The sequence below is a fragment of the Elephas maximus genome, chromosome 8 (assembly GCF_024166365.1).
Source record: "Elephas maximus indicus isolate mEleMax1 chromosome 8, mEleMax1 primary haplotype, whole genome shotgun sequence".
NCBI classification, from domain to species: domain Eukaryota; kingdom Metazoa; phylum Chordata; class Mammalia; order Proboscidea; family Elephantidae; genus Elephas; species Elephas maximus.
In genome coordinates, this window is record NC_064826.1 from 121,742,392 (window position 1) to 121,863,326 (window position 120,935).

At 45.8% G+C, this 120,935-nt stretch overlaps 3 protein-coding genes across 6 annotated transcripts; 2 read left to right on the forward strand and 1 right to left on the reverse strand.

Annotated features, from left to right (window-relative positions):
• The first annotated feature begins 20,512 nt into the window (after positions 1 to 20,512).
• Positions 20,513 to 22,294, forward strand: LOC126082036 (armadillo repeat-containing protein 1-like). The gene has a single exon (XM_049894383.1). It carries the CDS (start codon positions 20,715 to 20,717, stop codon positions 21,561 to 21,563), a length of 849 nt encoding a protein of 282 aa, XP_049750340.1. The 5' UTR covers positions 20,513 to 20,714; the 3' UTR covers positions 21,564 to 22,294.
• Positions 22,295 to 62,764: 40,470 nt separating this feature from the next.
• On the reverse strand, positions 62,765 to 73,543 carry GPRIN2 (G protein regulated inducer of neurite outgrowth 2). Of its 4 annotated transcripts, none has more exons than XM_049894372.1 (2): positions 73,489 to 73,543; positions 62,765 to 66,008 (listed from the first exon to the last, which is right to left on the reverse strand). In XM_049894372.1, exon 2 carries the CDS (start codon positions 66,000 to 66,002, stop codon positions 64,617 to 64,619), a length of 1,386 nt encoding a protein of 461 aa, XP_049750329.1. In that variant the 5' UTR covers positions 66,003 to 66,008; positions 73,489 to 73,543; the 3' UTR covers positions 62,765 to 64,616. The 4 variants fall into 4 exon arrangements, with proteins under 4 accessions (XP_049750329.1, XP_049750331.1, XP_049750328.1 ...); XM_049894374.1 differs by lacking the exon at positions 73,489 to 73,543 and adding an exon at positions 67,898 to 68,063; XM_049894371.1 differs by lacking the exon at positions 73,489 to 73,543 and adding an exon at positions 67,898 to 67,957 and having other exon boundaries at positions 62,765 to 66,372.
• Positions 73,544 to 89,577: 16,034 nt separating this feature from the next.
• SYT15 (synaptotagmin 15) lies at positions 89,578 to 99,231 on the forward strand. Its single transcript, XM_049894376.1, has 8 exons — positions 89,578 to 89,662; positions 90,621 to 90,828; positions 91,290 to 91,432; positions 92,068 to 92,363; positions 94,100 to 94,270; positions 94,885 to 95,002; positions 95,869 to 96,048; positions 96,845 to 99,231. Exons 1-8 carry the CDS (start codon positions 89,656 to 89,658, stop codon positions 96,985 to 96,987), a joined length of 1,266 nt encoding a protein of 421 aa, XP_049750333.1. The 5' UTR covers positions 89,578 to 89,655; the 3' UTR covers positions 96,988 to 99,231.
• Positions 99,232 to 120,935: the final 21,704 nt, after the last annotated feature.

Here is a 120,935-nt window from a genome sequence, read left to right on the forward strand (position 1 = left end):
GGCAGCTGTCCCTGGAACTGATTTCAGACAGGACTTTTCTACATCTGAGCTGGGCTCTGAATTTGTGGATAGAGAGTTTGGGTGACCCCCACCACCCAGACACCCCACAGCCCGGGGTCTGCAAATCCCTGGTTTCTAATGATCTCCCCACTCCCACCATACCTAAGAGACTGAGTTAACCCATCCTCTGTCCCTCCTCACTGTGGAGGAGTCTCACTTGATTGGGCACTGTGGCTGTTTCCGGCTTTGAGGTTGGTTTCCTGGGAATTCTCCTCCTCATCTTCAGCTCTGATCTTGGAAAAAAGAAGTTTAGGAAACTGACCACCCCCAAGGCACAAACAACCCCTCAGTTCATCTCTGATCATATTTGTAGATCATTCTTCAACCAGGCTTTTTAGACAGTGTCCTGGAGGTATAAAGTTCCAAGGGATCATTGCCCATGGTTCTCAAAGTCCCCTGGGGGCTATAAGCCATTTATCATCCACTTTCCCAAAACAGGAGTCCCTGGCTGGTACAAATGCTTATGCAATCAACTACCAACCAAAGGTTGGCAGTTTGAACCAACCCAGAGACACCTCGGAAAAAAAGTCCTGGCAATCAGCTTCCTAAAAGGTCAGAGCTTTGAAACCCTATGGAGCACAGTTCTACCCTACACATGTAAAAACCCACTGAGTCCACTGTTGTCGAGTCAATTCTGACTCATAGCAACCCTATAGGACAGGGTTGAACCACCCCATAGGGTTTCCGAGGAGCACCTGGTGGATTTGAACTGCTGACCTTTTGGTTCACAGCTGTAGCTCTTAACTACTATGCCACCAGGGTTTCCACTCAACACGTGTAGGGTCACTGTAAAAAATGTGTGTATCAGTTTGGCTGGGCCACGATTCCTGGTATTGTGTGATTTTCCTGTATGTTGTAAATCCTGCCTCTATGATGTTAATGAGGGAGAATGGGCAGCAGTTGTGTTAGTGAGACAGGACTCAATCTACAAGATTGGACTGTATCTTGAGGCAATCTCTTGAGAAACGAGCAGAAAGACAGGGGGACCTCATACCACCAAGAAATCAGTGCCAAGAGCAGAGCACATCCTTTGGACCCAGGGTCCCTGTGCAGAGAAGCTCCTAGTCTGGGGGAAGATTGATGAGAAGGCTGACAGAGAAAGAAAGCCTTCCCCTGGAGCTGACACCCTGAATTTGGACTTTGAGCCTACCTTACTGTGAGAAAATAAACTTTTCTTTATTAAAGCCATCCACTTGTGGTATTTCTGTTTATGACTGAGTAATATTCCATTGTATGTGTACATACATATTTCTCAGTCATAAATAGAAATGAAGTTCTGATGCATGCCACAACATGGATCAAACTTGAAAACACTATGCTGAGTAAAAATCAGTCTCAAAAGGACAAATACTGTATGATCTCACTTATATGAAATAAACAAATATATAGAAACCAGAGATTATTAGTGGTTACCAGGGGTGGGAGGGAAGGAGAAGGGGAGTTTTGCTTAGGAGAATTGAGTTTATGTTATTAATGGTGGAATAATTTGGAAAAGGATGGTGGGAATGTTTTCACAATATGAAGAATATAATCAGTGTCACTGAATTATACATGTAGAAATGTCGAATATATTTTTGCCACAATAAAAGAAACATTCAACTCCTAGGCAAAACTGATAGCTCAGGTTATAATACCTACAAAAATACTTATCTTCCAAAATATCTTCCCAAAACTATACAGATAATACGGCATCTAGAAAAGAATGTTGGCCAGTACAATTAAACCAGAAAAGAAGAAATAAAACTTATGTAGATGAGAGAAACGAAACTATCCCTATTTATAGACTACATGATTGTCTACATAGAAATCCCCAAAGAATCTACCAGAAAAATTAGAACTAATAAGGGAGTTTAGAAAGTTCTTATCCTACGTGGTCAATACACAGAAATCAGTTGTCTTTCTATCTAGTAGCAATGAGCAATTGAAAGATGAAAATTTAAAAACAATATCATTTATGTTGTTGTTAGGTGCTGTCAAGTCAGTTCCAACTCATAGCCACCCTGTGGACAACAGAACGAAACACTGCCTGGTCCTGCGCCATCCTCACAATTGTTGCTATGCTTGAGCCCATTGTTGCACCCACTGTGTCAATCCATGTCATCGAGGGTCTTCCTCTTTTTTGCTGACCCTCTATTTTACCAAGCATGCTGTCCTTCTCCAGGGACCGATCCCTTCTGATAATATGTCCAAAGTATGTGAGACATAGTCTTGCCATCCTTGCTTCTAAGGGGTATTCTGACTGCACTTCTTCCAAGACAGACTTGTTCGTTCTTTTGGCACTCCACGGCATATTCAATATTCTGTGCCAACACCACAATTCAAAGGTGTCAATTCTTCTTCAGTCGTCTTTATTCATTGTCCAGCTTTCACATGGATATGAGGCGATTGAAAACACCATGCCTTGGGTTAGCTGCACTTTAGTCCTCAAAGTGACATCTTTGCTTTTCAACACTTTAAAGAGGTCTTTTGCAGCAGATTTGCCCAATGAAATGCAATGCAAACCAGTTTCTTGACTGCTGCTTCCATGGGTGTGGATTGTGGATCCAAGTAAAATGAAATCCTTGACAACCTCAATCTTTTCTCTCTTTATCATGATGTTGGTTATAGGTCCAGTTGTAAGGATTTTTGTTTTCTTTATGTTGAAGGGTAATCCATACTGAAGGCTGTGGTCTTTGATCTTCATCAGTAAGTGCTTCAAGTCCTCTTCACTTTCAGCAAGCAAGGTTGTGTCGTCTGCATATTGCAGGTTGTTAATGAATCTTCCTCCAATCCTGATGCCCCATTCTTCTTCATATAGTCCAGCTTCTCGGATTATTTGCTCAGCATACAGATTGAATAGGTATGGTGAAAGGATACAACCCTGATGTACACTCTTCCTGACCTTAAACCATGTGGCATCCCCCTGTTCTGTTCGAATGGCTGCCTCTTGATCCATGTACAGATTCCTCATGAGCACAAATAAGCGTTCTGGAATTCCCATTCTCTGAAATGTTATCCGTAATTTGTTATAACCCACATAGTCGAATGCTTTTGCGTAGTCACTAAGATACAGGTAAACATCCTTCTGGTATTCTCTGTTTTCAGCCTGGATCCATCTGACATCAACAAGGATATCCCTGGTTCCACTTCCTCTTCTAAATCCAGCTTGAATTTCTGGCAGTTCTCTGTCAATATACTGCTGCAGCCGATTTTGAATGATCTTCAGCAAAATTTTGCATCCATGTGATAGTAATGATATTGTTCAATAATTTCCACATTTGGTTGGATCACCTTTGTTGGGAATAGGCATAAATATGGATCTCTTCCAGTCGGTTGGCCAGGTAGCTATCTTCCAAATTTCTTGCCATAGACGAATGAGTACTTCCAGTGCTGCATCCATTTGTTGAAACATCTCAATTGGTAGTCCTTCAATTTCCGGGAACCTTTTTTTCCACCAGTGCCTTCAGTGCAGCTTGGACTTCTTTCTTCAGTACCATGGGTTCCTGACCATATGTTACCTCTTGAAGTTGTTGAACGTTGACTAATTCTTTTTGGCATAGTGACCATGTATTCCTTCCATCTTCTTTTTATGTTTCCTGCATCTTTTAATATTTTCCCCGTAGAATCTCTCTGTATTGCACCTCGAGGCTTGAATTTTTTCTTTGGTTCTTTCAGCTTGAGAAATGCTGAGCGTGTTCTTCCCTTTTGGTTTTCTATCTCCAGGTCTTTGCACATGTCATCACAATACTTTACTTTTCTTCTCAAGCCACCCTTTGAAATCTTATGTTCAGCTCTTTTACTTCATCATCTTTTCCTTTTTCTTTAGCAAGTCAATATTCCAGAGCAAGTTTCAGAGTCTCTTCTGACATCCATTTTGTTATTTTCTTTCTCTCCTGTCTTTTTAATGACCTCTTGCTTTATGATGTCCTTGATGCCATTCCACAACTCGTCTGGTCTTTGGTGTTCAATGCATCAAATCTATTCTTGAGGTGGTCTCTAAGTTCAGGTGGGGTATACTCAAGGTCATACTTTGGCTCTCATGGAGTTGTTGTAAATTTCTTCAGTTTCAACTTGAACTTGCATATGAGTAATTGATGGTGTGATCCGAAGTCAGCCCCTGGCCTTGTACTAAATGATGATATTGAGCTTTTCCATTCTCTTTCCACAGATGTAGTCAATTTGACGCCTGTGTGTTCCATCTGGCTAGGCCCATGTATATAGTTGCTGTTATGTTAGTGAAAGAAGGCATTTGCAATGAAGAACTTGTTGCCTTTGCAAAATTCAATCATGTAGTCTCCGGCATCGTTTCTATCACCAAGACCATATTTTCCAACTACCGATCTTTCTTTTATTCCAACTTTCATGTTCCAGACTCCAGTAATTATCCCGATCGCATTTTTTATCAATTTCAGACTACAAAGTTTAGTAAAAATCTTCAATTTCTTCATCTTTGGCCTTAGTGGTTGGTGCATAAATTAGAGTAATAGTCGTACTAACTGGTCTTCCTTGTAGGTGTATGGGTATTATCCTAATACTGACAGTGTTGTCAGGATAGATCTTGAAATATTCTCACCATTCCTTTTCAAGTTTTCATTCCCGGCATAGGAGACCATGTGATTGTCCAATTCAAAATGACCAATACCAGTCCATCTGAGCTCACTAATGCCTAGGATATCAATGTTTATGCATTCCATTTCATTTTTGACAACTTCCAATTTTCCTAGATTCGTACTTTGTACATTCCGGGTTCCAGTTACTAATGGATGTTTGCAGCTGTTTCGTCTCATTTTGAGTCGTACCACATCAGCAAATGAAGGTCCCAAAAGCTTGACTCCATCCATGTCATTAAGGCCAACTCTACTTTGAGGAGGCAGCTTTTTCCCAGTCATATTTTGAGTGCCTACTATCTATAATAGCATTAAAAGTGTGAAATATTTAGAGATAAATTTGGTAAAGATGTGTAAGACTTGTACACTAAAGTATTAAAAATATTGCTGAAAGAAAGTATAGAAGACCTAAAGAAATGAAGATACGCAGTCTATTCATGTACTGGAAGACTCAATATTATTAAGATGTCAGTTGTCCCCAAACTGACCTGTAGCTTCAACAGAAACCCAACTTAATTCCCAGTGACATTTTTGCAGAAATCAACAAACCAAGTCTAAAATTTATATGCAAAGGTAAAGGAACTAGAATAAGCAAAAATTGTTGGAAAAGATTAGATTGAAAGACCAGCACTACCTGATTTCAATACTTAACTATGAAGTTACAGTATCCAGGAGAGTGTGTATGGGTGGAAGAATGGACCCATAGACCAAGGGAACAGAATAGAATACTCAGAAACAGATCCACATATATATATAGTCAGTTGATTTTCAACAGAAATGAAAGGAATCTCAGTGAAGAAAAGCTCATTTTTCCACAAGTGATGCTGTAAAAACTGCACATTCATGTTTAAAATATATAAGAACCTTGATCCATACTTTACGTCGTATTCAAAAATGAACTCAAAAAGGATCACAGGCCTAAATGTAAAATCGAAAACATAGATGTAAACAAAGAAGAAAATACTTGTGATCTTGGGTTAGACGAATATTTCTTAGATATGACATAAAAGCACAGTTCATTATATTTAAAAAATGAATAAGCTGTACAACTTCAAAATTTAAAACTGCTACTACTAGAAAGAAACTGTTATGAAAGGGGAAATCATAGAATGAAAGAAAATATCTGCAAAACACATGTATCTAATAACTTGTATCAAGGGTATATAAAGATCTCCCAAAATTTAATAATAAGGAAATCATATAATCCAATTTAAAAATGAGCAAAATAGTTGAACAAGATATTTCACCAAAGACTATGTGTGAATAGTCAACATTTCCATGTCATTTATCATCAGGTGAATGCAAATTAAAACCTCAATGAGATACTGCTGCACCTTGTTGGAATGGCTTTATAAAGCAAACTCACCAACTGCCTCGAGAATGTGGAAGACCTAGGATTCTCATATACTGTGGGATTGCAAAATGTCACCTCGGAAAACATTTTGGCCACTTCTTATCAAGTTAAACATGCATTTACCATATGACCTAACAAGCACACTTCTAGGCATTTATGCAAAAGAAATTAAAAAATTATGCTTACTCAGTAGCCTGTACACCTAGGAGTTTTATGTACTATGACCCAGAACTGTAAAGAACCCAAAAGCCCCAACTGGTGAGTGCATGAACAGACTGTGGTGCGTCCTTGCAATGGGATCCTTCTCAGCAGTAAAGAGCATGAGCTAGTGACACACACAACAAAGTGGATGAATCGCAAATGCATTGTGGAAAGTGAAAGAAACCAGACTCAAGAGACTACATACTGTGTGATTCCATTTATACGACATTCTGGGAAAAGCAAATGTAGGGATAGGAAAGAGATCAGTACTTGCCAAGGGCTGGGGGCGGGGAGAAGGTTAATTCAAAAGGAGATCAGAAAGACTTTGGAGTGATAAAGTTGTACTATATCTTTCTTGTGATGGTTACATGACTGTGTATGATTGTCAAAAGTCATGGAAGACACCATAGAGGAGACTTTTCAGATAGGGTCACCTCCACTCTTGATCTAACTGGACATTAATCTAGCGCCCATTCCATACCAGACAAGAAATAACAGTAGGAGGAGGTATTTTTGAGGGGCTTACTTTGGAGAGGATCAGACAAGGCAAGTATTAAATGACTCATTTAAAAAAGAATGAAAAAATTGTTATGCATATCCTAGAACACAGGCACAGGAGGCCACAGACCTGCACTGTACCCCCTCTTCTGCCTTGCCTGCCTTTGATGGCATCCATGTAGCTGTGCAGGGCAGCTCCGTGCTAGGGCCTGGTGCAGACGATCCAGACAAGATCTGCTCTCCGCACTTCATTCTAGATGAGCTAGAAAAAAAAAAAAAAAAACTAGTGCCATCGTACTGTGATAAATGGCCAGTCTGGTTTCCCCCAGGCCCAACCTTCACTGGGGAAGGTCTGAGTTCTGTGCACAGGCAGGGATGGTAGGCAGAACAGACAGGGGTTGTTCTAAGTTTAAAGGAGACTAAAGAGACATGGCAACTGAGTTCAAAGCCTGATCTGGGTTTTTGTTTTTGTTTTGTACAAAGGGTATGATTGGGGTAAATGTCAAAATGTGGGTGAGGTTGGTAGATTTAGATTATAGTGTATCAGTGTTGGTTTCCCGATTTTAATAATTGTACTGTGGTTATGTAAGAGAATGTCCTTGTTTTGAGGAAATACACACTGAAGTATCTTGCGGTAAAAAGGCATCATGTCTACAACTCACTCAAAAATGGTTCAAGAAAAGAAATTATATAGGTAGGTAGGTAGACAGACAACTGTATAGATAGGCAGGTGTGTGAATGGATGGGTGGATGGGTGGATGGATGGATGGATGGACGGATGGGCGGGTGGGCGGATATGAACACAGCAAATGTTTACATTTGGGGGATCTTAGTGATGTGGTTGTTGTTAGGTGCCGTCCAGTCAGTTCCAACTCATAGGGACCCTGTGTACAACAGAAAGAAACACTGCCTAGTCCTGCACCATCCTCATAATCGTTGTTTGAGCCTTTTGCAGCCACTGTGTCAAGCCATCCAGTTGAGGGTCTTCCTCTTTTTCACTGATCTTCTACTTTACCGAGCATGATGTCCTTCTCCAAGGACAGGTCCCTCCTGATAACATATCCAAAGTATGTGAGATGAAATCTCACCATCCTCCATTTTAAGGAGAATTTTGGCTGTACTTCTTCCAAGACAGACCTGTTCATTTTTCTAGCAGTCCATGGTATATTCAGTATTCTTTGCCAACACCATAATTTGAAGGGATCAATTCTTTGGACTTCCTTATTCATTGTCCAGCTTTCACATGCATGTGAGGCAATTGAAAATTCCATGGCTTGGATCAGGTGTACCTTAGTCCTCAAAGTGACATCTTTGCTTTTCAACACTTTACAGAGTCTTTTGCAGCAGATTTGCCCAGTGCAATATATCGTTTGATTTCCTGACTGCTGCTTCCATGGGTGTTGATTGTGCATCCAACTAAAATGAAATCCTTGTCAACTTCAATCTTTTCTCCATTTATCTGATGTTGCTTATTGGTCCAGTTGTGAGGATTTTTGTTTTCTTTATGTTGAGGTGTAACCCATACTGAAGGCTGTGGTCTTTGATCTTCATCAGTAAGTGCTTCAAGTCCTCTTTGCTTTCAGTAAGCAAGGTTGTGTCATCTGCATATCGCAGGTTGTTTATGAGTCTTCCTCCAAACTTGATGCTGTATCCTTTATATAATCCAGCTTCTTGGATTATTTGCTCAGCATACAAATTTAATAAGTATGGTGAAAGATACAACCCTGATACCCACCTTTCTGGACTTTAAACTGTGCACTATCCCCTTGTTCTGTTCGAACGACTGCCTCTTGATCTCATGAGCACAATTGAGTGTTCTGGAATTCCCATTCTTTGCAATGTTATCCATGATTTGTTATGATTCACATAGTCAAATGCCTTTGCATAGTCAATATAGCTCAGGTAACCATCTTTCTGGTATTTTCTGCTTTTAGCCAAGGTCCATCTGACATCAGCAATGATATCCCTCGTTCCAGAACCTCTTCTGAATCTGGCTTGAATTTCTGGCAGTTCCCTGTCGAAGCACTGCTGCGATAATTTTTTAATTATCTTCAGCAAAATTTTACTTGCGTGTGATATTAATGATATTGTTCAATAACTTCTTCATTCTGTTGGATTACCTTTCTTTTGAATGGCCAATATAGATCTCTCCCAGTCGGTTGGCCAGGTAGCTGTCTTCTAAATTTCTTGGCACAGACAAGTGAGCACTTCCAGTGTTGCACCCGTTTGTTGAAACATCTCAATTGAAGCCTTATTTTTCGCCAGTGCCTTCAGTGAACATTTGACTTCTTCCTTCAGTACCATCAGCCCTTGATCATATGCTACCTCCTGAAATGGCTGAACATCCACCAATTCTTTTTGGTACAGTGACTCTGTGTGTTCTTTCCATCTACTTTTGATGCTTCCTGCATCGTTCAAAATTGCAACTCAAGGCTTGAATTTTTACTTCAGTTCTTTCACCTCCAGAAATGCCGAGTGTGGTCTTCCCTTTTGGTTTTCTATCTCCAGGTCTTTGCACATTTCATTATAATACTTTACTTTGTCTTCTTGAGCTGCCCTTTGAAATCTTCTGTTCAGCTCTTTTACTTCATCATTTCTTCCCTTGGCTTTAGCTACTCTACATTCAAGAACAAGTTTCAGAGTCTCTTCTGACATCCATTCTGGTGTTTTCTTTCTTTTCTGTCTTTTAAATGACCTTTTGCTTTCTTCAATTATTATGTCCTTGATGTCATCTCACAACTTGTCTGATCTTTGGTCAATGGTCAATGTGTCAAATCTATTCTTGAGACAGTCTCTAAATTCAGGTGGGATATAGTTAAGGTCGTACTTTGGCTCTCATGGACTTGTTCTAATTTTCTTCAGTTTCAACTCAAACTTGCATATAAGCAGTTGCTGGTCTGTCCTGCAGTCAGCCCCTGGCCTTGTTCTGACTAATGATATTGAGCTGCTCCATCATCTCTTTCCACAGATGTAGTCAATTTGGTTCCTGTGTATCCCATGTAGTAAAGACCACTTGCATAGTCATCATTTATGTTGTTGAAAAAAGGTATTTGCAATGAATAAGTTGTTGGCCTTGCAAAATTCTATCATGCTATATCTGGCATTGTTTCTATCACTGAGGCCATATTTTCCAACTACTAATCCTTTTTTGTTTCCAAGTGTTGGATTTCAATCACTAGTAATTATCAGTGAATCTTGATAATCAAAATGCAATCAAGATCTTAGTGCATTCTATTTTTGTAACTTTTCTGTAAATCTTAATTTATCAAAATATGAAGTTCAATAAATTTTTGAAAAAGAATTGTTTGAGATTAAACTCTGGAAGACACAGGAACATGTGATGTCTGGCTATGGGCCCCCTCAGAAGCTCTCTCAGTGGATGGAGGTCTTGTCCCTCATAAAGGCTCAGGGAGAGGGAATGTTCCCCAACCACACTGCCTCAAGAGCCAGATGAGAACCCCAAGCTGCTCCCAAGTCAAGACGCCTTTCTCCTTCCCTGTGGCCTCTGCCCCAGGCCAACTGCAGTTCCTGAGGGCTGACTTGCTCGTTGGTCTGGGGTGTGAGGGAGCTTGGGAGTGAAGAGCCCTTAGGAAGCAGGCTGGGGCCCATGGGACTCCCTTTACCATCTTATGTCTTCCTGCTGGTCATTGTCCTTAGGACAACCATCTTTGCCGAGGCAGGGCCAGGTCAGTGCTGGTTGTCACCAGGCCTCAAACATGAGCCTGGGAAGGCCCAGGACAGGGATAGCTGTCCTTGGAGGCAGGGACGTAGGGGCAGAACACAGGTGTCATTTCTGGAACAATCTCCCTCCCACCCTGAGCACCTTCATTCCTCCTGACAGGGCAGAGGTGACTCACAGACTGTCTATACCTGTTGCCATCAATTCCAACTCATAAGGGACCCTATAGGACAGAGTAGAACTGCCCCATAGAGTTTCCAAGGAACATCTGGTAGATTTGAACTGTCGACCTTTTGGTTAACAGCTGTAGCTCTTAACCACTACACCACCAGGGTTTCCACAGACTCTCTAAGGTCCTTAAATTCTCTTCAGAGCTGAGTGGTACCCCCTTGCTGCCCTGTGAACTGAGACCACTGGAGTTGCTCCCTGCTGTCTGGGAGGCCTGTCGCCATCAGCCCCAGCTAACACGATTGAACCCCCTCTTACCTGCTGCCCAGGGCCAAACTGACCACTCCTAGCAGAGTCTGACGCAGGGGCCAAGGCCTCCCACCCATGTTGCAAATTCTTTTCACAGGAGGCCTCCTTCGCACTGGGGTACTGTTCTCAGGGCACATGTTTGAGAAGCCTGAGTTTGAATATTCCGTGCTTCTTACCAGCTAAGTAATCTCTAGCAGATCCTTTTTCCCTCCTCTGTTCTCAAGTGATGGAGTTAAAAATCAGGAACTTGGTCTAGAAATAGGTTCCACTAACCAACGGTGTCTGGGTCTGGGTAGGCCCTGAATCGGGCACCAGGGAAGGAGGGAGGAGGGAGCTGCAGGTTCTCCCAGACAGTCCAAGGCCGGACCCATCTGAATCCAAGTGGTCCAGTCCGAGTCCAGGGACAGGGTCACTCCTTTACCCCATAGTCATGGACTTTCGCGGGGAGCACCGAGCTTCTGGTCTCCAAGAGGAGACAGACACATTAGCACAGAACAGGGGCTACATGTACTGAGCACCCTGCAGAGGAGGACAAGTAGCTGACGCCCTCAGAAGCGTAGGGTGTAGCCTGCTGCACCATCAGCCCTGCTGGGAATTAACCTCACAGGCATAATTCTTGCGATTTCTTCACCACCCAGGATTGGCAGCTACTTTCTTGGAGAACAGCCACGCGCTTGTGGTCCCTGGAATCCACAGACATCAGGTGCAGGTAAGGGCGGGAGGAAGGAGGGGTCATGGTGGCAGAGCTGGGGCCCCTTGTTCCCTCCTTTGTCGCCCTGCACTACCTCCTCCCAGGCTACCTCCTGCCAAGGGACCGGCACCCGCACTGCACCCAACAAGCTCTGTCCTCCTCAAATCGCAGACCCTGCTGCTCACCCAGGTATGAGGCTTCCTGCCCTCAGCTGCCCAGACCCCTCTGTCATTCAGAACCCAATGGGCACTGCCCGGGGCACTGAGCACCCAGAATCAACAAACTACGGGCTCTAGGTGGTTGGGGGGAGGGGGGCAATTGCTACATATCTGTCTCTCCTCCCACTTCTCCTGTCTCCTCTCTCTATACCCGGTTAAGATGACGACCACGGTCTTCTAAAACACCAATTTGATCCTGTCACTCCCTGAGTGAGATTCTCCAAGGGATTCCTTTACCCATAGGGCAAACTCTGTTTCCCGTGACATTCCATGGGGTCCTCCTGGCCCTTGCCCACCACTCCAGCTCCTACCTGCTAACCTCTCCACCCCCTGCCCTGCCCAAAATGCCTGTGCCTCTCACACCTGCCTACTCTACTCAGGTGTTCTCTCTGCCTGCAATGCCCTTCCACCTGACCTGAACACCAGGCATTTTGCAGGTGGTTCCAAGTAATAAATGATGGAAAGAAAAGGTGCCCCGATCCCTGGCCCCTGCCCCTGCCTCTGCCTCTGCCCAGCACAGGAGAGGCCTCCTGATCTTCCCATCCCTGGGTGAACCCAGCCTTCCGCAATCCGTGGCACCTACAGCAGCCACCAGTCTGCACACGTGTTGGTCATTTGTGTGTCTGCTTCTGTCAGAGCTTGGTAGAGGCTGACCGGACAGGCCTTCAGGCCTTTGTTTCCGCCTCCATAGCAGAGTGCACAGCACACAGAGGGCCTCAGGCAGTGCTGGCTGAATGGAGGGAGGGAGGGAGGGAAGGAAGAAGGGAGAAAGGAAGATTACTGGGGTATGAGCCCGCATCTTCAGTGGCCACACTGAGAGCTCTAGGAGCCTGTGACTTCAGTCAGGAGGGGGGGCAGGGTTGGGTAGGCTGCAGGAGGTGTGTGGGCAGGAGAGTCCCCTCAGGTGACAGCGCCCTGGGCACCACCTTGTGATGTGGCCTCTGACTCTGTGGCCTGGCTGGGTAGCTTATGGGAGGGGGCCCTGCCCAGTCAGTGCCTTTTGTATGATACACTCCAAAGAAAGTGCAGGTCAGTGGTTAAGTGTGGGACCCTGGAGTTGGCCAGATACGAAGACAAGTCCTACCCCCACCTCTCACTCGCTGTATGACTCTAAGCCAGCTAACCTCAGGCCCTTACCCCTGTGGCGCAGTCGTTAAGAGTTATGGCTGCTAACCAAGAGGTTGGCAGATCAAAGCCACCAGCCACTCCTTGAAAACCCCATGGGGCAGTTCTACTCTGTCCTATAGGTCCCTATGAGCTGGAATTGACTCAATGGCAAAAAGTTTGGTTTTAGATTTTTAATGATAACACCTGCCCCACATGCTGGTTGTAAGGCCTGAAACAAACCAAACCAAACCCGTTGCCATCCAGCTGATTCCAACTAAAGGGGAGGAGTATAAAAGCACCTGGCATGTAATATTAATATTAATTTTTATGATTATGATTATCATTATCAATCCTGATCCTGGAGCTCCACTTGCCAGCCAGGCTCTTGGTACACCTGCAGGCTGGCTCACTGGCTCCCTCATCTGGCAGCTTTAGGGATTGTTGTGGACATGAAAAAGTCCCCACCAGAGAGCAGCACCCACCTATCAGTCACCTTCCGCCTGGCCACCAGCTTCATGGAAGACGAGGTGCACACCCCCATCCCCTCCCCCCACTCCCCACCCCTGCTCCCTTTCCACTGTGGCTGCAGTGGGGGTATTTAAGGTGAGAACACACAAGTTGAGTCCTGCTGTGGGACGGGCACTAATCACATTGAGGAATCTCAAACTAACCCTCATGATAAATCACATTGAGGAATCTCAAACTAACCCTCATGATAGGGCTGATTATTCCCGTCTTACAGACAAGCGAACTATGGCTCAAAAAAGAGGCAGTGACAACCCGAGACCTCACCGCTGGCTGGTTACAGCAGAGCTGGGCTAATTCCCACACCTTCACTGCAGGCTCCCACCACGGCTTCCCTGGTGACAGGCTGTGCTACAAGCCTGCTCTTGGGCAGGGCTCAGGGTGGGGTTGCTGAAGAGCAGGGCAGCCTCCTGGACACACTGACACGGGGAGCAACTGGAATTCTCCACTGGGAGTGGAAAGAAAGTATGTAGCAATGCCCACCCACCTGAGTCTTTGGAAGCTGGAACCCTCAGAGAAAATGTCCCAATCTCCTCGCCATCCACCGCCTTCTTCCCCCTAGGTCTTGGCAAACTGAAATGAGACTCCCCCCAAAAAGTGTCCCAAACTCCTCCCTACTGGATCTCTGGCTACACACCATCCAGACTCCTAGCTTCCTGCCCCCTCCCACACTTTCCTCCTCCCTGGAAAGGCCAGGTGAAAACTTTTAAAGGTGCCAAGCACTTAAAAACTCACCTACAAATTACCCCTATATGTAATCCAAAATCGAAACACCAAACCACAGAATAAGGAATCAAATCATCAGCTTACATATAAACAATACCTGGGACCAGGGGACCAAGATGGCTGACTAGGTAGAAGCTACCTCAGATCCCTCTTGCAACAAAGACTTGGAAAAACAAGTGAATCGATCACGTACATGACAATCTACGAACCCAGACCATCAAACACAGATCTAAAGAGTTGACCTGAGTGACGGGAGCGAAAAGCTGCACCCTGAAGCAGCGGCCACCTCTGGAACCAGCATCCCGCTCCACAGTCTTGAGCCCTCACGGTTCCCTGGTGCCAAGTGGGGGGGTTGATTGCGGCTTGCTGAGGCGGGGCAGGCATGGGACACAGCCCTAACCCCTAACCCCTTGGGGTAACCTCGGTAAAGACTCAGCCAGTGCAAGAAGCCTGCACACTGACGGGGTTAACGAGAGAACGAGCAACCACGGGGAAGAAGCGACGGTTTTCGGAGCCTGAAGCCAGCCTCCCAGTCAGAAAACCTTGGCGCCAGGCTTTGGACTGGGTGCAGGGGAGCTAAGCATGGCTTCCTGAGATGGCGCAAACACAGGACACAGCCCTAGCCCCCTGAAATGACCTCGGGGGAAGCCCAGCCAGTGCATGCAGGCAGCACAGCAACGTGGCTGACAGGAGGAGAAGTCACCGGGAGGCAGCGAATGGTTTTGGAGCCTGGAGTGCGGAGTCCCAGCTGGGGAACCTTGGCGCTGGGCTTTGGACTGGGAGCGGAGGAACTGACCATGGCTTCCGAGACAGCACAAGCACGGGACACGGGCCTGACCCTTGGGGGCAATCTCAACCCAGCCAGCGCACACAGGCTACATGCCCCTTGGGAATCTCAGATAAAACAGTCATCACCAAGCAAGATAAGTAACTTTGTCTATATTGCTGGGTGCTACTCTCTCCTATCTCTCTGATCCCTTCCCTCCCTGCCCCAGGCGGCTTCATTCACATTGGAATTTCCTGGGCCAGAGAGTGAAGTGCTCTGTGGTTTGTTTGGTTTTTTTTTTTGTCTTTTCCTAACCCATTCTCCTGGCCTGAGAGAAGCAACTACTAAAAACCCAGGGACCAAAAATCCTTCCCTGACTTCCCTAAATTGGAATAAAAATACAGAACCAACTCCAGCCAAGCATATGAGATCCACAGTCTTGGGCTTTCATCCCTACAGAGAACAAGGTGGCTATAATAATGCAAAGGCAATTCTGATAGAGATCTCACTGTAATTGTTTTAGCGGAATCACTGGAAAGACAAGTTTCCCAGGTCTGATAACTCTATCTATTAAACAGAGCCCTCACTGACTGACAACGGGGAACTGAGGGCTGAAGCTCCACCCAAACCACCTAGCCACCTACCAAAGGGGTCTGAGGATACTGACACCTGCCAATCTTTAGAGGTACATGCACTGGGTGCCTAAGGTACAGCTGCAGAGCCCACCCACCAAAGTGCTTTAGGAATAGAGACACACCTACCTCACTGGCATGTGGGGGGGAAGGCTGTCAGCATCCTGCCGTCCCCCCGAGTGTGAACCCCTGCTGCTACTAGAATCCGGTGCACACAACTATCACCACTGCTCCTCTAAGTTAATAGGTGACAGTCTATATCACACACTTGGTGACCCAAAATGGGATTCTATTTAAGAATAGTGAATGGACTCTTAGGCTTATGTATCTGGTGACAGCCCAAACCAGCTGGTAATAGGACATAAGTGATTCAAAGGGTACAACAATCAAGACAGCACAATCTAGTAGCCCATCTGCGTATATTGAAAGAAAACAAAACAAGACTCAGTGAGCAAATATAAAATAAATCACTACAATATCTTATAGATGGCTTGAAGACAGCAGTCAATATCAAACCACAGAAACAAGCAGACCATGACTGTTTCTACAACTCCCCAAATTAAAGAATCAAAATCTTTCCCAAATGAAGATACAATCCTGGAATTGCCAGAAGCAGAATATAAAAAACTAATTTACAGAATGCTTCAAGACTTCAGGGATGACCTCAGAAATGAAATGAGGCAATCTACAGAAAAAGCCAAGGAACACACTGATAAAGCAGTTGAAGAAATCAAAAAGATGATTCAAGAACATAGTGGAAAAATTAATAAGCTGCAAAAATCCATAGAGAGACAGCATTCAGAAATCCAAAAGATTAACAGTAAAATTACAGAATTAGACAACTCAGTAGGAAGTCAGAGGAGCAGAATCGAACAATTGGAATGCAGAGGGGGGAGGTGGAGGATAAGGCAATTGACACCAATATGGTTGAAAAATCAGATAAAAGAATTAAAAAAAAAATGAAGAAACCCTAAGAATCACGTGGGACTCTATCAAGAATAACTTGCGTGTGATTGGAGTTCCAGAACAGGAGGGATAACAGAAAATACAGAGAGAATAGTTGAAGATATGTTGGCAGAAAACTTCCCTGATATCATGAAAGACGAAACGATATCTAGCCAAGATGCTCATCGAACCCCATATAAGATTGATCCAAAAAGAAAATCACCAAGACATATTATCATCAAACTTGCCAACACCAAAGATAAAGAGAAAATTTTAAAAGCAGCCAGGGATAAAAGAAAAGTCTCCTACAAAGGAGAATCAATAAGGATAAGTTCAGACTACTCAGCAGAAACCATGCAGTCAAGAAGGCAATGAGATGACATATATAGTGCACTGAAGGAGAAAAACTGCCAGCTAAGGGTCATATATCCAGCAAAACTCTCTCTCAAATATGAAGGTGAAATTAAAACATTTACAGATAAACACAAGCTTAGAGAATTTGCAAAAACCAAACCAAAGCTACAAGAATTACTAAAGGAAATTGTTTGGTCAGAAAATCAATATCAGATACCAACACAACACAAGGTCACAGAACAGAACATCCTGATATCAACACAAATAGGGAAATCACAAAAACAAATTAAGATTAATTTTAAAAAGAAAAAAATGCTCAAAACAGGGAATCATTGAAGTCATTATGTAAAAGATCACAATAATCAAAAAGAGGGACTAAATACAGAAGGCATAGATCTTCCATATGGAGAGGAAAACAAGGCGATATAGGACGATACAAGTTAGGTTTTTACTTAGAAAAACAGGGGTAAATATTAAGGTAACCACAAAGAGGTCTAACAATTCCATAATTCTAAATAAAAACCAAGAAAAGCATAACGACTCAGCAAACATGAATTCAACTACTATGAAAAAGAGGAACACACAATTTACAAAGAAAAACATCTCAGCACAAAAAAGCAGAAAAATGAAATTGTCAACAACACACACAAAAAGGCCTCAAAATGACAGCACTAAACTCATACTTATCTATAATTATGCTGAATGTAAATGGACTAAATGCACCAATAAAGAGACAGAGAGTTTCAGACTAGATAAAGAAACAGGATCCGTCTATATGCTGCCTACAAGAGACACACCTTAGACTTAGAGACACAAATAAACTAAAACTCAAAGGATGGAAAAAAACATATGAAGCAAACAACAATCAAAAAAGAGCAGGAGTAGCCGTATTAATTTCTGACAAAATAGACTTTAAAGTTAAATCCACCACAAAGGATAAAGAAGGACACTACATAATGATTAAAGGGACAATTTACCAGGAAGATATAACCATATTAAATATTTATGCACCCAATGACAGGGCTGTGAGATACATAAACTTTAACAGAACTGAAAAGTGAGATAGACCCCTCCACAATTATAGTAGGAGACTTCAACACACCACTTTCGGAGAAGGATAGGACTTCCAGTAAGAAGCTCGATAGAGACACGGAAGACCTAATTGCTACAGTCAACCAACTTGACCTCATAGACATATAGAGAACACTCCACCCAACAGCTGCAAAGTATACTTTTTTTTCTAGTGCACATGGAACATTCTCTAGAATAGATCACATATTAGGTCATAAAACAAAACATCAAAATATTACAAAGCATCTTCTCAGACCACAAGGCCACAAAAGTAGAAATCAATAACAGAAAAATCAGGGAAAAGAAATCAAATACTTGGAAACTGAACAATACCCTGCTCAAAAAAGACTGGGTTATAGAAGATATTAAGGGGGGAATAAAGGAATTCATAGAATGCAATGAGAATGAAAACACTTCCTATCAAAACTTCTGGGACACAGCAAAAGCAGTGCTCAGAGGTCAATTTATATCGATAAATGCACACATACATAAAGAAGAAAGAGCCAAAATCAGAGAACTGTCCCTACAACTTGAACAAATAGAAAGCGAGCAGCAAAAGAATCCATCAGGCACTAGAAGAAAGTAAGTAAAGTAAAAATTAGAGCTGAACTAAATGAATTAGAGAACAGAAAAACAATTGAAAGAATTAACAAAGCCAAAAGCTGGTTCTTTGAAAAAATTAACAAAATTCATAAACCATTGGCCAGACTAAAGAAATACAGGAAAGGAAACAAATAACCTGAATAAGAAATGAGATAGGCCATATCACAACAGACCCAACTGAAATTAAAAGAATCATATCAGATTATTACGAAAAACTGTACTCTTACAAATTTGCAAACCTAGAAGAAATGGATGAATTCCTAGAAAAACACTACCTACCTAAACTAACACAATCGGAAGTAGAACAACTAAATAGTCCCATAACAAAAAAAGAGATTGAAAAGGCAATCAAAAAACTCCCAACAAAAAAAAGCCCTGGCCCGGACGGCTTCACTGCAGAATTCTACCAAACTTTCAGAGAAGAGTTAATACCACTACTACTAAAGGTATTTCAAAGCATAGAAAATGATGGAATACTACCTAACTCATTCTATGAAGCCATCATATCCCTGATATCAAAACCAGGTAAAGACATCACAAAAAAAGAAATTTACAGACCTATATCCCTCATGAACATAGATGCAAAAATCCTCAACAAAATTCTAGCCAATAGAACTCAACAACATATCAAAAAAATAATCCACCATGACCAAGTGGGATTTATACCAGGTATGCAAGGTTGGTTCAATATTAGAAAAACCATTAATGTAATCCACCATATAAATAAAACAAAAGACAAAAACCACATGATCTTATCAATTGATGCAGAAAAGGCATTTGACAAAGTCCAACACCCATTCATGATAAAAACTCTCAGCAAAATAGGAATTGAAGGAAAATTCCTCAACATAATAAAGGGCATCTATACAAAGCCAACAGCCAACATCGTTCTAAATGGACAGAGTCTGAAAGCATTCCCTTGAGAATGAGAACCGGACAAGAATGCCCTTTATCACCACTCTTATTCAACATTGTGCTAGGGGTCCTAGCCAGAGCAATTAGGCCAGACAAAGAAATAAAGGTCATCCAGATTGGCAAGGAAGAAGTAAAATTATCTCTATTTGCAGATGACATGATCTTATACACAGAAAACCCTAAGGAATCCTCCGGAAAACTACTGAAACTAATAGATGAGTTCAGCAGAGTCTCAGGTTACAAGATAAACATACAAAAATCACTTGGATTCCTCTACATCAACAAAAAGAACATCGAAGAGGAAATCACCAAATCAATACCATTCACAGTAGCCCCCAAGAAGATAAAATACTTAAGAATAAATCTTACTAAAGATGTAAAAGACCTATACAAAGAAAACTACAAAGTACTAGTGCAAGAAACTATAAGGGACCTACATAAGTGGAAAAACATACCTTGCTCATGGATAGGAAGACTTAACATAGTAAAAATGTCTGTTCTACCAAAAGCCATCTATATATACAATGCACTTCGATCCAAATTCCAATGACATTTTTTAATGTGATGGAGAAATAAATCACCAACTTCATATGGAAGAGAAAGAAGCCCTGGATAAGTAAAGCATTACTGAAAAAGAAGAAGAAAGGGGGAGGCCTCACTCTACCTGATTTTAGAACCTATTATACAGCCACAGTAGTCAAAACAGCCTGGTACTGGTACAACAAACAGGCACATAGACCAGTGGAACAGAATTGAGAACTCAGATACAAATCCATCCACATATGAGCAGCTGATATCTGACAAAGGCCCAGTGTCAGTTAATTGGGGAAAAGACAGTCTCTTTAACAAATGGTGCTGGCATAACTGGATATCCATTTGCAAAAAAATGAAACAGGACCCATACCTCAGAGCAAGCACAAAAACTAACTCCAAGTTGATCAAAGACCTAAACATAAAGACTAAAACGATAAAGATCATGGAAGAAAAAATAGGGACAACGTTAGGAGCCCTAATACAAGGCATAAACAGAATACAAAACATTCCTAAAAATGATGAAGAGAAACCAGATAACTGGGCGCTCCTAAAAATCGAACACCTCTCCCATTGCCTTGGCGTTTTGGCTGTTTGGCATAGTCTGGTCGCCCGCAATCGCCAAGGCCGCGGCTGCGAACGCAGGGCCAGCTCCGCGTCCTCTGGGGCTCTGTACTTAAGTCACTGATGTGGCCCTGATGGTGCGGCAGGCTCTGGACTGCTAAAGCTCTGCAGCGAGTTTAAGAAGATCTTGTTCAAGTGTATGGCATAGAAGATGAATTCCTCCTCCTCCACCATGAGTGAAGAACCTGATGCTCTATCCGTAGTTAATCAGCTACGGGATCTAGCAGCAGACCCATTAAACAGAAGAGCCATTGTCCAAGATCAAGGACGTCTACCTGGCCTTATTTTATTTATGGACCATCCTAACCCCTCTGTTGTTCACTCGGCTTTGCTTGCCCTTCGATACTTGGCAGAATGCCGTGTTAACAGAGAAAAAATGAAAGGAGAACTGGGTATGATGTTAAGCTTGCAAAATGTTATACAAAAGACTACGACTCCAGGAGAAACAAAACTGCTGGCCTCAGAAATCTATGACATTCTTCAATCCTGTAATATGGCAGATGGTGATAGTTTTAATGAAATGAATTCACGTCGAAGGAAAGCTCAGTTTTTTCTAGGAACTTCAAACAAACGTGCCAAAACAGTGGTTTTGCATATAGATGGTCTTGATGATACATCTCGAAGAAATCTATGTGAAGAGGCCTTGTTAAAAATTAAAGGAGTTATTAGCTTTACTTTTCAAATGGCTGTTCAAAGATGTGTGGTGCGCATTCATTCAGATTTGAAAGCAGAGGCTTTGGCGTCAGCAATAGCATCAACTAAGGTTATGAAAGCTCAGCAAGTTGTGAAAAGTGGAAGTGAAGAAGAGATGTTGGTCCCATTCCAAGATACTCCTGTGGAAGTAGAACAGAACACAGACCTACCAGACTACCTGCCTGAGGATGAGAGTCCCACGAAAGAGCAAGATAAAGCCGTGTCCCGGGTTGGCTCGCACCCAGAAGGTGGAGCCAGCTGGTTGAGCACAGCTGCAAATTTTTTATCCAGATCGTTTTACTGGTGACTTAAATTTAAAGCTCAAGGACTGTGTGAACCAACAAGGGGCCAGTGTTCCATTGTTGTGGTGAACTGTCAAGTGCAATTTGCAATAAATTATCATGAAAAGTTTTTAGATTATATAATCGCGTATGCTGCATTTTACATTTTATTGGACATCTTACTCCACTAAGTGGTTAAAAAAGGCAGAGGCTACAGGTGGAATTGCTTTGCCTATGAAGGTATTTTTGGTTTTGCTTCATTGCCTCACTGCTTTCTTTTTTACACGGGTCCGCTGTTAAACCAAACATGTATGTGCGGCTTTACATTTTATTGTACATTAAGCACGTGATTAGGAAAATCCGTTTTCTCCTCAAACCTCAGGACCTGTCTGAAGGGAATTTTTTTTTTTTTAAGCTCAAGTTGTGCATGTATTAATGAACTTTTTTTTTTTCCTGCTTTTTTCCATGAAAGATACTTGCTTTGGTACGCTTAACTGAACGTCAAAAGAAAGTGTTTCTCATTGTCCCCCTTTTGTGCCTTTTTTATTTTGCCAACCATGTTTATAGAAAGGACATTACTAATGCCAGTTTATGAATTAAAATACAGTAACCCCTTATGATACAATGCTTACAAAAACTTTACAGTCTAATTTGTCATAATTGTAATAAGATTAACATAAAATCAGCCGAGAAAAGGAAGCTTGTATATTAGCGGGAGTGCTTTTGGAGACTCTTTATTTGAATGTGAAAAATGCAGTTGTAGCTGACAACTATAGAGTTTGGTGTATATCAGCTCTTGAGTGTTATGTCCACCCTAATATTGAGGCAACCGTAAATGGTCTCTAGGCCTTACTCTGTGACTGGACACTATCCCCTGCTAGGAAAAAAGTAATCGTAGTAAAGAACTGACAGACTTGAAAAAAGAAAACATTTGAATGCCTGTAATGCCATAGTGCCACTTTGAGAGAGGCTAACCTTAAAGCATGAATTTCCTGGCAGAAGCGTGTTCTGTAGGTGCTTCCTTTGATTACTTTTTGTGAATTTATTATGAAAATGCTGCAGTGGTATTGATGAAAAAAGACCCAAATTATTGCCTATAAAGAAAGAAAGCCAGTGTTGGGCTCTTAATCTTGTTTCTCATATCCAGCCAGGAAAAAAGACATCAGTGAAGGTAAAATATATATATATGTATATAAGATAGATATACATATCTGTATGTATAGATGTGTATCTTGATAGATAAGTGCTAATTACATGTATACAGTGCTTACGAAGTTTCTGAAATACTTGGCAACTGATTTTTTTTTTTTAAGTCCAGATAAATTTTAATGCTAGTATGACTAAAAACGAATAGGAAAAAATTGAAATTATTTTTCATCAACATTCAGAGCTGCTATTTTACTACTTGGAGAATGTGAAATGAAAATTAAACCCTGGAGGATTTCTTTGTGTTTTCATCCTTTCTCTTTTAGAAAAAAGTAAAAGCATCCACTGTCACTGGGGAAAAATTATTGTGAAATGTCATCACCAGTGAGAGTCTTGAGCTCACTAGCATTGTGACCTTCTAGAGGAATGGGTGTTGAGAAGCATATTTGCAGACTAGATATTTGCTTATATTTTTTCTTTTGTCTAGACCCTGATTCAAGTGATACGCACAGACTTTAAAGTACAAGCTTTCAGGGGCACATACTGCTTTAAACGCATTATATAACTTGCTGCCAGAACCACCTGTGTTAAAAAGAAACAAAACCACCTCCTTTCTATAGCCATTAAAACAGGGTTTACTGTTCTAACAAGTGTGTATTTTATTTTACATTGCCACACATCTGCTTATTTAAAAAACAACATCCCTTTGGTAATAATAGTTCCGTACAAGTAGATACTCCAACTTGATGTTTGTGTGTTCTAATTCTAAGTGTTCTTTTATTCCAGGTCTTATAGAGCAGTTAAGGCATCTGTAAAGGCATTTTTTGAAATATATTGTAAAATAATAAAAGGTAACAATTAAAACTGAAAAAAAAAAAAATCGAACACCTATGCTCATCTAAAGACTTCACCAAAAGAGTAAAAAGACCACTTACAGATCGGGAAAAAATTTTCAGCTATGACATCTCAGACCAGCGCCTGATCTCTAAAATCTATATGATTCTGTTAAAACTCAACCACAAAAAGACGAATAACCCAATTAAAAATTGGGCAAGGGATGTGAACACGCACTTCACTAAAGAAGATATTCAGGCAGCTAACAGATACATGAGAAAATGCTTTCGATCATTAGCCATTAGAGAAATGCAAATTAAAACCACGATGAGATTCCATCTCACTCCAACAAGGCTGGCATTAATCCAAAAAACACAAAATAATAAATGTTGGAGAGGCCGTGGAGAGATTGGAACTCTTATACACTGCTGGTGGGAATGTAAAATGGTACAACCACTTTGGAAATCTATCTGGCATTTCCTTAAAAAGTTAGAGATAGTATTACCATACAACTCAGAAATCCCACTCCTCGGAATATATCCTAGAGAAATAAGAGTCTTTACAGGAACAGATATATGCACACCCATGTTTATTGCAGCACTGTTTACAATAGCAAAAAGCTAGAAGCAACCAAGGTGTCCATCAACGGATGAATGGATAAATAAATTATGGTATATTCACACGATGGAATACTACGCATCGATAAAGAACCGTGACAAATCTGTGAAACATTTCATAACATGGAGGAACCTGGAAGGCATTATGCTGAGTGAAATTAGTCAGATGCAAAAGGACAAATATTGTATAAGACAACTATTATAAGAGCTTGAGAAATAGTGTAAACTGAGAAGAACACATTCTTTTGTGGTTACGAGAGGGGGGAGGGAGGGAGGATGGGAGAGGGTTACTTACTGATTCGTTAGTAAATAAGAACTACTTTAGGTGAAGGGAAGGACAACACTCAATACAAGGAAGGTCAGCTCAACTGGACTGGACCAAGAGCAAAGAAGTTTCCTGGATAAACTGAATGCTTCGAAGGTCAGAGGAGCAAGGGCCGGGGTTTGGGGACTATGGCTTCATGGGACATCTAAGTCAATAGGCAAAATAAATCCTATTAAGAAAACATTCTGCATCCCACTTTGAAGTGTGGGGTCTGGGGTCTTAAATGCTAACAAGTGGCCATCTAAGATGCATCAATTGGTCTCAGCCCACCTGGAACAAAGGAGAATGAAGAACACCAAGGTCACAAGATAATTATGAGCCCAGGAGACAGAAGGGGCCACATGAACTAGAGACTTACATCATCCTGAGACCAGAAGAACTAGATGGTGCCCAGCTACAACCAATGGCTGCCCTGACAGGGAGCACAACAGAGAACCCCTGAGGGAGCAGGAGAACAGTGGGATGCAGACCCCAAATTCTCATAAAAAGACCATACTTAATGGTCTGACTGAGACTAGAAGAATCCTGGCGGTCATGGTCCCCAAACCTTCTGTTGGCCCAGGACAGGAACCATTCCTGAAGACAACTCATCAGACATGGAATGGACTGGACAATGGGTTGGAGAGAGATGCTGATGAGGAGTGAGCTACTTGTATCAGGTGGACACTTGAGACTGTGTTGGCATCTCCTGTCTGGAGGGAAGATGGGAGGGTAGAGACGGTTAGAAACTGGCAAAACGGTACCAAAAGGAGAGACTGGAAGGAGGGAGTGGGCTGACTCATTAGGTGGAGAGTAAATGGGAGTATGTAGTAAGGTGTATATAAGTTTATACGTGAGAGACTGACTTGATTTGTAAACTTTCACTTAAAGCACAATAAAAATTATTTAAAAAAAAAAATACAATACTTGGGCTTTTTTTGAAATATCAAACCATTCCCAGAAGTTTTCCTCCTTTGCTGATGCCCTGCAAGGAACTCGTTTGGGTCATGGGCACTGTCCCTGGTGTCAGAGATGGTTCTGAGGCTGGAACCTGAATGCAAACAGGTATGTTTGTCTGGGAAGTTGTCTTTAGCACTCATGTGATTCACAAATTCTGTGGTGAGAAATTATCCAGAACCTCCATCTAAGGAGCTCCTCCCTTTCTCCAAAGCAAGGTAGAGACCAGTGTTTCTCAAAATGCTATGCACTTGTGAATCACTGGGGCTCCTTTTAAAATGCAGATTCTCATTCACAGTCTCTGGGAGGGGCAAGACTCTGCATTTCCATCAAACCCAGATGATGCCAAGTCAAGGACCACACTCTGAATGCAAGTGTGTGAACTCATCCCTGCTCCTGGTACCTGGTTTAAGGCTTCCATCTCATCACATTACCAAAACCAAACCAAACTCGTCACCGTCAAGTCAATTCCGACTCATAACCCCATAAAAAAAAAAAAAAAACCCATAGGACAGAGTAAAACTGCCCTGTAGGGTTTCCAAGAAGCGGCTGGTGGATTCAAACTGCTGGCCTTTTGGTTAGCACCCGTAGTTCTTAACTGCTGCAATACCGTTGTTTTTGTTGTTAGGTGCCATCGAGCCAGTTCTGACTCATAACAACCCCATGCACAACAGAATGAAACACTGCCCGGTCCTGCGCCATCCTTACAATCGTTGTTATGCTTGAGCTGGTTGTTGCAGCCACTGTGTCAATCCACCTCATTGAGGGTCTTCCTCTTTTCTGCTGACCCTGTACTTTGCTAAGAATGATGTCCTTCTCCAGGGACTGATCCCACCTGACAACATGTCCAAAGTATGTAAGACACAGTCTCGCCATCCTTGCTTCTAGGGATCATTCTGGTTGTACTTCTTCCAAGACAGATTTGTTCATTCTTTTGGCAGTCCATGGTATACTCAATATTCTTCACCAACACCACAATTCAAAGGCGTCAACTCTTCTTCAGTCTTCCTTATTCATTGTCCAGCTTTCACATGCATATGATGCGATTGAAAATACCATGGCTTGGGTCAGGTGCACCTTAGTCTTCAAGGTGACATCTCTGCTCTTCAACACTTTGAAGAGGTCCTTTGCAGCAGATTTGCCCAATGCAATGCATCTTTTGATTTCTTGACTGCAGCTTCCATGGCTGTTGATTGTGGATCCAGGTAAAATAAAATCCTTGACAACTTCAATCTTTTCTCTGTTTATCATGATGTTGCTCATTGGTCCAGTTGTGAGAATTTTTGTTTTCTTTATGTTGAGGTGTAATCCATACTGAAGGCTGTGGTCTTTGATCTTCATTAGTAAGTGCTTCAAGTCCTCTTCACTTTCAGCAAGCAAGGTTGTGTCATCTGCATAACACAGGTTGTTAATGAGTCTTCCTCCAATCCTGATGCCCCGTTCTTCTTCATATAGTCCAGCTCCTAGGATTATTTGTTCAGCATACAGATTAAATAGGTATGGTGAAAGAATACAACCCTGACGCACACCTTTCCTGACTTTAAACCAATCAGTATTCCCTAGGGTACTGACTGCACCACTAGGGGCTCACAAACTTGTCTGTGACCTCGGACAGCTCCTGCCCTTATGGGGCTGCAGAGCCCCATCTCTTAATTAGGGAGGTTTCTCTTGACATGCCTCAGCTGCCGCTCAACCTGTGAAATGAACCCAGAAAGCCAAGGCCAGGTGCCCCAGCCTAGTCTGGTCCAAATGCAAGAGTTTGGTCCTACCTCTTTGCCTGAAGCTTTGGGAATCCCTTCTCGTGGGCATGATGAAGTAGTCTCCCTGGGCCACCTCACAGGAGGGGAGAGGCAAGAAGGATTCCCAGGAGCCATCACTTCCAAGGAGAGAGAGAGAACCAGTTCCTGGGCTTCACGTGAGGAAACAGCCCCTCATGGACATGTGAAGGCCACTCCATCCTTTATCAAGTCCTCCCACCTTACCCACCTCCTCCTCCAGCCACGCCAACCACCTAGCCAGGTAGGGCAGCAGGCTGCTCACCAGCTTACAGTGGTGGGAACTGATACCAGAGAGGGGGCATGCTCTAACCAGGGTCATGTAGCAGCAAACAAGGCAGGCATACCAGGACTGGCTCCAGACCTTTGTTCTATGCCCTCTCCTCCACAAGGCACTGTGTCAGACAAGGCCAGAAACATGAAGGGATGCTCTTGGGGGATCTGAGGAGCTCCACGCACCAGGTAGATAGAGCCAGTACACCAGAAAAAACCACTAATTGGGAAAATCAAATGCTCAAGTTTATCAAAGCGTCTTCAGAACTGATGAAATGGGAAACTGACAAACTGGGAACTGACCCTATTGTTCTCTCCTACGTTCAGAAAGCCGGTTAAGTGTTTCTTAAACTCATCTGCTGGGTGAGTTGATGTAAGGAACGCACACATATAGCGCCTCTCTCTCTCTCTTTCCCTCACTCTCTCTCCCCATCTCCTTCTCTCCTCCATTATTATCCCCATTTTACAGATGAAGAAACTGAGGTATGGGAGGTTCAAAAATGTGCCCAGTCTGAATGGACACGAAAATAAAGAGTGGAGGGAAGGAGTGTGCTGTCTCATTAGGGGGAGAGCAACTAGGAATATATAGCAAGGTGTATATAAATTTTTGTATGAGAGACCTACTTGATTTGTAAACTTTCACTTAAAGCACAGTAAAAATTAAAAAAAAAAAAATGTGCCCACTGTCACACAGCAGAGCAGGAATTCTCATCCCAGCAGTCTGGCAGACACAGCTTCACGTGTAGGGAAAGCATCGTGGACCACAATAAGCACTATGACATCATTTTTTCACATATCAAGTTAGCAAAACTACTGAAGGCTGATGACATTGAAATGTTGATGTGGGTCTGAGGAAAAAAACATTTTTTATGGATTGATTGTGCAATCTTTTTGAAGAGGAATATGCCAGTATCCATAGAAATTTTTTGTACCACCTGACCAAAGTCATCCTATGGACACTCTCAGTTGTGTATACAAAACTATTCATACAGGGATATCTATTTTACATCATTTTTATAATATCAAAAAATACGGGAAATAGCTTAAGGTCCAGCAGAAGAGCACTGGTTTAATTAGAAAAGACACATCTGTTCTCTGCAATACAATATACCCTTGAGAAAGGCCACCCATCTGTCGGTTTGTCATACTGTGGTGGCCTGTGTCTTGCTGTGATGCTGGAAGCTATGCCACTGGTATTTCAAATCCCAGCAGGGTCACCCATGGTGGACAGGTTTCAGCAGAATTTCCAGACTAAGACCAACTAGGAAGAAAGGCCTGATGGTCTACTTCCAAAAATTAGCCAATGAAACCTTATGGATCACAACAGAACATCGTTCAACTTGCTTGCTTTGGACACATCATCAGGAAGTACCACCAGCTAGAGGAAGGCACCATGTCTGGTTACGTAGAGGGTCAAAGAGGGGTCAGAAGAACCTCAGTGAGATGGACTAACACAATAGCTGCAACGATGGACTCGAACACGCCAGTGATGGTGAGGATGACGCGGGACCAGACAATATTTCATTCTGTTATAAGAAAGGTCACCATGAGTTGGAATCTATTCAACAGCAGCTCAAAGCACGAGAAAGGAGGAGGTAGAATCTACATACCATAATTTTTATCTGTAAGATATTAATTTTAAAAAATGCAGGATAGTACCTAATTGTGAGCTGATTTGTATAAAAAATATTTGAAGTCTGCACTGTGGCTGTGGGAAATTCCCTGGAGGGCTCACAGAACCTTCCGAGAGTGGAACGCCATGGGAAACGAGGGAGAGGAGCAGCAGGCCTCCCCTTTACCCTTCACACAATTTGAAATTCTTATCATGCACATGGGCTATGTGTAAAAACAAAAACAAAAAGCCAAGGTCTGTGCTGTTTGAAATTCTTATCATCAATATGTGTTGCTTTTATTTTTTAAAAGACAAAAACCCAAGGCCTGAAGTCACATAGTTGAGAGTTTGACCTCTAACTCCTTTGTCTTCAGGCTATAAAACAGGATGAGCTACTTGACCTCTCTGAACCTCAGTTGTGGCTGTGAAATGGAGCTAATTAAGAGAATTAAAGAAGATGATGTGGGCAAAACACCATTACTGCCTCTGGGATTGGTTCAGTGTCAGAACGTAGCACCAAGTAGTGTTCCTACATTCGTTGACAGGCTACGAAAAGCTGTTGTTTTCAGTCAGTTCACTGTGGGTACCAATAACCACATGTTGCAGGCTCATGGTTTTGTCCCTACTGTGAGAGAGCTTGGCTGTTAACCAAAAGATCCGCAGTTTGAATCCACCAGCCGCTCCTTGGGAACTCTATGGGGCAGTTCTGCTCTGTTCTACAGGGTCGCTATGAGTTGAAATCAACTTGACGGCAATGGGTTTTGGGTTTTTGGGATGAGGATATGTCTGGAGCTGCAGCAGCCATCTTGGGACCATGAGGACAGCCCTCACTAACACTCTGAAGATGGCAGAGCAGAAGTATGGAAAGAATCTGAATCTTGATATCTTCTTTGAGCCTCTGAACTGATCTCCCGAATACCTAAGTGAGAAATTAAATGTCCTGTTTAGATAACTTTTAGCTCATACTTGAGTTATTTGCAGACCAAAGTGTCCACCTCAGGAAGGTCTTATGAGCACAGAATAAGATAGAGACCATGGCAGAGAGAAGTGTTTGTCCAGTGCACATCCACGCCCTCTCCCCTGACTTGAGAAGCAAAGAAGTCCACCCTACACAGGTTCCCTTTCTGTCCTGTGCCCACCCTTCATCCACACTGCAGTTGTGACACTCTTGCCAGTCCTCCTGCCACAGGCTCTCCCTCCAACCTCTCACGGCTACCATCATCCCCTCACACACCCAGCTGGTCTTGGGCACCTGGTGGAGCCAGGTGGAGATTGTGAAGGGCAGGGAAAGACAGGAGAAGATCCTTCGTCTCAGGTACCACTCCTTCTCCCCAGTAAAAGCTAGCTCAGCTCACTGTCCCCACACCCCCTCCCTGTGGTCCCCTCTGCCAGACTCTCATTCCCAGGAGCGGGGAGGCACAATCCTGGCTGTCCAAACCACTCTTCCATGGCCCAGGAAGAGGACTCTTCTGGAGGTGCGACCACCAGGCATGTTCAGGGTTCTAGGTAAACTTAAAAATGAAAGCAAGCCACAGGAAGAGTCACAAAAATATACTCAAGCTTAGGTTGGAATTGTGAGGTTGTCTTCATTCGGTCCCCTCACAGGTGTAGCCTACATTTGGAATTAAAGGTGTAAGGTTAAAGGCTGTGGCTGCAACCCTGGTATGGGTTCCACACATTTCCATCTTGTGACCCTAATACTCCCCAGCATGTTTTCCTCTTTTTCAAAATGGGCGACTGAGAGCTTGACATAACTAATGTCATGATGAACCTATGGGTTTTTCCCCTTCCTCCTCCTTCTCATACATTTGTTGATTACTTTGTTTTGACCTAACGTTAATATCTTTGTTCTTTGTTTTAATCTGATGCAAATAACTTTGTTTTGTTCTGTGTGACCACCTGTGACTTTCAATCCTCCACATAGAGATTAGAGCCCAGGTGTCTGATATGTGTATCTTTAGCCTGATAAAGAGATGTTCCAGCATGTGTCCCTTTAGTCTGATAGAGTCTTTTATCTTGTAATGAATAACTCCTCTGGCCATGCCATCTCCGGACTACAAAGATCCTATGTAAACTCTAATGTAAAATTGCGTTTTGGGACTGACTCCGTAGAGACAGCGGTGTTCCCGTCATGTCCCCGGTGATGTATACATCCCCTTAACAAATTTTGTCACTCTTCCTGACTTACAGTATGTTTCATTGGCTCCACCGCTCCAGGGCACGGACCCTAATCGGGTAACAATCTCTATCCTCTTCTCCAGAATATTCCCTTCCGCAGTCCAAGTTGACCAGGAGCAGCTGGGAAAGGGGTGAGGGGGGTATGCAAGGATCAGAACAGGCAACGATGGCCCGGAGGAGCTTGGCCATAGAAGGCCCGCAGAGAGCGCGCCCTCACCCCGTCCGCGTCCGGCAGCGACCATTTCCCCCTCTCCCCCGCGTCGGCCAGCAGGCGTCAGACAGGCGAGGCGGGTGTTCGCTCCAGGCTGCCCCAGACCACAGCAGGGTCGGGGGGCTGCCGCCTGCGCCCCCAGGGGCAGGCTGTATCGGTGCACGGGGCTGGAACTAGATGCGTGGGAGCGCGGTTCCGCGTCCACTAGGGGGCGCCGCTGCTCTTCCTTTGGGCCGCGCCGCCCGGGGACCCGCCTAGAGCCGGATGCTCAGCGCGGAGAGGAGGTGGAGGGGCCGCCGATGGGCCGCCAGAAATGGACAAGGAGCCCAGGGACCGGAAGGCAAGGCAGCCGCTCCCTCCAGCCCAGAGCGCTCTCCAGTTCTCCGGCGCCTCCTGGCGCTCGTCAGGGGAGGGGGAAGGGGGCCTCTTTGCTCGCAGTCCCAGTTCCATAGCCACAACGCACTAGCTGTCCCAAGATCCTAGGAGAGAAGGAAGAGGCCAGGCAGGGACTGGGCTCAAAATTTAATGAGACACTGGAATACTCGGTAATCAGATAAATAATAATTTAAGGCAATATTTTTTAACTCAAAATTGATGCGAAAGGTCTATGATAAACGAAATATTAAAAGTTACAAGAAGGCAGAATAGGACAGCGCAGGGATGAGGGGAAAGTGGGGAAGGTGAGTGAGGTGAGGGGCACGGGGCAGGCGCTAGGAGTGTGTGGAGGTGAAGCACACAGGTGTGGAGGCAGAAAGCTTGGGTCTGGATGCAGGCTCCCCCATTCAGGGACTCTGATTTGGACAGGTTATCCAACCTCTTCATCACTTGCAAAATTAAGTTAAATTTTTTTTTTTTAAAAACTGGTTGCCATTGACTCAATTCTCATTCATGGAGACCCCACGTGTGTCAGAGCAGAACCGTGCTCCACAGGGTTTTCAATGGCTAATTTTTCAGAAGTAGATCAGTAGGTCTTCTGAGACACTTCTGGATGGACTGAACCTCCAGCCGTTCTGGTAGTAGTCGAGTGTGTTAACTGTTTGTACCGCCCAAGGATTCCGGAGCAAAAATAAGCCAAACCAAACTGGTTGTAGTCAGGTCAATTCTGACTCATAGCGACCCTACAGGACAGAGTAGAACTGCCCCATAGGCCTTCCAAGGAGCAGCTGGTGGATTCAAACTGCCTACCTCTTGGTTAGCAGCTGCAGCTCTTAACCACTGTGCCACCAGGGTTCCAGAGTAAAAATAATACCTACTTAATAGGGCTGAAGGAAACCCTGGTGGAGTAGTGGTTAAGTGCTATGGCTGCTAACCAAAGGGCTGGCAGTTCAAATCTGCCAGGTGCTCCTTGGAAACTCTATGGGGCAGTTCTGCTCTCTCCTATAGGGTCACTAAGAGTTGGAATCAACTCAATGGCGCTAGGTTTTTTGTTTGTTTGTTTGTTTTTTTGGTTAATAGGGCTGACAACCATCAATACCTGGAAGACATTATCAATGCTGAGTACATTTTGAGCCCCCCAATAGCTGCACTTGTTAGTGATCCCAGGGAAGGCTATCAGGCAGCAGGGCTGCACACTGGACAGCATCGGGTCCTGTCTTACATTTGCCCAGGAGCCAACCAGGATGGCCCCCACTGGCCCTCGCCTCCTGGTGTCTGCACCTTTGTGTAGTGATTTCTCACAGCGAGTTGTGGCTGGCCTGTGTGTCCAACACAATATGGCAGGAGTGGCAGTCCGTGCAACTGGGGCGTAAAGGACCTTGCAACTTCTACTTTGGTCTCTGAGAACGCTCCTCTGAGGGAAACCAGTCGCTGTGTCAATGAGGACACTCAAGCAGCTCCGAGGAGAGGCTCATGTGGAGAGGAACTGAGGCCCCCAACCTACAGCCTGCACCAGTTGGCCAGCCGTGTGAGTGGGGCAGTTTGGACATGGATCCTCCAGCCCCAGTCAAGCCTTCAGATGACTAGAGACTGGACCAACTACTTCACTGCAACCTCATGAGATATTGTCGAGACCACCAGCTGAGCCACTTTTAAATCCCCCATAGAAACCGTGTGAGATAATAAATGTTTATTGGTTTTTTAAGCCCTAACTTTTAGGGTTGTTTGGTACACAGCAATAATAATGCAAGCTTCCGCTCACTACCTATACCATGTCTTGTCCCAGATGTGAACCTGCCTCAGAGAGACCTTGTGCTGACTCCTTAGCCAGAATGTCTATACTCCCAACAGCTCTTCAGAAAGTAGACAAGAGTGGCCATGCCCTACCTGACAATGGGTCTTGGGAGCTCACTCCACCCAAGGCATGATCCCTCCAGGTTTCCTGCCCAGTTGCCCTGCCCTTCAGCAAGACTCAGGCAGTTCCCTACTGCCTCCAGAGTATGCAGCTCCATGCCTCTGCCCTCCTCTGACCACACTCCTTTCTGCTGATTACTGCCTCCCCTTTCCCAGCCCAGTGGGGCATCCACAGGGAGGAGACCGAGGGCAGTACCAAGGAGAATGTATCTGGGTGAGGGGTTGGAATATTCACAAGAAGCCCTTTCCCCTCTCCCCAAATCCTCTCTGATTCTAAAGGGAAAGAAATTCAAACCAGAGAGACACAGGTTGTGCTTAAACAAGACATGAAGATCGTATGCAAAATAGTACCTTTGGCCACCACCTTCCCAGACCTTTGAGAGCTCAAAATGGGAAGTGAATAGAAGGAAAGCAAGACAGAAGGCTAAAGGCGAGGGACCGAATGGACAGGAGAATGAAGGAGGTCTGCAGAGAGGGCACAACTCGATCCCTGTCCAACTGGTCTCTAGCACCTCAGTTTAGCCACTTGGTGAGCCCATGGAAAATTTCTGCCTCAATAGTGGCATCTTTTGAAGATGACATGATCCTATATATAGAAAACCCCAAAGAATCTACTAAAAAGCTAATAGAGGAATTTAGCAAGTTGCAGGATACGAAGTCAACACACAGAAATCAGTTGGGTTTCTACAGAACAGCAATGAGAAATCTGAAAAAGGAGATTACATGAGAAGGCAGAGGGGGACAGAAACTGGCTGAATGGACACGGAAATAGAGGGTGGAGAGAAGGAGTGTGCTGTCTCATTAGGGGGAGAGCAACTAGGAGTATATAACAAAAAAGGTGTGTATAAATTTTTGTATGAGAGACTGATTTGATTTGTAAACTTTCACTTAAAGAGAATAAAAGTTAAAAAAAGAAGAAGATTAAGAAAACAACTCTATTTACAATAGCATCTAGGAGAATAAAATGTCTAAGGATAAATTTACCTAGGGATGTGAAAGATTTATACAATGAAAATTATAAACACTGCTGAGACTAAGGAAGACCTAAATAGATGGAGAGACATTCCACACTCATGGATTAGAAGACTTAATATAGTCAAGTTGTCAGTACTACCCAATGTGATCTACAGATACAGTGCAATGCCAATCAACATTCCAACAGCATTCTTTACAGAAATGGAAAACACTAATCATCAGTTTTATATGGGAAGCGAGAGACCCCAAACACAATCCAAATTCCAACAACATTCTTTACTGAAATGGAAAAACTAATCACCAACTTTGTATGGAAAGAGGCCCTGAATAGCCAAAGCAATATTGAAGAACAAAATAGGAGGCCTCACACTTCCAATATCAAAACATATTATACATCCACAGTAATCAGCACGGCCTGGTACTGGTTCAATGACAGACACATAAATCAATGGAATAGAATTGAGGTCCCAGAAATAAATCCATCCACCAGGGGCAGCTGATTTTCGACAAGTGGTCAAAGTCCATTCAGTGGGGGAAGAAACAGTGTCTTTAACAAATGGTGCTGGCAAAAATGGATATCCATTTGCAGAAAAATGAAACAGGATCCATACCTCACACTATACATAAAAACTAACTCAAGATAGATCAAAGACCTAAATGATAAAATTAAAATTATAAAGTTCCTGAAAGATAACATAGGGACAAAACTATAAAATCTAATTTTATTAAAAATAAATTATCAAACACAAATACATATGCACAAACAACAGAAGACAAATTAGATAACTGGGACCTCATAAAAATTAAATACTCATGCTCATCAAAAGATTTTATCAAAAGAGCAAAAAGAAAACCTACAGACTGGGAAAAAAATCTTTGGGAACAATATATACGATAAGGGTCTAATCTTTAAAATTTATAGAAAATTTCAACAAAAAGAAAAATAACACAATTAAATAATGGGCATGAACAGACGCTTCACCTAAGAGGACATTCAGGCTGCCAACAAATACGTGAAAAGACATTCGCAATCACTAGCCATTAGAAAAACCCAAACCCATTGCCATTGAGTCGATTCCGACTCCTAGTGACTCTGTAGGACAGGGTACAACTGCCCCATAGAGTTTCCAAGGAGCTCCTGTTGGATTCAAACTGCTGACTTTCTGGTTAGCAGCCATAGCTCTTAACTGCTGTGCCACTGGGGCCTCACAAACTTGTATATTCAGTATTCTTTGCCAACATCACAATTCAAAGGCATCAATTCTTCTTTGGTCTTCCTTATTCATTATCCAGCTTTCACCTTAATCCTCATAGTGACATCTTTGCTTTTTAACACTTGAAAGAGGTCTTTTGCAGCAGATTTGCCCAGTGGAATACATTTTTTGATTTCTTCACTGCTGCTTCCCTGGGCATTAATTCTGGAACCAACTAAAACAAAATTCTTAATGACATCAACATTTTCTCCGTTTATGATGATGTTGCCTGTTGGTCCAGTTGTGAGGCTTTTGCTTTCTTTATATTGAGGTGTAATCCATACTGAAGGCTATAGTTTTTGATCTTCATCAGTAACTGCTTCAAGTCCTCTTCACTTTCAGCAAGGAAATCGTGTCATCCGCATTTCACAGGTTGCTAATGAGTCTTCCTCCAATCCTGATGCCGCATTCTTCTTTAATAATCCGCATTCTTCTTTATATAATCTAGCTTCTTGGATTATTTGTTCATCATACAGAATGAATAAGTATGGTGAAAGGATACAACCCTGACACACAGGTTCCTTGATTTTAAACTACACAGTGTCCCCTTGTGTTCAAACGACTGCCTCTTGGTCTATGTGCAGCTTCTTTATGAACACAATGAAGAGTTCTACAATTCTCATTCTTTGCAATGTTACCCATAATCTGTTATGATCTACACAGTCAAATGCCTTTGCATAGTCAATAAATCCATGTCAATAACTATGTCAATTGCATAGTCAATAAAACACAGGTAAACATCTTTCTGGTATTCTCTGCTTTCAGTCAAGATCTATCTGACATTAGCAATGATATCCCTGGTTCTATAACCTCTTTTGAATTCAGCTTGAATTTCTGGAATGTACTGCTGCAACCTTTTTTTAATTATCTTCAGCAAAATTTTAATTGTGTGTGATATTAACGATATTGTTCAATAATTTCTGCATTCTGTTGGATCACCCTTCTTTGGAATGGGCACAGATATGGATGACGTCCAGTCAGTTGGCTAGGTAATTGTTTTCCAAATTTATTGGCACAGAGACGTGAGCGTTTTTGGCATTACGTTCGTTTGTTGAAACATCTCAATTGGTATTCCGTCAATTTCTGGAGATGTATTTTTTGCCAATGCCTTCAGTGACGCTTGGACTTCTTCCTTCAATACCATCAACTCTTGGTCATATGCTTGAAATGGTTGAATGTCAACGAATTCTTTCTGATATGACTATGTATTCCTTCCATCTTCTTTTGATGCTTCCTGTGTCTTTCAATATTTTGCTCATAGAATCCTTTAGTATTGCAACTCAAGGCTTGAATTTTTTCTTCAGTTCTTTCAGCTTAAGAAATTCTGAGTGTGTTCTTCCCTTTTGGTTTCCTAACTCCAGGTCTTTGCACATCTCTGTATAATACTTTATTTTGTCTTCTCAGGCCATCCTTTGAAATCTTCTGTTAAGCTCTCTTACTTTGTTATTTCTTCCATTCACTTTAGCTGCTCTATGCTTAACGGTAAGCTTCAGAGTCTCTTCTGACATCTATTTTGGTCTTTTCCTTCTTTCCTGTTTTTTTTTTTTTTTTTTTTTAATGACCTTTTACTTTCTTCAAGCATGATGTCCTCCCACAACTCTTCTGGTCTTTGGTATTAATATTCAATGTGTCAATTCTATTCTGGAGATGGTCTCTAAATTCAGGTGGAATATACTTGGAATTATATTTTGGCATAATATAGTTCATAAAGGTTATGTTCTACATCCTAGTTTGTTGAGTAGCCTCTGGGCTCTTAAAAGCTTGGGAGTGGCTATTTAAGATACAAGCTATTGGTCTCTGCTCAACTGCAGTAAAAAGAAGGAAACCAAAGACTCAAATAAAAAGAAGAAACTAGTCTACAGGACTAGTAGCCTACACGAACCACAGCCTCATCTACTCAGAGGGACTAAATGGCACATGGCTACCGCTACTGATCATTCTGATCAGGAACTTAATTGGTGGGCCCTGATAGAATAGGAGGAATATGTAGAACAAAACTCAGATTCTTAAAAAGTCCAAATTTACTGGACCGGTTGAGACTAGAGGAACCCCTGAGACTATTACCCTGAGATATGCTTTAAACTCTGAACTGAAATGATTCCCAGATGTTACCTTTCAGCTAAATAACAGATTCTAATAAAATAAAGAATATTACCCGTAAGTAATCCACTCAAAAAAAACCCACTGCTCCTTTACTTACGTAAGTAATGTGCTCCTTTAAAAAACATCTACATATAGCCATTGTTCTTTTCCCATCCAGGGCAAAGGAGATTGAAGAAAACCAAATATGCAAGGGAGTGATTAGTCCAAAGGACTGTCAGGACCACATGAACCACAGCCTACATGACCCCAACACCAGAATAACTGGATGGTGCCTGGCTACCACTATTGACCACTGTGACTGGGATCACAACAGAAGGTCCCAGGCAGAGCAGGAGAAAAATGTAAAAAAAAAATTAAATTCACAAAAAAGATTAGACTTACTGGTCTGACAGAGATTGGAGGAAACTATGGCCCTAAGACACTCTTCTGACCTGGAACTAAAGCCATTCCGGGAGACCACCTTCCAGCCAAACAACAGACAAGCCCATAAAATAAACAGTAATACCCAAAAGGAAGGTTATCCTTAGAATAGTCAATTATATGTGATCAAAAGGGCAATATTTGCCCAAAAGCAAAGAGGAAAAGGCAGGAAGGGGTAGAAAACGAGGATGAAAAGAAACAGGGAACGCAGGGCAGAAATGAGGAGATTGTTGACATTGTGGGGAATGAAATCAAGGCCACGAAACACTTTATGTACAAACTATCGAATGGGAATCCAATTTGCTCTGTAAACTTTCAACTAATGACAAAAAAAATCATCATCTAGGGGAGGGGCCAAGATGGAGGAATAGACAGATGCTTCCGGTGAGCCCTCTTACAACAAAGACCAAAAAAAAACAAGTGAAATGAGTATATTTATGACAAGCTAGGAGCCCTGGACATCAAAGGCAAAGTTAGAAAATGAACTGAGTGGCAGGAGGAGAAAGAGACAGTTCAGAAGTGGAGAGGAGTTACCAGACCTGAATTGTGGGGAGCCTTCAGGCACCATTCCCGTGAGCGGCTGTGGCGCGCTGATACTAGCGTTCAGCTGCAGTTTCCTCAGGGAGAAGCAGCCAACCACACGGCCTACTCACCCCTCCGGAACCAGAGAAGAATGGCACTCTTGGCAAAAGCTAAGTACTTGCACATATTTTACCATGCCCCCTACCCCTAAGCCAGCTTCAGTGGCTATTGAGTTCCCTGGGACTGAGATAGGCCCTGTTCAGTTCCTAGAGCCATCCTCCCGGGCTTGGAGAAGGAATAAATTTGCAACTGGGGGGAAAAGATAATTTGCCAGAATTTTTTTTTTTTTTTTACTAACCAGGGGAGCCCAGAAAAGAAACAGTTCCTATCCAGGCATAAACGGTCTGTGTACTTTGAGTACCTTTCCCCCCTGCATGGACCTGTGTGGGCCTATTTCAGGAGAATAGGATCTTGCTGGGGGACTACAACTGTTTCAGCTGTGCACTAGAGAGGTGAGTGTTTGATGTTTGACACTGCTTTGCCTATTAAACAGGGTCCTCACCTACCCACATCAGGGGAATGGGGACTGGTGGCTCCACTCAGGGCACCCAGCCACCCGTGACAGGGGTCCAAGGGTAACTGGTACCTCCCGGTCCTTACAACCAAAAACATTGGGTGGCCATGGTCTGTCTTCAGAACGCACCCACCTGTATGCTCTAGGGAAGAGGGACACGTTTTCCTCAGAGACACTTAGGAGATGATTCTCATCCCCCTGCCTTGTTCAGAGCACGACACCTTGCTGCAACCAGATACCGGTACCTACACCAATCACCCCTGCCCCTCTAACACTGTAGGACAAAGCCTATACCACACACTTGATGATCAGCTTACCTGGACACCTGAGCTAATTCATACAAGAAAAGTGAGTGGACTCCTAGACTGATATACCTGATAACAGCTCTAGCCATCTGGGGACAGGACGTCAGAGCTCCAAAGGCAAAAATAATCAAGATAGCTCACTTGAGCAACCCATTTGGGCGTATCAAAACAAAACAAAGAAGCTATGATATAATAAGCAAACATAAAATAAACTAATACAATAACTTATAGGTGGCTCAGAGAAAAGAGTCAATTCAAGTCACATGAAGAAACAGACTGTGATCACCTCAACAAGCTGTCAAAACAACCAATCAAGGGACCTTCTAGATGAAAGTGCCTTCCTGGAATTACCAGATGCAGAATACAAAAGATTAATACACAGAACCCTTTGAAATCTCAAGAAGGAAATCAGGCAATATGCAGAACAAGCCAAGAAACACACAGATAAAGCAGTTGAAGAAATTATAAAGGTTATTTAGGAACATAATGAAAAATCTAATTGGCTGGAAAAATTCTTAGATAGCAATCAGAAATTCAGAAGATTAACAATAAAATGACAGACAACTCAGTAGAAAGTCAGAGGAGCAGAATCGAGCAAGTAGAAAGCAGAGTTTGTGAACTTGAATATAAAGCACTTGGCACCAATATATTTGAAGAAAAATCAGATAAAACAATTAAAAAAATGAAGAAACCTTAAGAATCATGTGGGACTCTATCAACAGAAATAACCCACAAGTGATTGGATTACCAGAACAGGGAAGGATAACAGAAAATACAGAGAGAATTCTTGAAGATTTGTTGGCAGAAAACTTTCCTGATATCATGAAAGATGAGAAGGTATCTATCCAAGATCCTCATTGAATTCCACATAAGGTAGTTGTTGAAAGAAAGTCACCAAGACATGCTATAATCAAACTTGCCAAAACCAAAGAAAAACAGAGAATTTTAAGAGCAGCGAGGGATAAACAAAAACTCACCTACAAAGGAGAGTCAATAAGAATAAGCTTGGACTACTCGGCAGAAACCATGCAGGCAAGAAGGCAATGGGATGACTTATACAAAGCATTAAAGGAAAAAAATTGCCAGCCAAGAATCATATATCCAGCAAAACTGTCTCTCAAATATGAAGGTGAAATTAGGACATTTCCAGATAAACAGGAATTTAGGGAATTTGTAAAAACCAAACCAAAACTACAAGAAATACTAAACGGAGTTCTGTGGTTAGAAAAACAAAAATCACAGGTATCAACCCAGGACCAGAACACCGGACAGAGCAACCAGACGTCAACCCAGACAGGGAGATCACAGAAATAAATCAAGATTTAAAAAAAGCTTAAAACAGGGAAACAGCAATGTTATTATGTAAAAAGAAGACAACATTAAAACAATAAAGAAGGACTAAGAAATGTAATCATAGATCTTTCATATGGAGAGGAAGACAAGGAGATACAAAGAAATAAAAGTTAGGTTTAAATTTAGAAAAATAGAGGTAAATATTAAGGTAACCACAAAGGAGACAAACTATCCTACACATCAAAATAAAATACAAGAAAAAAATAGAGATTCAGCAGAAACAAAATTAACAACAAATATGAGGAAAAGAGAATATGTAAAGACAAACCACTCAGCACAAAAAATTAAGTGGGAAAAAGAAACTGTCAACAGCACACAAAAAAAGACATCAAAATGATAGCACTAAATTCATACCTATCAATGATTATGCTCAATGTAAATGGACTAAATGCACCAATAAAGAGAAAGAGAGTGGCAGAATGGATTAAAAAACACGATCCACTTATATGCTGCCTACAAGAGACACACCTTAGACTTAGAGACACAAACTAAAACTCAAAGGATGGAAAAAAATATATTACGCAAACAACGATCAAAAAAGACCAGGTGTGGCAATTTAATTTCTGACAAAATAGACTTCAAAGTTAAATCCATCATAAAGGATAAGGAAGGACACTATATAATGATTGAAGAGACAATATACCAGGAGAATGTAACCATATTAAATATTTATGCACCCAATGACAAGGCCACAAGATACATAAAACAAACTCCATCAGAATTGAAAAGTGAGATAGACAGCTCCACAAGAATAGTAGGAGACTTCAACACACCACTTTAGGTGACGGACAGGACATCCAGAAAGAAGCTCAATAAAGACACGGGATATCTAAAGGACACAATCAACCAAGCTGACCTCATAGATATGTACAGAACACTCCACCCAACAGCAACCAAGTATACTTTCTTTTCTAGTGCACATGGAACATTCTCTAGAAGAGACCACATATTAGGGCATAAAGCAAGCCTTAGCAGAATCCAAAACATTGAAATATTACAAAACATCTTCTCTGACCATAAGGCCATAAAAGTGGAAATCAATAACAGGAAAAGCAGGGAAAAGAAATCAAACACTTGGAAACTGAACAATACCCTGCTCAAAAAAGACTGGATTATAGAAGACATTAAGGATGGAATAAAGAAATTCATAGAATCCAATGAGAATGAAAACACTTCCTATCAGAACCTTTGGGACACAGCAAAAGCAGTGCTCAGAGGTCAATTTATAGCAATAAACGCACACATACAAAAAGAAGAAAGGGCCAAAATCAAAGAATTATCCCTGCAACTTGAACAAATAGAAAGAGAGCAACAAAAGAAACACTCAGACACCAGAAGAAAGCAAATAATAAAAATTAGAATAGAATTAAATGAAATAGAGAACAGGAAAACAATTGAAAGAATTAACAAGAACAAAAGCTGGTTCTTTGAAAAAAATTAACTAAATTGATAAACCATTGGCCAAAATAACAAAAGAAAAACAGGAGAGGAAGCAAATAACCCGAATAAGGAATGAGATGGGTGATATTACAACAGATTCATCTGAAATTAAAAGAATCATATCAGATTACTATAAAAAACTGTACTCTAACAAATTTGAAAACCTAGAAGAAATGGATGAATTCCTAGAAACACACTACCTACCTAAACTAACACAAACAGAGGTAGAGCAACTAAATAGACCCATAACAAAAGAAGAGATTGAAAAGGTCATCAAAAAACTCCCAACAGAAAAATGCCCTGGCCCGGGTGGCTTCACTGGAGACTTCTATCAAATTTTCAGAGAAGAGTTAATACCACTATTACTAAAGGTATTTCAGAGCATAGAAAAGGACAGAATACTCCAAAACTCATTCTATGAAGCCAGCATATCCCTGATACCAAAACCAGATAAAGACACCACAAAAAAAAAAGAAGAAAATTACACTCATATCCCTCATGAACTTAGATGCAAAAATTCTCAACAAAATTCTAGCCAATAGAATTCAACAACACATCAAAAAAAAATAACTCACCATGACCAAGTGGGATTCATACCAGGTATGCAGGGATGGTTCAACATTAGAAAAACAATTAATGTAATTCATCATATAAATAAAACAAAAGACAAGAATCACATGATTTTATCAATTGATGCAGAAAAGGCATTTGACAAAGTTCAGCACCTATTCATGATAAAAACTCTCAGCAAAATAGGAATAGAAGGAAAATTCCTCAACATATTAAAGGGCATTTATACAAAGCCAACAGCCAACATTATCCTAAATGGAGGGAGTCTGAAAGCATTCCCCTTGAGATCATGAACCAGACAAGGATGCCCTTTATCACCACTCTTATTCAACATTGTGCTGGAAGTCCTAGCCAGAGCAATTCGACTAGATAAAAAAAAAAAAAAGGGCATCCAGATTGGCAAGGAAGAAATCAAAGTATCTCTATTTGCAGATGACATGATCTTATACACAGAAAACCCTAAGGAATCCTCCAGAAAACTACTGAAGCTAATAGAAGAGTTCAGCAGAGTGTCGGGATACAAGATAAACATACAAAAATCAGTTGGATTCCTCTACACCAACAAACAGAACATCGAACAGGAAATCACCAAATCAATACCATTTACAGTAGCCCCCAAGAAGATAAAATACTTAGGAGTAAATCTTACCAGAGATGTAAAAGACATACAAAGAAAACTGCAAACACGTTTGCAAGAAACCAAAAGAGACCTACATAAGTGGAAAAACATACCTTGCTCATGGATAGGAAGACTTAACATTGTAAAAATCTCTATTCTACCAAAAGTGATCTATAGATACAATGCAATTCTGATCCAAATTCCAATGACATTTTTTAACAAAAAGGAGAAACAAATCACCAACTTCATATGGAAGGGAAAGAGGCATTACTGTAAAAGTAAACCATTACTGAAAAAGGAAAACAAAGTGGGAGGCCTCATTCTACCTGATTTTAGAACCTATTATACCGCCAACAGTAGTCAAAACAGCCTAGTACTGGTACAACAACAGACACATAGACCAATGGAACAGAATTGAGAATCCAGATATAAATCCATCCACATATGAGCAGTTGATATTCGACAAAGGCCCAAATCAGTTAAATGGGGAAAAGACAGCCTTTTTAACAAATGGTGCTGGCATAATTGGATATCCATCTGCAAAAAAAAAAGAAACAAGACCCACACCTCACACCATGCACAAAAACGAACTCAAAATGGATCAAAGACCTAAATATAAAATCTAAAATGATAAAGATCATGGAAGAAAAATAGGGACAATGTCAGAAGCCTTAATACCTGGCATAAACAGTATACAAGAGATTACTAACAATGCAGAAGAAAAACTAGATAACTGGAAAAACCCAAGCTCCTAAAAATGAAACACCTATGCTCATCCAAAGACTTCACCAAAAGAGTGAGAAGATTACCTACAGACTGGCAAAAAGTTTTTAGCTATGACATTTCCGATCAGTACCTGATCTCCAAAATCTACATGATACTGTAAAAACTCAACAATGAAAAGACAAATAACCCAATTAAAAAATGGGCAAAAGATATGAACAGACAGTTCACTAAAGAAGACATTCAGGTAGCTAACAGAAACATGAGGAAATGCTCATGATCATTAGCCATTAGAGAGATGCAAATCAAAACTACAATGAGATTCCACTTCACTCCAACAAGGCTGGAATTAATCCAAAAAACATAAAATAATAAATGTTGGAGAGGCACTGGAACACTTATACACTGCTGGTGGGAATGTAAAATGGGACTACCACTTTGGAAATTGATTTGGCACTTTTTAAAAAGCTAGAAATAGAACTACCATACGATCCCGCAATCCCACTCCTTGGAATATATCCTAGAGAAATAAGAGCCTTTACATGAGCAGATATGCACACCCGTGTTCATTGCAGCACTCTTTACAATAGCAAAAAGATGGAAGCAACCAAGTTCCTCATCAACGGATGAATGGATAAATAAATTATAGTATATTCACACAATTAAATATTACACATTGATAAAGAACAGCAAAGGCTCTGTGAAACATTTCATAACATGGAGGAATCTGGAAAGCATTACGCTGAGTGAAATTAGTCAGCTGCAAAAGGACAAATATTGTATAAGACCACTATTATAAGAACTCGAGAAATAGTTTAAACAGAGAAAAAATATTCTTTGATGGTTATGAGAGGAGAGAGGGAGGTAGGGAGAGGGGTACTCACTAATTAGACGGTAGATAAGATCTACTTTAGGTGAAGGGAAAGACAACACACAATACAGACGAGGCCAGCACAAATGGACTGAACCAAAAGCAAAGAAGTTTCCTGAATAAACTGAATGCTTCAAAGGCCAGTGTAGCAGGGGAGGGGGTTTGGGGACCATGGTTTCGGGGGACATGTAAGTCAATTGGCATAATAAAATCTATTAAAAAAAAACATTCTGCATCCCACTTTGGAGAGTGGTGTCTGGGGTCTTAAACGCTAGCAAGCAGCCATCTAAAATGCATCAATTGGTCTCAGCCCACCTGGAGCAAAGGAGAATGAAGAACACCAAGGACACAAGGTAATTATGAGCCCAAGAGACAGAAAGGGCCACATAAACCAGAGACTACATCAGCTTGAGACCAGAAGACCTAGATGATGCCTAGCTACAACCGATGACTGCCCTGACAGGGAACACAACAGAGAACCCCTGAGGGAGCAGGAGAGCAGTGGGATGCAGACCCCAAATTCTCGTAAAAAGACCAGACTTAATGGTCTGACTGAGACTAGAAGGATCCTAGTGGTCATGGCTCCCGGACCTTCTGTTGGCCCAAGGCAGGAAAGCCATTCCCAAAGCCAACTCTTCAGACAGGGATTGGATTGGACAATGGGATAGAAAAAGATGCTGGTGGAGAATGAGCTTCTTGCATCAAGTAGACACTTGAGACTGTGTTGGCATCTCCTACCTGGAGAGGAGATGAGAGGGTAGAGGGGGTCAGAAGCTGGCAGAATGGACACGAAAAGAGAGAGTGAAGGGAAGGAGTGGGCTGTCTCATCAGGGGGAGAGCAATTAGGAGTATATAGCAAGGTGTATATAAATTTTTGTATGAGAGACTAACTTGATTTGTACACTTCACTTAAAGCACAATAAAAAATCTTTAAAAAATCATATATATGTAACCAAACGGTCAAAAATTACTCTAAAGCAAAGATGGGAAGATAAAGGGGCAGGGAAACTAGAGTACTGGAAATGGTACAACCAGAATGGAATGAATGAAAATAATGACACATTATGAAAAATGTAACCAATCACTGAATAATTTCTGCAGAAATTGTTAAATGGTACCTTATTTGCTGTGTAAACGTTCACCTTAAACACATCAAAATATTATTAAAAAAAAAAATCCAGTTGTGGTATTTCTATTATAGCAGCGCTAGGTAACTAAGACACCTAGCGAGACTCATTTCGGACTTCCGACTTCCAGAGATGTAAGATAATAAATTCATGTTGTTTTAAACCACTAAAAGAGAGAGAGAGAGAGACCCTGAATGGCCGAAGCAATTTTGAAGAAGAAGAAAAAAGTAGGAGGCCTCACATTTCCTGACTTCAAAACATGTTATGCAGCTACAATAATCAAAGCAGCCTGGTACTTGTTTAATGATAGACACGCAGACCAATGGAATAGAATTGAAAACTCAATTACAAACCAATCAGGAAGAGTCTAAAAACAAAGGAAAAATGACAACAAATGTGAAGTTTGACTGATGTAATTGATGTCAATAAACAGGGAAAAGGGATGAATGTGCAAATGCTAGGTTTTGCAACAATAACAACAATAATAACAAGGGGGGCTATAGATGCCGATAAAAATTAGACATAACCAATTACCTCATGGGATTGGTTCTCTTGGTTTGGGGGCTTAGGGCTGTGTCCTCATGGAACAATCCAGTCAATTGGCATAATATAGTTCTTAAATTTTATTTTCTATGTCCCAGTATGGTGAGTAGCGTCTGGGGTCTTAGGAGCTTACAAGTGGCCATCTAAGATACAACTACTGATCTTTATTCATTTGGAACAAAGAAAAAGAAGGAAACAAGAATCAGAGAAGGAACTGGACTACAGGACTAGTTGTCTACATGAACCACTGGCCCTTCCATCTTGGGACCGGAAGAAATGGATGGTGCCTGGCTACCACTGTGGAACATTCTGATCAGAAAAAAATAGTAGAGAAATCCTAATAAAAAGGAGGAAAAATGTGCAACAGAATTCAAAATTTTTAAAGAATCCAGATTTACCAGACATATTGAGTCTGGAGGAGTCCTCAAGACTATGGCCCTGAGTTGCTCTTCAAGCCTTGAATTGAAACTATCCATTGAAGTCATTTTTAAACTAAGTAACAGTTGAGGGCTGTGGGGACCATGGTCTCAAGGAACATCTATCTCAATTGGCATACCTTAGTTTATAAAGAAAATGTTCTACATTTTACTTCAGTGAGTAGCATCTGGGGTCTTAAAAGCCTGTGAGCAGCCATCTAAGATACTCCACTGGTCTCACTCCTTTGAGAGCAAAGGAGAATGAAGAAAACTAAAGACACAAGGGAAAGATTAGTCCAAAGGACTAATGGACCACAACTACCACAGCCTCCACCAGACTCAGTCCAGTACAACTAGATGGTGCCCGGCTACCACCACTGACGGCCCTGACAGGCATCACAATACAGGGTCCCGGACAGAGCTGGAAAAAAATGTAGAACAAAATTCTAACTCCCCAAAAAAGACCAGACTTACTGGCCTGACAGAGACAGAAGAAATCCTGAGAATATGGCCCCCAGACATCATTTTAGCTCAGTAATGAAGTCTCTCCTAAGGTTCACCCTTCGGCCAAAGATTAGTCAGGCCCATAAAACGAGACTAAAGGGGCACACCAGCCCTGGGGCAAAGACTAGGAGGCAAGAGGGAACAGGAAAGCTGGTAATAGGGAACCCAAAGTCGAGAAGCGAGGGTGTTGACATGTCGTGGAGTTGGTAACCAATGTCATGAAACAAAATGTGTACTAACTGCATAATGAGAAGCTAGTTTGTTCTGTAAACCTTCATCTAAAGTACAATAAAAAAATAAAAACATAAACTAGGTAACAGTTTAGCCAAAAGAGTAAAGATTATCAACCTTGAGTATTGAGGGTTTTTTTTCTTTTTTTAATTATCTATTAAGACCAAAGAGTCAACACCTATTTTAAAGCATAGATGAGATGATTGGGGGACAGGGAGTTGACGTAAATGGAAGTGAAGCAATTATGACAGACATAACAAAAATGCTGACACAATGTGAAGAATGTGACCGATGTCACTGATCATTATGTCTAGACACTGTGGAATGGGAGCAGGTTTTGCTGTGTATATTTTAACCAAAAATCAAGTTATAAAAACAAACAAAAAAAAGATATTTCAAAAATGGCTACAGCCATATATCAAAGGGAATTGCCATGTAATCTGCAAAAATAATAAATAAAGGTTCCTGACTTGGACCCTACGCAGGCCTGTGAGGAAGATGTGTCTATTAGGCACCAAAGACAGGAGTCTGCTGCTAAGTCATCAGCCCTGGCTCTCAGACAATTGTCCAGTCCCACGTAGGAAAGAGGCACAGAGCTGGGACAGTGCAGTATGTCCAGACTGAGGCCCAGCCCAAGGACAACCCGATTACAGATCGATCAGGAAGATTCTAAAAACATGAGAGATAACCTGCCTAAAGCTGACAGATGGGCATCACTCACCCAGCGTGTCCCACAAGGCCTCCAATAAGGACCACCAAAAGTTAGGACTGATGGGATGTCCTTCCAGCCTGACTAAAGTCCCTCCACTTACCCAGCAGGGCCACTGACAACCAAGTTCTCTTTCTGGGCAAAAGCCATGAGATCCTGGATACTCCACAGAGGCCTCCTTCTCCAGGGAGATGCTTAGAAGGTATCTGGCAAGCTCAAACATTTTCGTTTGCATCCAAGGAGGAAAAGGACAGGTGGGAAGGAAGGGTAGACCTGTGAAATCAGGAATGCTGAGACCCAGACCCACCTGTGGCCAAGGGAAAGCATCACAGACCACAAAGAGAGAGAGGACAGACTGCTCTTTGGAGCAAGAGGTATATAGTGAGCTGAATGATATCCCCCGAAAGATCTGTCCATCCAGAGCCTATGAATGTGATTTTATCGGGAAAAAGGGTCTTTGCAGTTGTAATTAAGGATCTCAGGATGAGATCATCCTAGATTTAAGGTGGCCCCAAACCCAAAGAGAAAGACAGGGAGATTTGAGACACAGAAAGAAGAAGGCCGTGTGAAGACAGAGGCAGAGACTGGAGTGATGCAGCGATACACCAAGGATCCCCTGCAGCCATCAGAATCTAGGAGAGAAGCTAGGAACAGCTTCTGCCTCAGAACCCCCAGAAGGAACCAACCCTGCTAACCTTTTGATTTTGGACTTTTCTGGCCTCCAGAAGTGTGTGAGGAAAAAAAATTCTGTTGTTTAAGCCCCTGTGATCTAAGGTTATGTGTCAACTTGGTTGGGCCGTTACTTTCAGTGGTTTGGCAGTTATAATGTAGTTTGTCAGTCGTATGATGATGTGATCACTTCCATGATGAGACTTGATATAATGTGATCACTTCCATGATGAGATTTGATATAATGTGATCACCTCCATGAAAGGATCTGCTGTGAGTAGCCAATCAGTTGAAAGGAGTTTTCTTGGGGGTGTGCCCTGCATCAAATATATAAGTTGATTTTCTGGCAAGACTCATGGGCTTTTCCTTGCTCTGAATTCTGCAGCTGGCTTCTGTTCTTCTGACCTCCAGTTCTTGGGGCTTGAGTTAGCAGCTTACCTGCTGTCTTACCTGCCAATCTTGGGATTCATCAATCTTTGCAGCCTATGAGCTAGAGCCCTGCTGTCTGACCTGCTGATCTTGGGTTCCCCAGTCCCTGTAGCTAAGTGAATCAGGGAAGCCTCTATTCTACCCCCATAGACTTGGTACATTCCAGCCCCTATAACCGTGTGAGCAATTTCCTTGGTATAAATCTCTCTCTATATATATTTATGTGCTTTACTGGTCTTGCTTCTCTAGAGAACCCAGCCTAAGACAGTCTCCAAATTTGTGGTGATTTGTTATGGCAACCCTAGGAAATGATAAGGCAAGGCAAGGTGTTGGCTTAAAGTAGAAGGAGTCAGGACCATGGGACAGAGGGTTCCTGGGAGGCAAAGAGGACATAAGACAGGAAGGAAGAGGAAGAGAAAAGCTGAGATGAAAGAGAAATGGAGAGAGAGAAAGACAAAACAGAGCCAAAGGGTGTGGCATGGGCCTGGCAGAGACTTCCCCCTCATCCCTTCTAGGCACCCATTGAGGTCCTGCACCTCTGGGGCCATGTTCATAGGAGGCTGAGAGAGCAGAGCCATCAAACCCCATTTATCCTCAGTCTTTACTCAGGAAAGGTATTCAGAAATGAAAAGTTCCAGGACAGTCTTGGTGAGGAACAAGTGGCTACAAGCCATATACCTTAAAATTTGACATTCCACTTACCTGCCCTGAGCCTCAGATGCCAACTGCCATATTCCTACAATCCCCACATTCTCTCCTATGGAAGATGGATTTGAAGATAACAATTTCAATGACTCAGGGTCCAGCCCCACACAGCCTCCTTACTGAGTCACCGTGGGACGGGAGAGATGAGGCAGGAGGCAGGGAGGGAACCTCTACAGGCGGTAAAGGTGGCCTTAACTCTTGGAGCCCCAGGTCAGAGCAATAGAGTCAGACACCACCCATCCATTCCCAATTCTACAGATCAATCCAACTTGCATTTTGTTTTTTAATCAACGTTGACTTTCCTCAGATGTTTCTTTTGGTTTATTATCTCTATGTAACTGCAGTCACAAACTAGCCTATGTGTTCTCCAAATCCATCAGGGGGATCCCCACTCAGAAGGCTGAGCAAACCTGGGGACAAGCTAAACGAGGGAGGTGTTAAGAGACTGGCTGGGAAGGAGCTTAACTCACCTTACGCTCACTGTCCAGGAAGCATGGACATGATCTCCGGAATGCATTGGGAAAGACTTCGAGGAACAGGGATGAAAGGAGAGATGCCAAAGGGGAGAGTGGGGCAACTTCCAACCTCCAAAACTGGTAGGAAGGGGAGGGAGTAAGGGAGAACACCCACTGGCAGATACAGGTTCGTTTGTGGAAATTCCTAAATACATGACTGTAGGTGCACCACATATATTAATACAGACAATAGAGCACACAAGTGGCCCAGTCAGGGAAACCTAAACACCTCAGTGGATCAAGTTCCCAGGCTTGAAGGCAAAGGACCATAGGCTTGGGGACGTCTGCACCAATCGGCATAATACAGTTCTTAAAAGCAATGTTTTACATCCTACTTTGGTAAATAGCATCTGGAGTCTCAAAAGCTTGGGAGTGGCCATCCAAGAAACAACTATCAGTTTCTTCTAGTCTGGAGCAAAGGAGAGTGAAAAAAACTAAAGACTCAAGAAAGCAATTAATCAAAAGGGCTAATGGACCACACGAACCACAGCCAACATGACCCTGAGACCAGAAGAACTAGATGGTGCCCAGCTACCGCTACCGACCACTCTAACTGGGCTTACCACAGAGGGTCCTGGACAGAGCGGGAGAAAAATGTAGAACAAATTATTAAATTCACAAAAAAGAGCAGATTTACTGGTCTGACAGAGACTGGAGGAACCCCTGTGTCGTGGCTTGAATTGTGTCCCTCAAAAATATGTGTCGATTTGGCTAAGCCATGATTCCTAGAATTGTGTGGTTTTGCTCCATTTTGTGAATTTCCTATGTGTTATAAATCACAATCTCTGCCTGTGGTTAAAGAGAATTCGGGTGGGATGTAACACCCTTGCTCAGGTCACATCCCTGATCCAATGTAAAGGGAGTTTCCCTGGGGTGTGGCCTACATCACCTTTTATCTTACAAAAAATAAGAGGAAAAGGAAGTGAGCAGAGAGTTGGGGACTTCATACCACCAGGAAGGCAGTGCCAGGAGCAGAGCACATCCTTTGGACCCAGGGTTCCTGTATGGAAAGGCTCCTAGTACAGGGGAAGACTGATGACAAGGACATTGTTCCAGAACCAACAGAGACAGAAAGCCTTCCCCTGGAGCTGGCACCCTGAATTTGGACTTCTAGCCTACTAGACTGTAAGAAAATAAATTTCTCTCTGGTAAAGCCATTCACTTGTATTTCTTCTATAGCATCATTAGATGACTAAGACACCCCAAGGCTATGGCTCCCTGACACCCTTCTAACTCAGAATTGATGCCACTCTTGAAGTTCATCTTTCAGCCAAAGATTAGGCAGGCCTATAAAACAAACAACAACACACGTGAGTACTGTGCTTCTTAGATCAATCAAGTATACAAGATTGAATGGGCAACACCCGCCCCAAAGCAAAGAAGAGAAGGCGGGAAGGGAACCCGGGGTGGAAAGGGAAAGGGGGAGATTGCAACTAATGCCATGAAACAATGTGTATAAAATTTTGAATGAGAAACTAATTTGCTTTGTAAACTTTCACCTAAAGCACACACACACACACACACACACACACACACACACACACACAACTGGTAAGAAAGGAACATCTGCTCATCATAGCTTGATGCTGATTTTGCACGTCTAGAAGAGCTTGTTAAGCCCAGTAGGTAAAATCTTAGAGACCCAGTGATCCCCTGAAACAGCTTTGCTGAGGACAAGGGTTTAAGTCAGGCCTCCTGACCCTTCTTCCTTGTTTGTTGGGGAGGTTCCCTGGACTGTGATTTGGGGAAGAAGGCTGCTACTGATGTTAAAAGTTCAGACCCCGGCAAAGCCTTCAGTGAATCTGCCTGTGATGAGCAAGTGAATCGTAGGGACCTAGGGGCAAGGGCTGACCTGGGGGCTCCATGCTGGCCCCATGCTGCCTGACAGCTTGTATGAAAACTGACAAAGTACTAGCTCAGATGACAAAACCAGGAGGTATTGCCAACAAAATCAGGATTCAAAGATAACAGACCAGGCCAAAATGACAAGAAGGAATTTAACAGGGGCAAAGCCCCTGCCCCAGCTCCTTAATCAACCCAAATGAGGCAGAACTAGCTCAGTGTGATGCACGGAGAAGAGTTGGGTATTTTATGGGCCTATCTTTCAGTACGTCTGCTCAAAGCATTGATGCAGTTGTCAGTGGGGCACAGCTTGATCCCTTGACTCTGTTCTTGTCTCCGTGTACCCCTCCCTAGGGACAGACCCTACAGCTCCTTGCAGGGGTCTGCTCCAGGGCTGCTGGAGCTACATGGCTCACCTACCAGAGAGCCAGAGGTATCTGGAAGTCACATCTTTCACCCAACCCTGATGACCCTTACTCTGAGAACAATTTGCACCCAGATCTCCCTCTCTGGGATCTGGCCAAGACTGGGACTTTGCCTGAAATCACATGCATGTTTGGCTCCTGCCCTTCCCTGTCTTGCCCTCTCCACTCCCCCTTCACCACCACCCCCACCCCCCACCACCTCCTAAATCAATCCAGAATGCTCTCTTCAGCAGGAGCTCCTGGGAGCCCAATTCAAGATAAGTGGTGTGGGATGGGATCATCCTCCTCAGTGCAGCTCTGGGAACCACATTTCCAGAGGGCCGCAGCCCCAGCGGAGTGGGAAGCAGGAGGGAGAAGGACTTGGAAAGCAGGCCCAGTGTGAGGACTAATTAAGGGTCCAGGATACGGTCTTGGCAAGAGTCAAGCTGGCAGGGCCAGAGCTAGCCCATCCTGTGCCTAAGGGGTGCCCTCCATCAGCCCATTTGCTAACTCAGTGTTATCCCACTTAATCCTCACAACAAGCTTATGGAGGAGGTACCTTTATTATCCCCATTTTACAGATGAGCAAACTGAGATCAGCCAGGTTAGTCTAACAAAGATCTCTTGGCTAAGTTATGGGTGCAGGACCCAAACTCCAGCTTTTGACCACCGAGCTATGGTGCCCACTCATGCCAAAGTGCCCGAACCTGCATGGGCTAGGGCCCCTCGAGCCTGCTGTGGACTAGGATTCTACCCAATCTGAGCATCTAAGAGACAGAGACCCAATCCAGCTGACACAGGAGTCACAGGAGGACAGGACCATTCTCTGCTTTTCCACAATCCCCAGCACTGTGACCTCAGGCCAGCAGTAGCCTACACTCTGGTGGGAACAGCTTCTCCTCCAGGGTGAATGAGTTGTTTCTGTGAGGGAGATGGTGCCTGGGGTCTGCACAAGAGAAGCACAGGACTGGCAGGTCCAGAGGTGACAAGCTCCAAGAAGCCAGGCTTCAGCTGCCCAGGGCCCAGGCTGCCCAGAAGGAAGACAGGCGGACAGAAGGACGAGTCCCTGGAGAGGACAGAGAGGGGATCCCTGCCTGAGCAGGGAGCTCTAGGAGTTTATGCATCAAATCACAGAATTCACCAAAGCAAAATAAACAAGACTCTGCTCGGACCTGGCTAAGCTCAGACCTCAGATACTTTATAGATTTTAAATTCAAGACAAAACAAATTTATGAATAATAAAGTCCACAACAGAGAATCCCTGATGGAACAGTAGAACAGTGGGATGCAGGCCTCAAATTCTCACATAAAGACCAGAATTAATGGTCTGACTGAGACTAGAGGGACCCTGGGGGTCATGGTCCTCAGACCTTCTGTTGGCCCAAGACTGGAACCATTCCCAAACCCGACTCTTCAACCAGGGATTGGACTAGACCATGGGATAGAAAATGATACTGGTGAGGAGTGAGCTTCTTGGCTCAAGTGGACGCATGAGACTATGTGGGCAGCTTCTGTCTGGAGGGGAGATGAGAAGGCAGAGAGGGACAGAAGCTGGCTGAATGGACATGGGGAATACAGGGTGGAAAGGAGTGTGCTGTCTCATTAGGGGAAGAGCCACTAGGAGTACATAGCAAAGTGTATACAAATTATTGTATGAGAGACTGACTTAATTTGTAAACTTTCACTTAAAGCACAATAACAATAAAGTCCACCACCTCCATCACTGCCCTGGTGGTGCACTGGTTAAGAGCTCAGCTGCTAACCAAAAGGTCAGCAGTTTGAATCCATGAGCCGCTCCTTGGAAACCCAATGGGGTAGTTCTACTCTGTCCTATAAGGTTGGTATGAGTCGGAATCGACTCTACAGCAATGAGTTTTGGGTACCACCTCCCAAACCAGGGCCAAGGGGGATACAGGAGAACTGGTCAAAAGTCTGGGGTATGAGGGAGCTCTGTAAACTAAGCCTGTAGCCAGGCTACAGGGCTCAAAACCACTGCAGGTGTCAGTCTGGCCTGGCGAAGAGGCACGGCAAGGATGGGCAGCATTCTGACTCTAAGTGTAATCCAGACATGAAGCTGCAGTCGGTCCAGGCAGACTCACCAGCGGAGGCTGCGCAGCCAAGCTATTGAGGTCAAGGGAGTGTCCCCACACTCAGGGTGCGGGCTTAAACAGGAGGGGTTTCCCAGGGCCCTGCCACCTGGCAGGACATAGGCCAGCTGGATGCCAGAGCCACCCTGCGAATGTTTATCTTGGGCACGATGACCCGGTTACAGCATGGAGATGGCATGAATTGGTGGCACACATCTGCACAGACGAGGAAACACATGAGTTTTGAATGACAAAGAGGAGAAAGTGTCTCCACGAAGTGAGTTTCACTGATCCCAGTCAAACCTTCCCCTCCCCAACACTGCCCTCCTTCCTCCCTCTCATCCCAGGTGATGGCCTCACCGTCCTCTTGTGCAAACTACACTTCAGACTTCTGGAACTCCTCTGCCTTTCTGAAACCACCACACAGTCTGGGTGCAAACTCAGCCTGTCTTAGTTTCTTAGTGCTGCTGTAACAGAAATACCATAAGTGTCCCAAAGAGTTCACAACAAACTTCTAGAGCTAACAGAGGAATTTAGCAAAGTTGCAGGGTATAAGCCAACACACAAAAATCAGCTGGGTTTCTACATACTAGCAGTGAAGAAATCTGAAAGGGAAATTACAGAAACAATTCCGTTTATGATAGCATCTAAGAGAATAAAATGCATAAGAATATATCTAGCCAGGGGCACTGCTGAAAGAGATTAAAGAAGACTTAAATAAATGGAAAGATGTTCCATTTTCATGAATTGAAAGACGATATTGTTAAGATGTCAATACTACTCAAAGGAATCTGTAGGTTCAATGCAATCCCAATCAAAATTCCAACAGCCTTCTTTACAGAAACAGAAAAACCAATCCACAACTTTATATGGAATGACAAGAAGCGCCAAATAGCTAAAGCAATGTTGACCCTGAATACCTAAAGTAATACTGAAGAAGAACAAAGCAGAAGGCCTCTCATTTTCCAGTCTCAAAACTTGCTGTACAACCACTGTAATCAAAACAGCCTGGCACTGGTTCAGTGACAGACACATAGACCAATGGAATAGAATTGAAGACCCAGAAGTAAATCCATCCATCTGCAGGCAGCTGATCTTCAACAAAGGGTCAAATTCCATTCAACTGGGAAGAAACAATCTCTTTAACAAATGGGGCTGGCAAAATTGCATATGCAGAAAAATGAATCAGGATCCATACCTCACACCACACACAAAAACTAACTCAAAATGGATCAAAGACCTAACTGTTAAAACTATCAAGTTCCTGGAAGATAAGATGGGGTCAAACTATGGGATTTAATTTTCCATATAGTCTATCAAACAAAACTGAAAATGTATGAATGACAGAAGATAAATTTGATAAGCTGAGACCTCCTAAAAATTAAATACTTATGCTTATCAAAAGACTTTACCAAAAGAGAACCTACAGACTAGGAAAAAATCTTTGGCAATGACATATCTGATAAGGGTCTAATCTCTAAAATATACATAAAACTTCAATAACAACAAAAAGACAGTCCAATTTAAAAATGGGCAAAGGATGTGAACAGATACTTCACCAAAAAGGACATTCAAGCAGCCAACAAATACATGAAAAGATGCCACCATTAGCCATTACAAAAAAACCAAAACCAAACCCACTGCCATTAAGTCGAGTCTGACTCATAGCAACCCTATAGGACAGAGTAGAACTGCCCGGTAGGGTTTCCAAGGAGTGCCTGGTAGATTCGAACTGCTGACCTTTTGGTTCCCAGCAGAACTCTTAACCACTAACCACTAAAAAAAAACTAGAGAGATGCAAATTAAAACTGCAATGAGATACCACCTCACCCCTGCAAACATGGCAATAATTGAAAAACTGAAAACAACAACTGCTGGTGAGGTTATGAGGGGACTGAAACTCTTATATATTGCTGGTGAGATTGTATAATGGTACAACCACTACAGAAAACTGTATGGCATGTCCACAAAAAGCAAGAAATAGAAATACCATATGATTCTGCAATCCCACTCCTAGGTATGTATCCTAAAGATATAAGAGCAGTGACATGAATAGACATATGCATACTCATGTTCATTGTAGCATTGTTCACAATAGCAAAAAGATGGAAATAACCTAAGTGCCCATCAATTGATGAATTGATAAATGAATTGCAGTACATACACACAGTGGAATACTAGGCAACCATAAAGAATAATAAGGATGGCGTCTGGGGTCTTAAACGCTAGCAAGTGGCCATCTAAGATGCATCAATTGTTCTCAACCCACCTGGAGCAAAAGAGAATGAAGAACACTAAAGACACAAGGTAAATATGAGCCCAAGAGACAGAAAGGGCCACATAAACCAGAGACTACATCAGCGTGAGACCAGAAGAACTGGATGGTACCTGGCTACCACCGATGACCACCCTGACAGGGAACATAACATAGAATCCCTGTTGGGGCAGGAGAACAGTGGGATGCAGACCTCAAATTCTCGTAAAAAGACCAGGCTTAATGGTCTGAGACTAGAGGGACCCCGGAGGTCATGGTCCTTGGACCCTCTGTTAGCCCAAGACTGAAACCATTCCCAAAACCGACTCTTCAAACAGGGATTGGACTGGGCTATCTTTTTTTTTTATAAGACAGAAGATGATACTGGTGAGGAGTGAGCTTCTTGGCTCACATAGATACATGAGACTATGTGGGCAGCTCCTGTCTGGAGGTGAAATGAGAAGGCAAAGGGGGACAGGAGCTGGTTGAATGGACACGGTGAATACAGGGTGAAGAGGAAGAGTGTGCTGTCTCATTAGGGGGAGAGCAGCTAGGAGTACATAGCAAGGTGTGTATAAGTTTTTGTATAAGAGACTGACTTGATTTGTAAACTTTCACTTAAAACACAATAAAAAAATAATAATGAGTCTATAAAACAACATGGATCAATCTGGAGGGCATTATGCTAAGTGAAATAGGTCAATCACAAATATTGTATGGTCTCACTGTTTATAAAAGTCAAAAATAGGTATATATACAGAACTCATAGTTCTTTGATGGTTACCAGGGATGGGAATGTGATAGTAGACACTTATTATTTTTGGTGATGGGAAAGGCAATACCCAATATGGGTGAAGTCTGCACAACTTGCCCGAGGTAAATGAAGATGCTAAGAAGAATGCAAGAATAAGGGACAATTTTGGTAAATGCTATAGCCTGCAATTTTGCAACGACAATAATAACCAAAAAAAAAAAAGTGTGTGGTTATTTAGGTAGACAGTATGTATATATGTGTATAACCAAACCTATTGCCGTCAATTCCAACTCATATATGTATAAAAAAATAGGAAGGCATATGTGCATTTATGGGTGTGCATATTCAGGTGTATCTGTAGACATATGTATACACGTTTATTGCACTGCCTATATATTCATATATATAATAAACCACATGGGGGCAAAGATACAGGAAAAAAACGTTTAAAGAGAAGAAAAAAGTAGGAGGACTCACACTTCCTGATTTTAAAACATACTATACAGCTACAGTAATCAAAACAGCCTGGTACTGGTATAAAAATAGACATATGGACCAATGGAATAGAGTTGAGAGTCCAGAAATAAACCCACATATCTATAGTCAACTGATTTTTGACAAGGGTGCTAAGTCCATTCAATGGGGAAAGAAGAATCTCTTCAATAAATGGTGCTGGGAAAATTGGACTTACACATGCAGAAAAATGAAACAGGATCCATGCCGTACACCATACACAAAAACAAATTCAAAATGGATTAAGGACCTAAATGTGCAAACTAAAACCATAAAATTCTTAGAAGAAAAATCAGAGACAATGCTGTCAGGCCTAACTTTTAACAATGGATTACCTAATATAATAACAAAAGCACAAACAGCAAAAGACAAAATAAATAAATGGGACCTCATAAAAATTAAAAACATTTTTTCATGAAAAGACAACCCAAAAAGTGAAAAGACAAGCTACAGACTGGGAGAGTATCTTTGGAAACCGTATATCCAGTAAGAACCTAATAACCAAAATATATATAAAACTTTGACAACTTAACAACAAAAAGACAAATAACCCAGTCATAACAGGGGCAAAGGACATGAATAGGCATTTCACCAAAGAGGATATTCAAATAGCCACCAAACACACGAAAAGATGCTCAATGTCATTAGCCATCAGAGAGATGCAAATCAAAACCACAATGAGACACCATTTCACTCCCATTCAGATGGCTAACATTAAAAAAAAAAAAGAAAGGAAGCAAAGAAAAACAGAGAAAACAACAAGTGTTGGTGAGGATGTGGGGAAATTGGAACCCATACCTATTGCTGGTGAGAATACAAAATGGCACAGCCATTGTGGAAAACAGTGTGGCAGTTCCTAAAAAGACTAAAAATAGAACTACCACACCTGTTGCCATCAAGTCAATTCCCACTCACGGCGACCCTGTATGACAGGGTAGAACTGCCTCCGCAGTTTCCAAGGCTGTCATCTTTCTCTGCCTGCCACATCTTTCTCCCACAGGGTGGCTGGTGGGTTAGAACCACCGACCTTTCAGTTAGCAGCCCAGTGCTTTAACCACTGCATCACCAGAACTACCATATGACCCAGCCATTCCAGTCCTAGGTATATCCCCCAAAGACTTGAAAGCAGAGACTCAAACAGAGACCTGTACGCCAATGTTCACTGCAGCACTAACCTCAATACCCAAAAGGTGGAAACAACCTAATGCCTGCCCATCAACAGATGGATGGATAAATAAAATGTGGTACATACATACAATAGAATACTACCCAGCCAGTAGGAGAAGTGAAGTCTTGATGCATGCTACAATGTATGATGGAGTTTGAAGACATTATGCTGAGTGAAATAAGTCAATCACAAAAGGACAAATACTGTATGACCACATTACACAAAAAGACAAATGTACACAGACCAAAATTTATTAGTGGTTACCAGGGCGGGAGGTAGGGCGGAGTGGATGGAAATACCACATCATAGATAGGGCTGCACAGCCAATTACTCTAAGTGCTGTCAGTAAGTTACACACCCGCAAAGAGCTGAATTGGCAAAAGTTGTGATAAATCTATTTACAACAACAACAAAAAGAGTTGCTGCTGAGGCTGATTATATACGACCAAAAACCTCATAGGATTTGGTTTAGCGGTTTAGGTCATGGTTTCATGGGACATCTCAGTTAATTGGCTTAATGACATGTTTAGTGCCTCTGTTCTACTTCCTAGTTCAGATGCGTAGGGCCTGGGGTCTTAAAAGCTTGCAAGTTGCCCTCCAAGGCAGAGCAATTGGTCTCTATTCACCTGGAAAGAGAGGAAGAAGGGTCAGGAACAGGAGGAGGATACGGAGTGTGTGGCTAATTGCCTCCATGAACAACTGTGTCCTTTGCCATGAGACCCTAACTGGATGGTGCCCGGCTACCAGTACTGAACATTTTGATCAAAGATCCCATAGAAGAATCCTGATAAAAAGGGGGTAAAATGCAGAAGAGAATTTCAAATTCTCACGGACTTCAGACTTCCTGGAGCCATGAGGGTTGGATGAACCCCTGAATCTATTGCCCTGAGATAATCTTTAAACTTTAAACCAAAAGTATCCCCTGCAATCTTAAAACTATAGTTTAGCTTAACTAGTTAAAAAAAAAAAAAAGAACAAAAAAGTCTGCCTTGAGCATTATGCTCTTTTAAGAACTATCTACACGGAATCAAACTGACAACAGCAACTTAAAAGATTACATAGCAACCTTAGGGGCAGTGAATTAATGTTAATGGGAGGAACAACTCAGAAACGGAGGGTGTGAATGGTTATACAACTTGAAGAATGCAATGGGTGTCACTAAATTGAACATGTAGAAACTGCTGAATTGTTGTGTTTTGCTGTGTATACTCTCAACAATAAAGTAAATAAATTTGTATTAAAAAAAAACCACCACAAGTGGATGGCTTTGACAAACAAATTTATTTTCCCACAGTTTAGGAGGCTGGAAATCCAAATTCAAGGCGCTGGCTCTTGCCGAAGGCCCGCTCTGTGGGCTGGCAGGGGTGGGAGTGGTCTCCTTCAGTTTCTGTTCCTCTTCAGGCGTCATGTGACATCTATTCCCCGCCCCCACTCCCACCCCAGCCCCCTCCTTTGTCCTTGCTTCAGTGCCTACTATGATGTTTAAATTCTCAAAAGTGATTGGCTTAAGATACACCCAACACTGATACGGCTTTATTAACATAACAAAAAACCCACTCCCAAATGGGATCACATCCACAGGTATAGGGTTTAGGATTCCAACATATATTCTGGGGGGACACAATTAGCTCTGTAACACAGTCCCTCTCCCCACCTGTTCACTCCCATCATCCCCAAGCAGGCCCCTCCTTGGCTCCCTGATTTCCTGCCTCCCGGCCCTGGGCTCCTGCCTCTGAAGTCCTCTCCACTTGGCAGCCAAAAAAATATTTCTAAAATGAAATCAGGCTCCACTGCCCCTTCCATGGCTCCCACTGCCCCTTCCATGGCTCCCACTGCCCTTGGATAGACCATTTCCTCAGTTATACCAGGATCTTCAAAAAGAGGACCCCTTTTCAGCCTTCCTGCCTGACGAATACCCCCAAGCACAGCCTCCACTTCAGCAACTCTTAAGACCCTGGGCAGGACAGGCACTTCCAAGCCTCTGGCCCTGCTGTTTCCTCTGCCTAGAATGCCCTTCCCCCACACCACCCACATGTCCAGCCCCACTGGCCCTCAAGACCCTGCTCAGCTGAGGCCAAGTGTGAAAGCTGGTCCTTCCTGCTCTCTCCCATCTTCCCAGCCTTGGGCTCCTGGAGTCCCTGTGTGGAGCGGGCACAAAGATGGTGTGGCACCCACAGGTCACCCCACAGAGCGTGAGGTGCCTGCCCTGCACCATCCCACCTAAGCCCCAGACCTAGACACAGGACGCCCAAGGGGTGCACTTCCTTCCTGGCCCCCTCCTAGGCTGCACGGATGCCAGGCACCTTGGCACCGGTAACCAGGTCCACAACTTCATGAAAACCTGCTTGGCTGACATTTTAAAAAGGAGGCAAGGTTAAGTGCTCCCCGGCCAAGCCCCCGTGCCCTCCCCCTCCTGCCCCAGTCCCACCGGCAGAAGAGGTTCTAACTCAGTGTCATTTTAAGCAGGGTGGCATTTAGCTGGGTCCAGCCTTGGAGCAAGACAGGCATGCTCCTGGGTGAACAAGCTCCACTGAGGCATCAGGAAGCTCTTACTTGAAACATGCCTTTCTCACCTCCCTCCTTTGGCCTTGAGACTGGGGCTCCTGTTTTAAAAATTAACCCACAGCTGTGTAAGTCATTTCTGCCTTGGTGCTAGGTCCTTTGTGTGGAAGAAGGGGCCCCAGGAACAGGGCCAGGCCATGGGCAGTGTGGTATGTGGGCCCTCAGCCCACCTAGCCGTGTGGGGTGACCTGGGTGGGGCACTACCCTCTGGGCTCCCTCCCAAGGCTAGACCCAGTGGTTCTGTTCCCTCTAGGACCCAGAAGTCCCAACACAAGCCCACTCCCACCCTCCACAGGCCTTTAGTCATCCTTGGTCAATGAAGTCAGGCTGCACCAAGCAGCTGTGACCCGATGACCCAACATAGCCCCTGGCTCCACTGCCTGGCCCAAGTCACATGGGCCAGAACTGGGCTAAGAGGCTCACAGCCCCCCCCGGACTCCCACGGCCTACAGCTCTGACCCATTTTTCCCTAGGCAGTGTCCCCAGCCAGGGCCCCCTACTAGGCTTCTCCTCTTTTTCCAGCCATTCTTGCCCTCCTTCCTTCTAAGAACGTATTAGACTGGGACTACATCCTCACAGCTAAAGGAACAAGGTGATAACAGTGTGTATTTGGGGGCAGTTGGCAGCGTGTTCTCCTCTTCCTAAGGCCAGCCTGACACAATGGCCTTCAAGGTGGCCCAATTCAGAACCACCCCATGCAGGCTGGGGGTACGTTCTGGAGCGCCCGGTGCCCTGAGCATTACAGGTGAGTTTTCTCTGTGGGGGCCTGGGCAGCCTGTCCTGTCCCCCTCTGAGCCCACAGAACCTAGCCCAGAAGACAGGCTCAACAAGGCCCCCTTGTCCAGAACTGTGCAGAGCAAGCAGGCAGTGTGCTGCAGAGATGTTCGGTTCTAACCAGGCCTGCTTTGATCTCAGCCCCACCACACACAAGCCAGGGCACACAATTACAGCCTCACTAAATGCCTGTGGCTTCATCTGTAAAATGGGACTTGGAGGTAAAGACCCAGCACAGTAAGGTGACCAGCCCAGTGTGTGACACAGGAGGCCTTGCACATCACAAGGACAGACCCGGGCAGCCCCTGCCACTTGTGGCCCCACAGGCCATGTCAAGGGCTCGTCATATCCCAGCACTTCTTTAAAATAGTCACCAGGAGTCCCAGGGAACACAGGGCAGGCAGAATTCTGTAGGCAAACTCAACAGAAGTCGGGTGTTTTTACAGTAATACCAGGGGCTCTTTATGCACAGGCTGAAGCCCCGTCCCAAAGTCCAGAGCCCGGGATGTGTGGAGGGGACTCTCGGAATCAAGCCCTTAAACACAGCCCCACTGCATGCAGCGGGAAGCCCCGCTTGTGGTCTGCGGCCTGTAGGCAGTGGTGCCAGTGTGATGTACTCGCAGCTGCCAGCAGGCACGGGGGCACGGAGCCCACGCACAGAGCCCTCGGGCCAGGCCAGCAGGCACAGGGAGCACGGAGCCCACGCGCAGAGCCCTCGGGCCAGGCCAGCAGGCACAGGGAGCACGGAGCCCACGCGCAGAGCCCTCGGGCCAGGCCAGCAGGCACAGGGAGCACGGAGCCCACGCGCAGAGCCCTCGGGCCCAGGCCAGCAGGCACAGGGAGCACGGAGCCCACGCGCAGAGCCCTCGGGCCCAGGCCAGCAGGCACAGGGAGCACGGAGCCCACGCACAGAGCCCTCGGGCCAGGCCAGCTCCAGGCCAGCAGCACCTCACTCAGGGGCCGCGCCGGAGCAGCTGCAGCAGCTGGGGCACCGCAGGGACTGCATGACGGCTTGCAGTGGCCCCCTGCGGCCCTCTGCAGACAGGCTGTCCTCACTGGTGGGTGCCTGATGCAGCTGCTGGAACTGCATCTCCAGGTGCTTCTGGATGGCCGTGCCCAGCACCTCAGGGTCCACCGCGGCCCCATACACCTCCCACGTCATGCCCTCCGCATCCCACTGCACTTCCCGCACTGGGGATGGTGCCTCCTCCAGGGTGGGTCCCAGAGTCACCCCTGGGAACATGTGCAAGGCCACAGAGGCTTCCAGAGAAGGGCTGGTGGCCACAGCCTTGCAGGCTGCCGTGGGGGCTGCCTGCACACCAGCATCCTGGGCTGTTGGAGAGGACACCAAAGTGGGGGCCATGTCACCGGCTGAGGTCATGGTCCACACGTCTTTGGTCCTGGTACCAGGCTCCACGGCTAACCCGCTGGGACCCCTAGGGTGGGCACAGCAGGAGTACCCAGGTACCCCCCCAGAGAGCCTGTAGTAGAACTTCACCTCATGTTGAGCCTGCAGCCCAGACTCACTCACTGATGCCACCAGCTTGGGAAATGCCAGGATCCCCGTGGCCCGCAGGGCATGGCAGTGGCCACTGGTCCCCACCTCCCTTGTGCCACAGAGGGGAGCTGCTGGAGGCAGAGCATGGCAGGAGGCAGTGGTCAGCTGTCCAGTGGCTGGGGGCCCAGCCTCAGAGATGCTGCTGTGGGCAGCTGTGTCTCCCAGATCTAGTGGTGGCACCCATACCTGACTCTCCCCCAGGGTCCAGGCTGAGTTCGAGGTCCCCACAGTTCTGGAGGCTGCCCCATCCTCAGAATCCAGGTCCCTTTCCAGGCCTGCAGGGGGCTGGCCAGAAGCACTGCCAGGTGGCAACGGAGTCCTCTGGATGAGTGAGCCGCCAAGGGCTGAGCAGCTAAGGCTGGCCTTCCAAACCCCGCCATGCCCCCGAGTCTGGGTGCTGCAGACCAGGTCCGAGTGGCTCCTCTGCACGGCAGTGGTGCTGGGAGACCGCAGGCAACATGGGTCACCACCTCCCATGGCGGAGACGTTGCCCACAGTGCTGCTCTGCCAATGGCCCACAGCTCCAGGCTGTGGCTGGGGACTGGAGTCCCGCACCTGCTCTGCGCTCTCAGCCTGGAGCCCCTCTTCCTCTGGGGCCTGCGGGATGGCGCTGGTCTCACCCAGCTGGGCCTGCCACACAGTGCTGCTGGCGCTCTTCTGGAGCTCTGGTCTCTGCCCATGGCCTTCGCCCAGAAGGCTGAAAGAGCTCTGGGACAGTGGCTGTGGGCAGGGACTCCGGGGTGCCTGGACCTCTGGCTCAGGGTGGCTGGTGCTCATGCTGCCCTGCAGGAGAGAGGGAGGAAGAAGAACTCAGTGGGTGGCAGCACCTCAGCTGGACTCTGTGGTGGCTCAGCACAGTGCAAGGCACACGGGGTGGGTGTCAACTGCAGTCCCAGCCTGCCTGGCACTAACACACTCACCAGGACCATCAGCAAGAATGATGAGCATGGCAGCGACTGGACACTAGGTACCTCAAGTCCAGGTCATCACGTATTACACGTGGACAGGGAGGACACTAAAAATGTCTCATCACCAGGACCTGGCCCTAGTACAGGCCCTAGACACCACCTGCCAGGCCAGCTGCTGACTCTTCACTGCTGCACATGGGCCCATAGCACTGGGGGCGGGGGCTTCGGGTCAAGAGCTCCTGGGAACAGAGGGAAGACAACATTTTAACAACCAGTACAGATCCACTGGAGCCCTGAGGCACAATGGTTGAGAGCTTCAGCTGCTAACCAAAAGGTCGGCAGTTCGAATCCACCAGCCACTCCTTGGAAACCCTATGGGGCAGTTCTACTCTGTTCTATAGGGTCACTATGAGTCAGAATTGACTCAATGGCTACGGGTTTGGTTTTGGTACAGTTCTACCATAAAATGCCAGCCCTGGTCCTCCACAGACACAGTCTTCGTATCACCCTGACTGGGGCCTCCTTGACCAAGCATGGCCAGGGAGGGTGTGTGGGGTCAGTGGTAGTGAACACAGCACATGCCGAGAACTGCCTGGGGTCCCCCACCCTCTCTGGCCCAGCCACCTGGGCTGTCACATCTCAGGGACTCCATCCTGGCAGCTATAAAGGGGGAAAGGGCTCCCTGACTCCCCCTTCATACCAAGGGTGGGAAGAGGCCCCACACATCAGCCGCACATGGGACTCACTCAGCACTATTTGTGCACTCAACATGGTCTCCTGGGCACCTGCTGTGTGCAGGGCTCTGGAGCACGGACATGGAACTAGTGTTTTAGACATGGCTGTGCCCCAGGGATGGTGAGCCAGCATGAAAATATGATACCCACCCAGGACCCACACAGTACCTCCAACCAGACGTGCCCTCCATGAAGCGTAAACTCTTCTCGTCTTGCCAACTCTGCCTGCGTTCTCTCTCTCCCTCTCCCTCCCTGCCACTCCTGTCCCCTATTCCAGCCATACAGACCCCTCTGTGAACAGCCCACTGAACCAACCTCAGCGTAGCATCATCCCCGGCCCCTCCAGCCTCAGCATCTCCTTCCAGGGAAGCCTGTCCTGACCCTCTCAGCTGGCCAGTTCCACTTCTGACTGCACACTGCTGGCCTTGCCACCAGCCTGAAGTTTTCAGACAGGCCTGTGGCCTGTTCCCGTCTCTCCAGCACTCGGCACTGACCTGGCACTCGGATGACATCTGCTCTAAGCCCTGCCAATAGGATGAGCCAACACGAGAACGAGCCCACAAATGGGGCTGGAGGCAGGTACTGAGGAAGGGTCACCCCCTCAGGAGGTGATGGATCAGGAAAGGCCCCCAGACAACCTGCCTCTTAAATTCAGGTGGAGGGAATGGCTTGAGCAGCTGAAACTGTGTCCAGAGCACACACCGGGGAGCAGTGAGCGGTGCTATATAGGCAGGGCTCTAGAGCGGTGGGTGGGCCGGAGCATCTGGGTCAGCCTGCCTGGGCCAAAGCTGTGACTTATGGAGATCGCTCAAGGACTCTCCAGTCAGGCAGTACCAGCTGGGGGCATTTGGGCAGGGACAGCAGGCAGCTGCTGCAGTTTGGCAACTCTGGGCCTGCCCTCCCACTGCTGGGCTGATCAGGACTGCCAGGAAACCTAACCACCCTGGCCTGCCAGGTGAGCAACGCCACCTGGAAAGGGTGTGTGGGAGGGACTCCCCAGGACTCGGTTTCTGTAGAATTAATTACAAACCTGGTGATGGCTGGTGGCTGGTAGAGCCAACAGTGAGCTCAGGGCACAGCTGGAATCCGGTTCAACACAGCTTCCCGCAATGACAAGAAGGTTCCACTCTGCCCTGTCTAGGACACAGGTACCAGCCGCATATGCCGGCTCAGCACCTAACAAGGGACTAAGAAGTTGCGTTTTTTATTTAAATTTAATAATTTAAGTTTAAAAGGCCACGCATGGCTAATGTCTACTGCATGGGACCAAGAAGCTCTGGACACAGCTCAGACTGGGCCGGGAGGCCAGGACGGAGGGAAGGGCACAGGCTCTGACAGCTTCTGGGTGCTGGCCAGAAGGTGAGCACTAAAGGCTGGATGGAGTAGAGGAGATGGGCAGTGTGGTGGGGAAGTGTGAGGGTTTTGACATCACTCAGATCAGATGTGGGCTCCCATTTGGCCCTCCTGAACTCATTGTGGGCTCAGATGAGTCACTGAAGGCCTCTGGGCCCAAGTTTCCTCACTTATGAAATTCAGGTGACACCACCAGCCCTCGCAGTGTGACAAAGCATAGCTCAGGCCTGGCTATGTACCGCAGGTCCTCAGTGAGCAGTGTCCTCCCCTCCCTAGGAGGTACCTGACCCAGGAACTGCTGCACTCCACTAACCCCGGACCTCTGAGGAGGAATCAGCAGAGGAAATGGATGCCTGACCTGGCATCCATCAAGCAGAGTGCAGGGAGCCCCAGGAAGGTCCTGGAATGGCAGGCTGTTCCAGATTGGAGCCCCCAGGTTCAGCTGACCAAGGAAGACCCTGGTCCCCAGGAGTCAGCAAGGTCCTGAGGACATCTCAGGCTCCCTGGGGCTCCACAGCACTGCCCGAGGGGCTTAGGGCCCTGAGAGGAAGCCCCCACCCGCCAGCCCAGCCTGCACTAGGGAGGAAGGCTGTGGCCTAGGACACTCAGCCAAGAAGAAAAGGGTTGGGCAAAATCATCCACAAGCATGACGAAGATTCAAGACAGCCGTGGCAGCTGGACAAGCCAGAGGGCCGGGCCACACCCAGTCTTCTCTCTGCTGCAGGTCCTGGACTTTGGAAGCAGATAGCCCTGGGCTGGAATCCTGCGCTGTCTGGGCACGTCCCCTAGGCTCCCTGCACCCCAGGCCACTCCTCACACGTCTGTGAGCTCACACAAGTATGAGCCATGTTTGCCACGTGGCAGCACAGTTGAGGTTCCTGCTGAGGGCCTGGTTTGGCAAACAGCCCTGTCTGTGGTCAAGTCTGAAGGCCTCCTAAATCACCTCACCTGGAACAGATGAAGGCCCAGAGCACTTCTCAGCTCACGTTCCCAAGGACTCTCCCTGGGCCAGAGCAATCAGAAACAGCCTCCAGAACCAACACCTCAGCCAGCCACCCCCATCTGGGAAAGCCAGCCAAGGCAGGCTGCTCCATAGGAGGGTCAGCAAGGGGACAAGCAGACTACCCCTGCCCCAAGGAGCTCTGGGCCACGAACAGAAAGATGAAAATGTGACTGGAGGAGGGCAGCAAAGCCAGTAACATCAGCATGACAGCAAAACTAAGAGCCCCCAGTTCCTGATCATACACCTCCCTCCACACAGTGTCTCGTTTAATTATAAGGGCTACCCCAAGAGATATATCTTCACCCCCATTTTACAGACCAGGAAGCCGAAACTCAAAGAGGTCTAGTGGCCTGCCCAAGAGCACACAGCTGGAGAGTGCTGAACCAGGGACTAAACCCAGGAGTGCTGCAGGTCTCTATGTACACTCTGAGCACTGTGCAGACCTGTCCTGAGCTGCCACCCTGCACTGCAAGCATCTTGTTACTTCTCTGTTGGCCTGGCTTGCTTGGAGTCCCAACACTCAGCACAGTGCCTGGCACTTACAGTGGTGCTCACAGCATGCCAGCTGGACCAGTGAGTGAGTAGGAGCGAACCCTGGGCCCCCTGCCACCCCTCCCTGCTCCTTAGCAGCAGCAAAGAAGATGAACAAAAGCTTGGTCAGGAGGCCAGCAGACGCGCCTGCACTGGCTGGGAAGACCGTGGCCATTGGCAGGCCCTGGGAGGCAGACCATCACCCAGCCCCTGGTCCAGGAATGCCAAGAAGGCCATGCGGAGAGCCTAAACAGCCTCTGGCTGAGCCCTACCTACCCACCCTAGACCCTCCTAGGGAGCAAGGGCATAATGAGCCAGGCTAGACCCTGGCCCTACTGAAGAGGTAGGAAGGGCTAAACTGGGGGTTCCCTTAGACCCCACAAAACTCGTGAGAAGGCATCGTGACACTACCTGCCTCCACAGACGGCTGCCCAACGCCCAGAGCTAGCTATCACAGAGGGGAATCCGAGGGGATAATGGGGAATAACTATATACCTGTTGGTTTTCCCCACTCGCCTCCACAGTGGCAAATGACAAAACCGAGGCCTCGAGCAGTTCAGAACCCACAGCTGAAAGTGACTGATTCAGAAGCCCAACAAGTTCCTCCCCACCATCGCTAGGCCGTCCCAGCCCTGAGGGAGGCAGGGCTCTGAGGGGAAGTTATTCAGGGTTTCCTCCGGGGGAGGGAGGCTCCCCACAGCTCCCTGTCACCAGCACTTCGGGAGCAATGGGATGCTAAGAAAGCAAGCCTTGGAGTCATGGACTGAAAGGTCTGGTTCCAACCCTGGCTCTTCCCCTTCCTGGCTATGCGCCCCTGGGCTGGTCATCTAGACTCTTTGAGCTTCAGTTTCCCCAATCTGCAAATCCCCACCCTGCAAGGTTGTTGTGAAGATTAAAAGTGATGCCATATGAAGTGTCTGCAACAGTGCTTGTTAATAAAATCTCTTCCTCCTATCAAAAATTACTTGAGCTCAAGGTATAACAGGGACTAGAACTGGGGGCAAAGAGGCCCTTTCAGGCCCTCAAGATACCCCAGAGGCTAGCCTAGTCTTCCTTTTCAACCCTCCTGACCTCCCTCCCATCCTATGACCTGGTCACCATCGTGCCTCCAATGCCCCCATCATCACACTAAGTTTTCCAGAAGCTATTCCAAATTTTTAATCTGGAAGGGTACATGCATGCACACACCAAGGAGTGCACGCGTGCACACACAGAGTCATGTAAGTCAGGCATCTGCACTCTAAATGCCCAGAACAGCACGCCCACTTGCTGTTATAGCATGCAAAGATGCTGGTTTCACCCTAAAGAGACCCTGGAAAGACGTCTTAGCCCAAGATAAAGGACAGAAACACAGAGGTATCCAAGACCCTAGGTGTCTTTGGATGACACCTTCGTCTTAACTGCATCCTTCTCTCCTGCCCCAGTTGTGCCAAGCAAAGCTGCAGCAGCTGTGATCGGTGCCCTGTGACCAACACCGAGCTGTCTTGCTCCCTCAGGTCCCGCCTGTCAGCAACCAGAGGAGCAATCAACTCACATGCTGCAACCAACCAAGGTCATTTTGAGTAACAGCTCCCAGGTCTGCAGGAACTTCCAGACCGGCCCAAACAAAAAGATTGCTGTGTTAACTTGGTCAGAGAATACAGTTTCTATCATGATGCCCCAAGAGAAGCCCATGTCTTTGGGGTACGCCCAGGGAGACTCCCAAGGCCACCCCAAACAGGCCCTACCTCAGATGACACACATGGCATCCTTTTAAGTCCCCTCTTGCTGAGTGGCAGGCATTTATGATGCTTCCAGCAAAACTCAAACAGGAAAAGCAAACCGACATGGTCTGGAGAGGAAATTGGTCAAATGGGCCTTATCCCTCAGGGCCCAGGTAGGGATGCACACCCTACAAATCCCTCATAGCACAGTGGGGCACGGCAATTTCCAGCAGGTGGTCTGATACATGCCATCTGGAAAAGGGGGCCTGACAGGACTGCTCAGGGCCACAGCTGACCAACAAGCCAGGAAAACTCCTGAGAGAAAAGGCAGGAGTGGCTGGAGGAGACAAACCTGCCCAGTCACAGAGATGATGAAGGGAGCCTTAAGGGCAACATGCCCCAGACCACAGGCTGTGCCAGGAAAGGGTTCTGGGTAACCAGGGGCATGTGTCCCCAAGGACACATCCCTGCTCACTAGACAAAGGCTCAGGCCCCCAAGAACCCCTGAGCTTCCTCCCCTGGGAAGTGGTTTGCCTCACACTTCCCTGGAGGGGCCTGGGGTCCGGGAGGCAAACCTAGGTGCAGCCCAGGTGGCCAGTATGTCCCTACCTGCTTACTCACGGGCAACCGCCCTCAACTTGGCCTCCCAAAATTTGGCTGAAGACCCTCCTAGCAGCAAAGGTAGTGACTGGAGGAAGATGGGGCTATATGGGCAAGAGCTAGGGATGGGGGGGCAAGCGAGGTTTGGGGGACGAGGGTGGAGGCAATGGAGGAGGAACGGGAGGGAGGAAGCGACGAAAGAAGGGATAGCAGCAGAGGACGGGGTTAGAGGAAGAGTGCTGAAAAATGGGAGAAGGGTAGAGAAGGAAAATGGAACGGAATAGGACGATGGGATGAGAGACAGGAAGGGAGAGGCGGCCACGGGGGGCAGTTGGCGCGAGGCGGGGGCCGGGGTGCGGGTCCGAGCGCTGGGAGAGGTGAGGAGTGGGGTTCCGGGGCGCAGGCCGGGGCGGCGCTGCCCCCCACTCACACACGCGCCCCGAGCCGCCTCTCATCCTCTGGCCGCCCCGAGCCGCGCAGGCCGGCGGAAGCGCTGCTCCTGAGGCCGCCACAGGTGCCCCAAGATGGAGCTGGAGCCGACCCCGCCTGGGCCGAGGACGCCGCCTCCCGCCGTCCGCCGGGCCCGCGGAGCCCACGCTGGGGAGGGGCCCAGACGGGCGGCCGGCGGGGCGACGCGGGGCGGCCACGCGCTGGGGCTCACCTGGGCCCGCCCCGCGCTCCGCGGCCCCGTCAGCCGCCGGCCACGCCCCCGGCCAGCCCCGCCCCACGACCCTCCCCCTGGGGCACTGCCCTCGCGGCCCCCAGGCTTCCCCGCCCGCCCACGCCCCTGCCAGTCGGCCCCACTCCGCCCTCCGGCCCGGGTCCCCCAGGGCTCTTCGGCCCGGCCCCCCCGCCATGACCCTCCTTCCTCCAGGGCCCGCCCCCCCATGACCCTCCTTCCTCCGGGGCCCGCCCCCCCATGACCCTCCTTCCTCCGGGGCCCGCCCCCCCATGACCCTCCTTCCTCCGGGGCCCGCCCCCCCATGACCCTCCTTCCTCCGGGGCCCGCCCCCCCATGACCCTCCTTCCTCCGGGGCCCGCCCCCCCATGACCCTCCTTCCTCCGGGGCCCGCCCCCCCATGACCCTCCTTCCTCCGGGGCCCGGCCCCCCCCATGACCCTCCTTCCTCCGGGGCCCGCCCCCCCATGGCCCTCCTTCCTCCGGGGCCCGCCCCCATGTCCTCTGCCTTTCTGGCCCCACCTCTGGGCTTGCTCTCGCGACCCCTTCCCCTACCACGCCCGCCCCCCACTAGCTCCTAGCCCCGCCCCTACGGTCCCTCAGTCTCTATGTCCTGGACCCTGCAGCCCCGTCCTCTCAGCTGCACCCTCCCTGACCCCAAGCCCCGACCCCGGTCCTCTGGACTCCGCCTTCACGACCCTCCGCACTCCTGGCCCGATCCCCAGAGCCCCACCTGCCCCCCATGACCCCAACCTCGTAATCTCCTTCCGCAGAGCCGCGCCCTCAGCCCCGACCTGGCAGCCCCCCGGTCCCGCTCCTTAAGGCCTGTATTCGCCCACTCTCTTTCCCCGCCCACACTCCTGTCCCCACCCTGTCCCACGACCCAACCCTGGCCTTCATCCTCCCAGCCCAATTCCCACGGACCCCCATCGGGCTCTTGGACGTGCGGAGGTGCGCCGACCCCACCCAGGCTCGCACCCCTGCCGCTCCCTGAGCCCCGAAACGCCCTCCCTCTCTCCCTCCCCGCCCGGCAACGGTGGGAACGCCGGGTCCCGCCCTAACGGGCGTGGGGGCTGGGCGTTCCAGTCCCTCAACATTCCCGAAGTCCTGACAGCAGCTGGCCGGGCTCGGGCACACAGACCCGCCCAGCCCTTACGGGGTTCCTGCCACCCACCCACGCGGTAAAAGGAACCTGCCTCTGAACAGGCCCCAGAATGCAAGAACTGGTTACCGTTGTCGGCTGTCTTCCGCTGCCCCTAGCTCCGGGGATCTTCAACTTGCTCGCCCAGCAACTTGCGAAGGGCTCCGCACTCCTCCGGTTCAGTAGCCCTGAAGCCAAGGCCGTCTCTGTTCGACTCCTAGTTTGGGAGACCTGGAGGCCAGCCTCACCTCTCTGATCTCTCCCAGCCCTGCGCAGAAAGGCAGCCAGCCCTCGGGGCGAGGCCGAGAGGGAAAGCCCGGGTGTACGCGTGCACCCTTCTTCACTCCTGCGCCCCCGGCCTGGCGCCTGGCCCCGAGGAGGGTGTGCGGCACCATGCAGGGGTGTGGCTCGGGCCCTGCACCCAGCCACCCACCCCACCCCTGGGCTGTTCTCTGCACCTGGAGCCCCTCCGAACTTTACTGTGCCCATCTGTGGCATTGAACTGCCCCTCGGCGGATTGTCTCAAGAACCGAGGGAGGTGACCGATACCACTGCGCCACACACAGCATTTGCCTGACTCATGCTTCACGGAGAGCCGGGTCCCAGGCAGCAGCCTTGACAGTAGCTTCTGAGGACAGGCACCACTACTGCCCATTTCCCTCCGCTGCCCACTTCCCTCCCCTTGTGGCCTGAGATTCGAGCTTGGGGCCTGGTGCCTTGACCCTAACTTCTCTGCTTCCACCCGGGGGCTCCTTCACTGCCTGGCAGGGTGGGTGGGGTTGGCTCAAGGAAACCACTCTCCAGTGCAGTCTTAGAAAACACTCCTAGAGCCTGGCAGACCAGGCAGATTCCCTGAGGTGACAGGAGTGTCTAGGTGGACATCCCAGACCCTGGCCTCCCCACCACACACACCCCGACAGGTGGCTATGCCCTGGCAGGAGGATTCTTCCCAAAGGCAACAGCGGATGGGAGATTCAAGGCCAGCACCCACTCCTGCCCTTGCCCAGGAACTGGGACAGCCCATTCTCCACATCTCAGAAATCTTATTCATACCTCAAGAAAGGATGAGCTACCTGAGTTACACTGAGAATTTCTTACAGATCCGGAGGTCAAACCTGGGCATCCAGAGTCTGCCGAGAGCTTTACACACGTCTGTGTTTCAAGAAAGCCTGCTTGGAGTTAGGTGTCAGTAGAAGTTGGCCACACTGGGCACCCAGCAGATGCAGCCTGGCTGGACTGTGCCACCAGGATCTCTGAGCATTGCCTTGGCCTTAGCCGCTTGTTCGACTGTCCCCTTCTTCCATCTGTGGCCTAGCAAGGAGGTTCCCCTGGTTATGGCAGCTGCCAAAGGAGGGCCTGGGACAAGGCAGGCAAAGGAACATGGATTCCAGTCCCAACTTCTTCACTTATCACTGGCCCTGCGAGCCCACACCCAGGCAAAACTGTTCATCTCTTTGAGCATCAGTGTCTTCAACTGCAGCGTGGCAATAGTCATACCTAGCTCACAGGGCTGTGGTGAAAAGCATGCTTGTGAAAGTGCTCTCTAGAGAGTCATTGCTGCTATCAGTCATTCGACCAAATATTTACTGGGCCCCTTCTGTGCCAGTTCTGGAGATACAAACTGGGACTGCTTGGTGGTAGCACAACAGGATCTGTTGATCGCCTTGGCAGCAGAGGAGGCTCCAGCTTGAGGACCAAATGGGCAAGGTGCCATTTCCTGAGACTGGCTCCTGACAGAAGTGTGCTTAGGAGTCCAGTCATGGCACACTGGGATGCTGGAGACATCAGGTGGGAAAAGGCTGAGAGGGAGCAGCCAGAAAGAGTGAAACAGGGACATTGCAGTGACAGACAGGTCTTAGAGCTAGCCGCCTCAGTGAGGTAAAACCAAAAGCCATTGGAGTGAGTTGGAACGGTGGTGAGTTGAAGGGGAGAATTGGAGACAGTGTATATATGGGTAACTCTTTTAAGCCTGGCCATAAAGGGAAGAGAGAAAAGTGTCACTTGGAAAGGCATGTGGGGTCAAGTATTTTTGTTTTTAGTTTTGTTTCCTGTTTGCTTTTTAATATGATGCCAAGCAACAGAAAACTGTAAGTTAAGCAAAAAGGGACTTCGTTGGAGGGCTGCAGGAAGCTGACAGAATTGAAGCAAATGCTGGGGAACTAGGCATGGTCCTTCAAGACAGGAGCCAGGGGACTCCAGACCCCTCCATAGCCAACACCACTCCACAGTCTCACCCTGTCACCACCACAGAAGGAAGGACTCCAGCCACTTTTCTTTCATGTATCTCTCAGCTCAAGATTCCAGATCCCAGGAGAAAAAAAAAAGCTTATTTGGCAGCATTGTGGCCGTGTGCCACTGTCCTTGGGTGTTGAGACGAATAACTTGGCAGAAAGCATCTCCAGGAGCACTTTGGTCTTTCTTGGTGGGAAGACAGGCTCATTGGTTCACTGGCCCACCAAGACCCCACACAGCAGGAGGGATGTTTTTACCCAGAAGGAGGAGTAGAGGCTGGGTGGCCAGAATCAGACAAAAACCCACCACACATTGCGACGAATTGACTGTATTTGGCAGCTGGGAAGAAAAACTAAACCCATTGCCGTCGAGTCAATTCTGACTCATAGGGACCCTATAGGACAGAGTAGAACTGCCCCATACGGTTTCCAAGGAGCACCTGGTAGATTCAAACTGCTGACCTTTTGGTTAGCAGTCGTAGCTCTTAACCACTACTCGACCAGGGTTTCCAGCTGGGGAGAAAGACCCACAAAAAGGGAGTGGATAAAGATAGAGGAAAGGATGGGAGTCAGTGCTGGCATAAGCCCCCGGTGGGCTGAGATCCAGAACAGGTTACACAGGAAGAGGGGTGGCTTCTCTGTGAGACAGGAGGGCAAGAAGAAATGACAGGGGCAGGACATAAGTAGGGTACCAGAATTTAAGGGTGTTCTTGTTTGATGGTTTCTGTTTTCTCTGTGAAATTAAAGGCCAGGTTATGTGCTGAAACAGAAGGGGGGATCCAAAGGTTGGAAGGTTGAGGAGAGTGAGGAAGTTTGAAATAGTCATTGCAGGGAATGGAAGAGCCCATCGTCCGAAGAAATGCTGTAGCAGATTGCCAGGCAATATTGAGGGCCCAGTCAGGGTTGCCACCGTGAGCAATATCCCTTAGAAAGAATCTTCCTTAAAAAGACAAACAAGTTTTGTCAGGACTTCCAGTTGCAAGAGAGAGAACACCAACTCAAATCTTAAAAGAAGCTCTCTTGACTCTTTTACACTCAATCAACTTGCAGAAAGAGCTGAATTCCCCATTCCGTCAGTGAAAATGGTAACAAAAGTCTACAGCCTTCTGGATGCTGGTGACCATAAGATATACAGTGGTTCACTGGGCCCTTCTGCTCTCATCAGTTGAGTTGTTGGGTTACCAAGAATTGGTTGAGTTTGTACCCAAACTTTTTTATTCCAACAGTGCATGTTGTTGTAATTATGCAGTTTCATTAAATTACACATAAACTGATGGAACGTGAATGTGAAAACAAGGATCAATGGTTTGGAAGGTGAGTCACAAAAATTGCTGTCAGCTAAATGTGGAGAAAGCAACTGTAAAAGACTAGAAGGGAAATCATAACAAATTTAGAAAAATTCTGAATCAGGTTGCTTTCCGACTGTCTTTAACTGACTCATTTATTAGCCAATCATATACCAGACTTGAACTCTGGATAAAAAGAACTAATTCTATAGTTGAGGCAAATAAGAGTATTTATTGAATCTAGCTTTGAGTATTTCTTGAGCCAAGGGCTCAAATGATACGAGTTGGAGGAATTCTTACATAGGCTCTCTCCTCTTAGAAAAGAAGGCTGCTGGCAGCCCCAAATCTGTATCTTCACATCTGGACCTAAAAGAAGAATGGATGTCTCACTCTCAGGCCCCATATCAAATCTCAGAAAAGATTCTGACTGGCCCTGCTTCACAATCCCGGAACCAATTCTGTGGCCAGATGGAGAGAGCTCTTCAGTTGATCAGCCTGTGTCACGTGCTCTTCCCGGAAGGATGGAGGCAGTGCACTGGGACAGACAGTCCTACCAGGATCACAGAGAGGGAAGACAGTTGTCCCCAAAGAAAGGGCAGGATGCCATTTACCAGACTGAGGGGAAAGTGACAATGGGCTGGCCCAAACACAGATGACCTGCTGGAGGCAGCACCTGTGGGCATCTCAGAAAAGGAGATGCTGAGAGTGTGTCATCAGTGCCTGAGGAAGAGAGAGCTTAGACTGTGGTTGAACAGTATCTGGTTTTCAGACAAAAATATCCCTAGAGTGTGAGAGACCCCTCTAGCTGTAAGATCCTTGAGGGAAAAAGCTGTGTCTTTTTAGCAAATACTGACTCCCCAGGACCTGGCATATAATCAGTGCTTGCTGAGTGAATGAATGGACAAAAGAATGAAGAAAGGTAGGTTTTCCTGTTACAATCTCAGTTTGGTTCCACACACATTTTACTGAATCCCTTAGAGGTACCCCCACCACTCATCTGTCAGTTTGCCATCCTGTGGGGGCTTGCATGTTGCTATAATGCTGGAAGCTATACAAGCAGGATTTCAAAAACCAGCAGGGTCACTCAGGGTGGACAGGTTTCAGTGGAGCTTCCAGACTAAGACAGACTAGGAAGAAGGGCCTGGTGATCTACTTCTGAAAATTAGCCAACGAAAACCCTACGAATCACAACAGAAACATTGTCCAACGTGGTGCTGGAAGATGAGCCCCTAGATTGGAATGCTCTCAAAATACACAGTGGCCGCAACAATGGGCAATCATACCAACCAATGATGCCAACAATCACAAAGATGGTGCAGGACCAAGCAGCAGTTCACTTTGTTAGAAATGGAGTCACCATGAGTTGGAGCTGACTTCACAGCAACCATAGGTGCCCAGTCCTTGGCTACGAGCTGGGAACATAGGAATACCTTAACCTCAGAGCATGTGAGATAGGATACCAAGGGATGGTGACGGCCAGCGCAGAAACAATTAGATCACAGTGACTGAAGCAAACCAGGGGTCTGGGAGAGCACAGAGGAGAGACACTGTAATACGTATCTGTTGCTTTCCTTCCCTTTTTAAAAAATGCTATTGTTGTGAAATACATAGAACATAAAATTTGCCATTTTAATCATTTTTTAAGTGTACAATTCAGTGACATAAATTACATTCGCTACATTGGGAACCATCGCCAGTATCTATTTCCAAAACTTTTTTATCACCCCAAACAGAAACTCAGTCATCTGTTGCTATTTTGGCCTCCTAGAGCCTACACCCTCATTTGATTTGGGTGCTAGAGACTGCTAGTTGTCCCCCAGCACTTATTTTCTTCTACAGTAATAGACTCCTTTAGTGGAGCACACAGCTGCCCAGAACAAAGACTACATTCCCCAGTCTTCCTTGCAGCTAGGTGCCATGTGACTAAGTTCTGTCCAATGAGATGTCAGCAGAAGTGATGGGTACCATTTCTTGGCCAAGCCCTTTAAAAGGGATATGCACAACCCTGTCCCATCTCCCCTGGGAAGTCTTGGTGTTAAGCCAGTTTGTACCATTCAGATGAGGGCAAGACCCTAAGGACGTCAGAGCACCTAGATAGAAGAAGCCTGTGTCCCAGCACTGTGGAGCTGCCATATCATCTCTGAACCACTTATGACCAGATTTTACATGAAAGAGAACTTAACCCTCTAGCTTATTTAAGCCGCAGTGTGGATGGGGTCTCTGTTACAGAAGTGAAGCCAATATTACACTAGTCAACACAGTTTTTACCTGAACGAGAGGTGCTGCAGGTAACAGAACTTAATGTTTGAAATGCATACATAGTGCACGCTGGAAAGCTGGAAACCCTTGTCATGCAGCTGATCAAATGATTCCTGCAGCAGCTGTAAGGTCATCTGTCGCTATAGAGGGGATGGCTGAGATTTTTGGAATGTTTCTTGCCACTCTCAAAAAAGTCCTCCATGGGGAGATGAGAGGGTGGAGGGGGTTAGAAGCTGGCGAAAAGGACACGAAAAGAGAGAGTGGAGGGAAGGAGTGTGCTGTCTCATTAGGGGGAGAGTAATTGGGAGTGTGTAGCAAGGTGTAAATGGGTTTTTGTGTGGGAGACTGACTTGATTTGTAAACTTCCACTTAAAGGACAATAAAAATTATTTTTTTTTTTTTTAAAAAAAAAGGCCTCCATGAGCAAGAAGACTTCAGACACAGTGTTCAGGCAGAGATGGAGAGAAGACAGCAGTGCTAAGATGTGCATCAGGGTTGAAAATTCCAACTGCTTCTCCACCGCAAACTGTAGCAGGTATGGAAGATATTTCTGAAGAAGCAATATTAGCAGGAGACAGGACTGTGAGCCCTACTATTTCTAAAGCACTTGCAGTTGAGGGTTCTCAGCCCAGCAACAGCAGCCAGCTCAGGTGGTATGGCCTTCCAATCCAAGCTGAGAGGTGAACAGTGGAGCATAAACCCCAAAACCGGACCCACTGCCATTGAGTCACTTCCAACTCATCCAGCTGATAACTGCAGGCAACCAGAGGCTGCAGTCGGTTTCCCATCTTTCCTTCTCCTGGGTGGCAGTTTCTACTGTGGTCATTCTTTTCTTACTGACTGCAGGATACTGAGTGTGATGAGGTGGGTAACCGGAATTTACAGGATTGTTGCTGTTATTGTTGTTAGTTGTGGTCGATTTGACTCGAACTCATGGAGACCATATGTACAACAGAACAAAACATTGTCCAGTCCCGCACCATCTTCACGATTGTTGGTATGTTTGAGTCCGTTGCTGTGTCCTCAGTAGCATTTTGCCTTCCAACTTAGGCGCTCATCCTCCAGCTCTATTTCAGACAATGTTTTGGTATGATCCATAGGGTTTTCACTGGCTAATTTTTAGAAGTAGATCCACCAGGCCTTTCTTCCTAGTCTTAGCCTGGAAGCTCTGCTGAAACCTGCCCACCACGGGTGGCCCAGCTGGTATTTGAAATACTGCTTGTATAGCTTTCAGCATTATAGCAACATGCAAGCCCCCACAGTATGGAAAACAGACAGATGGGTGGTGGGATTTATAGGATACTGATCTATCAAAAAACACATCCAGACCCAATAGTGTAGGCTGTCTATCCCTGAGATTCTGGGCTTGGAGCTGGATGCAGGCACTGGCAGAACTTAGGGGTTGTCTCCCCTAGGGAAAGGATGTGCTCTGTGTTAGAAGAAAGGACACCCAGATGTTTGGCTGACTAAAGAGGCAGACTGGGGCTGAGACAGCTCATGTCCCCCAGTAACCATCAATGCCTTCTTCTATATAAAGAACCCCTGCTTTTTATCTGTGGGCATGGGAATCCAAGAAAAAAGATAAAATTTCCTCATCTCCCTTGCAGTCATGTTTGGCCAGTGACTGATCAGGGTGAGCGTGGAGTGAAATTATGCCTTTAATCAGAGGGATAAGTCCTCATCGTCCCCCTTTTCTGTTTCCACCAGCTGAGCTGTGGATGTGGTGGCGAAACATCTCAAACCATGAAGATAAAGACCACCTGGGGGAGTGAAGCAACACATAAAAAAATAACATGAGTTCCCAGGCTGCTTACCCACAGACAGGTGAGAAAGAAGCTTCTACGTTGCTTAAGCCAATCTTATCTGAAGTCTCTGTTCTAGCAGTTCAACCTATATCCTAAAAAATACTCACCCTCTCCCCTACTCCTTGCCCATGTGCTTTGGGTGGGTGTTGGGGAGGAGTGTTTGGCTCGATCTCACCCAGTCACTGCATCACATTGCCCTGGCTGCCCAGATTGTTCAGCATAGGTGTGTGTCCCACAGAAGGCCAATGGTATGCAATCATGAATTCCTCCAGGAGTCCTGAGAAAGCAGCTCACTGTTTTCCTGAAGGGGATGTGGGGACTGAAGCTGCCACCACCATTTTTATCAAAGTCTAATACCAGAGCCAACTCAGAGGATGACAAAGTGAGGATATGGATAGAAGCCAGGTCCCGAGTTCATCGTCTCAATCTGAGTACAATTACCTGAATCCAGCTAAGGCTGGGGCTGGTCCCATCCCCTCACTTCTCGATTAAGTGACTTTTTGTTTAAACTGGTTTGGGTTAGGTCTCTGTCCCATTCACAAAAAGGGTCCTCAGTGATACAGTCCTCCACCAAGCCTGGTGGCATTGTGGAGGCATCATGGGACAGGGTTGCCTGAGCTCAGTCTTGAAGGTAAGTCAGAGACCATCTGAAGCTTTCTTGGGAAAAAAACAAAAAAACATTAGTATGCTATAAGGATGTATGTGAATTTGAACCAGAATTGGAAAGTCCAAGTGAGGAACAAGTGAGGCAGCTCCAGGGATCCATTGCTCCATTGCTCACTTCCTGGAGCTTCGTAGACCCTATATCGAGAGCTCTGGCTTTCCTATACCCAGCTCTTTCTACCAGCTGGCACCGTCTACTGACACAGAATTTCCACTTCTTGGAAACTGAAATGCCAAGGCCTCAACTCCTCCTCATGGCATCTCTTGTGTGTGTGTGTGTGTGAATGAGAGAGAGAAAATACACACAACATAAGTTTACCAATTTAACCATTTTAAAGTGTACAGTCCAGTGGCATTAGGTCCATTCACAATGCTGTGCCACCATCCCCACTTCCTAGTTCCAGAACTCCTGGTATCTTCTGACTTGTCCTGCTGCCAGCTGCCTCACTCCCGCCATGCTTCCCTACTACTGATTCGAAAAATGGACTCTGACAGACACAGGTCCATCCTCAACGCCAGAGGCAAACTCAGAAATCCTGGCTGCTGATGGATTCAGCCCCTGGGTCAGGTGCCTTCTCCTGTCCAAAGGTCCCATGGTCGAGGATGTGGCCACCTGGGGGCTTCTCCTCTGCCAGGGCTATGGATGTAGCTGTCACCATTACTGACGTGTCTTTAATGGCTGCACAGAAATATTATACTAGCCAACTCTGTTTTGGAAACCCTGGTGGCACAGCGGTCAGCAGTTTGAATCCACCAGGCGCTCCTTGGAAACCATATGGGTAGTTCTACTGTGTTGTATAGGGTCGCTATGAGTCGGAATCAACTCGATGGCAACAGGTTTTGTTTTTGTTTTTCTTTTTTTTTTTTTAACACTCTTGGCTTTCAGAGGCAGCAACCCAGCTGAAACTGACTTAAGCACAAAAGGAGCATTGGCTCTTTTAAGTGAAGAGTTCAGGGCAGTCAAGCTTGGCTGACTCACAGGCTTAAATGATGGGGTGATGATTCATAGGGACAAGCCTTGCTTCAGTCCCTGACTTCTGCTCTGCCCAGAGGGATAGCCCTGGTGGTCAAGTGACCTGAAGACAGAACAGCTGGATGCCAAACTGTGCTCAGCCCCTTCCTAGTTTAGTGGCCTTAGGCATCTTAATCACCTTGGATTGGCGACCTCACTTTCCACCTCTGAGAAATGGGAACGATAGTCTCAAGAGCTTGCCTCACTCTCTGTCTCCTGCCTTCGCTGACAATTAATTAAGACTGCTTTTGTTTCAAGTCGCAGATATCACCTCACACTAGCTTAAGAAGGAAAAAAAAAAAAAATCAGCTGGAATGTCCACGGGTAGAGTGGCTGCTGGCACCGCAGGGCCCAAGGACTCCAACAGCACACCGTCTCTTTGCCTCTCCATTTCTGCTCTGAGCTCCTATGCTGGCTCCTGCTCCAAGCGGGGGCTTCCAACAGCTCCAGACCACCCTCCTCTAGCTCCACAACTCCTGCAAGGCAGGGAGTGCTCCTTCCCCAACAGGTCCAAAAAAGTTTCAGGATCCACCATGATTAGCCTGACAGGGGTCACGTGCCCATCCCTGAATCCATGGTTGTGGCCAGGGAACGCAATACCCCGAGTGGCCAGGCTGGGCCATGTGCAAACCCCCAGAACAGGGATGAGGGGTGGCATTGGGAAGGGGAAGCAACCAGCTTCACAGGTACTATGTGGACTGGGAGCAAGGGTGGGGGGAGAGTAGTTCCCCCAAAAGAAAAACAGGGTGCTATTGCCAGTAGAAGGGAAAAGCTAGCTAGACAGTGGGGCAGGAAGGAGGGAAAGCTGGGGCATCAGAGCAGGAGGGAGCAAGGGCTCTGGCCCCATCCAGGGACTCATTTGGAGCCAGCATTGTGGAGTGGGGGACAAGGGAAGGGGGGAATTTCTGACCTGACAAGGAAAGATACTCCCTCCCATTCCTCAAAAAAATGAATCCTGTGGCCACACTAGTGGAACCAAAGAAAGGATGTGATGCTGGTGGGGGAAAACCTTCCCCACTTCACAAAGAGGGCCCTGGGGTGACCAGGGTGGCATTTACACACACACATGAGAAGCACAGTCTTCCGCATGTTTCTTGGCCTGGCCTTTATCCCAGTCGGGCAGACTCTCTGTTCCCGAGTGATGAGGAGCGACACTTCCTCAGGCCGGGGCTGACTCTGAAGGTTAATTGAAAGTGGCCTTTATTGTGAGTCAGCCACCGCGCTGAATTATTCATCACCTACAGGCACTCCTAGACTTCCTGCAGCCTTCCTGGGAAAGGCTTTTGCCAATGGAAATATGACTTCCTTTTGGCCATGGAAAAGAGAAACCAGGTCTGCTGCTGTTTGCAGATTTCCCAGCTCCCAGAGACCTGTTGTAAAAATGGGGTGGAGTGGGGTGGGGTGGGGGGGCACCTGGCCTCCTCTAACTTCACAAGTGGGGAGAATCACTATCAAACAGCCCGAGGTTGATTCCTATGAGGCAGAGGTCAGACAGGCTTCCTCTCTCCAAACATTTTACCAATTCTGACACCAGCTGTCCCTCTCACAACGCTCTCTACTTGTCTGCTGGGTTCAGTAGTTCTTTGCAATGGCCACATAGAACTCATAGACAATATTTATGATTATGGAGTTTGTTAGGGATGTAACAGGTTACAATTCAGGATCCGGAATGACTCAGGATGCAGCTCTTTGATCAGGGACAGTTTCTCGGCTGTGCTTGCAGGCCGGCCTGTCTCTGGCCTTCAGCTTCTCAGCCCAGCCTCTGCCCTGCTTAGACAAATGTTACAAAGCTCTGCCAATATGTGCCCAGAGGCACCCCACTCTGCCAGTAAACCTCCTGCCCGAAGGTGCTCAGCTCTCTCACTTTGTGGGTCAGCACACCCACTGTAGCTGCCTCGATCCGTGGGCCAGAAAGCCCACTGAGCCATCTCACACCAGTCCCCTGGTTCTGCTGCTGCCATTTCTCTGCGGCAGCTTCTTGCTATCTCATGCCATCTCCAGTGTTAGAGCTGTATCTCTCTCTCTGTCTCCTGTGTCAAGGAGAGTCTTAGTGCAGGGACTCCCGGCTCTTCTTCTTGGTGGTAATAAGGTCCCCCCTTTACACCTCTGGGATGGCTTAATTTAAGCCTAGCAGGATGGAAAAACTGACCAATCCCCTCGTTAGGATTCCATACACCTTATTTGCATGTTCTCATCCCCATAAGGGTGCCATGCACCTTATTTGCATTATTAGCAAGATGTCCAATCTTTTTGGTGGGCCACAAGCACCTTATTTGTATAGTCCCACCCAATCATTTGGTGGGAGTTACAAGACCATGGCTAGAAAAGCCATATAAAAGTGATCCATTGCACCACACTTGGTAAGAAGCAATATCTGAAAACAGGAAGCAGGGCTGGGGCTCCAACTAGACCCTGGAGACAATTCTGTTATGTGGAGTTGGCTCCAATCAGCCCAGTGTCAGAGTCCCCCTGGGACAGTAGATGGAAGACTGGCCACACTGCACTAGGCTGCTGAGAGCTAAGAGGATGGGGTCACCAACCCAGTGGGTTGGTGGAAAGCTGGGCTGACACCCAGGTCGGGAGGCTTCCATCCAGAATCTGGAGAGCAAGGCCAATGGCCAGAGTTTGGAGAGTGAGGCCATTACCCAGATGTGCCTGGAAAACAGGATTATTTTCAAGCCTTGAGATCTAACGAGATTCGCCCTGCTGGGCTTTGGGCTTGTTTGGTACCCATGACCCCTTCTCTCCCTTCAATTTCTCCAATTTGGAATGGAAACATCTACCTCGTGCCTGTTCCACCATTGTACTTTGGAAGCAGATAACCTTTATTTTAGGTTTCACAGTGCCACAGATGAAGAAGAATTTTGCTCCAGGATGGAACACACTCAGAGTCTCACTCATACTTGATTTACATGATCCAAAAGATGAAATTTTGGACTTAGCGCGGATGCTGGAATGAGTTAAGGCTTTTGAGGATAATATGATTGGGTGGATGATTTTTGCACATGGGAAGGACATAAATTTTGGGGGTCAAAAGGGTGGAATGTTATGGATTTAATTGTGTGCCCCCCAAAATCTGTACCGAAGTCCTGGTCCCTATACATGTGGATGTGATCCTGTTTGGAAATAGGTGTTTCTTTGTTATGTTAATTAGGTCATACCTTTGTAGAGTGAGTCTAAACCTAACTATTTCTCAGTTCTAAAAGGACTAGAATAGATACAGACACACATGGGAGCAAGACAGATGCCAAGGAACTCCTAGGGCTACTGACAAGGAAGGACCCTGCCCTACAGCCAATGCCCTGATTTGGACTTCTAGCCTCCAAAACTGTGAGAAAATAAATTCTTGCTTTTAAAGCCACCCACCTGTGGTATACTTTGTTATGGCAGCCCTAGGAAACTAAGGAAGACTTTATCTTAGTTTACGGTCATCTCCACAGGAAGGTCTCTTGGGGCTTTGTGTGGGCCCCTCCACTGGGCCTGATGCTTAAGACACCAGTAGTCAGTGGGGAGGAAGGAATGAGATGGGCCAGGTGCCAGGTATGGCTCCACCACTTACGGGCTGGGCCATGGGAGCTCTGATTCGGTTTCCTCTTGTGAGGGGGTGGTCCTGGCCCAGCAGAACTGGTGTGAGGCAAGGCTCACCGTGATCGTGTACATCAAGCCTGCATCACCATGCCCAGAACATAAGTAGCTTCAAGAAAGGTGAGTTCCTCCTGTCCCTTCCTCCGTTCTTCCAGTGGAGGGAAAAAGACTCAGACCTCAGTAGGCTGTCTGGGTGAATAAGGTGCTTGGAGCCAGAGCTAGCCAAATGGATGCAAGACCTATGCCTGGTCTTCAGGGCAATGTCGAGGAGCTCCTGTGGGGTTCTGAAGTGTGGACCCAGGTGAGTGTAACATTTGGACAATGTTGGCAGAACACAGGGAGGGGCTCATCTGAGGGCATGGTGCTCCTTGCACCACCATTCCACACAGCCTTGGCCTCAGAGATGCCAAGCTGTATGAAACATGGTCTCCCGCCTTCCTGGAGGTCCTGGTGTGCAGAGAGAGTGAGGGTGGGGTGACAGCCACAGGCACAGAGTCCCGTATTCAACATAGTAGCTGCAGGGTGATGGAGGAGGTTCATCTTGAAGGGGAGCAGTGGGGGAGGCCAAGGGGCAGCAGGTATTTCAGGCAGAGAGAGAGCAGGAGGGTGAGAGGGAGCATGGTGAACAGGCAGAGCATGGAAACGTGGTCCCAAAGCTGAGCCAGGGAGAGAAATGGGATAAGGTCCCGGTTAGTGAGAATAGAGAAGGGAGTACTGAAGACATAAGCTGGGGTGAGAGATAGAACCAAACCTTAACAGGGAGAGGAAGTTCATACTCCAGGTGAAGGATGATGGAGGCCCAGGCAAAGTGTTTGGTGGTGATGGAGACAGACGGAGGTGCTGGAGATGTACTGAGGAAGAAGAGCTGGCAGGACATGGCTGCTTCTGCAGTGTAGGGGAGATGGAAGGAAGCCCAGGTTTCTGGCTTGGGGAACTAAGTGTGTTCATCCCCAAGATGGGGACACTGGAAAGGCACAGCATAGTATCAGGGGAGGACAGGACCTGCTACTTTCTGACTGGCCACAAGACATTTCATTTTTGAGGAGCACTCACTAGCCCAACCCCTATAACTAGAGCAGCCCAAGTCAAGTTCAGGCCCAACTGTGAGGAGGGAGGGTGTGGGTGGGGTGCCATTTCCCATCAGGGCAGTCAGGCTGGGTACAGGGCAGCTGAGGGGGTGGTGGTCTAGGCAGCTGAAGGGTTGCCGTGCATGGGGTACTGTGGTCCTCACTGGCTGCCTGGTCCCAATCTTGGGGCACACAGAGAGCTCCAGGCAGCGGGTATGTGTGTGTGTGTGTGAACCATCCTACCCCCTCTGGAGTTGAAAAATGCCCCCCCCCGCAAAGCTGGCGACATCCCAGTCCCTGAAGCCTATGACTAGGTTACCTTCCACGGCAAAGGGACTTCGCAGATGTGATTAAGTTAACCATCTTGTGATGGGAACATCATCCGGATTATCTGCATGAGCCCAACATAAACACAAGGCCACTTATGAGAGGGAGGCAGAAAAAGGCAACCTGAAGACTGTAGAAGCAGACAGAGTCAGAGGTTAGAAGACTCTGCGCTGCTGGCTTTGAAGGTGGAGGAAGGGGAGCAACAGCCGGAAGCCTCCAGAGGCTGGAAAAGGGCAACGAAACAGATTTTCCCCCTAGAGCTTCCAGAAGCAATGCAGCCCTGCAGACCCGTTTTAGACTTCTGACGGCCAGAACTATAAAATAATAAATCTGTGTTGTTTTAAACCACCTAAGTTTGTAGTGATTTATTACATGACGTAGGAAACTAGAACAGACATCCAACCCAGGCCTGAGCGGAAGATGGGGGAGGCTTTGGGAACCCAAGGCCCGTTAGTCGAGACACCACCCCACCATCACCCCGCAGAAGCCGAGGTCAAGACTCTCCAGCAGATTTCACTGGGTTCTCAGCAGGTTTGCGGGAGGGGAAATCCAGGAGACTGACCTTGCTGGGAGGGCTCCGTGGTCCAGGGCTTGGCAGAGCCTCAAGTCAGACTAATGGCTTACCCGCCTACTCTGTCACCGTGATAGCCGGTGGGGCATCAGGGCCCAGGCTCCGTCTTCAGATGTAACACTCAAGAGAGTGAAATAACACGACCTCATCCTCCGCCCTCACGCACTCTTTTTGGTCCCCACGTACTGACGCCTCAAGGTCTCATGAGGCCCACTAGCCGCGCCCCTCCTGCCAGCGCCTGTCGCAGAGGAGCCTGTGCAGACGCGATGAGGGTGCGCATTCCCTTGGGGCACATGCCGGGTGGGAGCCCTCCGGGTTCCCTGCTCGCTCCCACTCAGCGTATACGGCGGGCGCCCCGTCTAGTATTCAGCGCTGGAGCCGGGGGCAGGGCGCGGAGACTCCACCCTAGACTCGGGGAAGGCTCGATCGAGCAGCGGTTGGAGCTGGGCCTGGAGGCAGCGCAGCGTCGGTCTGGGAAGGACCTGGGGACGAGGGAGGTGCTTTCCAGAACTCGGGCATGACACGTGCCAAGGCCACCAGATGTTAAGGGGTGAGGGGCAGAGTCCTCTATTCAACGCTGGAGGAGAAGGCTTTAGCTCTGCCCTCTGGAATGGGGGTGGTCCTCGCACCCCTTCCTGCCCCCAGCCGAGGGAGCCGCTAGTGCCCCCGGCCCTTGCTCCGGCGCCCCTCCCGGAGCCCGGCGGTTCTAGGGCGCACGGTCGGCCCTGCTCACCTCCTGCCCCTCCTCCAGGGCGGGGCTGGGGGTGGGGGGAGCTGCGGCTTCCGCGCGGCGGGTGCCAGGTCCTTAACCGGGTGGTCCACCGCCTGCTGACCGCGCTGCGGCAGAGAAAGAGCGCGACCAGGGACCGCCCCCGCGCCCGCCCGACGGCTTGGCGCAGCGTCCTAGGAGTTCGCGGCGCTGCTACTGCGCTGAGACCCCGGGGACTGAGCCCCGGCCCGCCCGAGCAACCCCATGGCAGGTAAGTGCCCTCGCAGCTCCACCCTGGCCCCCGCGCGGAGGCCGGCCCTCAGCGACCCAGGCCTGAACTTTCCTCCCGCCGGGTTGGGGAGTGGGATGGGGGGCGCCTCCCTGTCCTGCACTGTCTTGGGCCGCTTCTGGCGGGGTACGGAGAGAAGTGGAGCGTGAGGCTCGTCTCCGCGCGGACAGTTGAGGGAAAGAAAGGGTGGGGGTCCCGGCTTTTCACCACCCCACCTCGTTCTGACTTTGGAGCTTGGAAAGTCCCACGCCCCTATGTGATCCAAAGGAGGCCCCGCAAAGTGGGGGTGCAGGTGGAGGCATCACGTCTCGGTTTCTCAAACCCGCTACCCCCTTCCTCGCCCACACTTCCCCACCTCCTTCCACTGCCTCCCCTAGGTGTGGGTCCACCTTGATAGAGGGCCGGGGGAGGGGCGGGTGCTAGAGAAAGTGACAGAATTCAACCGTAAGTCAGGGCTCTCCTAGGGTTCCAGAACCCTAGAGGACAGGGCTGTGAATGCAAATCCCAGGCGTCCTCCTTTCCTGGGCTTACCTTCAGTGTGTGGTGCCCACACCGGCCTCCCTCACCCTGGAGCACACACAGGAGCCAAGCAAACATGGAGATTCTGGCGAGGGAAGGATTGGTTTCTACTCCCAAGTGCAAGGAAATGGTCCTTTCAGCCGGAAATCCAAGTCTAGGGCCAGCCACTTTCTAGGGGAAAGCAGAAGGGCCTGCCCAGAGCACTAGGACCCCAAGGGATATGGCTTCTCCCCTCCTAGACCTGAGAAAGCCCAGCCAACAGCAGCCCCAGCCCCAGCCTGACATGACAGCCTGCCTGTGTCCTGCTCCTGAGGTCCAACCCAGGGGTGGGATTGCTGCCCACATCATGCCCTCAGCAGGCCAAGAGTGCGGGGGAGTGGCATCACCAGGTGTCCCAGTCCTGGTGGTTCTCTGCCCCCAGAGCAGGTGGCCCTGGTGATTGGGGGCATCACTGGGGGGCTGCTGCTGCTGCTGCTGCTGACCAGGCTGAGCTGCTATCTCTGGAAGAGGCTTTGTGCCACCTTCACCTACGAGGAGCTGCCTGGCACAACAGACTCGGCCACCACAGCTGCCTCCAGCAGACAGGGGGACAAGTTCTGCCAGCCGAGGGCCAGGACCCAGCTGAGCAGGTGAGGCAGGATGTGGGGTTAAGCGGCTTCCTGGCCTTGCCCGAGGCCCTCCCTATTGGGTTTTCCTTGGGAGTAGGGTGGGGAACAAGTCTCCGTTTTTTTGACAGCCTTCATGCCAGAAGCTCTCACAGAGAAACCCCAGGACCCTCACCACAGCCCATGAGGCAGGCATGGCAAAGCCCACTTTTCAGTTGAGGAAACTGAGGTTCAGAGTACATAGTGACAGGTCCAGATAGTACAGCTAGTAAGTGGCAGACCAGGGGTTTGAACCCAGGCAGACTGACTCCAGAGACTCTGCCTGTGAGAGAGGTGGGGGCTGGGAGGGCTGGTGTGGGCCGGAAACCTGTGCTCTTGCCTGTTCCTGGCCTCTGCTGGCATTTCTTCCTCCAGCCCCTGGGCCTGGTGCTCTGGAGCCCACCATTCGCTGGTCACCTACATGTCATCGTCCTGCCTCTGGACAGGCCACCAGATGTGCCATTTGTGGTGCCACCTTCCCTCCAAGGCTGGAACTGGATGCCTCTGCACAGTGGAGAGTGGGTCCAGGCCGTACGAGACCCCTGCCCAGCCCTGGAGCTCCTGCCTCACCCTTCCTGCAGCAACCTCGGTGAGAGTTCCTACCAAGTACCACCCAGGGGTCAGAGGCTGTTCGAGCCTGGGCGGACCTATGTGCTTTCACCATGCCAGGCTCTAGAACACATCCTGGACTGGCCTGGGGGCCAGACTAGTCCAGTGACCACTCTTTCTGGGTATTTCAGTTTACTAAATACCTACTGTGCCCCATGCCCAGGTGAGATAAGGCCACGTATACCATTTTGGAGTTAGTTCCTACCACGACCCTGTGAGGGAGGGCCTATCTCCCCATTTTACATATTCATAAACCGAGACTCAGGAAGATTAAAGGAACCTTGCCCAAGGTCCCAGAGGCAGTATGTGACGGAGCTGGGATTGGAACCCAGCAAGTGTGTAGTAAACAATGGGGCACCTGTGTAGGGCCCCGGGGAGGGACAAGCATGTCTATACAATGCCTTAGTACTGAAAAGGAAGCTGCACTGGAAAAGGTGGGTGGGGTTTCATCTGGAGAAGAGGGTGGGGGATGCTGCCAGGAGAAGCCAGTGAGCAGGGGAGAGGCGGCTTGGCCAAGAGGGGGACGGCCAAGAAACGAGGGGTGCTCTGAGCTTGCCCCTGTTCCCACTCCTGCCTCCCCCTGGCCTGCTAGACCCCTCAGCCTCTCTGTTGCAGGGGTTTCAAGTATGGTGGGGACAATCAACCCAGAGCTGTACAAGTACCCTGAGGACAAAGGTGAGACTGAGTTCCCTGAGGGCTGCCTGGGGCGGCTGTGGTTCACGGTAGAGTACCAGCAGAAGGCCGAGCGGCTGCTGGTGGGGCTGATCAAGGCTCAGCGGCTGCAAGCCCCCGCGGACACCTGCAGCCACCTGGTGAAAATCCACTTGCTGCCCGATGAGCGGCGCTTCCTGCAGTCGAAGACCAAGTGCAAAACCGCCAACCCACAGTTTGATGAGCACTTCATCTTCCAGGTAGTGCCCTCGGGAACGGGGGGGCCTGGGGTCCTCCAGCAGCCCGGGAAGGAGCAGGTGCTGCAGGAGAGCCTACCACCCATCGCTGACCAGGGCTCTGCAGCCCCTGGGACCCAGCCCTGAGGATCAGGGTCAGGGTCTACAGATGTTGGCAGAGGACAGACCTGGGGGGTGGGGTGTCAGGAGGGCAGAAAGAGAAAACACATTTTTGGAACACCTACTGAGTGCCAGGCCCTGGCCCATGGGTCTCGGGAGAAGCACCCCAAAGCCCTGGAGCAGTGTGAGGTTTCTGGCACGGTTATCCAAGGGGAGCAGAGTGCAGGATCTCACTGGAAACACCAGGCCCCTTGGAGTGGGAGCAGAAACTCTCCTCAGCCATCAGAGAGGCCAGCACAGGGGCCCTGAGCCAGCCTGGCAGGGGCCTGGGAGCCTCAGCAGGTGACTGTGGGCCCTCAGCGGAAGCCAGCAACCCACAGCTGCTGAAAGGCCTTGGACGAATGTTTTCAAGTACTGAGCAGCAGGCTGGAAGCTGCGTAAAGAGAGACCAGTCAGGCACTTGGCAAGTGTGGACTGCCCTCCGGGGCAGGAGCAAGGAGGAGTGGGGATGTGGGTCCAGGCCCTGGGTGTCCACTGGGCCCAGCTATCAGAAGTCACGGGTGCATCTGCTCCTGCATGCTCAAGGCATCGAAAGCCACGATGGTGGCCTTGCTGACCAGTACTGTCTTCTTTAAGCTTTCGTATTTATTTTTCTTGACTCACAACTCACCCCACCCCCACCTTGATCCTGGTCCCTCCATGCTTCCAGGGGAAGGAGGACATCAACATTTATTGAGCAACAGCTGTATGTCAGACACTGTGATTGGAGGTTTGCTGCTCAGAGAGCTGGCACATTACCTCATTTTGCAGGTCAGGAACTGAGTCTCAGGGAGGGAGCGGTGACTTGCCCAGCTCAGCAGAGTTGGCAGGTCCCTCGGACCCATGGCCTGGCCCAGCATGGTGCGTCTCAGGCCTTCATGTGCAGCCATATCACCTGGAGGCCCTGTTAAAGGGTAGATTCTGACTCATGGGCTTGTGCTAGTGTCTTAGCTAGTGCTGCTATAACATAAATACCACAAGTAGGTAGCTTTAAAGAATAGAAATTTATTCTAGCCTCACAATTCTGGAGGCTAAAAGTCCAAATCAGGATCCTGGCCGTGCCAGTTCTTTCCTTGTTGGTAGCCCCAGGAATTCTTTGGTTACTTGGCAATTCTCACATGGCATCTGCCTTCCTGGGTTTGTGCTTCTCTTTGTGTCTAATCTGCTCTTTCTGTAACTTGTAAGTGATTAGGCTTAGAATACACCCTACACTGGTATGGCCTTATTACCATAACGTTAGATTGTGTTATGGAAAATGATTACATTACGTTACGTCCACAGGTAGAGGGTTAGGTTTCCAGCACATATTCTGGGGGAACACGATTCAGCCTATAACAGGTGGGGCTCCAGATCCTTCATTTCTAATAAGACCCCAGGTGATGGTGGATGCACCTAGTCCCTGGACTGCACTCTGTAGCGAGGCTGTGGCACACTCCCACTTCCCTGCGGTTCTTGGCCTTGCTGCTAAGAAGGGTCCCTAGGGATGCTGGGGTCTGGGGTGTGCAGATCCCTGGTTTAGACCACCCTTACTGGAACAGCCTGTCACACCGTCCCATCCCCAAGCCTACGCCTGACCGTGGCTCCGGCCCTCATCCCCCCAGGTGTCCAGTAAGAGCGTCGTGCAGAGGGTGCTCAGGTTCTCTGTGTACCACGTGGACAGGCAGAGGAAGCACCAGCTCCTGGGCCAGGTACTGTTCCCCCTGAAGGATGAGACCCTGGAGGGTGACTGCCGGCGCATCATCTGGAGGGACCTGGAGGCCGAGAACCTGGAGGTAAAGGTCTCAGTCACTAGACATATGCCACCGTATGTCAGCACCACGCTGGGCATCCAACAGGTGTGGCGAGCCCCTCCTCCCCCCGAATTAGCTCACTGCACGCTGCCCACCAACCCTGCAAGTGTGACTTGAGGTGGGGGCCTGGCCCTAAGCTGCGTGGGATGCCTGGGGAGGGACAGCTGGGGACAGTGAGGGGTCGCCTAAGGTTCGTTTGCCCTGGTCACATTACCTGAGTGACCTGAAGAAATCATGCTTGGATCCCCACCCAGGTCAGACTGTGAAAGGTGACACCCCAAATGACCAACCCAGGGAACTATTTACCTATCACCACCCCCCCCCCCGGAAGAACCCCGAACGGGCTTTAGAATTCCAGAGACCTGGTTTGGATCCTTAGCTCTGGTCCATACTACTGTGTGACCTTGAGCAAGTTCCTTCAACCTCGGTGTCCCCATCAGCAAGATGGTGTGCAAGGCTGAGATGATAGCAGGTGGCTGGGCCAGGAGAACAGTGCCTGGTTGTGCGGAGGGTCTCCCTGGCTCCTCAGCATGGCGGGCTCTGGGAGCAGAGGGGTCAGAGCCTGCCCCCAAGTGACTTGGTCTGGGCATCTGCAGCCCCCCTCAGAGTTGGGTGACCTCCAGTTCTGCCTCAGCTACAACGACTACCTGACGCGCCTCACAGTGGTTGTGCTGCGGGCCAGGGGCCTCCGGATCCAGGAGAACAGTGTTGTCAGTGAGTCCCCTCCCCTCGCCTCCTCGGGCAGGTCTCAGCTTGGGGCCTGGCTGGACCCTCACCCCTGGCCACCCAGGCCCTTCCTGCACTCGAGGTGGGGGCCTGGCCCTAAGCCACGAATCCCTCGGAGATCCCGCATCACCCCAGCAGACAGTTCTGGTGTTAGGACCCTGTGGCTTCCACTCCTACCACCGAGACCAGGTCCTGGCCCACCCTGCCCGGTGGCAGAGTCTTGGCATCCTGACCTTGTCCTGCTTTCTTTAGGCTGAGTAGCCCCATTGGTTCCTTTAGGGGAGACCTGCTCCTCCCTGCCCTGAGGGGCTCCCCTGTTTGCTCAGACACAGACGCTGGAGTGGAGGCACTAAGGGAGATGTGGAGGTCCTGGCCCTCCCCCACGGGGCCTGCCTCGGCTGGGGCACACCCAGCAGGGAGCAGGTTTACTGTTACTCTTGGCTTTGGATCAGGGAGAGCACACTGGGATTCTGATCTTCCACTGCCCATCTGAAGCCCCTCTGAGTCCCACCTCCAAAGGAACTCAGCGCTCTGAGCCAAGAGGTGCCTATGAGGCCACAGGGGCCTGAGGACTGAAGCCCAGAGCTGCCCCTATCTGGAAGGGGTAAACAGGAGCCTGTCCGAGCCATAGGGGCGCCTGGAGGCTGAGGAAGGAAGAGGAAGGGACGACCTGGGCATTTCCTCAGCCCTGAAGCATTGTACTAATCAGCCTGTTTCCTGGAGCCATTCCCTCTGGCTGCAGTCATTAACGGGGACCTGGCGCCTGGGCGTGTGCCCTCCTGGCCTGCTCCGAGCGAGAAGGGTCGGGCTCCCACCCGCCTGGCCCAGCCCCACAGTCGATACTGTCCCCACAGGTGTGTTTGTCGAGGTATCTCTGATGAAGCACAACAAGTTTGCCAAGTGCAAGAAGACTTCGGCTGTGCCAGGCTCTGCCCACCCTGTGTACAATGAGACCTTCGGCTTCAAAGTTGAGCCCGCTGAGCTGGACACAGCCAGCCTAAGTCTGACTGTGCTGCAGAGCACAGGGAGCGACGGTAAGGTTGCCCCCAGACCCCAGGCCGCTAGGGCCAAGGGCAAAGAAGGAGCCCTGTGGGACATTTGGGCCATGGGGACTCCCCTATGCCCGGCCCCTCGGGTTGAGGACATGAGCGCCCAGAGGGGCTGAGATCTTACTCAAGGACACAGAGCCTACTGGTGGGAGAGCTGGGGTTTCATACCCAGCTTTCACTGAGAATTGGACTCTGTCTGTGGTACAATCAAAGGGGTTAAGAGGTGGCCTTTGCTGTCCTGCTCTGGGGAAGATCATCAGGCTGGAAGGCAGCAGGCAGCTGACTGCTGGCCAAGTGACCCAGCCTGTGGATCTGTGTGTCCCTCGCATTTCCTCATGCCTTCCAGACAAGCCTTTAGGATCCTGGGCCAGGGACGAGGTGGGTGGCAGAGCTGAGTTAGCCCTGTCCTGGTGTCCCACCCCACTGTGTGGAGGAGCAGGGTTGTGAGGGGCAGGTTGGGCACAGGACCAGGCTCAAGGGCCAGCCTCTACTGTGGCAGACAGGATGCACGAGGCTGATGGACCCCTCAACTCTTTGACGTGAGTGGGGAGGCCTGCCCGGGCATGAGGGATAGCTTGGGGTGCGCCTGAGGGTGAGGAAGCAGCCCCTGCAGCTCCAGAGCCAAAGCAGACTCCCTTTGGGGTCTGTTGGCCTGTACTGAAAGAGGGAGGGGCTGCCCCTTCCTTTGAGGGAGAGGTGAGGGAGAGAGGGAGGTCACTGGGGATGTGTGGGGTGACTTGGCTTCTGGGCTTCAAGAATGACTGTGCTTTCCCCGCTGCAGAGAGCCACGAGCTGGGCCGCGTGGTGGTGGGCCCTTACATGTACGCCCGCCGCAAGGAGCTGGAACACTGGGATGCGATGGTCAGCAAGCCCAAGGAGCTGGTGAGGCGATGGCACGCGCTTTCCCGCAGCCCCGAGCCCTGAGCCAGGCCTGGGCCTCGCCTCCGCGCTGGGAGCCTGCTTTCCCGCAGTAACTCATGACCACCCAGCATCTTACAGGGCACCAGGCCACCGAGCCAGGGAAGTGTGAGTATGATGTGTAGGAGAAAGAGGAGAGAAGCAGCCCTGGCCCGGGTCAGAAGCTGTGGCCAGTCACTCATGACTTAGGAGCCAGCCTGCCCCACTCCATCCTCTTTCCCTGTGGGGCACCTGTGCCATGAGCCCTGGTCTTCTCAGACCTGACTTGGACCTGAACGTTGGACACGGGAAATAAACATTCTGAATACTTAGCAGTAGCTGAGTTGCGTATTCTGAATGGAAATGCTGGCGAAACTTGGGTTACCTGGCAAGCCACGGATGGGTTGACGCACCACGTTCACTGTGTTGGCTGTGCTAGTCTCTGCTTTCTGCCTGGCAGAGGAAGCATACTGCGTGGAGAAATTGTAGGAGAAATGTCCAGAGCACCTACTTCATCTTGCCACAAGAAATAGCACAATGGGAGAGGCGGTGCCCCTCCACCGAGCTGCACATGAGGTCTGGTCTGGACGGTCACAGGAAACCTGGGCGTACCCACAGAGCTCACAAGGGGACTCTTTCTCAGAACAAGACTCCCTGACTTCAGGACCTGTGGGCAAAGACGATGTGCCCTGGCCCATGTACCTACCGAGTAGTGGCTGTTACCCCAAATCCACCTGTGTGCGTGTGCGAGGGAAAGAGAGCCCAGCCTCGCTCATCTCTGCTGCCTATGTAGGTCCCTGCCCAGGCTCTGGCAAATCCCACCTTTCCACAGTTCAGACCTCCCCCCTCTGACCTTCCAGGCGTTCTGTGGCCACTTTCCATGGTCACCGTGGTTAATCGTGTCCTGCTTCTGGGGCTCTGACTTTTGGCAGGAAACTGTGAAAGCATGTGGCCACAATTTAGCGGATGGGACTGAGAGTTCTGTCTTTAAAACTTGCAGTTCTGTTAAGATTATCGTGTTGTGGTTGATGTGGTATAAAATCCATTAGGATGGAAGTTCCCACAAATCCTAGTCATCAGCTCCTGGGGGAGCTGGACCTCAGGATGGGCAGACTGTCACTGTCCTGCTAACACGCGGTTTGTATTTTCACTTGGATGCTGTGGCGCTGGGTTTCTGACTTGGCCGGAGTGGTGCCTTTCTTTGCAGATGCAATGCCTTGTTGCTGTATAACTACTAGAAACCTTTCAACCATATCTGTCTCCTCTTCTTATCCACTGAACGACATTGGGAAAGAAAGTCATAGATGTTACAGTCGGTTTTCGCCTCTCACTCCACCTCTGGTCTTTGTCAGCGCCCAGATACACAAATACAAGCTTTGTCTGATATTTGCTGTGGAAGACCTTGCGTGGCACAAGTGGTTTGTGATCGACTACTAACCTCAAGGTTGGGGTTTCAGACTCATCCAGTGGTGCCATGGAAGAAAGCCCTGGCAATCTGCTTCTAAAGATTACAGCCAAGACAACCCATGTCATCTGCAAATAGAGACACTTCCTCCTTGCCAATCTGGATGCCTTTATTTCTTTTCCTAGCCTAATTGCTCTGCTAGGACCTGCAGCACAGTGTTGACTAAGTGGGGATAAAGGGCACCCTTGTCTGGTTCCCATTCTCAAGGGGACTGCCTTTAGATTCTCTCCATTTAGGGTGATGTTGGCTGTTGGCTTTGTATAAATGCCCTTTATTATGTTGAGGAATTTCCCTTCTGTTCCTATTTTGCTGAGAGTTTTTATCATGAATGGGTGTTGGACTTTTGTCAAATGCTTTTTCTGGATCAATTAATAAAATCATGCAGTTCTTGTCTCTTTTTTTATTTGTGTGATGGATTACATTGATTGTTTTTCTAATGTTGAATGATCCCCGCATACGTGGTGTGAATCCCACTTGGTCATGGTGAATTATTTTTTTGATATGTTCTTGAATTCTATTGGCTAGAAGTTTGTTGAGGGTTATTGTGTCTAAGTTCATGATATTGGTCTGTAACTTTTCTGTTTTTGTCTTGTCTGTTTTGGTATCAGGGTTATGCTGGCTTCACAGAATGAGTTTGGGAGTATCCCTTCCTTTTCTTTGCTCTGAAATACCTTTAGTAGTGGTGGTGTTAACTCTTCTCTGAAAGCTTGGTAGAATTCTCCAGTGAAGCCATCAGGGCCAGGGCTTTTTTTTTTTTTTTTTTTTGGTTGGGAGTTTTTTAATTACTTTTCAATCTCTTTTTTTGTTATGGGCTTATTTAGTTGTTCTACCTCTGTTTGTGTTAGTTTAGGTAGGTAGTGTATTTCTAGAAATTTTTCTAGATTTTCAGATTTGTTAGAGTGCAGTTTTTCATAGTATTCTGTTATGATTCTTTTCATTTCAGTTGGGTCTGTTGCAATATCACCCATCTCATTTCTTATTCGTGTTATTTGCTTCCTCTCCTGTTTTTCTTTTGTCAGTTTGGCCAGTGGTTTATTGATTTTGTTGATCTTTTCAAAGAAATCGGCTTTTGGTCTTGTTAACTCTCAATTGTTTTTCTATTCTCTATTTCATTTAATTCTGCTGTTGTTTTTATTATTTGCTTTCTTCTGGTGCCCAAGGGCTTCTTCTGCTGCTCTCTATTTGTTCGAGTTGTAGGGTTAATGTTTTGCTTTTGGCTCTTCTTTTCGTATGTGTGCATTTACTGATATAAATTGACCTCTGAGCACTGCTTTTCTTGTGTCCCAAAGGTTCTGGTAGGATGTGTTTTCATTCTCATTTGATTATGTGAATTTCTTTATTCCATACTTAATTTCTTCTTTAATCCAGTAGTTTTTGAGTAAGGTGTTATTCAGTTTCCATGTGTTTCTTTCTTTTTTTTTTCCTTGCTTTTTCTGTTATTGATTTCTACTTTTATGGCTTTATGGTCAGAAAAGATGTTTTGTAATATTTCGATGCTTTGGATTCTGTTAAGTCTTGCTTTATGGCCTGATATGTGGTCTATTCTGGAGAATGTTCCATGTGCATTGGAAAAGAAAGTATACTTGGCTACTGTTGGGTGGAGTGTTCTGTATATGTCTATGAGGGCAAGTTGGTTGATTGTGGCATTTAGATTTTCCTCGTCTTTATTAAGCTTCTTTCTGGATGTTCTGTCCTTCACCAAAAGTGGTGTGCTGAAGTCTCCTGCTATTGTTGTGGAGCTGTCTCTCTTTTCAATGCTGTTCGAGTTTTTTTTTTAATGTATTTTGGAGCTCTGTCATTGGGTGTGTAAATATTTATTATGGTTATGTCCTCCTGGTGTATTGACCCTTTAATCATTATATAGTGGCCTTCCTTATCCTTTGTGGTGGATATTACATTAAAGTCTATTTTGTCAGAAGTTAACATTGCCACTCCTGCTCTTTTTTCATTGTTGTCTGCTTGATATATTTTTTTCCCATCCTTTGAGTTTTAGTTTGTGTCTTTAAGTCTAAGGTGTGTCTGTTGTAGGCAGCATATAGACGGATCATGTTTTTTAATCCATTCTGCCACTCTCTGTCTCTTTATTGGTGTATTTAGTCCATTTATACTCAGCATGATTATTGACAGGTATGAGTTCAGTGCTGTCTTTTTGATATCTTTTTGTGCGTGTGTTGTTGACAATTTCTTTGTTCCACTTAATTTTCTGTGCTGTCGTTTTTCTTTATATATATATTTTTTCCTCTTTTTTCATTTTTGTTGGTTTTGTATGTGCTGAGTCTTTATGTTTTTCTTATTTTTTATTTTGATGTGTAGGATTGTTAGTTTCCTTTGTGGTTACCTTAATGTTTACCCCTATTTTTCTAAGATAAAACCAATCTTTTATTTCTTTGTATTTCCTTGACTTCCTCTCCATAGGAAAGATTTATGACTACATTTTTTAGTCCCTCTTTTTTTGTTTTATTGTTGTATCTTTCACATAATGAGATCTCTGTTTCCCTGTTTTGTGCGTTTTAGCTTTGATTTATTTTTGTGATTTCCCTATCTGGGTTGATATCTGGTTGCTTTGTCTTCTGTTGTAGTCTTGGGTTGTTATCTGATGTTACTGATTTTCTAACCAGAGGACTCCCTTTAGTATTTCTTGTAATTTTTGTTTGGTGTTTTCAAATTCCCTAAACTTCTGTTTATCTGAAAATGCCCTAATTTCACCTTCATATTTGAGAGACAGTTTTGCTGGGTATATAATTCTTGGCTGGCAATCTTTTTCCTTCAAGGTTTTATAAATGTCATCCCATTGCCTTGCCTGCATGGTTTCTGCCGAGTAGTCCGGGCTCAGGCTTATTGACTCTCCTTTGTAGGTGACTTTTCATTTATCTCTAGCTGCTCTTAAAATTCTGTCTTTGTCTTTGATTTTGGTAAGTTTGATTATAATATGTCTTGGTGACTTTCTTTTGGGATCTACTTTGTGTGGGCTTGGATGAGCATCTTAGATAGATATCTTCTCATCTTTCATGATATCAGGGAAGTTTTCTGCCAACAAATCTTCAACAATTCTCTCTGTATTTTCTGTTATCCCCCTTACCCCTGTTCTAGTACCCCAATCACTCATAGGTTATTCCTCTTAATAGAAAAAAAAAATAATAATTCTTAGGGTTTCTTCATTTTTTAATTCTTTTATCCAATTTTTCCTCAAATAAGTTGATGTCAAGTGCTTTATCTTCAGTCTCACTAATTTTGACTTCCATTGCCTCAATTCTACTCCTATGGACTTTCTATTGAGTTGTCTAATTCTGAAACTTTATTTTTAATCTTCTGGATTTCTGTTTGCTGTCTTTCTATGAGGAAACCCTGGTGGCATAGTGGTTAAGTGCTGCGGCTGCTAACCAAAGGGTTGGCAGTTCAAATCCACCAGGCGCTCCTTGGAAACTCTATAGGGCAGTTGTACTCTGTCCTATAGAGTCGCTATGAGTTGGAATCAACTCAATGGCACTGGGTTTTTTTTTTTAACCTTTATATGGATTCTTGCAGCCTATTAAATGTGTCATTATGCTCTTCTCTAATCTTCATAAGTTTCTTTATTGCATTGTCTTTGTGCTGCTTGGCTTGTTCTGTGTTTTGCCTCATCTCCTTCCTGATCTCTTAAAGAGTTCTGTATATTAATCTTTTGTATTCTAACCCAGACCCCGTGCTGTCGACCTCTGGTAATTCCAGGAAGTTCTCTTCATCTGGAAGATTTTTCGACTCTTTGTTTTGGGAGCTTGATGAAGCCATCATGGTCTGCCTCTGTATGTGTTTTGATATTGACTATTGTACCTGAGCTATCAATAAGTTATTGTATTTATTTATTTTTTGTTTGCTTACTATGTCCTAGCTTCTTGTTTTGTTTTGATATGCCCAAATTGGCTGGTCGAGTGAGCTAGATTGATTATTGGCACCTTTGAAGCTCTAACACCCAGTCGGCAGGTGATTAGAGCTGTTACTAGGTAAGTGAGCCCAAGAGTCTGTTTACTTTTCTTGTATGGGTTCAGCTCAGGTGTCCAGGTAGTCAGTCACCAAGTGTGTGGTACAGGCTCTCACCTACAGTCCTAGATGAGCAGGAGTGATTGGTGTAGGCACAGGTATCTGGCTGCAATAGGGGGTCATGCCCTGAGCAAGGCAGGGGGCTGACTGCTGCCCCTAAGTGTCTGTGAGGAGAGTGTGTCCCTGTTCCCTAGAATGCATAGGTGGGTGGGTTTCATAGCCAGACTATGGGCACCCAATGCTGTCGGCTGTAAGGACTGGGAGGTACCACTATTCTTGGACCCCTGTCGTGGGTGCCTAAGTATTGTGGGTGGAGCCACCAGTCCTCAGGCCCCTGATGTGGGTTGGTGAGGACCCTGCTTAATGGGTAGAGTGGTGTCAAATGTCATGAGACTGCCTCTCCACCATATAGCTGAAACTGTTGAAGTTAGACTTCAGGTATATACCCTGTTGTACTGTGCTAGTGAGGGCCTATGCTGTTGAAATGGGCCCACACAGGTCTATGCAGGGGTGAAAGGCAGTTAAAGTCCATGGACCCCTTATGCCCATGCCTATGCCTAGGCAAAGGAGCTGTTCCTGCCCTGAGATCCTGGCTTAGGGGAGCCAGCAAATTATTTTTCCCCTGTTTGTTAATTTGTTCCCTCTCCAAGGCCAGGAGAATGGCTCAGGCCGTGTGACAGGTCCTACTTCCGGCCCAGGGGATGCAGCAATCTCTGAAGCTGGCTCATACCCAGTGCAGAGTGGGAAGAGGGCAGGTAAGTGGAAGAGAGGTTTTTCTCAAAGGGGTGTTTTTTGATCCACGCAGTAGGTTATTGACATGTACTTATCTTTTGCCAGTTGAGTGCCACTTTTTCCTGTCTCTGGAGGCGTGAGTAGACTGTCCACCTTTTGGTCTTTCCCGGTGTGGAAACTGCATCTGGAATGCCACTGCTTGCCTAACCACTGGCGCCAGCCGATCCCGGCATGCAGGGTGCCAGTTCCCACTGGGTCAGGTCTGGCAACTCTGTGCTGCTTCTGAACCATCTCTCCCTCCCCCTGCTACTCATTCCGACTCCTCAACTTTGCCTTTCATGTTCAGGGCTCCTAGATTGTCATATAAAGTCAATTCACTTGTTTTTTTGTGTCTTTGTTGTAAGAGGGACCACAGGCAGCATCTGACTACTCTGCCATCTGGCCCCACCCGCTGGCTATACTTTCTACAAGACAGATTTATTCGTTCTTCTGGCAGTTGATGGTATATTCAGTATTCTTCTGCAAAACCATAACTCAAAGGCGTCAATTCTTCTTTGGTCTTCCTTATTCATTGTTCAGCTTTTGTGTGCATATGAGGTGGTTGAAAATACCATGGCTTGGGTCAGGCGCACCTTAATCCTCAAAGTGACATCTTTGCTTTTCAACACTTGTAGGAGGTCTTTTGCAGCAGATTTGTCCAATGCAATATGTCGTTTGATTGCGGATTCAAGTAAAATGAAATTCTTGACAACTTCAATCTTTTTTCCATTTATCATATGTTGCTTATTGGTTCAGTTGTGGGGATTTGTGTTTTCTTTATGTTGAGGTCTTTGATCTTCATCAGTAAGTGCTTCAAGTTCTCTTCACTTTCAGCAAACAAGGTTGTGTCATCTGCATATAGCAGGTTGTTAATGACTCTTCTTCCATTCCTGATGCCATGTTCTTCTTCATGTAGTCCACCTTCTTGGATTATTTGCTCAGCATACAGATTGAATAAGTATGGTGAAAGAATACAGCCCTGACACACACCTTTCCTGACTTTAAACCACGCAGTCTTCCCTTGTTCCATTCAAACAACTGCCTCTTGATCTATGTACAGGTTCCTCATGATTGTTCTGGAATTTTCATTTGTTACAAAGTTATCCATAATTTGTTATGATCCATAGTTGAGTGAATTTGTATAGTCAATAAAAAACATGTAAACATCTTTCTGGTATTCTCTGCTCTCAGCCAAGATTGATCTGACATCAGCAATGATATCCCTCATTCCTCATCCTCTTCTGAATCCAGCTTGAATTTCTGGTAGTTCCCTGTTGATATACTGCTGCAGCTGTTTTTGAATTATCTTTAGCAAAATTTTGTTTGTATGTGGTATTAATGATGTTGTTCAATAATTTCTGCCTTCTGTTCAATCTTGTTTCCTTGGAATGGGCACAAATATGGATCCCTTCCAGTCAGTTGACCAGGTAGGTGTCTTGCAAATTTCTTGGCATGAATGAGTGAGCACTTTCAGCGCTGCATTTGTTTGTTTAAACATCTCAATTGGTATTCCACCAGTTCGCGGAGCCTTGTTTTTCTCCGATGCCTTCAGTGCTGATTAGACTTCTTCCTTCAGTACTGTCAGTTCTTGATCATATATTACCTCCTGAAATAGTTGAGTGTCAGCCGATTCTTTTTGGTACAGTGATCGTGTATTCCTTCTGTTTTCTTTTGATGCTTCGTGCATTGTTCAATATTTTGCCCATAGAATTCTTCAATATTGCTACTTGAGGCTTGAATTTTTCTTCAGTTCCTTCAGCTTGAGAAATGCTGAGCATGTTCTTCCCTTTTGGTTTTCTAACTCCTTTTCATTTTTACATATTTCATTATAATGCTTTACTTTGTCTTCTCGAGCCGCCCTTTGAAATCTTCTGTTCAGCTCTTTTATTTCATCATATTTTCCATTTGCTTTAGCTGCTCTATTTAAGAGCAAGTTTCAGAGTCTCTTCTGACATCTGTTTTGGTCTTTTTTTTCTTTCCTGTCTTTTAAATGACCTTTTGCTTTCTTCAAGTATGATATCCTTGATGTCATCCCACAACTTGTCTGATCTTTAGTATTAGTATTCAGAGTGTCAATTCTATTCTTGAGATGATCTCTAAATTCCAGTGGGATATACTCAGGGTCACATTTTGGCTGTTGTGGACTCGTTTTAATTTTCTTCAGCTTCAACTTGTACTTGCATTTGAGCAATTGATGATCTGTTCCACAGTCAGCCCCTGGCCTTGTTCTGATTGTTGATATTGAGCTTCTCCATCATTCCTTTCCATAGATGTAGTCGATTTGATTCCTGTGTATTCATCTGGTGATATCCTCACCCTTTATGTTGTTGAGAAAAGGTGTTTTCAGTGAAGAAGTCATTGATTTTACAAAATTCTATCATGATATATCCAGTGTCGTTTCTGTTACATAGGCCATATTTTCCAACTACCGATCCTTCTTTGTTTCCAACTTTTGAATTCCGATCACCAGTGATTACCAATGTGTCTTGATTGCATGTTTGATCAATTTCACACTGGGGAAGTAGGTAAAAATCTTCAGTTTCTTCATCTTTGGCATTAGTGGTTGGTGCATAAATTTGAATAATAATTGTATTGACTGGTCTTCCTTGTAGGTTTATTGATATTATCCTATTACTGACAGTATTGTACTTCAGGATAGATCTTGAAATGTTCTTTTTGACAATGAATGTGACACCATTCCTCTTCAATTTGCCATTCCCAGCATAGTAGACTCTATGATTGTCTGATTAATGACCAGTATCAGTCCACGTAAGCTCACTAATGTCTAGGATATGGCTCTTTATCCATTCCATTTCGTTTTTTGTGACTTCCAATTTCCCTATATTCATACTTCATACATTCAATGTTCTGATTTTAATGGATGTTTGCAGCTGTTTCTTCTCATTTTGAGCCGTACTGCATAAGCAAATGGAGGACCTGAAAGGTTGACTTTATCCACATCATTAAGGTCAAATCCACTTTGAGAAGGCAGATCTTCCCCAGTCCTATATTGAGTGTCTTCCAACCTGAGGGGCTCATCTCCCAGCACTACATCAGACAATGTTCCTCGTCTGTCTTAGTCTTGAAGCTCTACTGAAACCTGTCCACCATGGGTGACCCTGTTGGTATTTAAAATACCAGCGGCATAGCGCCAGCATCACAGCAACATTCGGTATGACAAACTGACAGATGAGTGGTGGGCTATGAGTATATTGGTACATAAATTTTGGTAAGATATGTATATATGCATTGCTGTTAGGTATATACTTTATTGTTGTTGTGTGCCATGGAGTTGATTCTGACTCATAGTAACTCTGTATGCTTAAGAGTAGAATTTTTGGGCCATAGGCTATGTTTGTAGTCAAGCTTTAATAAAAAAAAAAAAGAATTTTTTTTTTTTTTTTTTTGCTTTAATAGATACTGCCAAATAGTTTTCCATAATGTTGTACTAATTTATGCTGCCATCCTTGCCAACATTTGATATTGTTTGTCTTTTCATTTTAGCTATGCTGGAGGGTAAGGAGTTGTATCACATTATGGTTTTTATTTTCATTTTCCTGACACTGAGCATTTTCTCATATATTTGTTGGACATTTGGATATCGTTTTGCCTGTTTTCATTTAATCCTCTTATGAGGTTTCTTTATGTATTCTGGATAAGAGTCCTTTTTCAGTTACATGTGTAGCAAATTTTTTCTCCCAGTCTGTAGTCTGCCTTTTCACTCTCTTAATGGCATTTGTTTGATGGACAAATGTTATTAATTTTAATATACTATCATTTACCAAAAATGCCCTTATGTTAGCATTATTTTTTGTCCTGTTAAAGAAATCTTTATCTTTCCCAAGGTCAGAAAAATACTCCCTCAAATTATTGTCTAGAAACTTTGTTGTTTTAGTTTTCACATTTAGGTCTATGAGCTACCTGGAATTGATTTTTGTATACGGTTTGAGATAGGACGTCAAAACTTGTTTTGCCCCTATAGCTATCCACTTGACCCAGCAAGGATGGTGAGACATCATCTCACATATTTTGGATAGGTTATCAGGAGGGACCAGTCCCTGGAGAGGGCCATCATCCTTGGTAAAGTAGAAGGTCAGCAAAAAAGAGGAAGACCCTCAACAAGATGGATTGACACAGTGGTTGCAACAATGGGCTCAAACATAGCAACAATTGTGTGGATGGCACAGGACCAGGCAGTGTTTCATTCTGTTGTGCATAGGATCACTGTGACTCAGAACTGGCTCAATGGCACTTAACAACAACATCCATAAACATATTTTTCTATTTATGCAGGTCTGTTGGTTTCTTGCAGCAGTGTTTTGCAATTTTCTAAGTCTTTTGTGTCCCTAGTTAGGTTTATTCCTAAGTATTTTACTTTTTTAGGGGCTATTGTAAATGGTATTGTGTTCCAAATTTCCTTTTCAGAGTTCTCCTGGTTGGTGTAGAGGAATCCGATTGTTAATCTTGTACCCTGCCACTTTGCTAAATCCTTCTATTAGTTCCAATAGCTTTCTTGTGGAGTCTGTGGGATTTTCTACGTATAGGATCCTGTCAGCTGCAAATAGGAGAGTTTTACTTCTTCCTTACTAATTTGGATGCCGTCTCTTCTGTAGCTTGCCTTATTGCTCTAGCTGGGACTTCCAATACAATATTGAATAAAAGTGGTAATAAATGGCATCCTTGTCTAGTTCACATTCTCAAGAGAAATGCTTTCAGTCTCTCTCCATTGAAAATAATGCTGGCTATTTGTTTTGTGTATATGCCCTTAATTATGTTTAGGAATTTCTCTTCTATTCCTATTTTGCTGAGAGTTTTTTTTTTTTTTTTACCAAGAATGGGTGTCAGACTTTATCAAAGGCCTTTTCTGCATCTATTAAGATGAGCATGTGATTATTTTCCTTTGTTCTATTTATGTGGTGAATTGCATTGATTGGTTTCCTAATGTTAAGCTATCCTTGCATACCTGATATGAATCCCACTTGGTCATGGTGTGTTATTTTTTTGATATGCTGTTGAATTCTTTTGGCTAAGATTTTGTTGAGAATTTTTGCATCTATATTCATGAGAGATATTGATCTATAATTTTCTTTTTTAGTGGTGTCTTTGCCTGGCTTTGGTATCAGGTTTTTCCTGGCTTCATAAAATGAATTCAGTAGTATTCCTTCCTTTTCTGTGTACTGGGATAGTTTGAGTAGGATTGGTGTCAACTCTTCTCTGAATGATTGGTGGAATTCTCCAATGAAGCTGTCTGGGTCAGGGATTTTTTTGGTTGGGAGTTTTTTGTTTGTTTTTTTATGATCTCTTCAACACTTTCTTTTGTTATGGGTCTGTTTAAACTATCTGCTTCAGTTTGTGTTAGTTTAGGTAGATAGTGTGTTTCTAGAAATTTTTCCATTTCTTCTAAGTTTTCAAATTTGTTGGAGTACAGTTTTTCATAGTATTTATTCTGTTAAGGGAAACCCTGGTGGTGTGGTGGTTAAGTGCTATGGCTGCCAACCAAAGGATCGGCAGTTCGAATCCACTAGGCACTCCTTGGAAACTCTATGGGGCAGTTCTACTCTGTCCTATAGGGTCACTATGAGTCGGAATCAACTTGACAGCGCTGGATTTGGTTTGGTTTTGGTTAGGATCCTTTTTATCTCAGTTGGTTCTGTTGTAATGTTGCCCATCTTATTTGTTATTTCAGTTATTTGTATCTTCTCATTATTTTCCTTTGTCAGTTCGGCCAGTGTTTTGTCTATTTTACTGATCCTTTCAAAGAACCAACTGCTAGTCTTGTTGATTCTTTCTATTGTTTTTCTGTTTTCTATTTCATTTCATTTCCACCCTAATCTTTGTTATTTCCTTTTTCTCTGAACTGTGGGGTTCCTTTGCTGCTCTTTTTCTATTTGTTTGAGTTGTAGGGTTAAGCTGTTTATTTTGGCCTTTCCTTCTCCCTTTTTTTGTGTGTGCTTTAGGTGGAAGTTTACAACACATATTAGTTTCTCATTCAAAAATTTATACACAAATTGTTTTGCAACATTGGTTGCAAACCCCACAATGTGTCAGCACTTTCCTCTTTTCTCTTTACACCCTGGGTTCCTGATTTTTTGTACCTTCCTGCCTTCTCATCTTTGCTTTTGGGCAGGTGTTGCCCATCAGGTCTTCTATACTTGATTGAACTAAGAAGCATGTTCCTCATGTGTGTTATGGTTTTGTAGGCCTGTCTAATATTTGGCTGAAAGGTGGACTTTGGGAGTGGCATCAGTTCTGAGTTAGCAGGGTGTCTGGGAGCCATTGGCTTGGGGTCCCACCAGTCTCCGTCAGACCAGTAAGTCTGGTCTTTTTTTGTGAATTTGAGTTTTGTTCTACATTTTTCTCCCACTCCGTCCAGAATCCTCCACTGTGATCCCTAGACAGGGCTGCAGATGGTGGTTTCTGGGCACCATCTAGTTCTTCTGGACTCAGGCTGGTGAAAGCTGTGGTTCATATGGTCCATTAGTCCTTTGGACTAATATGTTCCTTGCGTCTTTGTTTTTCTTCCTTCTCCTTTGCTCTGAACGTGATGGGACCAACAGGTGTATTTGAAATGGCCTCTTGAAAGCTTTTAAGACCCCAGATGCAACTCACCAAAGTAGGATGTAGAACATTTTCTTTATGAACTATTTTATTTCAATTGACCTAGTCCTCTGAGACCATGGTCCCCAGCCCTTAGCCCCAGTAACTCATTCCCTCAAGGTGTTTGCATGTATCTAGGAAGCTTCTATGGCTTTGCCTTGGTCAAGTTGTGCTGACTTTCCCTATATAGTGTGTTGTCTTTCCTTTCGCCAAAGTTAGCACTTGTCTACTATCTAGTTGATTTCCTTTCCCTACCCCTCCCCTCACTCATAACCATCAAAGATTGTTTTTTTCTGTGTGCAAACCTTTTCTTGAGTTTTTATAATAGTGGTCTCATACAGTATTTGTCCTTTTGTGATTGACCTATTTCATTCAGCGTAATGCCCTCCAGATTCATCCATGTTGTGAGATGTTTTGTGGATTCATCATTGTTCTTTATCATCACTTAGTATTCCATTGTGTGTATATGCCAGAATTTGTTTATCCATTCATCTGTTGATGTGTGCTTAGGTTTCCATCTTTTTGCTATTGTGAATAACGCTGCAGTGAACATGGGTGTGCATATGTCTGTTCTTGTGACAGCTCTTGTTTCTTTAGGATATATTTCTAGGAGTGGGATTGCTAGATCATATGGTATTTCTATTTCTAGCTTTTTAATGAGGTGCCATATAGTTTTTCATAGTGGTTGTATGATTTAACATTCCTACCAGCAGCAAATAAGAGTTTTGATTTGTGCCACTAATGTCAGGGTAAGATGGTATCTCATTTTAGTTTTGATTTGCATTTCTCTAATGGTCAATGATGGTGAACATTTCCTCATGTGTCTCTTAGCCGCCTGAATGTTTTCTTTGGTGAAGTGTCTGTTCATATCCTTTGTCCAATTTTTAATTGGATTATTGGGCTTTTTGTTATTGAGGTATTCAAGTTTTCTATAGATTTTAGAGATTAGGCCCTTGTCGGATACGTTGTAGCCAAAATTTTTTTCCCAGTCTGTAGTTTCTCTTTTGGTGAAGTCTTTTGGTGAGCGTAAGTGTTTAATTTTCAGGCACTCCCAGTTATCTAGTTTATCTTTTGGTCTTTGCGCATTGTTAGTTATGGTTCGTATTGAATTTATGCCATGTATTAGGGCCCCTAAAGTTGTTCCTAATTTTTCTTTCATGATCTTTATCATTTTAAGTTTTATATTTAGGTCTTCAATCCATTTTGAGTTAGTTTTTGTGTATGGTGTGAGGTATGGGTCCTGTTTCCGTTTTTTACAGATGGACATCCAATTTTGCCAGCACCATTTGTTAAAAAGACTATCTTTTCCCCATTTAATGGACTTTGGTCCTTTTTCAAATATCAGCTGACTGTAGCTGGGTGACCCTACATCTGGGTTCTTGATTCTGTTCCATTGGTCTATGTGTCTCTCATTGTACCAGTACCAGGCTCTTTTGACTACTGTGGCTGTACAGGAGGTTCTGAGATCAGGTAGTATGAGGCCTCATACTTTGTTCTTTGTCTTCAATAATGCTTACTTATCTGGGGCCTCTCCTTTGCATATAAAGTTGGTGATTAGCTTTTCCATCTCAATAAAAAATTGCTGTTGGTATTTGGATGGGGATTGTATTATATCTGTAGATTGGTTTGGGTAGGATGGGCCTTTTCAGAATGTTCAGTCTTCCTATCCCTGAGCACGGTATGTTTTTCCATGTATGTAGGTCTCTTCCAATAGTGTTTTTTAGTTTTCTTTGTATAGGTATTTTACATTCCTGGTTAGATTGATTCCTAAGTATTTTATCTTTTTAGGAGCTATTATAAATAGTGTTGTTTTCCTGATATCCTTTGGAAGTTCTCTTTGTTGTTGTATAGGAATCCAAGTGATTTTTGTATGTTGATCTTGTATCCTGCTGTTCTGCTGAAGCTTTTTGTTAGTTCCAGTAGTTTTCTTGTGAAATATTTGGGGTTCTGTATGTATAGGATCATATCATCTGTGAATAGGGATAGATTTACTTCTTCCTTTCCAATTTGGATGCCCTTTATTTCTTTTTCTTGCCTTATTGCTCTATCTAGGACTTTCAGCATAGTGTCAAATGGGAGTAGTGATAAAGGGCATCCTTGTCTTGTTTGTTCTCAGGGGGAATGCTTTCAGTCTCTCTCCATTGAGAATGATGTTGGTTGTTGCTTTTATAGATGCCCTCAATTATATTGAGGAATTTCCCTTCCACTCCTATTTCATTGAGAGTTTTTATGAGGAATGGGTGTTGGGTTTTATCAAATGCCTTTTCTGTGTCAACTGAGATGATTATGTAATTCTTTTGTTCTATTTGTGTAATGGATTACATTGATTGGTTTTCTAATGTTGAACCATCCTTGCATACCTGATATGAATCCCGCTTGATCATGGCGTATTATTATTATTATTTTGATATGCTGTTGAATTCTATTGACTAAGATTTTGTTGAGAATTTTTGTGTCTATATTCATGAGAGATATTGGTCTACAGTTTTCTTTTTTAGTGGTGTCTTTGCCTGGTTTTGGTATTAGGGTTATGCTGGCTTCATAGGATGAATTCAAGAGTATTCCTTCCTTTTCTATGTCCTGGGATAGTTTGAGTAGGATTGGTGTCAATTCTTCTCTGAATGTTTGATAGAAATCTCCAGTGAAGCTGTCTGGGCCAGGACTTCTTTTTGGTTGGGAGGTTTTTTGTTTTTGTTTTTGATCTCTTCAATTTCTTCTGTTGTGGATCTGTTTAAAGTTAAGAGCTATGGCTGCTGACTAAAAGGTTGACAGTTTGAATCCACCAACTGCTCCTTGGAAACCCTGTGGGGCAGTTCTACTCTGTCCTGTAGGGTCGCTATGAGTCAGAATCAACTCAATGACAACAGGTTTGCTTTTTGGTTTTTTTGGTTCAGTTTGTGATAGTACAGGTAGGTAGTGTGTTCCTAGAAATTTGTCCATTTTGTCTGTTTTCAGATTTGCTGGAGTACACTTTTTCATTGTATTCTCTTAGAATCTTTTTTTTATCTCAGTTGGTTCAGCTGTAATTTCACCCATTTCATTTGTTATTTTGCTTATTTGTATCTTCTCATTCTTTTCCATTGGCAGTCTGGCCAGTGGTTTGTCTATTTTACCAATCAATTCTCTCAAAGAACCAACTTCTAGTCTTGTTATTCTGTTTTCTATTTCATTTTATTTCTGCTCTAATTTTTGTTATTTCCTTTTTTCTGGTGACTGAAGGCTCCTTTTGCTGTTCTTTTTCTATTTGTTTGAGTTGTAGGGTTAAGCTGTTGATTTTGGCCCTTTCTTCTTTTTTGATGTGTATGGTTATTGCTATGAATTCTTCTCTGAGCACAGCTTTTTCTGTGTCCCACAAGTTTGGGTATGTTGTGTTTTCATTCTCATTTGATTCTAGGAAAATTTTTTATTTCATTTTTAATTTCTTCTATTTCTTAGTGGTTTTTAAGCAAAGCGTTACTCAGTTTCTATGTATTTGATTTTTTCCTCATTCTCCCTGTTATTGCTTTCTAGTTTTATAGCATTGTTGCCAGAGAAGATGCTATGTATTATTTCAATGTTTTTGAATTTATTGAGGTTTGCTTTGTGGCCTAAAATTGGTCTATTCTGGAGAATAATCTATGTACATTGGAGAAGAATGTTTACTGTGTTCCTGTTGGGTGGAATATTCTGTATATGTCTATGAGGTTAAGTTGGTTAATTGTGTTATTTAGATCTTCCCTACCTTTATTTAGTTTTTTTCTATTTGTCCAGTCCTTCATAGGAAGTGCTGCATTAAAGCCTCCAACTATTATTGTGGAACTCTCAATTTTCTCCTTTCAACTCTGTTAGAGTTTGTTTTATGTATTTTGGAGCTCTGTCATAGGGTGTGTAGATACTTACTATGGTTAGGTCTTCTTGGTGAATTGTCCCTGTAATCATTACATGATGCCCCTCTTTGTCTCTTATGATGGATTTTCATTTAAAGTCTATTTTATCAGAGATTAATATTGCCACTCTTGCTTTTTTGCATGATATATTATTTCCATCCTTTGATTTTTAAGCTTTTTATGTTTTTGTGGTTATGATGTCTCTTTTAGATAACATATTGATGGATCTTTTTTTTTTTAATCTATTCTGACACTCTCTGTCTCTTAAATGGTGCATTTAAACCATTAACATTCAGTGTGATTATCGATGGGTACGAATTTACTATTGTCTTTTTGTTATGCTTTTTGTTGTGGTATTGACGTTTTCTTTGTTCTGCTGAATTTTCTGTTGAGTTCTTTTTGTTTATGTATTTTTTTTTTTTCATTTCCTTTGTTGTTGATTTTGTGTTTTCGGAGTCTTTATAGTTTTCTTCTTTATTTTTGGTGAATGGATTTATTAACTTTCTTTGTAGTTACTTTGACATTTACTTTTATCTTCCTAAGTTTAAAACCGCTGTTTCTTGATATCACCATGACTTCCTCTCCATATGGAAGTTCTATGTCTACACCGTTTATTCCCTCTTTTTGTTTTGAAGTTGTCATTGCTTACAGATTGACACCTCTGGTTCCCTGTTTTCAGTTCTGTAGCTTTATTTACTTTTGTGATTTCTCTATCTGGGTTGGTATCTTGGTGATGCCGTGATATGGTTTACTGTCAGGTTGTTGCTGATGTTGTTGGTTCTCTACCCAAAGGACTCCTTTTAATATTTCTCGTAAGGATGGTCTGATGTTTACAAATTCCCTTAATTTCTGTTTATCTTAGAACGTCCTGATTTTGCCATAGTATTTGAGAGACAATTTAGCTGGGTATATGATTCTTGGTTGGGAATTCTTTTCTTTCAGGGTTTTATATATGTCATCCCATTTAATATTTTCCCCCTAGTGTTTGGTTTTCAGCAGTTTGAATATGGTATGCTTATATGTGTTTTTCTTTTTTATTTATTCTGCTTATGGTTCATAAAGCTTCATCGGTTTTGGAAAATTCTCAGCCTATATTTCTTCAAATATTATCTGTGCTCCATTATCTTTCTCCTCTCAGTTTTCTTGTTTTCCATAACAAAATACCACAAAAGGGTGACTTTGTAGAAAAGAAATTTGTTGTCTCACGGTTATGGAAGCTAGAAGCCCAAATTCAGGGGGTCAGCAGGGCTATTCTCTCCCTCTCTTGGCTCTAGGGGAAGATCCTTCCTTGTCTTTTTCAGTTTCTATAGCCTCTTTGGCTTGTGGATGGATCCTCGAATGCTGTCTTTTCTCAGCATGTAACCCTATTTCCAAATGATGTCATATTCACAGGTACAGGGGTTATGACTTAAACATGTCTTTTTTGAGGATACAATTCGATCCATAACACATATGTTAGGTCTTTTCACAATTTCGTACAAGTCTTTTATGCTCTTTGTTGTACTTTCCATACACACTCTGTATGCTTGTGCTTCAGCTTCAATTTTTTATACTGTCATATCTTACAGTTCAATAAATCTTCCTTCTGCTAAGTCTAATATGTCATTAATGCATATATTGAGGTCTTAATTTTAATTATTGCATTTTTTAGTTCTAAATTTCCATTTTATTTTTTCTTATAGATTCCAGTTATTTGATGAAAGTCTCCATTTTATCATTTAAGTTCATGTCTGAGAGAGAGCACAAATACCTGGGTCATCAGTGGGTCTGTTTTATACAGCGTGTGTCCCCCCTCCCTTGGTCTTGTTTCTCAGAATGCTTGATAATTTATTATTGAATGCTGAGCATTACGATAATTATAGTGGCTCCAGAAGACATTATCTTCCTCTAGAGAGGATTTGCTCTATCTTCTGGTAGACAGAGGAGCAGGGGAAGAGCACCTTAATTCAGTCTAATACTGAGCTGACTGGAGACTGGGTGTAGTTTTTGTAAGGCTCCATCTCTACCTCTGGATTGCTTCCATTTCTAGAGTATAGTCCTCCAAGGATCCAAACTGAGATTCAGCTGTGTTTACTAGGCTCCTCTACCTTAGTGGGTCCTGAAGTCCAATTTTTATTTCTTTAGTATCATGTTACTACCAAAAACTCTGTGCTGCCTTTCATAGGTTTTCTGCTTAGCTTAATAAGCTAGCAAGTTCCTCAAGAGAAAAACCCTTAAGTGTCAGACTTACTGTGTCTTTCTTCTACCCGACACCTTGGCCCCTCAAGTCCCAGCTGACTTGGCAACTCCAATCTCCAGTTTTCTTGTCTCTCCAGCTCCAGAGGCTCTCCTGACTTTTCTACCTCTTATCTGTGACCCTCCACGCAAATTTTCAGCCTCTTAACTACAATCAGCAAATACCTTGAAGGAAAAGGTGGCTCACAGAATGTCAGCTTACCTCCTGGTGTTTTTCTTCTTCTGGGATTGTAGTGGGTTGAATTGTGTTCCCCAAAAAGATATGTACAAGTCCTAACCCTCAGGATCTATGAATGTGACTATCTGGAAATTAGGTTACATACTGAGATGTAATTAAGTTAAAAATCTTGAGATGAGATCGTCCTGGATTTAAGGAGAGAGAGATTTGAGACACAGAGACACAGGGAAGAAGGGCAGGTGAAGATGGATGCAGAGATTGGAGATGCTTCCATAAGGCAAAACACGCCAGGAGCCATCAGAAGCTGGAAGACACAAGGAAAGATTCTCCTCCATAGTCTTAGGAGGGAGTGAGGCCCTGCTGACACCTTGATTTCAAACTTCTAGCCTCCAGAACTGTGAGAATAATTTCCGTTGCTTTAGCTACCCAGCTTATAGTCATTAGTTATGACAACCCCAGAAAATGAATACAATGACTATGGCTTTGCAAATGCTTATTAACTTAGCAGCTCTCCAATGACTTAAAAAAGAGGGTTTCTTCAGCCAGAGATTAGACAGGCCTATAAAACAATAACACATGTAGTTCAACCATGTATACAAGACTAAATGAGCACGCCAGCCCAGGGCCAAGGATGAGAAGGCAGGAGGGGACAGGAAATCTGGACAAATGGAAAGGAGGAACCCAAGGTCGAGAAGGGAGAGTGCTGACATGTCACAGGGCTGGTAACTAGTGTCACAAAACAATATATGTATTAATTGCTCGATGAGAAACTAATCTGCTCTGTAAACTTTCACGTAAAGCACAATAAAAAAAGAGGTTTTTCCTTTCTTTAATCCAGCTTTTCTAATTGTTCAGCATGAGCCTTGTTCTGCCTCATATTGTGCTATTATTACCAGAAAAAGAATTCTCAGCAAAGCGTGATTTTATACAGGAGATTAGATTACACAATTCTGGGGAAGGCTGGGGAAGCCAAGTGGGGGCTGGGGTGGGTGATATTACCTGCATCAGTTAGCTAATTTTGCAATAATCGTGCATTACAAACACTGACAACACCTCAGTGACCCACTAAAAGGAGCGTTTATTTCTTATTACATTCTCAGCTGGGTGTGAGCTGGTCTGAACAAGTAAAAATTTGTTGCCGTCAAGTCAACCTTGGCTCATGGCAACCGCATGTGTGTCGGAGTAGAACTGTGCTCCGTATGGTTTTCAGCAGCTGATTTTTCAGAAGTAGCTCACCAGGCCTTTCTTCTGAGGCATCTGTGGGCAGACTAGAACCTCCAGCCTTTTGGCCAGCAGCCAAGCACATTAACTCTTTGCACTACCCAGGGACCCCTGTAGGCTAGACTAGGGTAGGCAGTTCTTCAAGATGTGGATCTGGCTGATTTGGCTATTCACCCCGGCCTGTTCCATGTTTTTCATTCTGAGCATAGGCTGGAGGGGCAGCAGCTTCCCAGGGGAAGATCTTGTCATGGTGAAGGTGAAAGCACCAGAGGGCAAGCCTCCACGTACAAATACATTCCTACCCCCTGCTAATTTCACATCCTGTAACAGCCCATCAGCCAAAGCAAGTCACGGCCAAGCTCAAAATCAAAGGGCTGCAAAGTTGCATGGCAATGGGCATAACTCCAGGGAGGGGGAGAACCAGGGAGGGCAATTCACTGGTACTGCTGATATCTAGAGCTGGAGACTGCAGGAGCTGTGCTTGTTACGTGACTGCACAGCCACCACGGAGGAGCCCTCACGGCTTTGCAGCTGCTGGCAGGCCTCTGACACCGCTGCCCATCCAGAATCCCTTAATGATGATGGACTGTGATTTGCACCACCATTTGCCAATTATGTGTTTTCTTATTTTCTGCTGTGATTTCTTTGCCTAGATTACGGTAAGAGCCTGAGAGCATCTGCTGTTGTAAATGTGAGTCAAAAGAAGAAAATGATTGCTTTTATTTTCTTTCAGCTTCCTAGTTTCACTAATGCTTCCCATTTGGCAGAGTCAAAGTGGAACTTGTTTATAAAAGTGTCTGGGAATATAATTTCTACACTTGGATTTTCAAAAACTGTGCTGCAGTAAAGACCTTTGAAGGGCCGTGCTGCTGCTTGCCAGCCCACCCTCCTGGGCAAACCTGGGTCAGGGGGCAGTAGGGATGAGACCTCAGTAAGAGGAGCTCTTAAAGAACCCAGGTGGTTTTCAGTTCTTCAGGTAGAGCCTCCCCTTTCCCCTCTGTGCCCCAATTCCTCACCCCTCCTTCCCTGACTTGGTAGGTGGTAGTATGGGAGGATGGATCAGAAACCACTGCAAGCAAGGTCAGGCAACAGGAGAGGAAGCACGAAATGGAGAAATAGAAAAACAAAAACAAAAAAAACGACATGCTCATTTCCTCTTGCAGCTTGATGCAGGCATGAGCCAGGTTGAAATGAAGGGGAAGCTCCACCTAGAAGTAAAGTTGGCAGTTCAGACTATTACATGTGACCGGACTTTTTAAGTGCTGAACACAGGCTGTTTTTGTAACTAGAAATTGCAGGAGGAATTTTTTGTTACCCAAGAGTGACCAAAAAAAGTCATAGAACTTGTCCTAGATTTCAGCCAAGGAATAAAGAGAAGGTGCCTGCAGAGGTTTGAATGGGTAATTAGGGAAAAAATAATGAAGTAGTTTGCTGATTACAGCCCATAAACAGGGCTCTTTCTACATAATGAATATACTTCTTAATTGACAAGCCTGATAAAACGAGTCTCCAGGAAGAGAGGTGATTAGGGAAGGGGTGTGGGATGGAGGCCTGGAGAGCCCATTGTCCACGTCAGGAGGACTGTGGGAATGAGGTTATCTCGCCAGTCCTGGGCCACGGAGTCACTGAAGGCAGGTGGCTAGGGCATAGTACCACTAGGTGTCCTCAGACCCTCAAGCAGACCCACCAGAAACAGCAGGAAAGCCCCTGGGCTGTCCCTCCAGCGCCCTCTACTGGGAAAGTTTAGCATCGTGCTCGCTATGAAAGAAATTCCACCAAACTGTGGTAGAGTGGGGTTTGTGGATGGCGCAGTTAATCCCCTCTGCTGCTAACTGAAAAGTTGGAGGTTCAGTCCATCCAGAGGCATCTAGAATAAAATTAGCCATTAAAAACGCTATGGAGCATAATTCTACTCTGACACACAGGGGGGTGACTGGACAGCAGCTAGTTTATGGTAGAGCAGATGAAGAGTGGATTTGGAGCTAAGAGGCAGTACACTGATAACTGATACACCAGCCTTCCCTACCAGAATCTCCCCTTGTGGACTTCCCAATCACTGCTTCTTCCCTGATAATCAATTCTTTGCCTTTCTTTATAATTCTGCCACCTAATCTCGCAGGCTTAAACACTATGGTTTAGGGTTCTTCTTTTTTTTTTTTTTTCAATGTATGGAATCAGAAAGGAAGTATTCTGTTATGACACTGTTATGAGATTCACTCTTGTGTGTGGGCATAGTTCATGCACGTTCATTGCTGAGTTATATTCTATTGTGTGACACTTCACTATTTATCCATTTTGCCGTTTGTGGACTTTGAGGTTATTTCTAGTGTGGGACTATTACAAACATGCTGCTATGGACATTCTTGCATATGCATCTTGGTGCAAATGTGCATGTATTTTTTGGGAAGTATAACACTAGAAGTGGAGTTGCTGGGCCTTAGGGTTTGGACATCTTTAAATTTACTAAATAAAGAGGTGGAGCCAACATGGTGCTATAGACAGAAGCACCATGCCATCCCTCTGCAGCAAAGACCCAAAAAACTAAGTAAAACAGATAAAAACATCAGTCCCGGAACCCTAAGTACCAAATGAAGGAATAAAGAGATTGATCAAGTACCGAATGGAATAAGAAACTGACACATAAAGACAGCATCAGCCAGATACCAACCTAGATAATGAACTTTCAAGGATAAAACAAAACTAAAAAATTTACAACAGGAAACCAGAGACGTGAATCTGTAAATGACAATAAAAGAGGGAATTAACAGTGTAGGTATAGAACTTTCAAATGGAGAGGAAGTTAAGGCATTATTAAGTTATAAAAAGACTGGTTTAAACTTGGGAAGACAGGAGAAAATTTCAAGGTAACCACAAAGAAAGTTAACGAACTTACTCAACAAATAAAGATGAAAAATGTAAAGTCTCAGTAAACACAAAATCTACAAAAACAAAAGAAATGAAAAAAATAAAAGGAATTAATCACAGAAGAGTAAGAGGAACAAAGAAAACGTCATTACCACAAAAAAAAAGCACTACAAAATGACAGCAATGAACTCACACCCATCAATAATCACACTGAACGTAAATAGCTTAAATTCACTGATAAAGAGAGTGACGGAATGGATTAAAAAAAGAGAGAGACACATTAGAAACAAAGACATAAATTTATTAAAAATTAAAGGATGGAAAAAATATATCAAGCAAACAGCTACCAAAAAAGAACAGGAGTGGCAATACTAATCTCAGATAAAATAAACTTTAAAACAAAATCCACTGTAAAAGACAAAGAGGGCATTATATAATGATTAAAGGGACAATCCATTATGAAGACATAACCATAATAAACATCTACGCACCGAATGACGAGGCTCCAAAATACATAAAACAAACTCTAACAGCACTGAAAAGGGAAATTGATGAACCGATTATATAGGACAATCTAAGAGCCCTGAACATCAAAGGCAAAGTTGAGGAATCAGACTGAGTGGCATGGGGAGGGAGAGACAGTTCAGAAGCAGCAAGGAGCTGCCAGACCTGACCCAGTGGGAACTGGCACCCGGCAGGCTGGATAAGTTGTCGTGCACGCCGAGGCAAACAGTGGCATTCAGTATGCGTTTTTCACATT

Coding starts and splice junctions, on each gene's coding strand:
- LOC126082036 (XM_049894383.1), top strand. CDS start 20,715: ATGAATTCCTCCTCCTCCACCATGAGTGAAGAACCTGATGCTCTATCC.
- GPRIN2 (XM_049894372.1), bottom strand. CDS start 66,002: ATGAGCACCAGCCACCCTGAGCCAGAGGTCCAGGCACCCCGGAGTCCC.
- SYT15 (XM_049894376.1), top strand. Junction 91,433..92,067: donor CCCTTCCTGCAGCAACCTCG/GTGAGAGTTCCT, acceptor TCTCTGTTGCAG/GGGTTTCAAGTATGGTGGGG. Junction 95,003..95,868: donor CCAGGAGAACAGTGTTGTCA/GTGAGTCCCCTC, acceptor CTGTCCCCACAG/GTGTGTTTGTCGAGGTATCT.